The 131,994-nt window shown below is 53.1% G+C and overlaps 3 protein-coding genes across 24 annotated transcripts; 1 reads left to right on the top strand and 2 right to left on the bottom strand.

The window, feature by feature from the left end:
* The first annotated feature begins 55,863 nt into the window (after positions 1–55,863).
* On the top strand, positions 55,864–87,151 carry SEMA4D (semaphorin 4D). 4 transcript variants are annotated; one of them, XM_066368448.1, is made up of 17 exons: positions 55,864–55,998; positions 57,336–57,481; positions 59,869–59,931; positions 61,426–61,524; positions 62,124–62,217; positions 62,840–62,953; positions 63,846–63,997; positions 65,902–66,077; positions 66,158–66,314; positions 67,647–67,869; positions 68,677–68,792; positions 71,303–71,475; positions 71,562–71,605; positions 74,989–75,198; positions 83,371–83,580; positions 85,486–85,583; positions 86,274–87,151. In XM_066368448.1, exons 1-17 carry the CDS (start codon positions 55,899–55,901, stop codon positions 86,298–86,300), a joined length of 2,202 nt encoding a protein of 733 aa, XP_066224545.1. In that variant the 5' UTR covers positions 55,864–55,898; the 3' UTR covers positions 86,301–87,151. The 4 variants fall into 4 exon arrangements, 3 of the variants coding, with proteins under 3 accessions (XP_066224545.1, XP_066224546.1, XP_066224544.1); XM_066368449.1 differs by having other exon boundaries at positions 86,279–87,151; XR_010749231.1 differs by lacking the exons at positions 74,989–75,198; positions 83,371–83,580; positions 85,486–85,583; positions 86,274–87,151 and adding exons at positions 72,452–73,416; positions 73,507–74,768.
* Positions 87,152–90,458: 3,307 nt separating this feature from the next.
* Positions 90,459–121,418, bottom strand: SECISBP2 (SECIS binding protein 2). Of its 19 annotated transcripts, none has more exons than XM_066368427.1 (17): positions 120,763–121,418; positions 116,765–117,014; positions 116,073–116,187; positions 114,568–114,797; positions 111,821–111,890; positions 109,676–109,884; positions 107,466–107,588; positions 105,801–105,890; positions 104,154–104,286; positions 102,165–102,331; positions 101,301–101,439; positions 99,405–99,555; positions 98,627–98,847; positions 92,202–92,356; positions 91,699–91,891; positions 91,161–91,290; positions 90,459–90,982 (listed from the first exon to the last, which is right to left on the bottom strand). In XM_066368427.1, exons 1-16 carry the CDS (start codon positions 121,401–121,403, stop codon positions 91,187–91,189), a joined length of 2,991 nt encoding a protein of 996 aa, XP_066224524.1. In that variant the 5' UTR covers positions 121,404–121,418; the 3' UTR covers positions 90,459–90,982; positions 91,161–91,186. The 19 variants fall into 19 exon arrangements, with proteins under 19 accessions (XP_066224524.1, XP_066224542.1, XP_066224541.1 ...); XM_066368445.1 differs by adding an exon at positions 119,874–120,019 and having other exon boundaries at positions 90,459–91,290; positions 109,676–109,767; positions 120,763–120,917; XM_066368444.1 differs by adding an exon at positions 119,874–120,019 and having other exon boundaries at positions 90,459–91,290; positions 109,676–109,770; positions 120,763–120,917.
* Positions 121,419–123,711: 2,293 nt separating this feature from the next.
* On the bottom strand, positions 123,712–128,566 carry CKS2 (CDC28 protein kinase regulatory subunit 2). The gene is made up of 3 exons (XM_066368453.1): positions 128,357–128,566; positions 125,290–125,417; positions 123,712–124,034 (listed from the first exon to the last, which is right to left on the bottom strand). The coding sequence occupies exons 1-3, from the start codon at positions 128,413–128,415 to the stop codon at positions 123,982–123,984; spliced, it is 240 nt and encodes a 79-aa protein (XP_066224550.1). The 5' UTR covers positions 128,416–128,566; the 3' UTR covers positions 123,712–123,981.
* Positions 128,567–131,994: the final 3,428 nt, after the last annotated feature.

Here is a 131,994-nt window from a genome sequence, read left to right on the forward strand (position 1 = left end):
ATCTAGGCCTGAGCAACCCCTCCAGGTGCCTCTGGGACGATTCCTATCATCCTACCTTCAGAAAACTCTTCGTTTCCTGACTTGAACATGCTGTAGGTGTTTATGAATGGGAAGCCTACTGCTCTGCCTCCCCATTTTCTTTTTCCTGGAAAAAAAAAAAAAAAGAAAGAAAGAAACTTTGTTCAGTCCTGGTCTTGCCATCCTATTTCTGCCTTGGAGCCACCGACATTGGCTTCCTGTCTGCCTGGCCCGTGCTTATCGGGCGTCTTGGCCGTCCTGTTAACAGGGTGATAAATAATCACGGAGAAACAGAAGAAGTGTGCCCCAGTGCCCAGTGGGCTCACCTCCCGTGTGCGTGGGTTTGAAGGTGAGGTTCTCGGGGGGGGGGGGTAAACGGGCAGAAGCAAGAGGAACACAGAGGTCTCGAAACAGAGAGGAAGGTGGTTCTTTTCCATCAGGTGCGTTTGAGGAGAGTGAGCGAGTGCATGTATGCATGCAGGAACATGTGCTTAAATGGGTGTGTGGGCTGGTCCCAGAGGCTGGCCGGCAGGGTGCTAGGCGGGTGTCGGGGGACACCAGTGCCAGGGCTGCGACCCCGGGTGGACGTAGATTTTCTGGGCCTGGAGCTCAGTATGTCCCGTGCTTCCTGGCTGGCAGCTCTCACTACTGTTGCTAGGAGCCTGGGAGTGCAGCCTGCCCTGCCGTCCAAATACTGGCACGGTGTGGGGTTCCACCTGCCCCCAGGCCTCAGGCTTCCTGTGAGGCTCAGGCTTCCTGTGAGGCCCTGGGTCTCATTCTTTCTAAGAAAAGCACAGCCTTCGGGACCTGAGTTTTTAGCTGCCCTGGTGTTCACCACCTGACCATCTGGTCCTGGCTCCCCCTGCAGGTGCTGGCGAGCCTCTGTGGGTGCCCTGAGCCTGACGGGCAGAGGGGGTCAGTGGGAATGCCAGAGCGGCTTTGGGTGGTGGTCTGGCCCTGGAGGACCGCCCCACTGATGAGGAGCACTGAGCTGTGTGGCAGCTCCCAGCCCGCCCCTCTCAGAAGTACCACTAGAACTTCCTAGGGCGGCCCGGTTGGGCATCCAGGGCCTCTGCAGAGGTCTCCATGGAGACAGGACAAGAATGCTGGCTCAGCATTCATTATGGAGAGGTTTGGCCACGAGGAACTTGTGCAGGAAGTAGCAATTCTTTGACATCCCCTTTTCTTTGAAGAACATGCGTCTCTCAGGAAGAGGCTTGGGAAATGGCGGGTTGATCATTTTCCATGTTTTCGGCCCAGTCTTTGGCCAGGATGTTCTTCGAATCACAAAACTTGAGATAATGAAGTCTACACAGTTTTTTTAAGTGGCGCACATGTTCTCAAGCTTGGGTTCTGCCGGGAACTAGAGTGCCTTGTGGCCCGACCGCGGGAATAAGGGGAGCTAGTGTAACTGAGTTTACGGAGACTGCTTCCTTGGTCCTTTCATCTGTGTGTATGAGGGAGTGTCATGAGATGCTAAGATCAGGGAGACATACAGGTTGGTTTGTATTTTATTTGTCTAGTACAGTGTTTGTGGATTTTTTTTTTTTTAGAGAGAGAGGGAGATGGGACGAACAGACAGGAAGGGACAGAGATGAGAAACATCAACTCATAGTTGTGGCACCTTGGTTGTTCATTGATTGCTTTCTCATATGTGCCTTGACGGGGGTGGGGTAGCTCCAGCCGAGCCAGTGACCCTGGGCTTCAAGCCAGTGACCCTTGGGCTCAAGCCAGCAACCATGGCGTCATGTCTGTGTTCCTGCGCTCTAGCTAGCAACCCTGTGCTCAAGCTGGTGAGCCCACGCTCAAGCCAGATGAGCCTGAGCACTCAGGCCAGAGACCTCGGGGTTTCGAGCCTGGGTCCTCAGTATCCCAGTCCGACACTTCATCCACTGCAGCACTGCTGGGCAGGTTGTGATGTTCTTATTGGAGTTAAAATGCCAGTGATTTCTCCAGTCCACCAGCAACAGGAAGTTTAAACGAGGTTAACTCCTGCTGAAATGGTTGGGACACACAGAGCAGGGTGCATGCGTCAGATCGTGTTTACCTGTGGTGTCTGTTGGTGCCAGGTGTCTAGAAGCTGCACTTGGCCTTTGGGCATCATTGGGGTTGGCAGCCAATGGGGGCAGGTGGGAGGATGAAGCTGATGCCCGTATGTCCACCAAGTAGCTGGAATTTCTCTGGGTGGGCACATGGCCAGTGCAGTGCCGGGGATCCACACACTGCTGGGGTGTGACTCCCCTGCTCCGTGTGGCCCTCACGGAGAGGAGGAGGAAGCGTGCCCAAGCTTGTCACTGACCTATTGGCCCAGAGTCTCCGTAACCCTCTGTCTACATGGGTGTCTGTTTGAGTTCTGGTTGGCGCAAGTATGGCGAAGAATGCAAGCTGTTGCTTCTGACTGTGGATATCTTTTCCTGATGTGGTGACTGCCTCTTCTGGGAAGCGAAAGCACGCTTGTAGGAAAGCCCAGGAGATTGGACAGATTGGGTCCCACGGGCTCTCTTTTGTTCCTGGCCACAGTGTGAGCAGGCCCTGCCCTCTGTGTGACGATGCCCGTGTGCAATGGGTACTCGGGGAGCATCTGGGGTGACTCACGCCCGACTGGACGGCAGTTTAGCTACAGAGTACGATCTCTATGCAGTTCAAGTCTTTAGTTTCTTGCTTTTAGAAGTCCACCTTGCTGTTTTATTGTTATGCAAATGCAGTCTTGTAAATCTACTTTTCTGATGAATGAAGGTGTTTATTCTGGTAAAATATATGGAACATAAAATTAACCATTTTCAGTGTCCTGTTTGGTGGCATCAGCCCCCTCTTCTTGCTCACAGCTGTCCCCAGCCTCCATCTCCAGTTTTCCACCATTCAGACTAGATCTCTGTCCCCATTGAACACAAACCCCCACGCCCCGTCCTAGCACCCACCATGCTGCTTGTGATATCGATGAATCTGACCACTACGGACCCTATGTAAGCGGAGTCACACAGAATTTGTCCTTCTGTGATTGGCCAAAAGTAAAGACAGGTCTTTTAAAACACTGCAGTCCATGTGGTGTAGTTCTTTTACTCTTTTCTCCTTTATATTTACATGAATAGGCAGAAAGTGATTATTTGGGTGTGCTGTTCTGTGAGTTTTAGTACATGTGTAGGTCTGTGTAGCCACCTCCACAAATCAGGATACAGAACAGTCCCAAATCTCTGTACTGTCCTGTCTGTTCATACCCTCCCCTCACCCTTCACCACACCCAGGGTGGGGCAAGACAGATTTATAGTCGTTTGCATGGGAAATAACACAGTAATTAATAAATAATAATACAAGAATAACCTCTGTGTTTTGTGTGCTCACAACTGAACCTATTTTGGCCCACCCTGTATCATGACTGGTCACTTTCTGTCCCTGGTATTGACATTTTCAGAAACGTCCCATAAGTGGAGTCAGACAGTGGGTAGTTGTTCGAGGTTGACCTCTCAGTCTGCGCACCGCCTTCGAGGCTCAAGCTGTCGGTTCTTGTGGCTGCGTAGTATTTCACTGCATGCTTGAATAGAGCCGCCGTAGATGTTCGTTCCAGTGCGGGCTCTTCTGTGAACACATGGTATCGCGTCCTCAGGGCAGATACCCAGGAGTGGCGTTGCAGGGCCATGTGGTGTGCTGGGTGTGTGCTTAACTTTATAAGAAGCTGCCGCAGCGCTCCCTGGAATGGCTGTCCCGTCTCGCATTGCCACCATCGACGTGGGAGTTCCGTTGGCTCCACGTTGCCACCTACACTTGATATTAATTAGGGTTTTTTTTTTTAAGCTATTCTTATGGTGTACAGTGTCTCATTATGGTTTTAATTTGCATTTCCTAGTGGCTAATGATGTTCAACGTCTTCTCACATGCCATCTGTATGTCCACTTTGTTGAAAGACCTGCCCAAGTCTTTTTCTAGTATTTTAATTGGGTAGTGTATTTTTTACTGTTGAATTTTAAGAGTTTTTTGTATGTCCTGAATACAAGTTCTTTCTTTTTAAGATTTTATTTGTTGATTTTACAGAGACAGGACGAGGAGGTAGGGTAAAAAGTATCAACTCATAGTTGCTTCACTTCAGTTCATTAATTGGTTTCTCATATGTGCCTGGACTGGGGAGGCTCAAGCTGAGCCAGTGACCCCTTGCTCAAGCCATGGACCCTGGGCTCAAACCAGTGACCATGGGATCATATCTATAATCCCACACTCAAACCAGCAACCCCGGGCTCATGCTGGTGAGCCTGCACACAAGCCAGTTTAGCCTGTGCTCAAGCTGGTGACCTTGGAGTTCTGTCCACTGACCACTGCCTGGTCAGGCTCCTTGAACATTTCTTACAGAGTTTTTACATAAGCAATCATGTTGTCTGTTGAAAAGGCTGTTTTATTTCTTCCTTGCTAATCTATATTCCTTTTATAGCTCTCTCTTTCCTCACTCCTCAGCCAGGCCTCCGGTGCAGAAGCAGTGAGTGGAGACACCAATGCGGGTCACATCAGCTGTGGATGTCCTCACCGACCTCCTTATCAGATGTGGGAGTTCCTTCTGTCCCTGTCTCAGTTTGCTGAGAGTTGTGGGTTTTTTTTTTTATGAGTAAATGCTGAATTTTTCAAATGCCTTTTCTACATAAATTGACACGCTCATGTGTTTTTCTTCTTCAGACTGTTCATGTGGATCGCACGTATTGATTTTTGCAAATTGCACATCTGCCTTGCATTCTGGGATAAACTCCATGTGGTTGTGGGGTACCCTCTATTATATATCACGAGGTCCAATCTGCTGGTGTTTCACTGAAGGGTCCTTGCATCTGTGTTTAGGAGGCACGTTGGTCTTCGTACGGTCTCCATCCGGCTTTGCTGTCAGGCTGAAGCCGGTCACCTTGATGCCGGGAAACATTTTTTCCTCATCTGTTTTCTGGAGGATGGTGTGTAGAATTCTTACTTCTTAAGTGTTCAGTAGAATTTGCTGGTAAAACCATCCAGGCTTGCAGATACCTATTTCAGGAGGTGTTTAGTGATGAATTCAATTCTTTAACAACTGCAACATTGCTCAGGTTGTCTGTTTCTTCCTTATGAGTTTGGCAGTTGGGGGTTCTGAGAAATTGGATCACCCCTTGAAGCTGTTGACTGTGCGTAGAATTGTTTGCAGCGCTCCCTGACCCATGGGCGTAGTGGGGTCTGCAGTGGTTACAGTTCTCCCTCCGCCTTGGGAGTGGGAGCCGTCGGCACAGCCCAGGGCATCACCCCATCTTTCTAGGCTGGATTCCTGGGTTCACAAAGTGTCCCCAGGGAGTCACAAACGAGATGTGTTAGAGCAGCATTAAGGTTTGTAACCTGCTGGGGCAGCATTGGGTGCCCGAGCGTGAGAAGTTAATACGCGGCATCCCAGTGACCTGCACGTCCTCACGGGCTTCCAGAAGTGTCCGGTTGCTGCCAGGAGCGGTTTTGCACGAGAGAATTCTTCCTCAAAGGGGTACAGAGAGTCTACCCCTCGCCCAGGATGTTTACAGATGTGTAGTGCTGAGTTAGTTATGTATCATCTGTTCCCAGTGCAGGTCCCAGGTCGGCTTACCTGGTGAGCCCTGGGTTAAGCAGAGATTGATAGGTGTTTGTGAGAGTAGGCAGTTTGTCCTTCTGTGTGATACATTGTCTTCCTTCAAGGTGAACCCTAAAGTAGATGTTTGTAGAATGGCAGAAACTGTGGGTTCTGGTTCCTGTCTTTATCCCTGGTGTGGTAACAAAATAACTATAGGCGGCGTGGCTGATAGACAATGCATATTTGTTCTCTCAGTCCTGGTGGCTGGGAATCCAGGATCAAGGTACACGACAATCAGCTGGTGGCCCTATTCCAGGTCCCAGACTTCTAAGTGTGTCCTCATGAGGTGGGAGGGATGGCAGGCTCTCTGGGGGCACTTTTCTAAGGTATTAACCCCATTCCCATGGCCCCAGTCCTGTCCTCATCACCACCCAAAGACCCCACCTCTAAACCCATCGCATGAGGGTCAGGGTTGCAGCACGTGAATCTGGGAGGGGGGCACAGACATCCAGACCGCAGCAGGTCCTGCTCTGATACTGTGGCATCTTCCCCTGGGAGGGGAAAGAGCACCGTTGCTTAGTAAGTGCTCAACCAAGGTTAATTTGGTTCTCTTTAGTTAAAATAAAATTCTGTGTCACTCTGGGCTTTGGAATAGGGGAGGGATTTATGAGCAATAGAAGGAGATAGGTTTTTACAGAGGGTTTGCAGGTAGAGTGGTGCACAGTCCTGTGCGGGCCTTAGGGCAATGGTGCCGCGTGGTGCTTCCCATGTGATTCTTCCCGCACGATTACAAGTTCTTTGCGTGATCAAGCCTGGTGAGTGCCCAGCCGCTTGGTTTGACTGTTACCTATCTCAAGGTCCCGTGGCAGCCCAGCCTGTCCGTGTGCTGCCTGCCTGCGGCAGCCTGTGAGTTATATAACTGGTCAGGACACTTCAGGCCAGGTGTGGCGGCTTCAACACCAGGGGCTGGGACAGCTCAGGTGCCAGAAGGGTTGTTTCTAACCATGGGGTGGGGAGGGGGTGGGCCCCCTGCAGTCATATCCTTGCAGCAGTTGATAAGACTTGTGACCTTTCTGAATGTGATTGCTCCCTATTTTAGAAGTTGCGTGTATTTACTGTTGCAAGTGCAGAAAGGAGGGGAAGTCTAGTCAGCCTCTCCATCAGCGAGTTTGGGGTCACAGGCCGCGTGTCCTTCAGCACTGAATTCTAGCAACCAGATGCTGGTACAGGACCACAGGTCACCTGGCTCTGAGGTGTCAGAAGACCAGCAGCCACGCCAGGGCCGGGGGGCAAGAGTACATGGAGTGGCTCACCCAGGAAGGGCTCTCTGTGGCCATGACCTCGCGTGGCCACCCAGAGGGAGGCAGGCGTGGGACATGGGCGGAGCCTGTTGGACGACTGAGATGAATCATTCAGTTTCTTTCTAGGAGATGGTTGATATTTTAGTCTCTGTCCTGGTTGCTTGTCACAGAGTAACAACAGCTTCCAGCCTGCTTTCTAGGGCTCAAGGCTTAAACCCTAATGGTTACATAGTAATGAGAGGGCTTCCCTGAGTGGAGAGGTGTCCTTGCAAAAGGTTACAGACATTAAATGGATCTCACATTTGTCACTGTCACGAGAACCCAGCGAGTAATCCTTGTGGCTGGGCAGTGATCGTCCTCGGCTTCCCACAGGAACAGAAGTCGGCTGACTGTGCTGGCCGTTGGGACTGCAAGCAGCAGTCCTGTGTGCTGTGGGGGCACTGACCACTCAGGTGTTGATTAGTCAACCCAATCGCAGGGCGAGGGTACAGTTTGCTGTCTTTGAGGAATTGTCATGTATGTGACTGGCTCAGGCCTTGAGGGAGGTGTATCTTGAGCATGGCCCTGCAGGTGGAAGCAGTGCTCCCCACATGACACTGTGCTCTGGGCAGAAGGGACCTCACGAGTCCCCTGGCGGCCTCTTGGCTGAGCATGGTCCTCGGGACTATGTCCCACCTCCCATCTCTGAAGAACAGTCTGCACGGGGCCAGACTCTGAGCAGATAGCCATGCCCCAGGAGGGTCTCATGCATGTGGAACCCCCAGGCTTCCTAGGGCAGAGTGAGCTTGGAGGAAGAGAAGGCCCTAGTCCCCCACCCCCCACACACACACCCAATGTTAGGGCTTCTGAGAAATGTGGGAGGAGCCTGGAGAGACTTCCAGATTGGCCGACAGAGAAGGCATTTCTCAGATCTGCGCCGTCTCTGTGATTTTGTTTGAGTGAGGGGCATCCTCTTGTCACCATGTCAGCTAGCATTTTACATGTTGGGTCCCTCGGTGCATGCCTCAGGCAGCTGCAGGGGGTTGCTGAGACACCACTGGGCCTCCTGCTGGACGGCGATGTCTGGGGACCTCAGGGCCACATGGCCTTGCTCCCAGAGCCTCAGTTCCCCCACTGTCTCTCTTCCCTCTGGAACACAGGGCCCCTCTGGACACCACCTTACTCTCCATCACACTCTGCACTGTCACCTGGTCCCAGCCCCTCTCCTTCCAAATCTCAGAGCTCCCCCACTCCTCTTCCCTCCTGGACTTTGGAGTGAGTGGCCTTTGAATGGGCAGTGAGAGTCTTTGGAGTGTGTCTGTCTCCCTAGAGCTCTGCAGGTTGTCATCATTGACAGTTGTGTCTATAGACATGCAAATGAGTTTTGTCCACGGGGGCTGGGGTGGGGGTGGGGGGGCTTGTTAACTGCCTCCCATGGAAAAAGCCAGTAGTGTCAGTAGTGTGCCCATGGGAAATTAATTTTAATATCCCTTTAGTCCATATATTTTTTTAAATTGAGCTGAAAGTTCACGTAGCAGATTTAACCAGGTTACAGTGACAGTTTAGTAGCACTTACTATACACTCTCGGTATTGTGCAACCACCACCTCTGTCTAGTTCCAAGACATGGTCCTCACCCCAGGAGAAAACCCCTGTGTACTAGGCAAGTCACCCCCATTCTCCCCACCCTCGGGTACACTTCTTGTCATTTTTTGGTTCTTTGACTTCTCTTTTGATGAGCTTGTAACCTCTCATTGGTTCCTCACAAATAACGAATTAAATAACAGTTTTAAACACATGGCCATTTTTTCAGTTGACCTTCTGACTGCTGTCTCACCCTTTTCTAGACTCCCAGCCCTCCCTCTGGACAGCGCCGGGTTGTCCTCCGTGGGAGGCAGTGGGCTGACTTTCTTTGTAGAGTGGGAAGCTGGCCCCAGAAGGCGGGGTGAGCCCTTCATACATGGATGCCCTCAGTCGTGTTCATGCCAGAATGGGGGTTACGTTGAAAACAGGTCATCTTCTGGGCTGGCACTCTGGGCTCTGAGTAATGCCCATGTGTGTGCAGCTGTGGAGAGGGCTTAGTGCCAAGGACAGAAATACATTGAATAAAGACAGAAATCCCGTTCAATTTGCAGCAAACAGACTTATGTTATAGTGGTCAGCGTCGGCTCAGCAGGGAGCAGGCCCCTCACACGACAAGCTCCGTCCCCATGGTGATAACCTGGACTGAGCCTGCCCTGCCCCAGAGGGTTTAGGACTGAGCCTGCCCTGCCCCCACCTGGCACCTGAAGAGGGAGGTGTGATTTTGCTTCAGGCCTCCACTTTGTGAAGATTGAACCCATAACCAGCCTGAGCCCTGGTCAGTCTCCTACTGACTAGCATGGGGCCCGCAGCTATGAACCCTACCCTTCAGTGACCCTGGCTTTTCCCACTTCCATTGCCGTGCAAGGGAGGGTTCTTCCCTGCCCTCCAAGGCCAGCAGCAACAAAGAGGTGGTTGTGACCTTGAGCTGAAAGAGAAAGGTCAAGAGTAGATCACAGAAAGCTCCCAGGAGGCCCTATTGAACAGAGACGAACCGTTGTCTGTGAAGGGGACTGGGAGATTTGCAGAGAGATGGCTGGTGTGAGCTTCTCAGGAAACTCAACTCAGACCAGGCTGGTGGTGCTTCTGCAGTTGGCTGTGGACAGCTCCCCTCATTGGCTCGTAGTTTTGAGTGATAGGCATTCGTTGTTTCCTGTAGACGGGTGTTTTGGGGGCATTTATTACTCCTTCAAATTAATACATTTCATGTTCTTACAAATAAGTCTGTTTTGTAAAAAAACAACAACAACAGGACTTTTGTATCACATAGGCATCCACAAAGAAAAAGCAACCCTACATCTTATCAGCTGCTTGTTGCTGCTGACAGTGTTGTTATAGGGAAAAGTATGGCGACCCCTCCCCTGAGGGCCCCGCCATCTGCGGAAACCCACTGTTTGTGTTTTCTTGTTGTAAATAATATGGGCTAACGAGCCTAATTTCTGTGAGTCATCCTGACACCGTATTGATGTTTGGAGTGAAGTTAATGAGACGTCCCAACCTCTGTGCCCCTGAGAAGTCAGGTTTCACTGTTTGAAGGTGATGGCTCTGCAGAGGGTGTCTTAGATGGCTTGTCAGCGATGTCAGCTCCTCACTCTGTAGTCTGGGTCTCAGTGAGGCCCATGAGTGGCCCTTTCTAACCCAAACCAAGTTTAGTCAGCTGCTTGAAAAGCACTTTGTTCGAATGCAATTTGCCCTTCTCTTAAATCCAATCCGTCACTGCAGTGGTCTGCAAACCGCGGCTCGTGAGCCTCATGTGGCTCTTTGGCCCCTTGAGTGCGGGCGTGAAGGCCAGCTTAGGAGTACCCTAATTAAGTTCATAACAATGTACCTACCTATAGAGTTTAAGTTTAAAAAATTTGGCTCTCAAAAGAAATTTCAGTTGTTGTACTGTTGATATTTGGTTCTGTTGACTAATGAGTTTGCCGACCACTGTTGACTGTATTAGTTGATGCCCGGCTACCTCATACTCCAGGGTCGTGGATGCTCAGGACACCATGATTCCTCTCCATATGCTGCCTTCTGGGGTAGGAGGAAACTTGGACGGATGGATGCAGTTTTCAGAGGTTTACTTTGATGGTGCCTCCTGTGCTGATGTGACCCCTGCAGGGTAGTGGATGTCACCTCTGCCTCTCTGGTTGGCTGATGGGTGACTCAGAACTACAGCGGTCGGCTCACGGCCTTGTATGCAGAGACTCATCCCCACAGCGTGGTCCTTTATGTACCCCCATTTATTTCGTCCTCTCTCTGGGGGCATTCGTACTATCGAGCGTCTGTAGGGATGAGCACTTCTGTGTGACCGTGGGATTAGCCAACACGTGGAGGGTCAGGCACATAGGAAGGTGCAGATGAGGACCCTGGTGGGGAGTGGGATAAAAGAGCGGGGAGGAGGGGGTTGTTGATCAGAGGATGTGCCCAAGCCCAGTCTTTCTTTAAGGGCATGGTGGGCTCAGCCTGGCGCTGGGTCCAGGGGTCCTGGGGAAGGAGGGAAGCTGCACCAGAGTTTGAGTAACTAGCGTTTTGTTCTGATGGATCTGTGGGACGTGTCGTTCAGCTCATCACTGAGGAGGCCAGGGAGGGTCTCACAGGTGGGTCTGTGTCTGGTCTTACCCTAGGTGAACAGGGGGCCGGGGTCCTTGGTAGTCTAAGTCACATGCAGCGAGCCTTTCCTGGAACGCAGGAGCTGGTACATCCTACTGCTGCGCGCAGGACCAGATGCAGGCAAGGCTGCTCAGCAGATCTGTGGGGAGAGGAGGCACAAGCCCGCAGCTCTGCCCTGGGGGTTGGCTTGTCACTGCCCGGGGTGGTCCTCATGCTCAGCCACCTCGGTCCTGAAACCTCAGCTGGACAGCCCTGGCCAGGCCTTGCCCATGGGGTCCTCACTGCTTAGGGCCCCCCTGCTAGGGCCCCCACTTCTAGGGGGGGTCACATTTGAGCTGGGCTCTGACAGATGGGAAGGACTGACTGCACACAGGAGCCATTCTGGGGACAGTTGGGGACCCCTGAAGAGTTGTGCAGGAGCTGCTGTTTGGGGTGCCGGGGTGCTGGCTGCCTCCCCACCCAGGTCAGGGGTCTGTGGAAGCAAGGAAGCGGCCCTGGCAAAGGGCTTCCTCAGCTTGAAGTTCCCGCTTCTCTGGGGCCCTGAGCCAAGCAGGGTTTAATGGACCCGTCCTGCTCTTAGGTCATTAAAACCCTCACGAATTCCAGTACATTTGTGGTTTCGTTCTGTTCTTTTTTCTCTTTGACCCCGCTCCTCCCCCTCTTCCGCTTCTGATGTTGACTTTTAAGTCCCCATTTGTTTTAAAAGTGAAGTGTTGTTGAAATACTAAGCTCGACCACCAGCATTTTCCTGCTACATGACACTGAATTAGGGACCAATGGGGAAGCTCTGTATGAAAAGTTCGTTCTGTTCTCTGGCCTTGCTGGGGAGTGGTCCCTCCCGACTCACTCCCGCCCCAGGAGCTCATGCTTAGCATTCATGTGTCACAGCGACTGGACCTAGGAGGGGGTGCAGATGTAATCAGGGTGCAGACCATGCCCTCTGCTCCCAGTTCATGCTGATGCAGCCCCTGGTCTTAACCTGGCCAGGTGAGCTCCACACAATGACTTGGCTTGTTAAGTGGCTGAGCCATTTCGTCTTGGGGCTGCGGAGGGTAGGGAGAGACTGGGTAAGGGCGTCTGGCTCACAGTTTGCCGGGCTGACTATACCCTTTTCCCACTCTGTCTCAGACTCTGCCATCACCAGATGTACAAAGGGGCCACATTCGTGACACTGGTCGTCAGGTATGGGCTGCGCCTGCCAGTGGTGTGTGGGCCTTGAGAACTGGCTGCTGAGCATGTCTTGTGGGTCAAGCCCTTAGGCTCCATACCCTGCAGCTAACTGCTGTACCCTACAGAGGAGGTCAGACTTAAGCTGGAGCCCCCAGGTGTCCTCTGAAGCCTGGAGGCACCGTCTTGAGCTTCCGTGGAGTTCAGGTGCTCTGTCTGCGCCAGTAGAGCAGAGGGCTGTGGAGGGAGCAGTCTCTCTGGGTTGGGAGCTGGCAGCCTGAGAGTCTGCGTCCAGAGAGAGCAAGGGAGTGGGCAGGACCTCCTGGTGGTGACTGGCAGGGAGGAGGATGGAGGAAGTGTCAGTGAGGGGTTGCCGGTGGGCGTGTGCCTGTGGGTCACGCCCAGAGCTGGGAGGGGCCATGGCGACTCAGACTGCAGCCCCATGCAGACAGTTTCCGGGGACCTGGATTAAGGCTTGTGCCTACGTGCCTGCGCTAGGAGTTCCCAGGAGGCACTTTTGTTTTCTTCGGTGTGTAGGATATTTAAGCGACTGCCTCCTCCCCCAGAAAGTCCGTCATGTGGCCGAATTGTTTTGAGGGAGAGGGCATTTACTGTTTGTTTGGTCCAGGACCCCTGGCCCTGGGAGCACCCCACCTTCCTGTGTTCAGAGTTCCCAATGGTTCTACCTTTCACGATATATATAATGTGCTTACAAAAGGCAATGTAAAATGAAATGCTTGTTAAGAAGATTAAAATATCTTCTAGAACTCTCCCTGAAGGGGAAAACCAATGCATTCACGGAATCACCTTTTCCTGCGTGAAGTAGTTCTTCGGGAAGCGTCGTGTCGCTGGGTTCTCTGTGGGGATAGAGCAGTTTTGTGTTTCCGTGGCCACTGTGGGCATCCGTGCCGGGGTCCTGGGGACGCTGCCTGAACCAAGGATGGACTCTGTAAGCAGCTGACTGCTTCGGTTGAGTGTCCTCCCGTGAGAGCAGGAGCCCGGTGGTCAGGGGGGCCTGGCCTCGTGCCGTGGTATAGTTGGGATGCTGGGGGTGCACAATATAGGGCCACCGCCTGCTGGGAGCTTTCCTGATGCACGAAACAGGGAGGGGCCGCGAGAGGCTCTGTGGTCTCCTAGGGTAGGGTTCCATGTGGATGTCTGTCTTACCTGTGACTTTTTCTCTCAGACCCAAACTTAAAGCCTGGACACGCTTATGCTGAGAACGAGAGAATGAGCACTCCTGTGAGTGCAGGGTTATGGTGCTGCCTGGTCTTCAATGCCCAAGGCTTCATCTTACCCAGTGTGCCCCTGCATACTGCCTCCATGACGGGGCACACCAGTGTGAAGCAGGAGCCCATCTATGGGTAGCACGCTTTATGTTTAGCAAGTGGCCAGAGGTGGATTTGACGGTGGGCGCACCGGGCACGGGCCCTGGGCCCTGACTTCTGAAGGGCCCCACAAAACCCCAACTTCACACTTTTTTCTAATGTAAGAGGTCCAACATTTCTTCTGCACCTGGGGCCTCAACCGACTTTAATCTGCTTCTGCAAGTGGCCTTCAGTGGCTTGCAGAGCTGAGACTAGGATGACAAGATCACTGGAAGGGCACTGGGAAAGGAGTTAATTAATTACTCCTGCTTGTGTCAACAGGCCTGATGCAGCCCTGTAGGTCGTCACCCGGACAGCCCCCAGGACCACTCCCACGCCCCCCCGACGGGGCCAGGGTCCTGTGGGCATGGCTCTGACCAGTGGTGTGTGTCCTGAGCTGGTAGTCTGTGGAGACTGTGAGGGGCACTGAAAGTTCATGATTCACTGATGTGAAAAAATACACACAGTAATTTTAGTGCCCCAGTCTGTGCAAGGTAAGGAGCCAGGCATCGTCTCAAGGTCTTCAGTCCAGATTATGTTACAGGTGCAGCAGGCCCCTGAGGAGGAGTCGGGTTGTCCAAAAGCTTCTGTGACCAGATAGGGAGGCTGAGGCACTGTCCAGCCACCCAGCAGCTGGCTCCAGTCAGTCCCTCATGACAGATAACTACTCCTGCTGAAGACAGGGCTCCAAGGAGCCAGGACCCAGGCAGGCAGTGGGCTGCCATTCAGGACCTCTGGCCACAGCAGTCGCTCAACTCCGACCTTGCTGGGTTCATTTATAGTGATTGGAAGCCACACCTGGACGTGCACTGGCCTCACATGGCGATGCCACACACAGTAGCAGTGGCTACATACTTTACACGCATCCTGTCCAGCGCCGTGGCTGCCACCACCCATGGATGGGCTGGTCAGCCTGGAGGCTCGTCCAGTGTGAACACAGAGGAGGCAGGACGCCAAGGCCAGACTCGGGACTGTGGAGTAGCCATTTATGACTCTGTTACTTAGCGTCAGAGCGACCGAGCTTTGGATTTGTATTGGGTTAAATAAAATGTGATATTAGGACTTCTCCTTTGTTTCTACTCTGAGCATGACATCCAGGAGCACAGGTGCGGCCCACCTGCTGTGTCTGTTGGAAGCCGGGCTGGGTGGTTCCGTGGCCCCCGCTGCGTTGGAGCTCCCCTTCCCTGCGGGCCCCGCCCTGGGTGGAAGCCACTGATTATTAACAGGCACGCCGGGTTTGAGAGCACCTTCAAACCGTGGCGAGGGCTCTTGCTTTTGCATTCTGCAGATGGTCACTAGACTACTGGGCTTCACAGAGACATGGGTGCCCTGATCAGATGGGTTTCTCCTGCACAGGGAACCCCACTTTCTGTGAATGGCTCTGCATTCTCCAGGTGTCTGTCTCTCCGTTTTCTGTGCACGAGACATGTGTGCATGCTTAGCTTGACTTTCCCCTTCAGCCGTGTCCTGCTGTGGTGGTGGACAGAGCGTGTCCCTGGGGGAGGAGGCCCCACCCGTTATCCCTCTGCTGGCCAATGATGACGTGCGGTGCCTTCCTCTGGGTCCTGCTGTTGGTGCAGCTGTGGGGCCCACACGGAGTCCTGGGAAGAGACCCACAGGCGCTCCCACATCTGGCTGGGCTATTTATAGCTCACAAAGGCCCATTTTTCTATGAGAAGAGTGGGCCTGTGGCAGTGCTGTCATGCCCACAGAAACGAACCTTTTACTAAACAACTTTCTGGTACGTCGGCTCGTGCTTGTGCCAGTGCCCAGCCTCGAGCCTCAGACCCGCCCCGCTGCTGCCCCATAGCACTTGTGGAGCTGGGTGGGGCTGTCCCCAGTGTGGTCAGCTCTCCCAGCACTGGGGGAGGGACAGGTTTCTTCAGGCCCATCTCTTCAGCGTACTGAACTCGCCCCTGCACCTGGCATTCTATGGGCACTGGAGCCTCTGCATGGAAGAAGCACTGTAGCTGCTGGGAAGATGGACAGCCTACAGGATCAGTAAGTCACATGTGAGGAGTGAGGTGTGACAGGTGCAAAGGAGAGAACTCAGGTGCGGAAAGGGCAGCAGGAGGCTCTGCTGAGAAGGGGCAGGTGACTGAGGACAGAGGAGCTGGGCCTGATTTGGAGAGGAACATTCCAGGTAGAGGGAACAGCAGGTACAAAGACCCGGAGGCAGGAGCAGGCCTTCGGTGTTGGGGACCCTGTTGGGGGGTGCATATGAGCCTGTTGATGGCTCGGGAACATAAACCCCGGGAGTCCAGGGTTTGGACGGAACTGCAGGCTTCTGGGGAGAATGGAACATGGAGGGGGGCAGGGAGCCCCCTTAGACTGTGAGGCGGTCCTGGAGAGGGGCTGATGCGGGCCAGGGTGCAGCAGCAGGGCTGGGAAGGAGCCTCAGTTGTATGTGTATTGGGCGTTGGATCCCGGGGAACTTGCTGCCATGTAGGATCTGAGTTGGAGTGGGGATCAGGGATGCCCCTAGATTTTGGCTGAGCACCTGGAAGGATGGAGGGTCTGTGTACAGACCAGTTCCTCCCCTCCCTCTGCCCAGGCTGTCTTGGTAACGTTGACCCTTGGGAAGTGGGCAGCGTGGCCTGAGGACATGTGGAGTGTGGCAGGGAGGAGACCCTGGCATTAGGGAGACATCCAAGGACCAGCCCAGGGTGGGTCCCTGCTGGAGCACTGCGTGCCCCAGAGGGCAGGGGATGGGCCACCTCGCCTAGGAACAGGCCTCCCTGAGGTATCCATTAGGTGAGTGAGGCTGGCCATGCGGACACAGAGTGGGCCCGGCCCTTGGGGAGCCTCCATTGAGACCAGGGGGCAAGGATGAAGGCATACAAGGGTGGGGAGGGGTGAGGTTCCCAGCGGCTGCCAGGCTGTTCAGGGGTTCCGATGGCCTTTGACAGGTGGGAGACGCGGACAGGTGGCTACCTGGGAAAGAGAGAACATCGCGGCCTTCAGGGGCACGAGACTTGGGGTGCACCCCAGCCAAGGCCTGCGGGGTGCTCTGAGTTGAGTGTCTGGACACTGAGGCAGCAGGAGGTGGGCGTCTGAGTGTGGGCAAGGCGAAACTCACCCATACCAGGACACAGCTGGGCTTTAGGACTCAGCACAGCAGGGTGTGGGAAGCAGGAAGTGGGTTTCAGAAGGCGGGGCCTCCCTCCTCCCATTCAAACCTCATAAAGACAGTCTTCACGCCTCTCTTACTTCCTTTTGCTGCTTCATTGGAAGTGCACGGTGACCCTAGTCGAGGATTGCCCACTGTTCTCGTTCTAACCCGAGGGGCCCGGCTGTGTTCATTACAGAGACGAGAGAGCTGAACACCAGCCAGGCCGTGCTTCATTATGAACTTGGACCTGCTTCCTCTTTGCAGCCACTCACTCGGGCTGCAGGACTGGATGTTTGGTCTCTGGTGGGAGGCTGAAGAGTAGCCCCAAAGAAGGGGGTTCTACTCCCTGGCGCTTCTCAGTGTCACCTTCTCTAGAAGTAGGGTCTCCGCAGAAGTGATTCTTGAGACGGGCGGTGATGCTGGGTTACGTGCTGGACCTTTTCTAAAGCCCACCGCAAGTGCTCTCAGAAGTAGGGCAGGAGGAGACGGGAAAGCCGGGGAAGCTGGTGTGAGGACACACGCAGAGATCAGCGTGATGTGGGCTGGTGGGTGGCTGGTTTTATGCGTCAGCTTGCCTGGGCACAGGGGGTGCCCACGTACCCTTTCAGATATGACTCTGGGTGTGTCTGGGAGGGAGTTTCTGATGTGGTTAGCGTTGGAGTCTGTATGTGGAGAAAAGCAGCTGCCCTCTCACTGTGGTGGGCCTCCTCCGCGCAGGGGAGGGCAGAGGTGGGAGTGTCCCTGGGTCCTGCTGCCTCTGAGCTGGTCTGTCCTCTCCTGCCTTCTGCTCTGGACTCGGACTGGCATCTTCACCATTCGCTCCCCTGGGTCTCCAGCTTGCTGACTGCAGAACTCAGGGCCAGTCAGCCTCCAAGACCATGTGACCTGATGCATTACAATAAATCTTCCTCTGTGCATCCACCTCCTATTGATTCTGTTTCACCGGGGATCCTCCCTAACACAGCTGCCAAAAACCGAAGAGAGCCAGCAGCCACCAGAAGCCAGGAGAGGCAGGTAGGGCCCTCCCTCGGAACCTCTGGAGGGAACGGCCCTGCTGACAGCTTGATTTCAGCCCAGTCACACTGACTGCAGACTTCCTACCTGCAGAGCTGTGAGAGGAGAGGTTCCTGTTGTCCTGAGCTGCCCAGTGTGTGGTCAGTTGTTAAAGCAGGAGGGGGACACAGCTGGCATGCACAGTGCTACCGTGATACCCCGGCCACACACATGAGGCTGTAACTTAGTGCGTGTCACCGCTGGGCCAGGCCATGAAACTCTGTTTTGTAGATCTTGCCAGATCAGCTTTGGAAAAGAACAAGCTGCTCATCCTTTTGTCTGCGGGCCCTGATCCCAGCGTGCTCCCTCAGCAGCGGGAGAGAGGGATCTCTCCACTTTGTCCTGCTGGGGGCGGGGCACCTTTGTTGCCAGACGTGTGTCTCCTGAGTCAGGGAGCTTAGGGCCTTTGCCCCTGTATGTGCACCCAGGCCCCGTGTGCGTGTTTACCTGGGTCTCATGGCTCCGGGGCAGGGGGAGATTTGGACAGACCCACGATGGCTGTGCTGCCTTTGGCGTGGGGCAGGAAGGCAGGATAGCAGTGGTGGGACGGCCAGGTGGATCAGGGCGCAGAGTAAAATTAGCCCTCTGCACACAGACTTTTGAAAGATTATTTTTTTTAATTTAATTTTTTTTTCCTTTTTTAAATTAAAAATTTTAATTTATTATGTTAACATGGATTCACGTGTTCCACTCAATGTAACACCCTTACCCCCCAACAATGTGCTGCCCATTAACCGCCTTTGCCCCCCTCCCCCTACCTCCTTCCCCTTTCCTTCTGAGACTTACTGTCCTGTTATCTGTATCTCTGTGTTGTGTATATATAATTTCACTAATCCTTCTCTGCTCTCATCCCCTCGTCCCCCTTCCCTCTCACAGCTGTCCCTTTGCTCCCTGTGACCCCACCTCTGCCTCTATTCCGTTCCTCAGTTCACCTTGTTCATTAGATTCCACATATAAGTGAGGTCATATGGTATTTTTCTTTCTCTGCCTGGCTTATTTCACTTAGTATAATGATCTCCAGGTCCATTCATACTGTTTTCTTCTTTTTTGAAAGAGCCTTAAACAAGTGAAATAATCATGTCTAAGGACTAAAGCACCAAAGAGAGAGCAGGCTCAACATGGGAGAGAGAAAAGTCACACATTGCTCAGCCCACTGCTGTGTGAGGGTCGTGCCACGGCCTGAGTCTCCTCTGGGCACGGTGCTTTTACCCTATGCACAGTGGGGCACGCACGGATGAGCAGGGTGCGTGTGCCCTTGGCATGTGCAAGCGTGGCTGTTCCAGGTACCCTGGGCTGCCCTGGGGAGCTCACGCCTGGCACTGACTCGGGCTGTCTGGGTGGCAGCCCCTATGTGAGCAGATGCCCACCCCTGAATGCCTCCTGTGTCCCCCAGATGCCCTTTATGCCTGAGTTCCCACTGTGCTGCCCAAGCATGACTGGCCCCACCCACACGGGAGCCTGGTGAGGTCAGGGCTTGCCCTGTTGTGGCCCCGGCCCTACCTGTCCTGCAGGTAGAGGTCTACCTCGAGGTTCACGCCCTCCGCCCCACCCAGGACTGACAGCTGACAGACTCACACGGAAGCCAGGCTCAGCGGGGTGGGCGTGGGGCTGGGTGGGTAGGTGTAGGCCCTGCAGGCACAGGGCTGCCCAGTCAGTCTGCGTCCCGAGCAGGTCCTCGTTTGGCAGCTGCTGGTGGCCCAGCCTGCTCCACAGGTGGCGGCCGTGGACTGGCGGGTTCGGGATGCACCTTGCAGAGTTGGCTCATTTGTCTCACAGACACCTGTGTGACCGGAGGCTCTGCAGGAACAACCAGACGTGGCACATCTGCTCCGAAGTCAGGGCAAGGTAAACCGAGAGGGAGCCTCCCTGTGAGAGGGGCACGGGGACCTGACCCCCTGGGGAGGAGGCAGGAGGACGGGGAGCAGCCGTGCTGGTGCCAGACTGGTGTCCGACTGCTCTTACATGTGTTTTCGTGGATGTCTCGGTCCGTCTAGACACGGGCAGTGGCCGTGTGTCAAGGCTGCCCTCGAGGATGTGATGTCCCTGGCACAGTGGGTGACCTTTGCTGGTGCATGTGAACCAGCTCCCATCACTGACCATGTGCCTGGTGGTCTGGTCTTTATCTTCCTGGGAGAGGGGTGTGGGGGTTGGCAGGGTCTAGCTCTGGTCCCTCCCAGGGCTGCAGGGACCATAACCTCGCACATGGATTGACAGGAGAGCTCAGCAGCCTGATTTGCTGTGGTGCCTGCTGAAAGGAAACTCATTTCTTTCCAAATTTTACCTCGGGCTGTGTACTTGCAGCCAGCGGAGGAGGTGACTGCCCAGGTGGATTCCTGACCTCCCCCTTCTTGCTGAGAGCCCCTGACTGCTCCAAGACCCTGCAGATGCCTGTCTCCCGTAACCCCCTGTGCTGCTGCCCCCAGCACAGAGCTCACGCGCCTTGCAGAGGGGTGTCCACACAGCACACACTGAAATCGAAGCCCCTCCTTTCACATCAGTGGGGCTGTGGGTGGGCACCAGCAACCCTGGGCTCTCTCCCACTCACTGTGATCCAGGCCACATGAGGGTTGTGGACCAAGTCGAGGGCCAAAGCCTGTAGCCAGCAGGAGAGGGAAGGACAGGTGGTCACTCTGGTGCCCTGGCCAGAAGCAGGTCGACACTAACACAGCAGCCTACCAGCCTTGCCTGCGATGGTCTGCGTGCCCACAGCCCTCATGATTTGGATATGTGTGCACAGAGCCGTGTGCCCACTGGGTGAGAGGCATTTAAACACAGCTGTGGGACTGGAGGAGGCTCTTCTGGTTTCACTGAGAGTGTCCCCCATATCCGGCCCCTCCCCAGCCTCCCCGGCGATGGTCTCCTGCACAAGGGGGTCACAGCTGCTCCACTGGCCAGCCCCCAGCACGTAGTCCTTGCGGGGAAGCCCGAGGTCATGTTGCTGATGGAGGCCACAGTCTCGTGGGGTTTTAGTGTGGGCTCAGTGGGAGAGCTGGAAGCAGAGAGTGTTGGACTGCTGTGGAGCTGAAATGCGAGAGGACTGCGGGAGCCTGTGGGCAGGAAGCAGCCACGGCCACAGGGCAGAGGAGGGGCTGGACGTTTAGAATCCTACAGCCCTGAGGAGGAGCCCCAGAGCTGGGCTTGGTGCCTCCTCTGGCTCCCTAGCCCCCTTCATGGCCACGGTGTCCTGACACAGCAGGGCCACCCCTCTGATGTCAGTGCTCTTTTAGCTGGGCCCTAGCACCCTAGCCCTCTCCCCTAGGGCCTCTGGTTCCCTGCCTGGGAACTCGTGTTTCCCCCAACAGGACAATGGCCTGCATACCACACAGGCCCCTAGAGAACCCCCTACAATGGCCCATACACTGCACAGGCCCCAGAGACCCTTCTACAATGGCCCATACACCACACAGGTCCCCAGAGACCCCCCCACAATGGCCCTTACACCATACAGGCCCAGAGACCCCCCTACAATGGCCCATACACTGCACAGGCCCCAGAGACCCCCCCCCACAATGGCCCATACACCACACAGGTCCCCAGAGACCCCCCCACAATGGCCCATACACCACACAGGCCCAGAGACCCCCCTACAATGGCCCTTACACCACACAGGCCCCAGAGACCCCCCTACAATGGCCCATACACTGCACAGGCCCCAGAGACCCTTCTACAATGGCCCATACACCACACAGGTCCCCAGAGACCCCCCCACAATGGCCCTTACACCATACAGGCCCCAGAGACCCCCCCACAATGGCCCATACACCACACAGGTCCCCAGAGACCCCCCCACAATGGCCTATACACCACACAGGCCCAGAGACCCCCCCCACAATGGCCCTTACACCACACAAGCCCCAGAGACCCCCCCACAATGGCCCTTACACCACACAGGCCCCAGAGACCCCCCCCACAATGGCCCTTACACCACACAAGCCCCAGAGACCCCCCCACAATGGCCCTTACACCACACAGGCCCCAGAGACCCCCCCACAATGGCCCTTACACCACACAAGCCCCAGAGACCCCCCCACAATGGCCCTTACACCACACAGACTGCAGAGACCCCCCCCACAATGGCCCTTACACCACACAGGCCCCAGAGACCCCCCCACAATGGCCCTTACACAGACTGCAGAGACCCCCCCACAATGGCCCTTACACCACACAGACTGCAGAGACCCCCCCACAATGGCCCTTACACCACACAAACCCCCAGAGACCCCCTCACAATGGCCCGTTCATCAAGCAGGCCCCCTTGAGAGCCTCCTTTCTTCTGGGAGGTCAGAGGCACTTGCCCCGAGGGGCCTGGGCTGCACTTGAAGGGTGGGGAGGATGGCACGGGGTGGGAGGCTGATGTATAGAAGGTGCCCAGGCAGAGGGCAGTGCCAAGAGGGTCTGGGGCCAGGGATGGTGGTGCCTAAGGTGTGTGCAGGTGAGGGATCAGAGGCAGAGAGCCGCAGAGAAGCCTCGAGTCCTGGTTCAGGCGGCGGGTGGTGAACCACTGGACTATTCTTGGTGAAACTGAAGGCGGGCAGTCTGAGTCCCTAGCACGTCTCCTCACCCCAGCTCTTGTGTGCTCTTGACCAGGACTGTGCTCCGGCCATGGGATTGTTGTCCAGTGCATTCTTGGACGAGAAGGGGCTGAAATGATACTAAGATGTGGTGAACTTGAACATGGGTGGGTTGGTCATTTGACCACCATTTGTACAGTTGATTGTTTGCTAACTTTTTTTTAAAAAGGGAAAAGTACAGCACCTTCAAATACGTTTTTAAAAATAGACATTTCTCTCACCTTTTCCCATAACCCGGGTCGACCCGTGGTGGTGCTCCGGCCCTGGGGTCTGATGGGCTGCCTGGGGTCTTGAGCTCTCTGCCCACTGAGCTCGTGCATGAGAAGCGCCTTCGAAGGGACAGGGGGTCAAGTTCTGCATCAGGTGAAGACCGCTGTGTGACACCCTTAGCCTCTCTCAGGCACTTTATTTTGTGAAATCTTTAGTCACAGCGGAAGTGTACTTCCCCGAGTACAGGTGCCCCCTTCATCCTGGCAGCACCATAGGGAACAGCCTGCCGAGTGGGGGGCTCCGTAGCGGGCTACAGACCACGGGGGTTTCGGCAGACAGGTCTGAAAAGTACAGAGGGTTCAGAACGCCCTGTTCTTTAACATAGATAGTTCACAGGTTACAAGTCTATGGAAATATTTGTCAAGTATGTTGCAGCCTTCAGAAAAGTTTTTACAGTTGAGCAAGGTGGGGGTTAGGGGCGCTGACCACCCACCCACACAGTTGAAAACCCACATGTAGCTAATGTCGGTCCTCCAATTCCCAGCCCCGGATCGAAAATACATGCATATCATTCTAGTCAAAGACTATAAGGAGCACTTGAGTTTGTTCCCTCAAAATGTCTCTGAAGTCAGGCACAGTCTTTGTCTCCTGTGGACGAGAGAACGAGCGTTTTCATGAGGCCAGTGTGACTGGGCAGCTTTCCTCTCGCTCAAGGTGGGATGGGCTAGTTTTCTCCAAGTTTCATGCCCTGATAGTAGTAGGAGTCACAGTCACCTAGCTCCCTGGTCAGATGTCCAGTCCACCTTTTTGGATTTGTGCTGGTGCAAATCCCCAGGGCCCTGGGAGGCCTGGGAAGATGTCCCCAAGCCAGACTGGGCGTGGCATTCCCACTGAGCCACACTGACACCGGCCTCTCCTGCGTCTTGTCTCAGGGCCTAACGCTCTGGGCGTTGTCACCAGGGGCTGTAAGGGAGCCTGGTGCTAGAGGTCGCTCGGTTCTAGCGGGCTCGTCCTTACGGCATCTGCATCCATTGCTCCTCTTGTCACATCGACTGTGTCTCTCAGAATGGCCTGCTCCCATGGTCTCAGGATCACAAGACAGCGTCCTGTGAGAAGGGCGGGGGGGGGGGGTGTCTGTGGTGTGTGCAGCTGCCAGGCACCGCTGGTTCCAGTGGGCAGGTGCACTGGGACTTGGAGTCTGGGACCGGGCATCTCTAGGGCTGCACCCTCTGTCACACAGGTGTGGCCTGTCTGTCTTGCTGAGGAGGGAGGCTCACACACTCAGTGTGTTGTGACAGTTACCTGTGTGCACCCAGGTCACAGTCCTGCATCCTGTGGCACTGGACACATCAGTAGACCTCCGTTCCGGTGACCCTCGTGACCTGAGGTGGGCACCAGGAGCCTGTCATGGACGGCACACGTGGGCGGGTGCCTGTTGTCGCTGAGCACTGTGGTGGTCCAGGCCGGGCCCTCCCCTGACGCAGCAGCGGCGAGATGTGTAGCCAGCGCCGTGCTCTGTGCGGAAGGGGTGTGTGCAGTGCACAGGCTGGTTCTGGGGGCTGAGCCTGTGGTCTCGAGGCCTGGACAAGCCTCCCTGCCTACTACCCACTGCCTCATGTGTGCTCAGCACCCAGTGTGGGCACCCATCCCCATGCTGTGCCTCCTCCCAGGCCTCGCGGGGTGACGGGGACACCAGTGCGCCCCACTCACCCCTCACCGACACCGTGACGTGGGCCCTGGGTTCGGCCCACGTGCAGGCCCCCTTCTCCTCACAGAGCTCTAAGATGCCTTTCTCCCGGGACTGGAACGCCTTCCCCCTTCCCCAGCCTGGCTGGGCCTTGCCCTGCTCCCTGAATGGGCCCACACAGGAGGACAATCAGGCCCACATCTTGCACAGCCGTCCATTCAAAGGGGCGAGAATGGGGCCAGCCCGTCCTGCGGCCCGAGGGGAGGCTCTCTGCGGGGCCTTGTCCCCCTGCTGAAGGGAGCCTTGTCATGGCGGAGCGGGCCCAGCTGCCCACCGCCCGTCTCCAAGGCCCCACCCGGGCTGCCCAAAGGGTCAGGACAAACACGTGAGGCAGCAGAGGTCCCTGTGGGGATGGGACAGCCGGGCCAGACTGTCCTGAGCACCATTGTCCCTGTGGCCAGCGTGGGCGTTGGAAGGTGAGGCCGCTGGGCCGGGTGTTTCTTGTTTTCTGTTTGTTCTTTACAGATGATATGAGGTGCTATTTTTGTTTTTTTACTAGATAAGCCCCAGAGGGTCTGCCGACTGGTGAGCACAGGACATATGAAAGTCCAGGTGTGATTTCTGTTCTGAGTGCTCGATGTGTGCGATCTCATTTAATCCCCAAGTGACTGGGGTCACGTGCGGTCAGTGCATTTCCTGATGAGGACTCTGAGCGCCCAGTGTGTTACTGAGAAGGAAGAAGACTTTCCTTATTACTCCCATGGATGGGCTTCCATTTCCCCAATTCTCAGGGCTCGGTGGAGTAGGATTGCGTGAGTAAACAAGCAGGCATCCTTCCATCCTTGCCCCAAGTGACCGGGCCCGAAGGACCCTTCTCGAGAGCCAGAGGTATGTCCCTGAGAATCTTGTCTGTTCATGCAGCTGGTCAGCGAGCAGTCAGGGCTGAGGCTGTGACTCTGGGCAGGTGTCCTGCTGGCCTGGGCTGGTCCTGGTACTTCCCTGGACAGCTGGTACAGGTCCCTGCGGACATATCACGGTGCCGGGGAAGGGGTTCTGAGTGTTGGCTGTCTTCTTCTCTCGTTTGGGTTCTTCCACCTCTTGGTTTCTCCATGTCACTCGCGTCTGCTCTGGAAGGAAGCAATGGAGGCGATGGGCACACCGGGGTGGTGGCCATGGGGCGACACTCAGGCCAGGCCTTCCAGGGGCTGGTGGCCAGCAGGGTGGCTGTGAGTGGGACCTGTGGGACTGGTTGAGGACCCTCCCTGCTCCACATAAAGAAGCAGGTGTGGCTGCCACAGCATGGGCTGCCGTCTCCTTTGCCACGGAGCTCTGGTGGCGAGGGGCACACTGGGGACCATGTCCCTTGTCACCCCTGGCGTGTCAATGTCAGAGAACTGGGGAGAGCACCGTCCCCAGAGAACAGCCAGGAGGAAGGACTCGCGGGGCAAAAAATACCCCAGAAACTCCACCTCGCCTGCTTGACGGGGCCGCAACCAGTGTCTCGAGACCTCGTGAAAAGAAAGGGTGTCCGGGAAGCGCTGCGCTGGGGACCGGGCTCTGAATGGGGGTGCTTGTGGCCCTCCCAGAACTGGGGTAAAATTTGCATCTGAATGGCTAATCTAGCCGAGATTGCCATGGAATGTTCTGGTTTTCTTGTTGTCTTCCAGTTTCTGTTAACAGTCATTTGCATTTTTATTCAGCTAGCGTTCTTAAAAATAATACTGCCGTATGATTGCCTGTATCCCTTACCCTCCCTAGCCATGGATGTCGGCCTTGGCAGCGCCTGCACTGTCTCCTGGGGGGTTCGCAGCACTGGCCCTCTACCCATCCCTCCCCCCACCACCCCCACAGTAGCCGACAGGTTCTGTTTGGACTTCCCAGGGTTAAAAATGATCTATTAATTGCTTCTCAGTGTCGAGGAGTTGGGAGACCACCTGAGTCATGCCCACACTGAATCCCATCACTGAAGGCAAGAGGCCGAATGACCCCCTACAGATGCCCAGGTCTGAGTCTCTTGAACCTTTGAATGTTAGTGTCCATGGTAAAGGGACTTGGCAGGTGCGATCAGGGACCTTGAGGTGAGGGGACGTCTGGATTACTGGGTGGGCCGGAAGGGAAGCACAGGACTACAGTGAGAGTGTGTGTGTGTGTGTGTGGAGGTGGGGGGCAGTGCTGGGAGAAGGTGCCCTCGGCTGGCGTGGGGATGGAGACAGTCCCTCCGCTCTCTTAGGGTCTGCAGGGGGGCCTGGGAGTGAAACGGACAAGGGACAGGGTAGCAGGAGAAAAGGCAGAGAGATTTTAATATCATTAGGGGCACAGGGGCTGTGCAGAAAAGAAGTAAAAATCTAATATCTTGAGGGGTTTATATATTATTTTAAGAAAGAGTGAGAAATCATGAAGTGACCAGACAAAGGAAAGGTGGTCGGGCCTCAGAGGCAGTAAATTGTGGGACGGTGACAGGAGACCTGGCAGAGGAGGGACTTGGACTAGGCTTGTCATACAGACTCCCTGCTGTGTCTCGGGCACACCTTTACAAGAGAAACGACAGGCCTGCTCTTCCTCAGATTGGGCGGGGGGGGTTGGGGGGGGCAGGGGTCTCTTTCTGTACCTCACAGCAACCCTTGTGCCCAAGTGGCCTGTTAGGAGTGGCTGTCCTGGTCCTCTCCACTGGCTCTGAAGGTAGAGGGAGGGGCCGTGAGCCAAGGAATGCCAGCAGCCCCCGGACGATGGGGACAGTGAGGAAACAGACCCTCCCCGGAGCCTCTTGAAGGAGCTGGGCCAGCTCTGGGATGTTAGCCCAGTGAATCCTAGGCTGGACTTCCGGCCCCCAGAACTGTTCAGGTGATAAGCGTGTTTGTAGCCGAGGAGACCGGTCCAGGCACTTCACGCCGTGGTCGTGCATAGAGGAGCGTCTCAACCGCTCAGAGAGACGGGACAAGTGAGGCCAGAGGGCAGCAGCAGGAGGGTAAGGTGTCATGTGACCCTGTGTCCTGTAGGCCGTTCATGCGTGAGCTGTGTGGGCACCCCCCAGCGGTGTGCACAGACTCCGAGGAGCTGTGGGCCGAGAAGGGGTTCACAGGCACGGGCACTGCCGCCAGACTGGGACGGGGCTTGGCATCGCACCCTCTGTCCAGCAGGCCTGGAGGTCACCGGCTCACCGAGGGCAAGTGGGATTCAACGATGGAAAGAGGAGGGTGAGGCGTCCTCAGTCACTTGGGGTGGGAGCAGGAAGTGTGCCTGGCCAGGCCCTGGCCTCAGCCTCGCTGGGAGGGAGCAGGCAGCCTGGCGAGGCCTGCCCTTCCTGCCCTGCGCCCTGTGTGTTGGGGGAGGGCCCCTCTGTGCTTTCGGGGCCGGGGAGTGACGGCAGGCCCCAGTGCACAAGGAGAGGCCGATGTGAGCCGGGCCTGAGAGACCACCTGCCCAGGTGCCCAGGTGCCCAGCAGGCGGCGTGAAGGGCCTGCGACTGGTCCTGCTCAGAGGCCCGCAGCCTCCCCAGCCCTGGCCACCACTCTGCCCCCCCTCTTGTCCTGGTCTCGCCTCTCATGCACCCTTTCAAAGGCCTGCTGTCTGTCCTTTCCTGTGACACAGTTTATCTTGTGCATTGCGACCGACCCTTTAACTTAGCAAACCGCCCAGCGGGGCCTGAGACGTGAGCTCCTTCCTCCGGTCTTGAGCACGTCTGTTCTGGCACACACGTCTCCACAGGTCTGTCGCCTCGGCCGCGAGCGGTGTGTGGGTCTCACGGCACCTCGATGTGGCTGCAGGGCAGCTTCGTGTCCGCACGGTCAGCGGGTTTATTTCTAGGTCTTGGCTTGTTCTGTAACATTTCCTGAAGGTTCGGAGGTCTGAGTGTGACGCCCACACTCCCCCTCCCCACCCGTTCTGCGGCTCCCTGAGCTCTGAGCTTGGTGTCGGTGGCAGGGCGTCTCTGTGGGAGTTTGACCTTGTGCTCTCAGCTGCGTGTGGGGGGAGGGGACTGTAACGGAGGAACGGTTGCACTTGCCACCAGAGGTGCTGCTGAGGACGTCCCTAGATGCACTTTGCCCCGTCAAGGCCGTATCAGACACTTTCCGGATCCTGAGCTGAGGGAAGACCTCTTTCCAGCAAGCCATGGAAACCGCCGTTCAGTTAGTGTCGGCTCCTACCCTGGTCTCTCCAGAGTTCTCTGCTCGCACTTCACTTCAGACACATGCACACACACGTGCGCGTGCATGCACACACACACCACACACACACACACACACGTCCTCACCGACCTTGGGTTTCTTCTGCATGTCAGCCTGGGGTCCAGCCCGTGTGGCCGGGGGATCTGAGTGGGAAGAGTGAGCCTTGGCCCAGCTGCATCCTGTGTCCTCCTGCTGACGTCCTCGCTTGAAGTTTCCCAGAGTCTGGCTCACACCGGGACCTTGACCCCTGACCCTGCCTCCACTCGGCTTCCTGATGTATGGTGGGGGTAGGACAGCCATGGAGCAGGAGCCAGGTGGACATAGGACAGGCCTAGCTGGCCATGCAGGCAACCAGAGTCCTCTTTTCAGACATAATCGCCTCCCCTGGCCAAGGTCTGTCTCATCCTGTAGCTCAGATACCCGGAGACAGATGTCACCCGTGCTTCTGCGGGGCAGTGCTGTGTGGGTTCTTGCCCCCAGTTGCAGAGGTCCACTTGGTGGGGCTGACCCTGGCAGAAGGCCCAAGTCAGCGGGGGCAGGTGGAGGTAGTAGAGTTGGCTGGGCCCCCTGGGAGGGGTGGCAGTCCGGGCATCTGAGACGTGGTGACCGAGTGCCCCCTTTCCTGTCAGGAGTGGAATAACATCGCATTGTGTGTCTTCACTCCGTTCTGTTTATCCATCCATCATCTGTGGACATGGGCTGCTTCCCGCTCTGGCTGTGTGGACGGAGCTGCTGGGAACACGGTGTCTGCATCCCGCCCCCCTGGCCCCCATTCTCTCGGGGAGATGCCTGAAGTGGAGTTGGTGGATCATGTGCCAGTCCTACGCTGAACTTTCTGAGGAGCCGCTAGACTGCTAGACTGTGTTCTATAGTGGTGGCGCCCCTGTGCACTCCCACCAGCGGTGCTCCTGGCCTCACTTTCTCCACATCCTCATCCTCATCTTTGTCCTTGACCTTGTCATCATCCTCACCAGTGCTGGAACTCTGTGTTTCCATACTGGCCATCTTAAGAGTGCAAGGTGGCTGTTTCCGTGTGTAAAGCCTGTTTGGGATCTCACCTAAGGTCCACATGGTTACTAAGCATCTTTCTGCAACATAGCATGTCTGTGTTTTCTGATCTGTGTGTCCTGGGAGAGCATCTTATGCTGTGTCAGTGACCAGTAGCTTGTGGGGCGGTGCATAAAAGACATAGAGCCAGGTGCCCAGCCCATGGCCATAGGTGTATAGCTGGTGTGGCCTTGGCCCGTGACCTCTCACGCTGCTCTAGGTCAGTCCCAGCCGCCACCTTGCTGTGTGTACTACCTGAGGACCTGGTTGAAGGGAGGGTCATGGCACTGACCCTTTGGGACCATTCAGGCTGAGGAGTCGGGGCCCCATGTGTGGCTTCCCTCTTGGTTTCCACCCAGAACCTCAGTCCGCATTGCCCGTGTATTGCCTTCAGCAGGCCCCACGTGAGGCAGGTGTGTGGCCCAAAGGTGCCTGGCCTGCCCCTGCCTCTACTCTTACCCAGTTTCTGGGCCTCTGCGTGTGCATGTGTGCTTTATGTATGTGTGGGTGTGAGAGCACAGTGTATGTTCATGTGCATGTGTGTGGTGTGTTTGTGTGTGCATGTATTTACGTGCATGCATGTGTGTTTGTTGTGATATATGTGCATATGTGAGGTGTGTTTGTACATGTCTAATGTATGTATACATGTGTGTGATATGCCTGTTGTGTATGTGTGTTGTTTGTGTGCATACGTGTGGTATGTGTGATGTATTTATACAATGCACATGTGGGATGTTCATGCGCATGTGATGTACATGAGTGTGCATGTTTTACGGTGCATATGTGCACTGTGTTCATGTGCATGTGTAATGTGCATGTGTGTGGTGCATGTGTATGTGTGTGCATGCATGTGTGGTGTGTTCATGTGTGCACATGTGTAAAGTCCTCTGTATCTGCATCTGTGGGTCTGGCCATGACCCTCCCCAGTATGTGTCAGCAGTGGCTTGTTTTGACCTCTGTGGAGGGTGTTTTCCAGCCCCTGGCTAGGAGGCAGCTCGGGGCCCCTGGGAAGGGATACGGGCCCTGAAAACTGTAAGAGGATCTGGGAGAGATGGACCGGCTCCACCATTTCCTGGGGTCCGTCACTCACCATCTTAGCCCAGCACCAGACCTCCCACTGGGAAGGGACTGTGCCTGGGAGATGAAAAGACTGTAGAGGGGAGATCTGAGCTGTGAGCCATGGGGACTGGGGCCCTGCGGAGCTTGCAGGCAGGGAACAGGAGGGAGCGGGAGGGCGGCCTCGCTGTGCTCAGGGGTGGGTGCTAGGCACACAGCTCACAGAGCCCAGCCCGGCCCTCACTGTGCCTTGTCCCAGAGGGATGTGTGCTGCTGAACCCGGTCGGGGCAGGACCCATGCCCAGGATGCCCCAGGGGCCACGGTCTTAGGGGTGCAGCTGATGTGGCTTGGGGTGTGCAATTCATGGGCTATATGCACTTGCAGGTTTGCCTGTTGTGGGATACCGTGCTCAATGCTACCTGCCTTTCTCTTCATCTGTTACTCTTAATTTTGTCATTAGGAAAGAGCGCTGGAGGGGCGTCCCCTCCGTGTCTCAGTGTGTTCGTGCCCTCACTCAGGCGGTCTGATTTCATCCCTGTTCGCAGCCTCTCCCATCAGATCTTGGCTCGCCAGTGCCACTGGGGAGGAGGGGGTGTTGTCCCAGCTTCTCCAGACACAGGAAGCGCCTGCCCAGAGCAGCATGAGCGACTGCGCTCTGCTGGGACCACCCTGGTGCTGTGTCTGCACAGAGCCCGAGGGCCCTGTGTGACTGTCCCTTAGGGCTTCCTTCCCCCTCAACAGCAAGTGTCCCAGGAGTGGGGACTGTGGGGTCAGCTCTGCCTCGTACGGGACACAGTGTGGGCCTCCAGTGTCAGGTGGAGGGTTGGGGAAAGCGAGGAGCAGCAGAAGTGCCTGTGGCAGGCTGTATGGTCGGCTTGGCAGCGTCCCTCCTGCTTTGTGGACCGTGATGACTTGACCCCTTCAGAGCTCGTCCCCAGGCACGCAGACTCTGGGTAACCCCGTGGCATCCGAGATGGTGGGAGGGGGCTGTGAGCTTTATTCTCCAAGGGACAGAATCTCATGGCCTACATGGTTCAGCGTTAAATCAGTAAAGTGAGTCCTGATTGAATGCTGGTCAGTGGTGGCTGGCCACTTTGGACTCTGCTTGTGCTCACAGGGAGCCGTGGGCTCACTCCCCAGGCATTAGGGGTGATAAGGGGGCTTGGGATGCAGAATGTCGGTCGGGGGCCGTGGGTGAGCCCTGGGGAGGGCAGCGCAGTCCCCCCAAGTGTACCTGGGGCTGGCGCAGGGACCAGGGAACGCCTCTCCTGACCTTGGCTTTCATAGGCTGTCTTTGTACCATCGACAACGCTCCTGTCCTCCAACCCTCCATGGTCTCCTTGGTCCTTCTGCTTCAAATAAGGGTGTTAGGTTGCTGCATGAGTCAGTGTTCATTCACATCAGCAGCACCTGTCCTCAGGCGGCCGAGGGTTAGCAGGTGCCATCCTGCAGGGTGATGATGTTTAGGACAGGAAGTAAGAGTCGGAGGGCGAGGCCAGAGATGCAGAAACCAGCTGGAGTTCACCAGGTGCCCAGGACAAGCTTGTACCCTCTCTGAGCAGTTTCTTTGGGGAAAGTCAGTATATAAAAGGCAAAATGAAACTTGTGGCTGCGGCTCTTAGCAGGGTTGGATGACTACCGGGGGACATAGTTAAAGGCTCTTTGCCGTTCGGGCCATTCTGCGGTAGATATGAGCGATGTGGCTAACCTTGGCAGTGGCAGGTGCTGTTAGAAACCGGGCGCACACTCTGAGGTCGGCTCTGTTGTATAGCTCAGAGGCCGTGGGCGGTGGGGTTGCGAAGCTGGCCCCGGTCACACAGCTGGTAGCACCCAGAGCTCGAGGCCAGGTGTCTGGGCCTGGTATCTGGTCTGATTTGTCTCTCTCAGGGCTAAATGACAGGTCAGACCTGGACACACAGGGCAGCACAGGTGTGGGGTGAATGAGATGGACCCCACAGATGTGAAGACATAAGACTGGACCATGCTGAGGACCTGAAGGTGCGGGGCCTGGTCTGGCTGAGGGACAGGATGACTGGAATGTGTCTTCAGGGCCTCAGGCCACCTTCCCCTTCTTTGGGAGGGGTGGCCTGGGCGTGGGGTGGTCCAAAAAGACTGCAAAAGAGAATCTGGAGAAACTGCTGATATTTGGGAACAACACGATTGTTTTGTAAGAAAAATACTGAAAAGTGAATTTTCTGATGTAAAGAAATTAGAAGATGGAGGAAAGTCCACAGGAGATATTTAAACATGCCCCTGAAGTCCCCGCCCAGCACAGAGGGCTGCACACCCCGGGTGTCCCCGTTTTGCCTCTGACAGGTGGTTGGTTACACCTCTGAGGTCAGGTGCCCCAACGAGCTCACCTGTCACAGCAGGTAGAACCGTCCGGCCAGCATCCGGGAGTCATCCGAGGACGTGTGCCAGGTGCTCGGAGCGTGTGCCGCCCTCAGCCCTTCTGAGGGAGCTCATGTTTAAGTGCTGCCTTATCGTCTCCCTGCATGTAGTAATGTGTTGTGTTCACCTGTACCTGTCAGTAAGCATGGACTTGGTGGCCGCTGCTGCCTGAGCAGTGTCTTTACTGTTAAGTGACATGGAGGTAAGCATTCCTGGGGGACTTGGCTTCCTTTTGAGCCTGTGAGGTGCTGAGGCCGAAGAGTCCATGTGGCAGAGCTCGGCAGGCCCTTCTGGAAGGCCTGTCTGTCTCTACCCTCACCTGGGACCAGAAACTTTTGTGAGTCCTTGTCTGGGTATGGGAAGATGTGTGCAGAAGCCCTGCCACTGGGCAGGTGTGGGCTGTGGCCCTGTGCGGGGCTTGCAGTCTGTGGCTTTCATCCCCCAGGGGACAGTTCATTGTTTCCCACTGAAGAGAAGATTGAGGACCTGCTTCCCCCAGTGGTGGCGTTCACACTGGTATGTGTGGTACAAGAGAGATGTCACCAGGGATCTCTGGGAGCAGGGTGGGCTGGTGGGGGCAAGCCGGACGGGGCCTGTGCTTCCAGTTCTGGTTTGCAAGTAGAGAGATTATTGCAAAACAGTGCCAGTTCTGGGATTTTGTCATGTATGTCCTTGCCTCTGAGTAGTGCCCCCTCCCTGTGGCTTCAGTGTTTCTAGAGCCCTCTGTCACCTGTGGAGTCTGTCCTGGGCAACCAGGTGTGCACCCCGTCTCCTGCAGAGCCGCTGTGTGGCCCTGTGCTGATCACAGGTCAGGGTGAAGCAGCAACTTGGGAAATGTCCAGACAGGTTTCTCAGTTAAGAGTTTTTTTTAATGAGGTTTCATTGTCGTTTATGTTTTCAAAACGTCCTGTCTATGACAGCTTGGCCGTGAGTAGGAATCTGGAAGGCTCGTGATTCTGACCATGAAACTAGTCACTTTTCATTCACTGTGCGGACTTCATTTCATGCCAGTTATTTCATTGGAATGCTTTTGTTTTGTTTTGTTTTGTTTTAAGCTGGCAAGATAAAATGATTAATGTGTGTTCTTGTCTGGCCTGATTGGCAATGATCTGTTAATTTGGCAGGTGACCCTCCCAGACTTCCTGGGGAGGCACATTCATCCTCTGGGAAGTGCCCGCTGGACTGCTCACTTGGAGCAAGTCGGAGATTTGGATTTAATGAGAAACTGGATGCCAGAAGCCCGTTGAGGCCCAAACGTGTTTACTGACTTGGCAGTCCCCTAGGTCAGGGTCTCCCACAAGGGAGGGCACACAGCCTTCTGGCCCCAAGGAGCCACGAGGTGTTGCTGGGTCAGACATCGATTCTGGACACTGGCCCCCTGCTGGTGTGGCTCCAGAAGTTGCCAGGCCTTGGTGTTTTTATCTGGGAAATGGGCATGATGATGTCATGGTTCTTGGTTCACCTGGTTGCTGCAAGAGTCTCTGTGAGGAGGCAGCTGGTCCCCGGTGCCCTCTGGTGACCCGACTCACTCGTCTTCCTGCCGCACAAGGTGCTTGCTGCAGTGACAGGAAGTCTGTGCTCCCGATGTGTGTCCCCTGGCTCGCCTGGGGCAGGCAAGGCTGAAACACAACAAACCAGAGGGGACCGGGTGGCCCAGGACCGGGTCGACAGGGGTGTGGTCCCCAGTGGGCGGAGGGACGGCCTCCAGGCCCTGGGTGGTGATCTGTCTCTGCCACAGCTGGGGCTGCCCTGGCTGCAGTGCTTCCTGAGCCTAGAACAGGGACACCTGCGCCCAGGATCCCCTGCATGTCCCCTCCCCAATCTCCATGGGCTGCACATCAGCTTCTGGGCCCAGAGCTTCTGCTGACCAGGTGAGGGTGTGGATGGGTGGGTGGAGATGGCAGGGTGGACCCATCCAGCCCCAAAGGGATGGCCCAGGCCACGGACAAGGTCACATAGGAAGAGGAGCATCCTGCTTTTCCTGGTCACCTGCTGCGGGCTGGGTCCGAGCTCGTCGTCTGCTCTTCCGGAAGGCACTTCCTGTCTGGGGGCACCCACCGCCCCGCACCTGGAGGTGGGCCTGGTGTGAGCGTTGTCCCTGGGTCCCAGTGCTGGGGAGAGCGGGTCCTGGCGGAGCGGAGGGCCGATAGGGCGAGGGCTCTCTGCCTGCTTCTTCCTGACTGAAATGAGGGGCAGGGCTGCCGGGGTTTCAGGACGTGCGAGTCCTGTGCCTGGTCGGGGCTGCCCTGCCTCTCCCGCACGGCCCAGCGCCCACGTGGACAGTCACCAGCATGGCCGTGCCCACACCAGGCCCTCCGTGGGCACTTGTAGACCTGGTCCATGTCCCTTGCCGTTTCTGGCACGCAGAGGCTCAAGTATCCTCGGCGGGGACGTGACTGGGCGGCGTTGGTGGGCACTGAGTGTGGAGCCCAGAGGGAAGCCGTGGCAGTGGGGGTGGCCCCGTCCTGAACCCATGACCGCTGAGAGCATGAGGACATGCCCTTGCAGGAAGTGGCACCTGCGCTGGCCCCGTTCGGTCTGGACCGCATCCTGTCGTGCAGTCATAGGGAAAGCAGAAGTGCCTGGGGCGGCCTGGCTGGTGGCGGGCTTGCAGGCAGAGGGGCCTGTCCCCAGGACCAGAGACCCAGGACTGGGTCCGGGCCGACTCTGTCTGAGGTCAGCCCACAGGACACCCCGTGTCCACACAGGGCAGTGACCACCCAAGGGAGCTAACTGCCGTGCTTACCAGATCACACACAGGTGACCATTTGCCCCGAGGAGTCCCCGCCTCCGGTTCCTCAGTGCAGAGAAGGCAGGAGCTCTCCCGGGGGGTGGGGGTCATCAGGAGCCCGCTGGACACAGAGGCCCGCACTTGGATTTCTCAGGCACCTGTGCCCACAGGAAGGCCCAGGCACCTGGCTGGCGCATGGGTGGGTAATGAAGGGAGTGGTTTATTTATGCTTCTGTGACGCCCCCACTGGCACTCAGCAAAGATAGGGTGCCAGGAACCGAAGGGGAGTGAGTTGCGCAGTGGGGTGGCCTCGGGCCCCACCTGGCTGGGTAGCAGAGATAGCGGGCGACGTCCCAGGTTCAGTCCTGGGGGAAATGAGGCTTCCAAGCTGTGTCACCTCCCGTAGCATGATGCGGTTCCATAGGAGTCCACACACGCCTGCTTTCTGTCAGCCCCATAACGCCAGTGGCCAGGGAATGGGTCTATGAAGGGTAATGATCCACACTTCCTTAAAAAAGCACGTGTCCCACCAAGAAGGGTCCTAAAGTCTGGGAACATGAAGCCCTTTTCTCTGGCTGGCCCTGTGCTGGGCCCCACATGTAGGGTCCCCTGTGTTCTGTCCCTGAATCCTCTCCTCACGTCCCTGGTCCCTGGATGAAGGTGCTCAGCAGGCACAGTGGCGAGTATGTCCCTGAGGTCTGTCTCTGGCTGAGCTGGTGTAACCACGCCCCATGTAGAGTACGACTTATTGCCTCTGCCCTGTCCCAGGTGCGAGCTAAGTTGTTCTGGGCCAACCTGCACCCTCTGCAGGGACAGGTGACAGGGCCCTAGTGGAGGTGGAGGGGCGGCCTTGCTTATCATGGTGCAAGAATGTTCTAGAACCTTTTAGGTTTTCCAGTCTGTTTTGGTTCCTGGGAGTAGTGAGGGTCGACGCTCCTGGTGGGAACTGGGGTGACCACTCTGCCTCCGTTCCTAGCCTACTGCCCAGCTGTGGTCCCCAGAGCAGGGTGCCTCCTGGGGGTGACAGGAGATAGAACCTGTGAGCCCCCCAGAGGGACTTCTCCCACCTAGAGGGTGATCTGGTGGAGCGCGGCTGCTGCTGTTCCCTCTCTCACTGCTTTGGAATCCTCTGGAAGATGGCCCAGGGCTCCAAAAGGGCACACGTCCCACCCTGTGTTGGAAGGACAGGCCTCCAGGGACCCGGGGAGCACTGGCTCGGCTCAGGGAGCAGGTTGAAGGTGAATAGATCGGGGTCCATCTCACGAGGCGTGTGAGCTATGGAGAGACCTCCCTGGGTCGAGACGGGCTTCAGAGCCACACCCTGGAGCCTGGGTGCTTGGTGGCGTCTGTGGCGAAGGCCCGGCTTCCTGCACGCGGGGACTGCAGCGGGGCTGCTCCCGCACCTTCCTGCCCTGTGAGGGTGCGAGTGTTTGGTTTTCCAGTACGGCCGTCTGGCCCCAGAGTACACGCTTTCCTGAGGCCGACCTTTCGAGAGGCGTCTGCACCACCTTGGGCTCAGACCGAGGACCCTCGAAATCGGGATGACATCATGTGAGGTCGTCCCCTCTCTTGTCACTCACAAACTGCAGGGAGGAGCCTGAAGGGCAGGGTAACTGTCGGGGTGACTCTGGTGGTGTCCTCTGTAGGTTCCTCGGAGGTGCCGCTTGCGTGGGGATGCGCCTCTGCTGGTTATGTGGAAATGACTGAAATTCTGACTGTGATGTGCCGGTAGATGGTCGGACAGGAAGTGTCTTAGCAGCAGAGGCTGGTGTTTCCCAGGTCGGAAGAGTGGGGGCCTCTCCAGGCAGAGGTGGGGCCCCAGGGGCTTGCTCCCTTCCCCTCTCAGCTTGGTGTGGGGCGGGCGGGCTCTGGCCCGTCGTGAGTGCTCTGGGAGGCCGATCCGCCTCTCCCAGTGGCCGCTTGGCCCTCTGTTGACCGGTATGGGCTGCTGTGGTTTGGCCGTGGCTCAGAGACAGCGGAGTCTCGGCTTCAAGGTGCTCACCAACAGCGGGGGCAGAGCTGGCATCCCTGGAAGTCCCTTTGGAGGGTATGAACACTGTTGAGTCAGAGCAGAGGGTCTGTGTGGACAGTATGTACACAGAATAGTGGACAGTCAGAAGTCCAGCATCGTACTGAGTGGAAGTTGGCAGCCCGAGGTGATGGAGTGGTGAACATTCTTTTTGTCTTGGCAGGAGGAAGGTGACCTGGGGTGTCTGTGGAACTTTTGACAGAGAGTGTGAGTTCTTCAACGGCCACGTCCCGGGGGGAGGCCAGACTCAAAGGATAGGCTTTGTGTTGGCTTGGGCTGTGCTGACTGGAGCTTGGTATCAGCCGGCGGTCGAGCTGGCCTGCTCTGTAGCTCTGCTGTGTAGTTTTAAGGAATTACTAAAGATGAAGGCACAGAGAATGGTGTTTTGTGGTTTTGAGACTTTAAAAAACCCTATCTCAGGCCTGGACTTGTCGGGGCTCTGAGGCTCATCCCTCTCACTGTGACAGAGCTGGTTTCCTCCTCCATCTGCAGCCGGGCTGGTCTGTGGGCCGTGCAGGGGCAGCAGGGTCTCGTCCCCTGGGGAAACCACACACACTCTCCCCCAGCCCCCAGCCGTGGACATCCAGAGAGTCGGCGAGCAGCCGAGGGTGCAGGACGCTGCCACAAGCGGCCCAGAGTGCAGTCTAGAGCCAGCTCCGGATCCCAGGTGATTCCGGGCAGGTTCTTTGACGCCCTCACCACCTTAAATAGCAAAGAGAACAGGAGCCGCCGTTTCTGAAGTGCCTGGTGTGGGGCCGGGATACCCGTTTCTTCCTCGAGCTCCTGGGGCCCCAGGTGTGAGAGCTGTGCAGAGTGACCCTGGCCCTGCTCCCTGTGACGTGCCTGTCCCCGGAGTCACAGACTGTCCTGGAGCCGGGTGGCCGGCGGGTGATTGCCGTACCCTGGAGAGGAATCGCCGCTGTGACTGTGGCTCTGGGCTGCTTCCTGTATTCTGTGAGTCTTTTTCTACTTGACTGCAGTTCCTGAAACCTGTCTTACCAGGGCTCCGAGGGACCCGGGGCACCTGAGGAATTCCTCTTCTCCCCTCCTCCACCTGTTTCTGTTAGGATGTGGCCATGTGGCCAGGAGATTCTGGTCAGACCTTTTTCTGTGCTACGGAGTCTCCCATCTGTATTGTGAGGGCACAGTGCCATTTTGTGGGGCTGTGTTACTGTTTTATTCAAGTCTACTCCTGTAGCTTGTGTGTGTGCTTCATAAGTCCTCGTTCACACAGCTTTATAGGGGTGGGGGTGGTGGCTACATTATATCCTCCCCTGAGAGAAAGCTGGGAGAGGTGGGGGCAGTGTTAAGGGAGCAGCTGGGGAGGAAGAATACCTAGTGAGATGGAGGAGCTGAGGGAATAGCTGGGGAGGTGGCATAGCTGGTGTCTGAGGGAGTAGTACCTGGGGGAGGTGGAGTAGCTGAGAGAGTAGAGGGGCTGAGGGAGTAGCTGGGGGAGCTGGCGTAGCTGGGGGAGGTGGAGAAGCTGAGGGGGTAGGGGGCTGAGAGAGTAGCTGGGGGAGATGGTGTAGTTTGGGGGGGAAGGACTGAGGGAGTAGTACCTGGGGGAGGTGGAGTAGCTGAGGGAGTTGGTGGGGCTGGGGGACAGAGGCAGATTTAATGGCGGGTGCACTGGGCACACTCTCTGGGCCCCAACTTTGGAAGGGCCCCGCAAAACCCCAACCTTACGCTTTTTTCTAGTGACACCAAGTTTGGTTTCGTATGTGCAATTTTAACATTACTAGTACATAATATTTTTAATTTATTTAAAATTATGGTTAACATGTATTTTTATTTTCCCTATCTCTCTCTTTTTTTTAAGGGGCCCAATATTTTCTTCTGTGCCCGGGGCCTCAACCGACCTTAATCTGCCTCTGCTGAAAGAGTAGTGCCTGGGGGAGGTGGAGGGCTGAGGGAGTGCCTGGGGGAGGTGGAGGGCTGAGGGAGTGCCTGGGGGAGGTGGAGGGCTGAGGGAGTACCTGGGGGAGGTGGAGAGCTGAGGGAGTACCTGGGGGAGGTGGAGGGCTGAGGGAGTACCTGGGGGAGGTGGAGGGCTGAGGGAGTGCCTGGGGGAGGTGGAGGGCTGAGGGAGTACCTGGGGGAGGTGGAGGGCTGAGGGAGTACCTGGGGGAGGTGGAGGGCTGAGGGAGTACCTGGGGGAGGTGGAGGGCTGAGGGAGTACCTGGGGGAGGTGGCGGGCTGAGGGAGTACCTGGGGGAGGTGGAAGGATGGTGACCTATTCTAGGTCCCACAGCTGAGAACAGGCCACACCTGATCCAAACCCGGGAAGGCTGGCCTCAGAGCCCACGTCTGGCCAGGGGACTTTGCTGCCTCCCGTTGGAGGAGAATAAATGTAGACTGAAAGCATCGAATTGACTTGGAAGAAGTGTAGAAAGTGTATGTGCTACACGACCTGATTGTTTTTTATAGCCGACAGTGGGTGCGTATGCCTTTTCAAAAATAGCCCAGCTCCCTGGAAGAACTTAGAAGGTTGAATGAACGTAAGTCATGGAAATTGTGTGGGGTGAAGCCCAGGAGACGGAAGCAAACCTATCAGTGTGGTGAGTCAGAGTCTTGAGCCTGTTCCCTGCTCCCCACCGACTTCGCCTTGTGACCCTCTCACAGTGTCCTCTGTGTGACACCCAGACCTCTGAACGTAGGCTTTGCATTCTAGATAGAAGAGCTTCTCAGTCAAGTTCTGGTGGTTAATATCTGTCGTGAAAAATAAATTCTAAGTTAGAAATTGGCAATAATCTGAATTCCAACATGATCAGATTTAATTGGAACATCGCACAGCCATGAAATCACACTTGGGAGCATTGGACACACCCGGGATGAGGCCACTGTGACTGCAGGGAGCTCTGCGCAGTTCACACCGGGTCCCGCCCATCCTGCTGTGAGCCGCAGGCTCCGGGTGCTGCTGCTTTAGTGGATGTCCAAGTCTGTCTCTGCTGTGTTGTGGCTGCAGGCCTGCTCCCCCCCCACTGGGGCTGTGGCGTCATTGCAGCCCCCCCCCCAGGCCTTGTACACCCAAACATGTCAGCCACACCTCCCGAAGTCATGTGTGGACACCCTCTTCTGTGGCAGTTACTTACAAGGAGTTCCAACAAAAGGATAGAAGGACCAGAAATGATAACTGAGTCTGTTTGCTGTTCTGAAAAATGTCCATTTTGATGAAGTCCACGTAGTAAACTTCAAAATAAGAATTGTATGTATAGCCTGATGAGGTGGTGGCACAGTGGATAGAGTGTCGACCTCAGACGCTGAGGACCCAGGTTCAAAACCCCAAGGTCATGAGCTTGAGTGCGGGCTCATCTAGCTTGAGCATAGGATCATAGACATGATACCATGGTCACTGGCTTGAACCTAAAAGTTGCTGGCTTGAAGTCCAAGGTCACTGGCCTAAGCAAGGGGTCACTGGCTCAGCTGGAGCCCCCCAGTCAAGGCACGTATGAGAAAACAATCAGTAAACTAAGGTGCCACAACTATGAGTTGATGCTTCTCATCCCTCTCCCTTCCTGTCTGTCTCTCTCTTGCTTAGATAAAAAAAAGTTATGTTTATAATTATTAACATTATTATAGCCCTTTTCTTTTTGAAATTGTCAGAAATGTGTTCTGGGTGTTTTCCAAATTTTTTATATTTAACATCTTACCTTAGTACCACTTAAAAAATATCTTAATTATGAAACCACACACTTAAGGTAAGAATTCAGGTAGTACTAAAAATACAAATCATAAAAAAATGAAACACACACTCACCCCAGACCAGTGGCACTCTTGCCACTTACTGCCAGCAGGTCCTAGATTAGGTTCCGACCTAACGAGAGTCCTTTTTGATGAAACTATACACACGAGCAGGCGGCCCCTGCCACGGTCTGCACAGCGGAAACACGCAGGAGCAGTGCGAGAACCTTCATTTTTACTGAACTGAGTACCCTGGACATCCTGCCCCCTCAGTGGCTGCTTTCTTCTTTTTAGTCACCACGTAGTTTTCCAACCCAGGGATGGGCCACGATTTATAGACAAATAAATGTGCCTGTGTATAATATACATGTGTGTGCACACACACACCGATGGACTTCTAGGGGTTTCCAGTTTTCCTTGGAATAGCCTTGCACATGGGCATCTTACGCACGTGGGGGTGTCCTTCTCCCTCGCTGCATCAGACGCCCTGGCCACTCTGTCGCCCTGGCCACTCTGTCGCTAGCTGTCTTGCGGCTGCCCTTCCCAGAGGTGGGAGGGGGCATCTGGCTGTAATGTACAAACCCACCTCACACAGGACCAGTGGAGGCAGTGTCAGTTGCTGTTGACCGTGTCCATTTCACTGGCCTGGGAGCCTCCTGGGGACATTCTGGGCTGGGTGAGGAGGTTGAACAGCAGGGGGTGAGGCCTCCTCCCAGTCCATGACTGTGGAGTGTGGCCGTGGGCTCAGGGACACCTGAGCACTGAGCCTGAGGCCCTGTGGACAACAGGAGGCCGGGGAAGCCCCAAGACATTTTGCAGGAGGGGTTAGGGGTGCTGGCAGCCAAATCCTGCTTTCCTCTCCTTCGGGGACGTCTTAGCAAGGGTTCCCGGCCAGAAGGTCCCAGCGGGCACTGACGCAGTGCTTTCCAGGGGCGTCAGGCTCTGCTTAAAGCTTTCCACAGGGTCACGCATGGGTCCTCAGAACAGCGAGTGCTGTGGGCACTGTTGTTATGCCCACTTTCTAGATAAGGAAACAGGCACCGAGGCCCAAGGACACACAGCTGGTAAGCAGAGAAGCCAGGCCCGCGATCTGAGTCATTCTCACTGCGGAGCCCCATGCTCTGGCCCCATCCCACCTGTGTCTTCGCCACCTGCTCATGAGAAGACCTGGCACCTGCTGGGATGGGGGACCTTCAAAAGGGAGGCCACAGCTGTAGAGCTCTTGAGGGATGGGACGCACCGGAGGCAAAGGCCCGCTCCTCCCTGGCCCTGTGCTGTTGTTGGGAGCGGCCGTCTGGGTGGGTGTGGGCACTGGGCGCCCACACTCCCCAGCACTGCTGAGGGCCTGGGACTCAGCCCACGTTTCTCATGAGAGAGAGGGAAACATTTCTTTTCTGATTTAATTTCATTCTTTTATTTTGCAAATGGACCCTTGCTGTCTTTTTAGGTGCTGTTATAAGAAGTTAGTGAAAACTATCCGGTTAGTAATTACAGGAGGGATATGTATGTATCTTACGCTCTTTAGTGTGGTGATAACTAATTTTGGCTTGTGGGGTTTTGCCTTAAGAAAGAGAAAAATGCCGTGATGAAGGGTGCAGACAGCTGGGGGCCGAGGCCTCTGTGGTTGAGGCAGGAAGTGTTATTTTTACCCAGAAACTGTGGGGGCCAGAAGCCGTGTGGCGGCGGTGCACTATGGAGACTTGGCCTGAAGGGGTCATGGGACTGGCAGGGCCCAGAGACTGTGTGAGGTCAGGGCACAGACACATAGACCCGAACCTGCCGGCAGAGTTCATTACCCCAAGGTGAGGGTGAGGGGGGCACCTGCTACTTGTCCAACCACGGAACCAGCAGCTCTGGACTTTCCTTTATTGAAACAGCAAAGGCTTACTGAGTTTCCAGAAAAGAGGTGTTCTTCTGTTTTTGGTTTGTAGTGTGCAGGTCGTTTACCCGCACCCCCTACTAGAGCGTGAATCACCCTCTTTCCCGGAAGTGTTTTCGGCCGTCTCCGGGCAGCTGCTGCCCCTCGCCTGCCTGTGTGATGGAAAACCCCACAGTTTGTCAGGTTCGCCCATCGTGTGTCCGTCAGCTAGGCCAGTGCCTCCCCCAGCACTTGCATAGAAGACATCGGGTCTGTGTGCTGAGTGGACACGTCCCTGCTTGCTCAGAGCTGAAGTTTTTTCGCTGACTGGTGGCCGTCAGAGGCAGCCACTGCTGCAGGAAAGACCCAGACTTGGGTGGGGTTGTTTTTTTTGTTTGTTTGTTTTTAAGATTTTATTTACTGATTTTAGAAAGAAGAGAAGGGAGGGAGGAGGAGTGGGAAGCATCAACTCATAGTAGTTGCTTCTCCTCTGTGCCTCGTTCTGTAAGCTCAGAGTTTTGAACCTGCGACCTCAGCATTCCAAGTTGACGCTTTACCCACTGCGCCAGCACAGGTCAGGCCCAAACTCAGGGTTTTGGAAGCCTTGCCGAAGTGGCTCCTATTGAATCCTAACCATTTTCAGCTGTCATTTTGGGGTCTCATTTGTTAACTTGAGGCGTTGGCTCAGGATGCTTGAGACGTGTTGGGCCCTGAGGGGCCCTGAGTGACCCTGGAAATCGTGTGCCATCGGTGGAGGTGGCAGGGTGGGGTGCACACTGGTCTCTGTGCTATGAGTGTGCATGGTCCTAGTCCTCGGGGGTTGTGACGGGGCACCCGTGTTCTGGGGAGCCCCTCCCACTTCTCAGCTGTCTTCAGAGAAATGGCAAGAATCATATAGGCTCTTAAAGCAAAAGAAAGTAACGTTCCAACTACAGAAAGTACTGAAGTTTGATTCTGAGGTTTAAAAACTACATTGGATCATTTGCAGCCCTGGAGGGGTCAGCATCTGTTTAACCGTGGTTTTGCCGTCTGAGTCTCTGTCACCTGGTTGGTGATTTCACAGCACTCAGTTCCCTGTATTGAGGACTCTATCTTACCTGGTGAAGGGGTCACAGATACACCACAGAAACTTGCTACACCAAAGTAGAAATTCTTCTGTGTGGCTTTGAAACAGTGGGAATCTTACAGTTCTTGAAATAATTTTCTGGTCAGTATTTCATCTGTATCTGCTTTCTCCTTTGTTGCCTTGCGCCTTTGGGTTTCAAGGAAAATGACTCCTACTAGATATGTGTGAGGTTCACAGTTCAGTGTGCTACTTTTTTGATCGGTGACCATGACTGTGGGTCATGTCTGAATGGCGTAGGTTGCTGGGCAGTGACGACTGTCAGTGGTGGGGGACCAGCTCCTGTGCCTAGGTGGCCACCCAGGTTGCATGCCCTTTGTTTCTAGGTGAGCAATTGCACACTCAGTGCTGTTTGCACACATCCGCAAAGGCCATGCTGGTTCTGGGTCGGAGAGCCAGCTGCCAGAGGGTCAGAGATTTAAAAAAAAAATAAAATAAATTACAGGTTTCTCGTTAGTGCCGTTCCAGAATTGATAACTTGAGGTTACTGGATGGACAATTTAGGTGTTTAAATGTTCTTGCTTCCCTTTGTTTCCAGAGCATAGATTTCTGGAAATAGCTGGGAAGCTTCCAGAGGCACAAGATACAGGTAACATCGCTGTTTTCCTCGGTCTGTCTCCCAGTTTATCAAAGTTGACATCTTGGTGGAAGCCTCGGTGAGAGTCAGCAGAAAGTTGGTTGTTGGAACCTCCTGGCTGTGGGGCGGGGGAAGGTCTGGACGTGGCCACCAGCCCTTGGGTTGGCATGAGCTGGAGCCCAGGGGGCAGTGGGTGCTGGGCTCCCGGACCTTGGGCATCGCCTGTTTTTCCTTCCTCTCTCATCGCTGTTCCCGCCTGTGCTGCTACCCCTGCTCTGCATGCTGGCAGCCCCGGGCCCACGCCCTGAAATGCTCCATCTTCCCTGGGAGGATAGGGAGGTTGCCTGTGAGGTCCAGTGTAAAAAGATGGCTCTCAGTGTCATGAGGCCCTGGATTCGGGTTGCTTTGTGATTAGCTTTGATTTTGGTCAGTTAATACACTGTTGACCATCTGGTTCCAGTGTTAGAGGAAGAAGAAATGCCAGTTTAATTTGTAAAAACAGAAGGCAAGCCCCCATCACCCCTCACCCTCTCTCTGTGACTCGCCCGTTGTGAATGGGCAGCCAGCACGGTCGTCCCTCCGCTGTGTCAGCTGTCTGCTGTGTCAGCCCTCCGCCGTGTCGGCCCTCCGCCATGTCATCCCTCCGTCGTGGCAGCTCTCCGCCGTGTCATCCCTCCGCCATGGCAGCCCTCCGCCGTGTCGGCCCTCCGCCATGTCATCCCTCCGTCGTGGCAGCTCTCCGCCGTGTCATCCCTCCGCCGTGGCAGCCCTCCGCCATGTCATCCCTCCGTCGTGGCAGCTCTCCGCCGTGTCATCCCTCCGCCGTGGCAGCCCTCCGCTGTTGCAGCCGTCCGCTGTGGCAGTGCCGGGCGTCTCCGCGCGTGTGTGTACTTGTGCCAGTGAGGTGGGCAGCAGTCACGGTGCCCCTTTACTTTGGGGACATTTTGGCGCCGCCTCTCTGTTGGTGGGTCACAGACACGCACGTTTCCTTAGGGGCCTGGTCTGCTGGCCAGGCTCCAGGGCTCTTCACTGGTATGTTGCTACATTAACTAGGAATTCCAAGCCCTGGCATTTCTGTTCCAAGGGCTTTTCCTCATTTTCCCCCCAGATCCTGTGTACTTGGGTTTTTGCTTGCTGCGAGCATCAGTATACAGGCCAGGCATGGTCCTGGTGGCCCTGGGTGTCCACCCTGCCCGTGCCCTTCCCAGCACGTGCCTGTCGTCACTGCTGGTTGGCTGGGGGTTGGTTGGTGTGTGTGTGTGTGTGTGTGTGTGTGTGTGTGTGTGTGTGTGTACCTCCCCGTCTCCCCCTGTCCCGGTCCAGCTCCCATCAGCCTGCCTGACACACCTGCCGGTCAGGGCGAGGGAACAAGGCTGAGGCGTGTCAGGTGTCCTGCCTGGCTTGTTTGCCCCTGCAGAGTGGCTGGAGGGGAAGTGGGTGTCCCAGGACTCTGCTGAGTGTGTGCAGCCCACATCCAGGGCTGAGCACACCCCCCGGAGCTGGAGTGCTGCCCCAGGGATGTGTTTGCAGTTCTGGGGAAACCGCAGTTGCAATAATCAGCTCTTTGTGTGGATGCAGAGAGCTTTGTGTGGATTTCAGAGAGCTCCTGAAATCTATCCTGAGGCCTAGGGGACAAGGCTGTTTTTATCACGGTGACATCAGCACCAGAGCCAGGGGTGGGGGAGGGGACCGGGATGGGGGAAGGAGACATGAGGTGGAGCCAAGGCGCAAGTTCAGACAGGGAACCAGCCGTGGGGGAGGGGACCAGGTTTGGGGGAGGAAAGGCCAAGAGTAGAGGTGGGGGGTGAGGCATCGGGGACAGTCCGAGGGTGACAGTGGTAGGACGTAGTCTTAGGTAGCTGTGTCACCTGGGAGGGGAAGGTGTGGGCAGGGACGTTCCCCACGGTCCTGGCCACATGGCCTGGAGGGAGGAAGGCTTCAGCCATCCTGTGTTGGTGTAAACCCTGTAGACAAGCCAGCTGAGGCTGCCCAGCAGTCACCCACCGCCGTCACCTAGGGTCCCCTTTCCCAGGTTCCCTGGGGATGCTGGTGAGAGCACCTTTGTCACTTGCTAGTATCCTGCTGCTGACAGGATCACTGACTCTTTCCTGTGGTAGCGAGCAGTGTCACCTCTGTGACCCACCCCTGCTCCCAGGAAGGGAAGCGCAGGTGTGAGGTGGGTACGACAGACCCCAGACCACCTGAGGTCCTCAGTCCCTGCTCACGGGACCCCAGCTGGCATTCACCATGCACACCTGTGAGTGCAGCACCAGATCAGAATTTCTGTGCTCACCAGAACAGAGTGCGTGCACACCACACATGTGCGCATGCACACATGTGCATGCAAGCAGAGACGCTCACATATGCACATGTCACACCTATACAGAAGCTCACACAAATGCATACGTACACACTCAGGGTCACAATGAACACAGGTGCCCACATGTGTATGTACATATACATGTGTGTACACAGTTTTGTGAATGAGCCCTTACCCTTGCTGTGGGCTGGGTGCACCTGTTTTCTCTGCCACAGCCCCCTGGCAGGTTCAAGATCGTTCTGGGAGAAAGCTGCCATGTGACTGGGCTCTGTTCTCCTGGTGTGTAAGGTGGGATCGGCACTCCTTATGAACTGGCACAGTTACGTGTGGGTAAAGGGACTGACATGTGTGACTGTGTCTTCCCAAAGGGCCCCGTCTCAAAGTGGATGACAGCACTGCACACGGGAAGCTGAAATGCTACTCCTGCCATACAGCTCCCAGCAAGATACGCCCACTCTCAGAAGGGCCCGCAAAGCCAGCAGCATGGGCACTTTGTCCCATTGTCCCATTTGCACATTCAGGCCATGACTCCTAACACAACGTCCCCTGTCCCTCAGTGACCGCGGGGCCAGTACTGTCTGAGCAGAGCACAGTGACAGCGTGTCGTGTAGTGGGGCTGAGCATTACTGCTGCAACTACACAAAACTGCGCACACGTGGAAAAGAAAAGGCAGCCAGCCCTTCCAGAGCCATAAAGTGACTGAGCAGCTCCCCGCCCTCTTGCTGGGTGGGGTGTCTGTGTGGCGAGGACCTTCCCTGTCTCCAGCTATTCATGTGGGTTTTTAAAAAGACATTTGGGAATGAGAGGCAGGATCCGATTGAGGCCACTGGGAATCCGGCGTAGGCTGATGAGATCAGTATGGCTCAGGGCTGGATGAAAACCGTGCATGCTGGGCAGCTGTGTGCTTCCCAGAAAGCTTGCTTTGCCCCCCGAGAGTGATGGCCACCCAGCCCCGGGTGGCAGTGTTGGGGTTGGTCCAGGCTAAAGGCAACTAAGGAAGAAGTTCTCTCCCCCCTGAACCAGTTTGAGCAGCCTGCACAGCCAGGAGGAGACCCGTGCCTCCACCCAGCGCTCTGGCGACCTTGTTGGAGCGGCTCCTCCTGCGTGGTCGGGAATGCCCTCACGAGCTCCGTTCCAAACGCCTGCTCATTCTGGGCATTTTGTGTGTGCGGCTTTCTGCCTGTGGGGCCTCATGGTAGGTCTCTGCAGCCCTGGCCTGGGTCTTCCAGCTGGGATGGTTGTGTCCCTTGATTCTGCCCTGCCCCAGGAAGGACCCCTTCACTGAGACATTTGCACTGAGACATGAGGCGCCTTCAGGTCCCTAGTGTGCTGTAAGGGGGTGAAGCAGGGGGATTGGGGTGGGGCGACCTACAGGGAGGGTCTTTGTGGAAAGGAGCTGGCCCAGGAGCTTCTGGGACGAGAACTTTCTGGAAGAACAAGCAGCATGTGCAGAGGCCGGGTGGAAGGGTGGACAGCACGGGAGACCAGGTCCCCGTGCTGGCTGATCTCTGAGTGTGTTTTACATTAACTCCTGTGCTGCTGCGCATTGCACTCTTGCTGCCTGGGGAGAGTCATCCGATTTCCGCATGAGTGTGCGATCCAGCTGTGACTATGTGGACACAGTTGCTCTTCTGTCCCGGGGGAGGCTGCCCACCTGGGCCTCCGCCCCATCAGCACCCACTGAGCTACTGTCTCCAGCTGCAAGAAACCTGAGCATCGGTTTCTTTTAAAAATTTAATTATTTTTATCAGAGCAATTACCGCACATGATATTAAAGTGAAGTACTTCTTAACACAGCTTATGAGGAAAAGTAGCATCCTCTGGTTTTGTCCCTTTGTCCCTGAGACAGTGAGCTGCAACTGTTACAGCCGTTTGGGGTATTTTCCTTCAAACTGCTTATACCAATATTTCCTGACTTTTCTCTTTTGGATAATATACAATATGTCCGTAAAGTCATGGTGCACTTTTGACCGGTCACAGGAAAGCAACAAAAGATGACAGAAATGTGAAATCTGCACCAAATAAAAGGAAAACCCTCCCAGTTTCATACCTATCTAGTGCAGTTTGATGTGAGCTCACGAACAGATTTTTTTAGGGCTTCTTAGGTAGCTATCCCGTATAGCCTCTACAGACTCATCACTGACTGATGGCCTACCAGAAGGGGTTTCTCCACCAAACTGCCGTTTCCTTCAACTGCTTATCCCACCCAGTAATGTTATTCCTATGTGGTGGCGCTTCCTTATAAACGCACTTATAGTCACATTGCACTTTGGTCACGGATTTGAATTTAGCGAGCCACAGAACACACTGAGCTTTCCTCTGTACCGTCCGCATCTCAACTGACATGGCCATGGGCTGCTCCACTGTATACACGGTGTTACGTCATCATCAGCGCATGCGCACATGCTGCCACATCATCCTACAGAAACTGGGAGGGTTTTCCTTTTATTTGGTGCAGAATTCACATTTCTATTGTCTTTTGTTGCTTTCCTGTGACCGGTCAAAAGTGCACCATGACTTGACGGACATACTGTATTGCCACGGAAGACGAGGATTGGTCCCTTCCTGAGTCCTCACCCTCACCGTGGCATTGCTGCTCTTATGGGAGCCGTGTCACTACCAGTCCTAGCTGTGCTGTGTCAGTGCACGCTGATTACACTTCCTTCCATGTTGCACATCTTGCTTTCCCTGGGGTTAGCAACAGCTTTATTTCGAGTGTGTGCACTTTGTTTTCTCTCTGTGTAATCTGTCACTAACTTATCTTCAGACTCTGCCAGATCCATAGCGCCCATGTTCCAACACACAGGCCCATGGAAGCTCTGGGTGGTCTGTCCTGCACCCTCTGTCCGGGCCTCTATCTTCCTTCCCTTTTCCTCATCCTCCTTGTCGTACACCCAGTTACCTGGTTCTTCTTCTTTCTCGGAAAGACCTGGGACATAGCTCTTTTGTCTTGCTGGAGTGTTTCCTGAGGTAGCTTTCTAAGAAAGACTGTGAGGGAGGTAAGAGTTTGAGAACTTCCATGTTTGGTACATGTTTCTGTGCTACTACCGGTACGATTGACCATCGGTCTCAATGTAGAATTTTAGGTGAGAAAGCACCATCCTTCGGGATGTTAAGGGCATTTTGCTGCCTCCTAGCTGTCAGCATGGCTCTGGAGAGGTAACCGTAGGGGACCTGTTGGCTCTGGAAGCTCCCAGGAGCTCCCTTTGTCTCCTGGGTTCTCACATCTCATTATGACGTACCTGGTATGGAGGTCCTTTTTCATCCATTGTGCTGCTTGGCGTCCTTGTGTTCTGGATGTTTTCATGTCATTTATTATATGTAAATAAGCTGTATATGTTTCTGTTATTTTTCTGGTAGTTCCTCCTCCTTTTTCAGTCCCGGAACGCCGTCAGCAAGACGCGGGTCCCCGCCCGCTCTCTTACCTTTCCTCTTCCTGCTGTCATTTCTGTGACATTGTTCCACTTCTAGGAAACCTCTCCAGTTTACTCTCCAATCCCTCAACAGAGCGTTTTCTCTCTCTAGGTGCCGTGTTGATTTCTAAGGTCGTTTACATTTGTGGGTGTTTCTCTGTGACTTCTCCCCACAGGCTCTGACTTCGGCTCCATTTGGTCCACAAGTTCAGGTCTTCTCAACTGTGGCAAACACAGCTGTGGTCAGAAAGTAAATTATGTAAAGTTCATGAACTGTTAACAGTAAAGGTGATAGTAAATGTACGCTACTTCCTGTGTGTCGCACTATTACCTGTGCTTTTGAGGGTCCACCTGTCGTAATCATGCAGTGGAAGTACTGCGCACTGAGCCACTGCAGTGCCTCTTGTCCCATCTCTTTCTTCGGGGACATCACGCTGGGAGCTGCAAAGCAGCATTTACACACCAGGAATGGGCATACACTGTAAGCAGGATACCCCCTGCCCCTCAGAGAACTGGTTGTTAAGGTTTGCCAGCAAAGAACTAGTTACGCTCATGTTTACTTTCTAGTTTCCAAGATTTGTTAATATCGTAGTGGGCCATCATCCTGTCCCCGTTCTCACCCTTATGGTTTAGGTCCATGTAGAGTGTTGCTTTATTGGGTTTGAGGAGAAACTTGAGATAAGTCTCTGTGCTGGGGGCGCCAGGTTCTGCAGAGGGATGGTCCCATCTCCCGTGTCGGAGTTACTAGCCTGGATGCAGCGCGTTTCACAGGATGTCCCGGGGGCGTGACTTCCGTCAGGGACCTAAGTAGGAGTTTGTTCTTGTCGTGGAGTCCTTGCAAACCACTTTCCTCCAGCCGAGACAGCTCTGCATTGATGTTTGAGGGGAAATGAAATATCCTGGTGGGCCGCACACCTATACCCCATAGCCACAGGGGTGCTGGGCAGTGGGCACAGGTGGGCACAGGGCCTCACACATGCTCAGGAAGGAACCCTCCAAGCTGGTGTGTTTTTGTTTTCAAATAAACTTTAAGAGTTTCAAATTCAAGAGAAAATGAACAAAAAGTACATGGAGGTCCTTGTCGGGCCGCTCAGTGAATAGAGCATTGTCCCCACACTCTGAAGTCACAGGTTTAATCCCTGGTCAGGGCACCTGCAAGAAGCAGTCAATGAGTACACAGCTAAGTGGAACAACTAAGTGAAACAATGAGTTAATGCTTCTCTTTCTCTCTCTCTTTCTCTCAAATGAATGGGAAGAAATGTTTGTCATTATTTTTAATAAAGTACATCCAGTTCCATGTGCCGCCCCCCGCCCCCCACAGGCACTGGCTGCCCTGAATCAACCCCATCCAGAGTGGTGCAGTCCGCTGAGCTGCATGCACCTGGTCGTGCCTCAGCCCTCTCTGACCCTGATTGGGAGCCGTCTTAGAAACCCTACCTGTGGGGGCTCAGAGTGGAGCCCCTGCAGCTTGCTGATAAATCACACAGAAAATAAAGTCTCCTCAGGTACACTGATAAGACTGTGCCGTGACTTTACCCAGGTGATCTCTGGAATGGGCACGTTTGGGGATGTTCAGAGGGAGCACAGCCTTGTGGACAGGCTGAACGCTGCAGTCCCGGGACAGCCAGAACAGGGGGGTGCGGGAGCACGAGACAGGAGAAGGGTGGGTGGACGGTGGACCCAGGTCGTCCACGTGGCATTAATCCCCATGAGAATCATCCCACGTGTAGAAACGATCTACTCTTGTTTACGTTAAAAACGTCATTCTGACTGCTGCTGCACTTTGGTAGATGTATCACCACAGGGAGGCTGTTGTATCTGTTTTGGAATTGTATGTGACTGCTCATTACAAATGCCTGGAAAACAGTGTAATTTAAAGGGATTAATTGGCAACTCTGGGGAAAGCAGAAGGAAGCAGTGGTCAAGTCTCCAGGGCGCTGGGAAGGTCCCTGGTTTTGTGGATTTCCACTTGGTCCTTAAAATGAGACCCTTGTCTTCATGTTAACAAGACGGCAGCCGTCAAATGTCAGTTCTGGGCAAGAAAAGGAGGGAAGGCTAAAAGCAAAAACGCAGACACCTGCTGAGTCAGCCTCCTTTAAAGAGCTTTTCTGGGATTCCTACCGAATGACTTTTTTTTTTCTTTTTGTATTTTTCTGAAGTTGGAAATGGGGAGGCAGTCAGACAGACTCCCGCATGCGCCCAACCGGGATCCACCCGGCACGCCCACCAGGGGGCGACGCTCTGCCCATCTGGGGAGTCGCTCCGTTGCAACTAGAGCCATTCTAGCCACAGAGCCATCCTCAGTGCCCGGGCCAACTTTGCTCCAATGGAGACCTGGCTGTGGGGAGGGGAAGAGAGAGACAGAGAGGAAGGAGAGGGAGAGGGGTGGAGAAGCAGATGGGCGCCTCTCCTGTGTGCCCTGGCTGGGAATCGAACCTGGGACTCCTGCATGCCAGGCCGATGCTCTACCACTGAGCCAACCAGCCAGGGCCCCGAATGACTTCTGTTTGTGGTGTTTTGGCCAGAAGTGCCACCAGGGAAAGTGGGAGGTGTAGCCCACTGGCCACACTGCCTTCCCAGGTAAAAGGAAGATTCTGTTCATGACAATGAAGGGTTGTGGATTCCTGGACTGGGATCTCTGCCATAGACAGAAAAAACAGAAGCAGGGAGAAGAGGTAGGAGGCTGTGGAGAGGTCAGGACGGGAGGTGAGCATTGCCTAGATGGGAGTAGCAGTGTTGGAAACGGACCTAGAATGATCTGTGTGGGCATCCAACGTTGCCTAAGCATTAGGCATCATCTGCACAGACAACTATTGGCTGAGACTTCAAGGTCCTGCGCCTGTGTGGGGTTTTTGTAGAGTGTTTAGCCAACGCTGGACACTCTGGGATTGCTTAACGAGTGGGTCACGTTGGTAGCACTGCACAGTATGAGAGACCTCACCCAGCCTGGGCTTCAGGTCCCTTTGGAAGGCAGGAGAGCAGGGTCTTCATCCATGGCCAGGGCCCAAGGGCAGCACACCTCTCCCAGATGGTGAGCGCGTCTCAGGGTCCTCCGCAGGGAGCGAGCACGCATGGCCACGCGGGGAGGCAGCCTCTCGTCACCCGCTGTGCGACTGGAGCTGCATTGGGAGTTCGTGTTGCGCCCTTGCTGCAAGGTGTCTGCGCTGGCGTCCCTCTGGGCCCCCAGAGCGGGGCTTGGCGAGCAGAGCGGCGCCCGTTTCTGTAAATACAATAGCTGTGTTGGCTCGCAGCCCGGCGTGGTTACCATGGTGGCCCCGAGGGGCTGGGATGACACTGCAGGACTTAGGAAGCGGTGTGTTTCCGGCCCTGTGTGGGAAAGGGTGCCGCCTCCGCCCAGCGTGCGCCCATCCCCGGAGAGGATGAGGAACTGGGTGCTCCCTGACTTCACGGGCATCATTGGGCAGGACGGGGAACAGACGCCTGGTGGCCGGGGCCTGGTGAGGCGGGCCTCCAGACCCGAAAGAGAAAGTGCAGAGGGGATGCCGGGTGAGGAAGGCAGGAGCGCGTGAGGCCCGGTGGTGCCCGGTGTCTCCGCTTGAGCAAGAGCCTGTGGCGAAAGTCCCCAGAGTGCTCCCCCCGTGAAGTGGAGCTGGATGGTGCTTGCGCCTCATGCACACATGTAAAAGTAAAGAAAATAAAAATGAGGAAGACCCCATTAAGGGCCAGCGTGCTGCCTGCTTGGCTTTGGGGGCCAGACAAGGATGCTAAGGGTAGGAAAGGAGCTGCAAGAGGTCACTTCTGGTGGGATGAGGAGAGGGCACTGGAGGGCTTCCTGAAGGCAGCGATGTGACTAAATGAACAAGAAGCTGGAACTTCCAAAACCCTCTTGGGAGGACTGGTTTGGCCTGACGATGAGGGGAGTGGGGGTTGTGGACAGGCAGCCGGACTAGTGTTGGTATATGGCAGGTTGTGTGTGGAGGGGGACTTTGGGGGCGGCAGTGAGGAAGCTGGCCGCCACTGGGTGCTGCCGAGACATGGTGAAGTCAGGAGTCTAGTGGTGATGATGGGGTGAGGGACAGTTCCGAAGAGGAGCCTGGGGAGCCCGCCCGACTGATAGACCTGGAGGTGGGTTGGCTGCGGTGGTGGTGGAGGAGGAAAAGGAGGTGGTGATGGCCAACTCCCGGGGCCTCCAGGGCAGGGGTCGGCCATCTTGCAGAAGAGGAAACTCGGTGAGGCCCTTGAGCACCAGTGGACTCCAAGGAGCCTCTGTGGGGACAGTGTGTCTGCAAAGTGTGGGGTGGGTTCCCCAGTGCCGGGCAAGGGTCCTGCCTCTACTCAGCCACTGTGTCTGCTTGAGCTGCTTTCTGAGGGTCAGGAGAGACTCACTGGGGTCCTGGTGGGGCCCTGGGGTCAGGCAAACCCTGCATGGACTGTCTGGTTTCCTGCTCAGGAGCCTCTGTCCTGCACTCTCTGCAGGGCAGGTGGGGTGCGGGTGCGAAGGCCTGTGGACTCCAGCCCCGTTTCTCTCTTTCGCACAGGCCCGTGCTTTCCCTGAGGGACAAGTCTGAGCCCACGGCCACTGTTCCCATGGCGTAGACTTCCCGGGGAGGCTGGAGGAAGGGGGCCATTGTGGGTGGTGGCCCTGTCACCTACAGGGGGTCAGCCCTCTGCACGCTCACACGTGTGCATGTGTACGCACACTCACGCAGAGTGGCTTCTGCTGCCCTCTGGCCTTTCGCTCTGGCCATCTTTCTCGGGGAGCAGTGCAAGGTTTGGGATGCCAGAGTCTCCGAGGGAAACCGGAGCCCCGCTTTGTGCCTTCCTATCGCGTGGCCAGCTGGACATGAGCGGCCACCAGGAGGACACGGGGCAGCCAGGCGGGTGTTTGTGCCCGGTCTGGTCCCCTGTCTGTCCTGCTTACCCAGTGGCCTTGGTGGGAAGCACTGACCCTTGCAGCTCTGGTCTGCCCCTCAGAGCTGCCTGTGTCCAGCCCCTGCGTCTCAGCAGACAGAGTCTTGGGGGGGGGGCTGCGGGGGGAGCAGAGGGGGAGGATGTTGAGCAAACAGAGGGCAGGGCTGTTACCACACGTCCTGACTGGTAACCCCTTCCTTTCCTCTCTCTTCCAGAATTTCTCGGAACATCAGAAAGAAACGCGCCGTTGAGGAATAGAACTGAGAGGCCTGTGGCATTGACAGTGGCGGAAGCCAGCTGACCCCACGCAGCGAGCTAGGAAATGCAGGCTCTTGGGGCTCCCGGTGCCCATCAGCTCCAGGCAGTGTGGTGGGTCGCAGCCCTGGAGCTCTGAACGGATTCCCCCTGGACTCTCACCGTGGCCTCCCCTGCTCGTAGGAAGCCCCTGCTGACGAGGATGTGCGCCCGTGCTGGAGGGCTGCTCAGTGCCCTCACCGTGGTGTTCGGGGCAGCGGTGGCATTTGCACCCATGCCAAGGATCACCTGGGAGCACAGAGGTGAGGGCGGAGTGTGCCAGGTGTGGAGGGCATTTGCTCGTCATGCTGAGGTGCCCGTGTGCTGTTGGCCGTGGGCTCTGTGCTCAGCACTTGTGTGGGCTGGTGCGGGCTGCACCATATAGCGGGAGATGCTTCGGTAACAGGAACGAACACTCGCAGGGCTTGGTTAGGGTCCGCTGGTCTGGTTTCTAAATCAGGGTCTGCTGCAAGGAAGCCCAGCTCCCTGCCTCATGATGTTGGTGCCCACTGCCCGGGCATCAACCACACGCACAGTGTCCTGTTCTAAGGACATCGATGATGGGCAGCTGAGCTGTGGCCGCTCCTTCCCCTTTGCTGTTTATTAGTTTCTTTCGTATTTATTGCCTCTCTCGGGAGCTGTGTCCCGGGACTGGGAACCCAGCCTTCGAGGTTCAGTGGCCGTGAGCAAAATAAGCGTGCAGGGCTGGGCCACAGCGCAGAGCTCTGGGCAGGGGGCGTGCTAGGAGAGCCCTCACCCCTGTGCCTCGGTCTCCAGCGCTGGGACTTAGAAGAGCTGGAGGCATCAACTCCTAACCCCTGAGTGGAACCAGAGCTTGGTTGTAAACCGAGAGCCAAGTTCAAAACACTCATGTGGATGCTGGGAGGGTTAAGAAAGAAGAAACAGCTCCTTAGGAAACAGTGCTGATACATTTATTTGACCCCTAAGAGCTGACCATTATAGTCCTCTGTCCCTAAAGAGCTGTTGACCAATCAACTAACTACCTAGTGAGGAAAAACACTCCTTTTTCTGTTTTCTAAGTTTGTGTTGGTTATCCCTGAAAAATGCTTGGGATTAGGGATATAGTCATTGAAATCGATTTTATGAAAGATAAATCTTTCTTTTTTCTTCCTGAAGAAGAAAATCCTAAATAGTTCAATTCTTTATAGACTAACCTATGGATGGTTCAACACACGTAGACAGGAGTTTGGTGGGAGATGCAGGGAGTTGCCACGGTCAGCAGCTTGAAGTGTCTGGCTGGCAATCCCCGGGAGTCACAAGGTCACATGGCCAGGGGTCATGCTGACGGGAGGCCACATGGAGTGCAGAGTAGGAACTCTGGGATAAAGAGAGCAGAAAAGGACATCAGACCACAGCACTGACCAAGCACAGTGGCTCTGGGCCTCGCATGCACTTGGTGGCTGCCTTGGTGGGTCTGTTCCACCCAGACGTGTCTGAGCTCTGGCCCCGGTGGGGGGGTGGCCACTGTGGCCTCGGACCTGTTCCACAACCCCAGCAGCATGGTGTGCCCTGACAGCAGAGCAGTCATTCGGGCGTGTCCAGCCTCAGAAACGCCTAATGCCCGCCCGTCTCTCCCCAGAGGTACACCTGGTGCAGTTCCACCAGCCGGACATCTTCAACTACTCAGCCTTGCTGCTCAGTGAGGACAATGACACCCTGTACGTGGGCGCCCGGGAAGCTGTGTTTGCTGTGAACGCACTTGACATCTCCCAGAAGCAGCACGAGGTATGGCTGGCCTCCCCCAACTCCCCACAGTGCTCTTCTCAAATCGGCCTCCTGGGCTCCTCCCTGGGCGCCAGGCCTTTTCTTGGCCATGTGCACCTTGTGGCAGGCCTCATCCATATCCTGTGTCTGAGCAGCAGCCCCCTCTTCCCAGTGGGCCAGGAGTCCTGTCATCCATTCCTTCCTGCTCTGTCCACACGGCCCCACCCAGGCGTCCCCTCACAGCCCCACCCAGGACCACCCTCTTTCCAGCTAGGATTTTTGATGTTACTGTTATGGACAATCTCAAGGGTACACAGGATTAGAGAGGGTGACATGATGGACCCTCTGCCCATCACAGCTCCTGCGGGCAGGGACGGGTCCCTCATCTCCCTCCCACACCCCTACCCTCTGCTCCCTCCATGTGGCTTTGAAGCCGAACCCCAACACATGATCCTCGTCTTCTAAGGGCTTCCCTGGGCATCTTCTAAAGGAAGTGACTTCTTTTTCTCAAAATCACTCAAATACCAGGATCACATCCAAAAGATTAACGTCGTCAAATCATCAGTGTTCAGATGTCACAGACTCTCGTAAGTGGCGTTGGACTGTTCAGTTTGAGTCTTGGTGGCGATCAGGCCAGCCACGTAGCCCGGCACTCTGTCCTTGAGTCGCCATTCTTAGGAGCTGCCGGGGTCCCCTTGCTGGGAGAGCCACACTGCGGTCCAGTTGGCCCCGCCTCGTTGTCCTGGCTCCTGGTGTCCTCCGCCCCTGACCATGGTGGTCTGGAGCCATGTGTAACATGGGCGATTGTGAAACAGGACTTGCCAGATTTTTCCTTCTCCATTTGTACTCTGGAAACCACCTTTAAAGGGGAAGTGCTTGTCAGCAGTTAGTCATGTCTTTCCAAATGGAGGCGGTGAGGTTTTTTTGATTGTTTAGTTTTTTTAGTATGTCCACAGGTTGTGGATTTAAACATGTCTGAAGCCCCAGGACCCATTTGCATTCAGGCTCTCGCCTGATGCCCAGAGTGTCCCCTCCCTGAGCCGGGGCATCGTCTCCCTGGCTTCTGAGCCCTCAGGGATCAGCGTAGTTTTCCGTCTCTGACATGAAGATGGTTGCGGCTCATCGTGTCTGTCTCCTGCACAGATGTGTTATGTTCTGTTTTGCTTTGTCTTCATCTCCGGAGCTAGCATGGTACCAACTTCTGTTTGGCACACATGTGAGCTCTGGTCATGACCCTTTGAAAATGAGGTGCATGTGTGACCTTGTGGAACTCGGGCAGAGCTGGTCATCGCTTTTGTTGATGACATCATGGCAGCCCCTCGGAGTGAGGGGGAGGCTCGGGGCCTCCTTAGCGTGAAAGCCGTGAAAACGGAAAGCCGTGGCCAGGCTTTGGTGAAAACCCCGTGAATGTGATCAGGGGCCTGTCCGGTTCACGGGCTCCGTCTTGGTGCATTGCATGTAGATGCTGAGGAAACCATCTGCCTTTCAATTTCTGAAGGGGCTTCTTGTTTGAACGGGGACTTGATTCTGTGTCGTGTATCCTGATGGGGACTTCCGTGTCTCTGGAAACACGATGTCCTATTGCTGCACCTGCTGTCTGAACCTGGACTGGAAGCCAGGTCCGTGTGGAGGGCACACCGGTGAGGACTCATGTCCCCGCCACTGAGAGGCTCATGCATGTCCTGACCTGTGGGGCTGGACAGCGGCTCTTTGACTCTCTGGGTGGAAAATGGATATAGTTGGCTTTAGTCATGGAATAGCACGTGAGCCGACGGGACAGCTCAGGAAAGTCAGGGGCATGGGAGCCCTTGGGCATGTGGCCTGTTGTTTTCCATCCTCGAGGGCGAAGGTTCTACTGGCCTGATGGCCCTGCTTGCCTTTTTCCACCTGGTGAGAGAGGCGGGAGCACAGGTCTCGGTGGAAGATGCTCAACCAGGCAGTGTTTGCTGAGCCCTCCCGACGGCCACTGTCACTTAAGCCTGCAGACTCACAGCCCTGCCTGTCTGCTGACGGTGGGAATCCAGGTCAGGGCTTCTGCACTATGCTCTGCAGTCGCTTGTGAATGGGTGGAAAACCCCACTTCGATGTTTGAAAGTACTTCCAGTTTGGTTTTTTGATAAATGCAGCCCTCCCCACTTGCAATAGTTCAGGTGCTGCTGCTGTTTGCAGTGACTCCCAGGGATGGGGGAGGGCCCTTTGGGCCCTGCTCTGACTTGGAGACGAGGGTCTTGGTCTGAGACTTGCCCGGCCTCAGTGTCTCCCCTCAGCCTGGCTTTGCAGCCTCAGGTTCATGGTCTGGGAGGACACCTGCTCGCAGCGCCGTGCTGCGCTCTGTAAACTGTGTTCTCCTACTGGCGCCTCCGTCCAGATGGGGACTGTGTGGTGAAATGGACTTCCTTTCCTCACAGGCGTATTGGAAGGTCTCAGAAGATAAAAAAGCAAGATGCGCGGAAAAGGGGAAATCAAAACAGGTAGGTTGTTTCTTTTGCAGACTGCAACGCGACCCCCAGGGAGATACCCAGGCGCTTTAATAAACCCTCTGACACCACTACTTGGGGACGCATCTCGGACATTCTGTTCAGGTCACTCACAGCTCCCCGGCCCTCTGTTCCTGGATGGTGGGATTGGGTCTCTCAGAGTAGGAATCCAACGTGGTCGGCGTTGGAGAAACGCTCTGCAAAATGTTAACTGAACTTAATCTGATGGCTTAAAACTCTGACTATGGAGAATGGTTTCTGGTGCCTGCTGGCTCGCGGAGTGAAGTGCAGGGTCCACACCTCAGTGTGGTGGCCATGCGGGGCGCACCGGGCTGTGTCAGTGTCAGCGTGGGAGCCATGTGCAGAGGTAGGCTGCTGGAACGCGGGGTCATTCCCTCGCCCACTGCGCAGGCCTGGGGTCTCAGAGCCCCCACCCTCCTTGGTAGTTTTGGTCAAGACAGTTAAGTTACAGTAAATCTTAGCAGTTGTTGGCTATTTTCAAAACAATTAAAGCTTTAAAGAAAAGGAAACGAATTTTTTGCTAAACTTTTTAAGCAAAATGTTAAACACTTTCACTAAAGCCACTAAATCCAAAGTAACTTTAGGAAATGCTGGAAATTGCAGGCATCTCGGCGTAATAACAGATGTCATGGGGAGTTGTCTTCAAGCTAAATTAGACCAGAGCTCTGCTCGGCCCAACTTGAAGCTGTGTAGTGGACAGGGGTTCTGTCCAGCTCTTGCCGGGGAGCACTAATTACTTTCCACCAGATTGAAAACAATCATAGTAAAAGAAGAAAAAAAACAAAACCGTTCCCTGAGTGGTGATAATTTCAGACAATAGCACATGTAATCAAAGTCCATTTCAGCCTAAAATAGCGAGTGGGTCTTTAAGTGGCATCTGGGTTTCCTGCGGGCCTTTCTGATGTAGAGCCAGCTCGGAGCCCCCGTTAGGGCGGGCCAGGCACAGCAGATCCCGAGTTCTGCTCGCGGTGCCATGCAGGGGGGCAGGGAGGGCGGGGTCCCCAGGAGAGGAGGGCTGAGGGAGCCCCGCACCTCCACAGGCCTGGCAACAATGCGTGGCTTGTGCGTCCTGTGAGTGCAGACGTTTTTCCTGCGGTGGGCGGGCAGGACTTGAGGTCAGCCTAATGGCTGTTAGGGCCAGCGCATCTCTCCGGGGTATAAATTAGTGACTGCAGTGGAACCCATTTGGCACCTGACCACCAGCCTGTGGACACTGAGGAGACCAAAGCGCTTGGTCCAGCCGCCGATCGAGGTCTGCCCAGGGGCAGGCAGGGCAGGGCTGGGCGATGACCTCACGGCCGCGGTGAGAGGGCACGGTCAGGGCAGTCACGGCTGCTCAACGGGGAGGCGATGTCTGTAGGTACTTTGCTGGCTCCGAGCTGTGAGGTGAGCGGCGTGACCAGGGTGGCTGTGGACAGCGCCCAGCGGGAGCTGAGAGTGGCTGACGTGGGTTGCTCTTCCTTGCAGACCGAATGCCTCAACTACATCCGAGTGCTCCAGCCGCTGAGTAACGCCACCTTGTACGTGTGCGGGACCAATGCCTTCCAGCCGGCCTGCGACCACCTGGTAAGGCCGGGGCCCCTCTGTGGTCGACGCTAAAGTAGAGTGGGATCTCGCACCTCAGAGGGTCTCCGCTCTGCACTACAGAGGCTGTTCTAATGTCCAGCCGTGGGAGGAGGGCAGCTCAGGCCCTGGAAGGCCACGGCCCACGCTCTGCCCTTTCAGGGCCTTGTCCCGTCTGTAAACCATCACGACCGAAGGCAGGGCATGGACGGGACTCAGGGGAGCATGCCCCTGGCGTGGAGCTGGCCATGCGCCGTTGACCGGAAGAAGCACCGATGTGCCGTGTGTGATCCGCATTGTGCCTCCTTCTCGTTGTCACATTGTATGTTTTGTGAGGGGACCTGGCTGTGACTCAGGCCGGGCGGGTGGGAAGGACCCTGGAGCCACAGCATGGCCATCTCCATCTCACAGATGAGTCAACTGAGGTGCACGATCTTGTCTAGCTCTGGAGGGGTTCAGAGCCAGGCGACCGGGGCGCGGGACCTGGGCCGCCCGCCGGCACACACACGCTCTTCCCTCCGTGCCCTCTGAACAGCGGGTCTAAAGTTAATGAGACAACAAAGACGCGTTATTGATGACACTTCCTTTTCATTCAATCGTAGAACCTAACGTCCTTCCAGTTTCTGGGGAGAAACGAAGATGGCAAAGGGCGATGTCCCTTCGACCCGGCACAAAGCTACACGTCTGTCATGGTCGGTGAGTCGCGCTCTGGGGTTCTGTCCCTGGCAGGGCTGTGCTGCTGTGGGCAGCTCCTGCAGAGGATGCTCGGTGCCTCCCCCTCTGCGTAGTCCCCCCTGCTGCCCTCCCTCAGTCACCTGTGCCTCGCCTTAGACCCTCTGGCCCGGGCTTTTGAATTTACTTTTCAGAAGGACAGTCAGCCCCACTGCGGTCCACAGGTTGGACGTGTGGGGAGAGATGATTTATATGCATCATGAGTGGAGATCACCTTGGGTTGCTTGGTCATGTGGGTGGAGTCCACACTCCCATCTGAGGGCAGGTTCGTGGTGAGCCAGGGGTGGTCTTGCTCACTGAGGTGAGCGGGCCCAGAGCCGTGCACCCACCTCCATGTGTTACTTTTCTGAGGCGGGAATTACTTGCCCCGTCAGGTACTGTCCCTGACTCTCATACAGCGGTCTAACAGGGAACATGAGATCATTCATGTCAGAGAAACGAAACAGAAATATGTCCCAGTAGCAGGTGGTGGCCCCTCTGTGTCCCGAGCGGCTTCATGTTGAGTGTAAAAGGGAAGGAAGGTGTTGCGCGTCTGTCACTAGCGTGGAGCTGACCCCCTTCTCCTCCCTCCTCCCGGGCCCTGAAGACGGAGAACTTTATTCTGGGACGTCCTATAACTTCCTGGGAAGCGAGCCCATCATCTCCCGAAACTCCTCCCACAGTCCTCTGAGAACTGAGTACGCGATTCCGTGGCTCAACGGTAAGACGCAGGTGGTGTCACCGAGGCTGCGTTTCTCCTCGGGCAGACTCACCAGGAGAGCCCCAGGGTGCTGTGTTTCTAGAACCTTCTGCTGGCTCAACCTCAGGCAGGCACCCAGGAGCGGACCGGACGCTTCTCGGGCAGCTCGGGGCTGACTGCCGGCTTCCTGGAGCTCCCTCGTCCCCTTCCACAGCGAGGTTGCCGTTGAAAGCCCTGTCACCTCTCCTGGGAAACGGGTCTGGGAGGCTCTGAGGGAGCGAGGACCTGAGGGTCAGTGGGAGCTCAGGCCGATCAGGCCGGTGGATGATGTCACCTCGTTACCACGTGTCCACATGTGGTGCACGTGGCTGGAGGCCAGTCACATGAGGCTTCTCTCAGGGGCACCAGCCAGCAGGGCCTGGGGCTTTGAAGCCTCCTGGACTCTTAGGGTCAGCTGGTCTGTGGGGCAGCGGGTTCCTCCTCTGTGCGCAGTGGCTGGGTGGCTGGAGCTGGTGGTCAGGAGTGTGTGTGAGGCACATGGTTTTGAACCAGCAAGTGCACATCTACTGGCAGGTCTCTGGGGACTGGGGCTCAGGCTCTCCTGGATGCCCAGACGGGCAGCCCTGCCTCGAGTTCTTGGGGAAGATCAGAAGGGTGTGATTCAGAACTACATCCAGGGCACCTCTTCAGGCTGAGGGCAAGATGGGCACCATTGTCACTCCTGGATGCTGGAGTCTGTTTGGGGGCTGGCACGCACTCCCTTCACTGTCTGCAGGGCCCCTTGGCATGTGCCAGGAGGCGCCCGAGCCCCTCGGCATGTTCAGGGTCGTGCCTGGGTTGCTCCCTGTGTGTGGGGGTGGGGTACCCCGGCTCCTCACTAGCTATGGGGATAACCCGTGTCTCCTCCCTGCAGAGCCCAACTTCGTCTATGCCGATGTGATTCGAGGGAAGCCAGAGGGCAGCGAGGGCGAGGACGACAGGGTCTACTTCTTCTTCACGGAGGTGTCTGTGGAGTACGAGTTTGTCTTCAAGCTGACGATTCCCCGCGTCGCGAGGGTGTGCAAGGTGAGGCCGTTTCCCCGTTTCTGTTGGGTTCCACCGGTGGGAACAGCACGTCTGAGGACAAGCCGCCTTGCCCAGGCCCCACTCCTCCCGGAAAGGTCGATTTACCGACCTTGTGGCTGCCCAGCGCACAGAGACCATCGTGGACGGTGCTCCCTCCCCTCCTCAGGCATCAGGAAGCAGCTTGGCAACCCTGAGTGAGAGGTCGCGGGCTTTCCGTCCTCAGAGGGTCTGCTTTTTTGTTTGTTTGTTCAATGTTTATTTCATAATCAAAATTTAACTCTGTAGTCAGAATTGAAAGAGGTCAGGAAAGTGTGGGACCCCAAGGACTGCAGCGAGAGCACAGAGGTTATAGAACATTCGGAGCAGAGGGGTGAAGGGGTCTCCCCTGAGCTGCTGAAGGAATGGGCTGGTGGTTAAGATAAAACACAGGCGAGATTTATCAGAGCTGGCCACAGTCCATATAGTGGGGATCTCCTTGCTGGTCGCTTGCCGTTCCTGGACCCTAAGTGTTCCGTGGCTGCCACAATATCCATGCCGTCTCTTACCTGGCCGCAGACGTGTGCTTGCCATTCAACTACTCAGTCTTGGCAGTGCGAATGACAAACTGAGAGACGTTTGTGTTGGGTCCGGAGTTTGCCACGGACAAGATACCAGGACTCGTATGCTTCTGGATGGAATTCTCATCATCAAATTTCTCCCCATGAACGGACTTGCCGCCTATGCCGTTAGGCGTGTGAAGTCACCACCCTGGCATATCGATCCCGAAAGAGAATTCTGAGAAACCAGGAACTGCATAACCAAGTCCTTTCTCCCCAATGCCCAGAGCACGGAAGTCAGTCGTCTGCTGTCTTAGGAACTTTGTCTGCAAACAGCTTGAAGGAGACGCAGCCCAAGGGCTCTGCATTGTTGGCAACGTCCCTTTGGGGTTCCCTGTGGCTGGGTGTGGGCAGCTCTAGGGCGGGGGTCTCTGCAGCCAGGGGGTCTGCTTTGGATGCAGCTTCCTGAGACCTCGCTTGGGTTACAGAAAGTTACTCTTCATTTACCATATTAACCAAATTCTGTTGGGATTGGGATTTTGCCATTCCGCTATAGAAAGGGAGGTATCCATTTTCATTGTGTCCTAAACAGGTGAGGATGCTGCAGCCTTCCATCCTTCTGCACCCGTATTTCTGAGCTTCTGTGTTTCTCTTCAGACCAGTCACGACAGCTGTGGCTTATGATTGTCACTAACAAGTGTTTCCAGAGAACCTGGCTGGTCCAGAGCACTTCAGCAGAAAACGGGGGGGTGGCGCAGTGGATAGAGCGTCAACTTGGGACACTCAGGACCCAAGTTTGAAACCCTGAAGTCGCTGGCTTGAGCATGGGGTCACTTGCTCTGCTGGAGCCCCCCAGTCAGGGCACATATGAGAAGCAATCAGTGAACAACTAAGGTCCTGCAACTACAAGTTGATGCCTCTCCTCTCTCTCCCTTCCTGTCTGTTCTCCCATGAAGGACATCTTTTGGGGAAGACCAGAGCTACAAACATTGGCCTGAAACAGACTGGGGAGCCAGTGCAGCCACCAGCTGCTGGCTCCATGGGTCACTCCCAGACGGGTCATGAGCTTGGGAGTGCACAGGCTCAAGGGCCAGAACCATGAAAGTGCAGGGACGACCCTAGGAATCTGAATGTGGGCAGATTTGAGAAGTCCCTGTGGCTGCCATGGATGCTGTTGGTGTGGTTTTGTGTTCATCGGCAGTCCAGGCCGCGTGGAGGGGGCGTGGGGGTCACGCAGCTGTCTGTGGCCGCTGTCTTTTCCAGCTATGGCTTCGTTCCGCCAGAGCTACTATGGGCCCAAGGGCTTTGTTTGTCGCCCACGCACGGGGAGGCTGCCCTCGTCCTAGCACCCCGCTCTTTGCATTTCAGGGGGACCAGGGCGGCCTGCGGACCCTCCAGAAGAAGTGGACCTCCTTCCTGAAGGCCAGACTGATCTGCGCCAAGCCCGACAGCAACCTCGTCTTCAACGTGCTGCGGGCCGTCTTCGTCCTCAGGGCCCCGCGCCTGAAGGAGCCCCTGTTCTACGGGGTCTTCGCCCCGCAGCTGTGAGTGCCAGGCAGGGCGTCGGGCTTCCCCCACGCTCCTGCCCTCCAGGCAGTCACGCGGCCCCTCCCTCCCTCCCCAGGAACAACGTGGGGCTGTCGGCCGTGTGCGCCTACAACCTGTCCACAGTCGAGGCGGTCTTCTCCCGAGGGAAGTACATGCAGAGCGCCACCGTGGAGCAGTCGCACACCAAGTGGGTGCGCTACAACGGGGCCGTGCCCACGCCCAGGCCCGGGGCGGTGAGTGCGAAGGGCCTGGGCTGCGGGAAGTTCTGCTGCGCAGCACTTGCTGCGCCACGCCCGGGTTTATGTCTGTCTCGGCAGGGGGCGGGCATCCCCCCCCCAGCCCCACAGGCACTCCACCCTTCCCTGTGTCCCTCTCCTTGGCGGGCTGTGTCACCGCTCTTCCCCCGTGCCGCCCCAACAGGAGCCTCTCTGCGGCATGGGCAGCCTGCGGAATTAACCTTGCCTAATGTTCATCTGTTTCATTTTCTGTGTCTTGTGGAGAAACGCGATTTCCTGGCAGAGAAATGAACTAGGGCTCCGCATTTGTTAAGAGTCACACTTTGTCTCTTCAAAGTTTAGTGAATTTTATGAGAAACCAGTTTCTTGGTCAGTTTGGCCGTGTCCATTCTGGGACTGCTCTGTCAGGCTGTGTGCATGGCCCAGGAGTGGGGCTGTGACCTGGGGGAATGCCCAGTGCCTGGCTTACCTCTGGGACCATCTCTTCCCCTACACCAGTTATTTCTTCTGTGCACGTTACTAAGTAAAACACATTCGCATGGTGCAGAAGTTTTAGGTTGTGCATGTCAAGGACTGGGACAGAAAAAAGAATACTTCATGCTCTTGGCCTTTTTTGCTAGTTAGCATTGAACCATCTTTCAGCGATTTCTTTTCTTTACCAGTCTTCTCTTCTTATGGAAGAGCTAGGCGATAATAAGTATTTATTTTTGTTTCAAAAGCTTGATACTTTTTTCCTTTATAAATAGGTAAAAGTTGCCTCACTGACTATATATCGTGAAACATAATTACATCTTATGGATACAGTTGCATTTCTTCCTACATGTTTTGTAACTGTCTTCAGATTCCTGCGGCCATCTTGCTTTTACCCCCTTTTCAAGAGATGCACGGTGGAGCCCCTAGACCAGGGGTCCCCAAACTACGGCCCGTGGGCCACATGTGGCCCCCTGAGGCCATTTATCCGGCCCCCGCCGCACTTCCGGAAGGGGCACCTCTTTCATTGGTGGTCAGTGAGAGGAGCATAGTTCCCATTGAAATACTGGTCAGTTTGTTGATTTAAATTTACTTGTTCTTTATTTTAAATATTGTATTTGTTCCCGTTTTGTTTTTTTACTTTAAAATAAGATATGTGCAGTGTGCATAGGGATTTGTTCATAGTTTTTTTTTATAGTCCGGCCCTCCAACAGTCTGAGGGACAGTGAACTGGCCCCCTGTGTAAAAAGTTTGGGGACCCCTGCCCTAGACTTCCATCTCCCGGGCGCACCGGCTCGGAGCAGAGCAGTGCGGGGCTGTCCACGTGTGCGCCTGATGGTGATGGTGTGCTCCCTGCAGTGCATCAACCGCGAGGCGCGGGCGGCCAACTTCTCCAGCTCGCTCAGCCTGCCGGACAAGACGCTGCAGTTCGTGAAGGACCACCCTCTGATGGACGACTCCGTGGCCCCGATGGACAACAGGCCCCGGCTGATCAAACGCGGTGTGAACTACACACAGATCGTGGTGGACAGGACCCAGGCGCTGGATGGGACCATCTACGACGTCATGTTTATCAGCACAGGTGGGTCCTGGGCCTTGGTCACAGCCTTGGTAAACCCAGCATCTCTCCCAGGTGCCCTGAGCAGTTTGTATTTCTGAGAGAAGTCTTGCCACCTGGATGTCTTCCAATCGCTTCTTCTGATCGCTGTGACCATCAGACCCCCTGGGGCACTGGTTAGACATGCAGGTCCTGGCCCAGTTCTGGAAATTCAGGTCTGGTAGGTCTGGGTCATACCAGAGAGTTAGGGGAGATTGCAGACAGCACCTCCCTCTTGCCTGTTCTGACCCGCTGTGGGAGGTGGGAGGCGCCACTTCCGGGAAGCCTGTGGATTAGGAAACAAGTGTTTCTGGAATGGGCGTCAGTTACCGGGCGCAGCAGCAGCTGGAGGCTGCCAAGGTCACCCCGAGTGCTCTCCAGCCGTGCCTCTGAGCAACGGGCAGGGTCCTGCCCTCGCCTGCCGGGGGCCACCTTGCTGGATGGCACCCCCGGGGGCTGGTGGAAACCAAACCCATTTTACGTTTATCTGGTGGCACAGTGTTGGCTGCACTGATAAGGGTGTTGGCATCAATAATGAAATGTTATTTTTTGTAAAACACAGGGAATAACACTAGTGCCACTTGAGTTTCCATTGTTCATTTTGCCATGGTTTTTTCTTTCCTGTTTCTAATGCAAAAGTGCCGTCTGTCTCTGAGTCTCTGGCGGAGGGAAGGAGTGCAGAGGAGGAAGGTGCCTGTGGACAGAGGAGGAAGGTGCCTGTGGGCAGCTCTGGCCGACAGCGCAGGGCTGTCCTCTCCGGGGTGGGTCACGCACCTGTGCTTGTCCTTGCAGACCAGGGTGCCCTGCACAAAGCCATCAGCCTTGAGAACGACGTCCACATCATCGAGGAGACGCAGCTCTTCCAGGACTCGGAACCAGTTCAGACCCTGCTGCTGTCCTCCAAAAAGGTAAAGGGACCGTGCGACTGGGCGGGGGTGGCCGCTTTGTGGCCTCGAGTCTCAGGGACCACTGGGCTGGGGGCTGGAAAGGCCTCTTTGACCATCTAGCCCAAAGGAGCCCATCTTTGGGCTCCTTCAGAAAGACCTTTGCTCCAAGGGGTTTGGGATGGAGGGAAGGCGGTCTGGAGAGATGTAACTTTCTCCTGAAGGTTGGCAGAACCTCACTGAGTTGTTAGGGCCCACGCGTTGAAGGAGGGGGTGCGTGCTGGCCTGCGGTGAACACGCTTCCTGTGCCCTGAATTTGGTGAGGGCGAGACCCCGGCAGGGATCCGCTGTCGATGCCTGAGGCTCACTCATCAACATGGAAGCCTTACTCTGGGTTGCCCTCGCTCCCCTCAGATGAGATGTTACCTCCTGCTTCAGGGTGGGCAGATCTTTTCTGTTACGGGACAGGGTCGTGAGGCTCTGAGGGCTTCACAGTCTCCCTGGTCCTGGCCTTGTGGCAAGAGTGTCTGCAAGCGGGTGGGCCCATCTGTATGTACTCCTGCAAGTCTTTAGGGAACCTGAGCTCACAGCTCACAACATGTTCATTTCATGTCACAACTATTCCTTTGATTTTTCTTCAACTAATTAAAAATGCAGAACCAGTTACAAGCAGTTGGGCTGTATAGAAACGGCGGAGGGCTGGGTTTGCCCCACAGGCCCGAGGCTGTCTCCCCGTGTCCGTCCACAGTGGCCCGGGAGTGCGTGCCAGTTGGAGAGCTCTGTAGAGCAGAGTGTAGCCTGGGCACCAGGTTGCCTGGTTCAAAACCTGTCCCCCTGGTGCCTGAACGTGTAAGTCTGGGCAGGTCAGTCCTTCCTCAGTTTCCTGGTCTGTACAGTGGGGACAGCAGACCATATATAAGAGAGGCCTAGCCTCGCCCCACCCTGTGACGAGGGCCAGGGACGTCATTTCCTATGGGCATCCCCCATGCTGTGCCCCTGAGCTGATGGGCTCTGGGGCCTTGGCAGTGCCCGATTCACACTGGAAACAGGAGGTGGGCCCTGTGTCCTGGTCTCCTTGGCCTCAGGCCCACCCATCATCTGGCCTCTCCCACCTGTAGCCGGATTGAGAGCCTCTTCATAGTCCTCTTCTGCTCTGTTGCTGAGTGTTTGGGTTTGACTGTCTGCACTCCCAGGGGGTCCTCCCGCTCCAGGTTTGGGTGGAGCCTCCCAGGCCCTCAGCACTCCTTCCCTACCTGGTTGCTGGTGGGAGTCTCCTCTTGGCTGTGGGCCCAGGCCCAGTCCGGCCCACTCCTCCCTCAGCTGCAGACACTGAGCCACCTGGCATTGTTAGGAGACCTTGAAGCCCTTCCGGCAGCCACCATGTCGCACAGGTGGAGAGCCATGATCCTGGAGACCTCCAAGTTTGTGCATCCGCCTCAGAACGGATGTGGGGCCCAGTGCAGACATGTGGTGAGCACGCAGCTCTGCTCTGCTCCACGTCACTGGGGCCCAGGCTAGCCTTGCCGTCATGAACCCCAGGCTCCTGGGGCACTGGTGCTGATCCAGGAGTTGGGAAAGGGGGGCAGGGTCAGTGTTGGTTTTCATGGGTCAGTCTGTGTTCAGGATTTGGTCACACGGCCATTCCTGGAGTTGAGGCTGGCCATGCAGGAAGCCTGGCGTCCTGGGTGAGCGGTCTGCCTGTCTCCACCAGAGCCCCTTGCCCTAGGGCAGGGGTCCCCAAACTTTTTACACAGAGGGCCAGTTCACTGTCCCTCAGACCATTGGAGGGCTGCCACATACAGTGCTCTCACTGACCACCAATGAAAGAGGTGCCCCTTCCGGAAGTGCGGCGGGGGGCCAGATAAATGACCTCAGGGGGCCGCATGTGGCCCGCGGGCCGTAGTTTGGGGACGCCTGCCCTAGGGCACGGCTCTGTTGCCTAGGACAGGTGGGAGGACACCTGCACGCCGTGGCCTCCCTTGCCTTCTTGGGCTCTGCTTCTGAGCACTGCAGTCGAGTTCCCTTCTGTGTGTTCCTCCCTCCAACACGCAGACACGTGACAAACAGGTGCCGTGTCACTTCTCTCTCTGGCGAACTTCATTTGCGCCTCTGCGCTGTGGGCCATGCTGGGCTCAAACACAGGACGCCACGTTCTGTGCTCTAGCGCCCCTTCTCGTGGGCTCTGAGGTTGTGCCCTGCAGCCTCTGGCCTGTATTGCGGCCAGGTGTGTCTGGCTGCACTCTGCTGGTGGCTGGGATGGTGGCGGGTGCCTGGACATGTGCATGGAGGCCCAGCCAAGGCCCTGCGCACTCACTCTGAGTGCAGATTTTTCTCGAAAGCTGTGCACTGCTCTGCGTGCTGTACTATGGTGCTGCACTAAGATTCGTCTGGGATACTACCCCTCCTCTCTCCAGGTCTGAGCAAGGGGGGCTCCTCCTCCAGAGAGCACTTCTCCCCTGGGCTGGAGAAGATGCCCTTGGCACCTGTCGCCAGCTGCCCTGGGCTCACCCATTCTCATCTGCTTAAACCCACAGGGCAGAAGGTTCATCTATGCCGGTTCCAATTCAGGTGTGGTCCAGGCTCCCGTGGCCTTCTGTGGGAAGCACGGCACCTGCAAGGACTGCGTGCTGGCCCGGGACCCCTACTGCGCCTGGAGCCCGGCCACGGCGGCCTGCGTGGCCCTGCACCAGCTCGACGGCCCCGGCAGGTAGCCAGCGGGGGGACGTGCCGCCCAGGGGCCCCACCTGCCCCACACAGGAGGCACGTGCGTACTCTGTGCCGCTTGCTTTGCAGGGCTCTGGTCCAGGACATGAGCGGGGATGCCTCTTCCTGCCCTGGTAAGTTGCTTGTTCTCGCCACACTCCCTTCAGGAACGACCAGTCTCATAGCTGTGTCATGGGGGCTTTGGTGCTGTGGCGCTGTGACATCTGGCACGGTTTTCCTCTCTGTCCTCAGCACCAAGGTCAGCTATTTGCAGACCTAGCGGTTTTCCCCTGAGCCTTTTATTGCAGAAAAGGATGTTTGAAGCCACACAGAATGCGTTTACTGAAAACACTTCTCCGTCCCAAATCGTAATGTCCATTCTTAAGATGCGTCTCTCTTCTTCTTGTATCTTGGGCTTCTTAAACAAAAGCTGCTCCTTTGTGAATGGGAAGGAGGACTAGTACTTCCCCTTGGGGGACCCCCTGCCTACAGAGGGGTCAGACGGGTCCCAGCTGCAGGCAGTGCCCCAGGGCTCTTGCCCTCGAGTTTCTGCTGCAACAGCTGTCGTCAGTTAAGACACATTTAAGAGGAGGGCCCCACGAGGCTGACGCGGGCAGCTGCCACCAGCACAACCATGTCACATTTGACTCAGAGTGCAGCCGTCGACAACACACAGCTGGCCCGTGCTCAGCCTCCTGGCCTGGCATGTTTTCTCCCAGGAAACCGGGATGTAAAATGGGTGTTCTACTGCTCGGAGGTGCCTCCGATCGATGTCTTTGTCCCTGTGGGCTGCCATCCAGGGCCCATCTTTGCTTTTTGGTCACATGTGTCTTGGTCTCCTTAAGTTGTCCTGGAAGATTTCGTGTTGTTCCTGTGGGTGAAACTCTTGTGTCCCCTTGTTCGTGTTGCCCTACTGTTAAAAAGACGTTAGATCGCGAGCAAGGTTGTTGACGCTGTGCACATTTATTTTGATGTTCCAGATAAAATTAAGGAAAGTTACCAGCAGCGTTTTCTCAAGCATGGTGACACAGCAGAGCTCAAATGTGCCCAAAAGTCCAACCTGGCGCGGGTGGTGTGGAAGTTCCAGAATGGCGTGCTGAAGGCCGAGAGCCCTAAGTACAGCCTGGTGGGCAGGAAGAATCTGCTCATCTTCAACCTCTCAGAAGGAGACAGTGGGGTGTACCTGTGCCTGTCGGAGGAGAGAGTCAGGAACAAGACGGTCTCGCAGGTGGTGGCCAAGCATGTGCTAGAGGTCCGCATGGCCCCACGGACTCCGGCAGCCTACTCCTCACCAGCCACCCAGACAGAAGGTGGTAGGATCACCCCCAGAGTGTCAGTAGGACCCATCCACGGCTCCTCCCCTCAGACCCCACCTGTGCGGATGACCACACCTCCCAGCCTGGCGCCCACCAGCACATCCTGCGAACCAAAGATCGTCATCAACACAGTCCCCCAGGTCCAGTCGGAGAAGACAGTGTATCTCAAATCCAGCGACAACCGCCTCCTCATGTCCCTCTTCCTCCTCTTCTTTGTCCTCTGCCTCTGCCTCTTTTCCTACAACTGTTACAAGGGCTACCTGCCTGGGCAGTGCCTCAAATTCCGTTCTGCCATGCTGCTGAGCAAGAAGCAGCCCGCCTCGGACTTCGACTGCGAACAGAGTGTGAAGGAGACGCTGGTGGAGCAGGGCAGCTTCTCCCAGCAGAACGGGGGGCAGCCCAGGCCAGCCCCGGACACCGGCTACGAGACCGAGCAGGACACCACAGCCAGCCGGGGGCCCACCGACAGGGAGGACTCGCAGAGGATCGACGACCTCCCAGTCAGGGACAAGCCGTTCGACGTCAAGTGCGAGCTGAAGTTTGCCGACTCGGATGCAGACGGGGACTGAGGCGTTGCCCAAGGAGAGGTCTTCGTATTCCCCCGTGCCGTAACCTTGTCCCCGTGCCGTGTAGGTAGCCCGTCCTCCGCGAACCTCAGTCTTGTGTCTTTTCTCTTTGGGTCGGACTTGTGACTTGATTTCTCTTCGTCCTTTCGGAAGACGGCGAGCACCGCGCCTGAGCCATGGAGCGGCAGGAGTCCCGCCTGCAGGGGCGGGTAGATGGCTGGGCCACCGTGGGCCTGCAAGAGCCATGCCTCGAGCGACACCTCCTCACAATGCAGCCACTGAAAGATAATTTAATTCCAGATTGGAAGTGACTTTTTAGTTTATCAGATTGGTAACTTATTGCCTGTGGCCCAGATTGGCACGGAGCTTTTCTTCCATGTGATTATTATTTTTATTTTTTAGGATTTTGCTTTAAATTGCATTGAAGTGTTAGGTGTTTATTTTTTTAAATTACTAAAGCAGACGTTTTAATATTTAGAAGATGTATGTCTTCTAGGTTTTGTTGTACGTTAGGATAAGATACGGCTTATGTTGCTTATGATTCTCAGGGATGAACTTACTTTCGCTAAACATGTTCTTTCTGCTTCTAGAAATGCAGACAAAGCCGTTTCTTGAGCACGTTTATCTTTTCTTTCTTTCTTTCTTTCTTTCTTTCTTTCTTTCTTTCTTTCTTTCTTTCTCTTTCTTTCTTTCTTTCCTTTCTTTCCTTTCTTCTTCCAATTTTTTTCCTTGAGGGAAGCATCATTTTCATGGTGGTTTTTTTGTTTGTTTTTTCTCGCTTTTAACTCTTGAAGAAGAGAAGGCGTGGAGGACTGGCCCCCGACCACCAGCTGGGCAGGGTGTTGAGTGAGGGACTGTGGCCTTTCTGGGATGAGCCAGGCTGTCCCAAAGCTGAGGGGACCAGCATCCCACAATCCATGGCCCACGGCTGCTGGTCGCCACCTCCTGCCCAGACAGACTGGTCATCTGAACATCTCCTTTTTCCTTTTTTTTTGCTTCCATGTCTCACCTCTTACCCACCCAGACTTTCCACTTAGTTGACCTGAGCCGTCTGCCGCTGGAAGGGAGCTGGGCAGCAGGACAGGGCGGGCCCGGGACCATGGCTGCCCACAGACAGCGGCACGGCAGACCCGCGGGGCCCAGCCCTGTCTGGGTGTGCTGGCCGGCGTGGTCGAACGTGACCAACCCCGCACTCACCGCCCACTGCCCTATGCCCATGAGAGGAGACGTATTCTTTGTGGAGCGCCGTGAATTCTTGATCTTTGTATGCCCGTGTGGATAGCTCGTCTTCCAGCATGATAGGGTTCGACTGTTTTAGTGTAAACATTTGTGTTTTATAAGATTTACTTTGTTTTTATTTTTCTACTTTGAATTGTATACATTTGGAAAGTAATCAAATAAACGAGAGGCTTATATCCTTGATGTGGGCAGTGATTTGCTGAGGCAGGGGCCCTCCTCCCTCCCAGAAGGTGTGGTGGGCGGGCGGGTCTTCTGTCCCCTCTACACACGGGCTGGGCTGGGCCCGGATAGTGCTGAGTCCCCTCCTTTTCCTAAGCTTGTCTGCCTTCTCTGCGTGTGGTCTGTTCCTGACTTCTGCCTCAGTGCCCTCTCTCTTTTCTGTCCTCTGTCTCACAGCCGCATCTCCTATGCCCTTCCCCCCTCCGGGGTCCTCCTCCCTGTCCTGTCGGGGCCCCGACTCATCTTCCTCTCCCCGAAGCCCCTGGCCGGCCGTGGGCTCCAGGCCTGACAGCCGCCCGTGGGTCACCCTGCTGCCGCCCCTCCTCAGCGACCAGGCCCAGCACGTGCATGCCCTGGGGACCTTCCACCTCTTCTGCCAGGCCACAGGTGAGCGGGGCACCTGTCCAGGTGGGAGGTGGGGGATGGGGGCCTCCTTCACCAGCACTGCCTTCCTGGCTGCGTCTCTCAGGGATGTCCATGGAGCCTAATAGCCAGTGGCTGTCTCTCTGGACGGCTAAGACTAGCCAGCTTCTCTGCAGAGGCTGCACACTAGCTGTTTCAGGCTTTGCAGGCCTCAGTCTTTGCCCCGCCACTCAGCTTGGCCCCTGTGGCCTGAAAGCTGCTCCTGAGTGGGTGTGGCTGTGTGTCAGTCAAACCACCAGCCAGGGGCCCACGTGGCTCAAAGCCAAGGCTTGCCAATCTCTGGTCTATAGCAGCAATTTTCAACCTTTTCCATCTCATGGCACACATAAACCAAAATTCAGCATACCAAAATATATATTTTTTGCAGATCTGACAAAAAAAAAGTATAATTTTGATTCACTTACTCCAGATGGCTCTTGCTGAGTTAGCTGTTGTCCTTTTTTTTAAATTTGATGACCTAGGGAAAAGGGCAGTGCCCCTGAGTAAATAGATGTTATAGGGTTTAAACATTCTTGAGACACCCCGGTTGTACATCGGGGGTCTGTAGGGTTACTTATACGTCGGAAAACAATTTGGGTTTGAGGTATTTCGATATTTCAAAAATTAACATTAGAGCCTCCAGAATAGGGATTGTTTAAATGACTTGCTTGGGGATGTTTCAATGCAGAAAAGACTAGGTGGCCCCAGACCTGGGTGGTGTCCATCTGATAGTGTCAGGGGGGACGTAAGGCAGACCCACCTTTGGAGATGCCGTGTGTGGGCATCTAAATAGCCCTAGAGAGAAAACGAGGCATTACAGGCTGGGGGCTGCTTCCTCTGCTCCAAGAGGAAGAAGGAAATTAATGGGGGGGGGGGGCAAATCCTGTTTTGTTTAGTTTGAGATTTTAAACTATGAGAAGCTCAGAATTTCAGGCTGCTGCCTGTCTCCCTGTCGGATCAGCTCCCGAGCTTTTGACCGTCCTGCGTCTGCTATGAAACACCCATATGGCCACTGTGACTCTGCGTGGCCACAGGCAGTGGGGGTGGTAGAGCGGACTTCAGGCCAGGTCCACACGGCCTGCTGGCCTCTGTCCCGCTCTGGGCCAGACCTCTGTGGCTGCTGGGTGCGGGTGCCACACCAGGGCTTCCCCTGGGGCAGCACTGAGACCTGCTGCAGCCCCTGGGCCCAACCTGTGCAGGCCAATGGCACCCTCCTTTTCGGTGGGAAGGAGGGTGCTGGGTTCCCACAACCCAGAAGGCAGGCCGTGCGGTCGGGAGTCCCGCGCTTTTACGTGTGCACTCCCAACGGTGAGTTACCTGTCCACCAGGTGTGCATGCCCATGTGCCCGTGCCCACAGCCTCTGCGATGGGGAGAGGGTGGAGACGGGGCTGTGGCAGGACCAAAGCAGAAGCCGCTCCGGGTGTTTCAGACACAGGGAGTTCGTGCAGGGGCTTTCGTTACAAAGATTACAGAAGGGCAAAGGGCCAGGGGGAGGTCAGGGTCCTCTAGACAAAGTGAACGCGCTGCAGGTGGCCTCCAGCGGCCAGCCGGCAGGCAGGAGGCGTGAGGGGTCACTCAGCAGCCATGCCTTCACTGTGCCCACTGCCTCAGAGGGGCTGGCTGCAAGAAGCCCCTCCCACCTCCTGCCAGGGCCCCCATGGTGGGACCAGAGGGAAGCTGATGGCCATGCAGGCAGCAGGAAAGGTGGACAGGGCAGTGAGCAGCCGGGAGGGCAGCTGCCTCAGCTCCGCTAACCGGGGACGGCAGGAGGAGCAGTGTGTGTCCTGGTGGTCAGGACAGATGAACCAGGGAGACTGAGGCCCAGCCCCCGCCTCGCTCATAGCGTCACTGTTTCTCTCCGGTTGTTTGCACCTGCGACCTGCCTGTGTCCCACCAAGGCCCCCACCTGAGGCAGTGGGGGATCTGGGACGGACTGTTCCGTCCAGGGGGGCGGGTGCTGTTTAGGTCCTGTTTGTGGTCAAGGCCTTTCCCAGGGACCTAAGGCTCTGTGTTTGCCCAGAACAGACTCAGGGCTGCAGACTGAATGCCTCAGACACACACCCTGCCTACATGCCACACATACTGCACACGCATACCCCACAAACCACACAAATACATTCCACATGTACATGCCACACACACTGCAGACTACAAACACAGCCCACATGCACATGTCGTGAACACCACACACACAGCACACATACTCCACACACACCCACATGTGGGATCCGGGAGCCTCCCAGAGGGGGTGTGGTGAGCAGGCCCTGATGGGCAGCATGTGAGTGAGAGGTGAAGGCACCAGGGCTGGGGGAGGGGCAGGCCACACCCAGATCACCCCGTGGTCCTTGTGTGGCTTCTGGCGGCTCCCACCCCACCCCTAGAAAGGCTGCCTTTCCTCTCTGCTCTGTCAGCGGGCCAAAGCTGGCTGATGGCCCTCGGGGACCCCACTCCTCAAATGAGTGGTTTCACGTTCCCAGGAGACCTGTTGCAGGTCTCTGTCGCCTTTTCCCGTGATCCTAGCCCACGAGTCAGCACTGGTTCACTGCACGTGGTGGTCATGTGGATGGGTGTCACCTGGCAGCGTCTCCAGCCACCCGATTCCCGAGTCGTGGAGGGTGGTGGATTGGAGGCCACGTTTCTTCAAGCCATGGTCTGTATGGTGTTGGTTGCACCTGTGCAGCTGAGAGCCCCCTTTCCAGGCCACTCCCTGTGATGTCACCACAGTGCTGAGTTTATGAAACCGTGACACAGGTTCAGGCCCTGGCCCAGCTAAGGCCAAGTTGGCTTCTTAGAGGGTGGCCTGGCTTCGGAGCCCGTGACTGGAGGTTCCTTGGCTGAGCATCTCCCTCTGTCTCCGACCACCTCAGTGTGGTGTGCTTGTGCACGCCTGTGTGCGTGTGCTCTGTTGGTCCACAGCAGCTTGAGCGTTGTGCTGTGGCCGTACCGCCACGTGCAGGTCTGAGGCCGTGTGGCAAGGAGAGTCCTGGGTTCTGGAGAGGTGGCCCAGGCTGCCGACCGCCTTCCGTCTGGCAGGGATGTCCGTGTGCTGTAGAGTTGGGAATGCTGACAAGGGAAGAAGGGGGGCCCTGAGCTGGAGAGATAAGTAGGAAGCATGCAGGCGTATTCCACTCTTCTGAAATGACGCATCATGTTCCTTGTGGCAAAATTAGGATCATACGGATAAGCAGTGAAGTCACCCCACTGCCCGCACACAAGCCCACGTAGCTTTGTTTTGGCACATAAATGTGGACACATAGGTGATAGCACTTGGTAGCGATGAGTCTGTAGCCGTGTATCTGCAAATCATGCACGTGCGATATGCAGGTATCTACACACACACAGAAAGAGAGCTATATAATTTTTTTAACAAAAGTAGTCTTTTTCTACCCTGTGGGTCCTGCCTGCATCCCTGATGTGACTGTCTTTCTAGGTCATAGCTCGACCTGTGTCATTTTTAAAGCTAAGAATGGACCTCCTATACTTTAGGTCAGTGGTCCCCAACCTTTTTGGGCCACGGACCGGTTTAATGTCAGAAAATATTTTCATGGACCGGCCTTTAGGGTGGGATGGATAAATGTATCATGTGACCAAGACAAGCGTCAAGAGTGAGCCTTAGACGGATGTAAGAGAGGGAATCTGGTCATTTTTAAAAAAACAAAACATCGTTCAGACTTAAATATAAATAAAACGGAAATAATGTAAGTTATTTATTCTTTCTCTGCGGACCGGTACCAAATGGCCCACGGACTGGCACCGGTCCGCAGCCCCGGGTTTGGGGACCACTGCTTTTGGTGACGTTAGGATATTCAGGTTTGAATGTCCTTGTCTGTGTTAACTATGATGTTAGCCAACAAAGCCCTTTAGCCATGGGTCAGAGGGGCAGCAGAAGGAGGCCTGGGTCTCAGGAGGGTCCTGGTGCCCAAGCTCCTGCAGAGATGGCTGGTGTGAGTATGCGTTGGGGCTCCTGAAGGGCCAAGGCTGAGCTGTGGGGGTAGTTGGCTCACGGGCTGGGCATCTGCCGGAAAGGGCCTCCCCTCCACACTGGGGCAAGGTGACCCATCCTCTTGCTAGGGTCTCAGTGCTCAGCACGTGTGATGACATGGTTTGCTCGGGGGCTGCGTCTCTTCTCTGTTGTGTGACCATTGTTATGTCTTCACAACAGATGGGTGCTGCCCGTGGTTTCTGGGAGTTTCCACAGGAGTGTCATCCATAGAAGGGAGTCCCCTGCCAGGAAGCTAGAGGACAATGTAGGCACCTCCACGCCCCTCCCCCACGGCATTGTCTGTAAACTGCTTTTTGCCAGATTCAGTTCCAGCAGTTAGGACCTGGATACATGAGGGTTTACTCTTCAGCTGATCACTGGCAGCTCTGTGACAGACTTGAGACACTCTGAGAAGGAAAGCCGGTGAAATAGGGGAGGTGAAGACCCAGGGGAGCCCCTTTCCCTTCCCAGCAGGGTCTGCCCGACTTCTGTGCCATGCGGACTCCAGGGCCTGCAGGGGAACCCGTGGTCCTGGGGGTTCAGTGAGGACATCCTTGGTGCATGCAGCCTCTGGGGGCTCTGAGAACGGCCCCCAGGGCTGCACTCAGGCTCCTAGAATGGGAAGTGGGCTAGCTCACTGGCAGTGGGCCCTGGGGTAGAGCACATGCCCGAGGCACCCGGAGGAAGCTCGCCTGTGGGGAGCTGTGCAGACGGCGGGGGTGGGGGGCATCTGGTGGGGTGGATCTCATCACATCCCCCCCATTCGGGGCTCTCAGAACCCCCACCTCCAGGATGGCCGACCTCCTTCCTTGAGGAGAGGCTCTTGTCCCAGAACTTCTGGTTTGGTGGGGAAGCAGAACCAGCTGGCCCCAGGGGCTCCACAGACAGGGACACTGAGGTGGGTGCTGGACCAGAGACTCCCACCGGCCCGCGCACTGCCACAGAAGCTGTGGGGGACAGCCTGCATGCTGCGTTTCTGAGGAGCAGCACCTGTGGGACAGATGGGTCAGGGTTGCCTGGGTCCCCACCGAGGCCCAGGGGGTGACCCTGCTGACCGGTTTTAACCTTCACTTTCCCTCTCTCTCTTTAATTTCCTCTGCATTCAGAATGAGTTGGATAGTTTTATTTTTTTAAAGAACAAATGGAACGTAAGTACTTTTAACATTTTTAATGGTTTACTACAGTTAAATGTGCATTTAAAGAGAATTTAATGATGCTTAGGAATGTCCTCATGATGGGGCACATGTGGTGTGTTTCACACCTTTCCTGCCCCGGGAGCTGTGGTTCTGAGAGAACTTTGCTCCTGAAAGGTCCCAGCCCGTGTGGTTGGAGTGATACATCGGTCCTCAGCTCAGGCCACCTGGATTACTCATCCTAGCATTGGTCATGAGAACCTTCCAGAAGCTGCTGTGACCCATCTCGAAGGCTCTGGGCCAATGCCTATCATCAGCGGGCAGTGCTAGGGCATGAGGAAGGGGGCAGGACCTCTTCAGAACTGACTCCAGTGTCTGCGCATTCTGATTGCGATGCCTCACGGGAATCGGTTTTTAAACTGAGAATGCACCGAGCTGCCCAGCAGCCAAAGAGTGCTGTGCAGGGCGTGGGCTGGTGCAGTGCATCGTGCGGTCAGGGGGCACGCCTGTGCCGGGGAGACCGCTGGCATGCCTCTCTGTGAACCAGCCCACGTCCACAGGACGTGAGTGTGCACTCAGATTGTGTGCCTACCGTGTGTATACAGAGAGAGGAATCTGTGGGCAGTGCACAAAACTACAGAAAGTTGGAGTGACGGTGTAGAAAAACGGCAGCCCTGCACAGAACACAAGTGAACCGATGTGGAGGGCTTGTCCCTGGCCGGACAGCAGGGCCGCTGTGCTGGCGCTTCTGAGCAACTTTCAGTTTCCCTCAGAGTCTACAACACATTGCTTTTTCTTCAAGATGGCATTTTAATGATGACAGTGAATTTGGAATCTCTGGGAAAGTATAAAGAGCACAATTTTAAATGACCTAGAATGAAACCATCCAAAGGCAACCAGCACGCAGTGTGGCCGTGTTCAGGCCATTTGTGCGTGTCTGTGAGAGTGTCCACACATGTGCACACACAGAGAGACATGTCTGTGTGCATGTGTGTATACATGTGTGTAGACACGTGCACTATTTCAGTGAATATGTTAGGTTTTTTTTCTGTGTTGCTAAATCTTAAATGTGATTCCTCATGAATGACAACACAGTAGCTGTCGTGTTTCTGTGGGACACACAGACACGGCATCTGTGCTTCCCTGTGGGGTCCAACTGTCGTCTCAGGATTCATTCTCAGGACAGTCTGGTTCAAGGTCGGCCCTTCCCTGGTGGCTCACTGATGACAGGATTGCTTGGTGAGGAGGTGCCATGCAGGGACCTGGTCATGCTGGGAGCCCATCAAGAAGGATCCTAGTTCTACTCCAGGTCTCTCCTGTTTTTAAAAGACTCGGCAGGTGCCAGATCTCCACCCGCCGCCTCACCCTCCCAGGACAGTGTGCAGAGCCTGTCCCCTGTATCTGGCCGTGAAGGCTCCGCACACAGCCATGGCCATGGCCACATGCCTGTGGCAGTTTGTGCTGGTTTGCTGAGCCCTTGATCTAGGGTTGCTTTCCTGCTCTGTGCTGGCCAACCATAGGTGGGCAGGCAAAGTCCTCTCTTCTATGGCTGCCCATTCTCCACCGTGCTGTGGTTTATGTCATCCTTCCCAGGTGGGTGGGCCTCTGGGAAGAATCTGGTCTCGGGTGGTGTGATGATGGGATGGGGCGGCTCTCGGCCAGTTCGTCCCCACAGCCCGCAGTGGGTGAAGTTCACACGGACCGCCGGGCATGCCAGGGAGCAGGTGCCTGGGCAAGGAGGCGGGAGGGTGTCCCCTAGCTTGTGCTTTTGGTTTTGGGGTGCCTGCCTGGCCTAGGTGGAAGTGAGGGGTGCTCTCCTGAGCACCACTAGGCTCCCCCAGGCCCCCCTGAAGTGAGGGGAGTGGCGGGGACGGAGGCCCGCAGAGAATCTAGCCTCCATCAAAATCCCATTAGCTGTCGCTGGACTGGGCTTCCGGGACAGACCAGCTTCTGTGTCCATCTGTGCCTGGCCAGTCTCTGCTGCTGCCCTGACCCAGCCGGTCTGCACAGGCCCCGGGAGGGCCCGGGGGGGCCTAGTGGTGCTCAGCCTTTCTTCAGCAGGCCTACACAGAGGCCAGCTCTATGCAGACCATGGTGGAGTAATTTTACTTCAGTGGAAATGGCAGGTGGGCCTGTCATGGCACAGCCCGGGCACCCAGGCTGGATCCTGAACTCTGAACCCCACGGGCTCACCAGCCACTCTTCCTGGGTGGGGAGTCGCCTGGAAACTGCTCCCAGCACTGAGGACAGAGCCCAGACCTGGCTGCTGGTGCTCCATGCTCTGCTCTCCATGACCCACCTTCCCCCTTGGCACTGGGTGGGAAACCGAACCCTGGACTCAGGTGGCAGGATGCCTGGTGCCTGTGCTGTGCCCCTGGCCCAGGTCTGGCCTGGCAAAGACCTGGGGCCAGGGGCCAGGGCTGGTGGAAAGGTGCTGAGGTCCATTCTCCACCCTCCTCCTGGTGCTGTTTCTATAGGGTGGACTCCCAGCCCTTCTCAGTGCCCTGGTCCTGTCCCCTGACCCACCCAGGAGCCCTTAGGGGCAGTCACACCAACTCAACTCCCAAGTGCGGGTCACCGTGATGAAGCCAAGGCCTAGCCAGGCCTGGTCCAGGGCAGTAGCTCCGGCCATTCGTTGCAGTGGGAACACTGGTAGTGGCCCTGAGGAGGCAGAGCCTTTGCTGAAGGTGGTGGCACCAGGGCTGGGGGACTGGGAAGGGGACTGATGTTCCCTGGCCCATGACCACCTGTGTGGGCCAGACACGTGCCCCCGTGGCTCCCCCACCAGGTGCTCCCCCGGTGCACAGCCTGGCGAAAAAGGAGAAGGGGCTTGGCCCTCAGCGCGTGTCCTGGGGGACACAGCCTTGCACATGCATGTTGACAGAGGCATCCGGGGGAGGCCGAGGAGCAGAGCCCTGCTTCTTCCCCGGTCGCTAGGGGCCATAGTGAGCACAGCCCTGGGCTGCGTGCTGTCCTGGGCAGTTCCTGTGGGGCCCGCAGGGTCCTGGGACGCAGGGTGGAGCTGGCCTGTGTGTCCCCAGGTCCTGCGGACATTCACGTTGTCTGGGAGAAGAACGGGCAGGAGCTGGAGACGTGTGTCCCCGTGCAGAGACTCACGCTCCCCGGCGGCAGAGCCCATGTGCTGAGCTGGCTGCAGGATGCAGCTCGCGAGACCACCGAGTACCGCTGCTCTGTCCTGTCCTCGGCTGGGAGCCAGACCTCCCAAGTGCGGGTCACCGTGATGAAGCCGGGTAAGTGGTGCCCTCGCCACCCCTGCTGCAGCTCTGTGACCGGGGCCATGGTTTTTCCCTGTTCACTTTGTGTCCCCAGCCGCAGGCTCCTGTGGTGGCATTTCGACCTGGCTCCCACTAAGAACGATGAAAGTTCCTTTTCACTGTCTGCTCCCCAGTGCCCGGTTCCCATCCTCCCGGGGTGTACGTGCCATTGTTAGGGGGGCCGGGCCCCGCGGTTGGACATGATGGCCCTTCCTGTACTTGTGTTCCCGTGTGGCCACGACTGTGCGGAGCCCCATCTGCTCGGTCTGAGTTGCGGATGCCGCACCAGACTCGGTGGTTGTCTGGAGCCCCCGGTCCACACAGACGGGCAGGTGTCCTGTTTCCCCCGAACCTCAGTGCCAGGTGCCCAGCACTGCCCTGGGCTAACGCCTGGAAGCCGCGGGCTCTGTTTCTCTGACTGGATGGTGTGTCCTGTGTCCCGGGGCACTTCTGTTTTCCTGTGAAGGGTGTCCTCCAGCGGGTGTCCAGGAAGCTGGTGTCAGAGCCTGTTTTTTTTTTTTCTGTCCTCACACTTCAGATGAGAGTCTGGCTGGGTCGGCGATTCTGGCTGGAAGTCTTTCCCTTAGTGTCTGGAGACTCACTCCCATACCCTCGGGCTCCCCGGACCCCGCCTGTGACCTCACATGATCAGTGTCTTCTTGAGCACTGGCCAAGGTCCTGTTGTCATGGGGGGGGGTAGCTTACCTGTGGAAGTCCCTGCCCTTTAATCCTGGGAGGTTTCCTTGAATATGTGCTTAGTGTTCTCCACCTCAGTTTCTGTTCTCTTTCTGAAAATTTTCCACAATGCTGGCCACCTGGGCTGGCCTCCGACAGTGCAGCGTGCCTTCATCATCTGTCTCTGTCCCCTCTGCTTTCCCTCAACTTCCGGTAGCTTTCTCAGCTTTGTTGTGCCCTGTCACCGAGTCTTCCTCTCACCGTCATGTTCTCCCTGCTGAGCCATGTCTGTCCTTTTCCCGGTAAACTCTTGTTCAGGGATACAGGCTCTGTCCTTACTCCCTCAGGGTCTGGGTCCATTCAGGCTGTTTCCCTCTTCCTCCAAGGAGCCCTTCCTTCTTGTGTTGTCTGTCTTCTCAGGAGTCTCCTGGCTCTTGATGTTCTGTTTACATTTAAGAGAGGGGCACAAAGACCTCTCCTTTTGAGGCCTTTCCGCCCAAGGCATGGTCTCCACACCGGCACTGTTAGCGTACGTGGGAGCGTGCTGGGGAGCTTGTTAGAAACGCCGAGTGCCAGGCCCAGCCGCAGAGGTCCTGGGCAGGGGCACCTTGTGTTAAGGACTTCTCCTGGAGATCCCTGGGTGCACCCGTGTCCAGGACACTGGTCCGACCTCTCCCCTTTATGAGTGCGGAAGCTTGGGGTGTCCAACCACAGCCCACACTGTGGCAACAGGCCTGCAGGATTGCAGCCGGGAGTCAGTGGGGCCTGAGGTTGGGCACGGAAACACCAGTGAGCTGGCCCTGGGCAGACTTCCCGAGACCCCATCCTGTGCTGTCTGGGACAGACCACCTCCCCTGGAGCACGGGAGCGACTTCTCTGCAGTGGGGATGGGCCCTAGGGGACGTGCTTCTCTTCGAAACAGCTTTTGAAGCAAGCCACTTGTCAGCGTCCCGTTGTAGGGCCAGTGCGCCTCGGGAACAGCGCCGCAGAGCTGGTAGCAGGGGGGTGGGGCACCATGAGCTGCAGGAGCCCCACAGACAGGAAGGCAAGGCCGTTGAGGGTCAGCCCCTGGCCCAGGGCCACTTGGCTTTGGGCTTGGCTCAGCCCAGCATGGGCCCCAGCAGTGCGGCCTCAGTGGGCTTGGACCCCCCCCAGATGTCCTAGAGACTTGCCAAGCTGAGACCGGGCCCCACTTCTATCTTGCAGAGGCGACCCATCGGGAGAAGTGGACCAGAGAGCTCGCCGCCTGGAGGGCTGTGGTCGGGGAACACAGCCACGTGATGCAGAGCTGGAGGGAGGCATGGGTGCGTGGCCGGGCGGCGCATCTGTGGGGGTGTCCCCTCTGTTGGGGGTGTTCGGGGTTCATTCTGCCAGTGGGGGTGGGTCTTACAGGAGACTGAGGTCAGGCAGGACAGGGGGATGTGAGTACAAAGGTCAGAGCCAGCTGCTCTGGGCAGCTGTGTCCCCATGGCCATCCCGACCTCCTGGCAGAGCAGGAAGCCCAGATGGGTGGTACATGGGTGCAGGTGAGAGCAGGCGCTTGTGGCCTCAGCACATGACTGTCTGCGGGGGGTGCCCCGTGGTGGCGGGCACGTGGGCAAGCAGTGTGCCCCGCCTGCTCTCCCACAGGCCTGCGTTCCCACGGGCCCCAGTGAGACAAAGGGGCCGGGCCCTGGCTCACTACCTCCAGGCCAGACCTGCTCGATCCCCGGGAGGACTAGTCACTGTGACAGGTGACAGCTGAGGTCTTACAGTGTCCCGGGGCTGATGGGCTGTCCCTCTTTGCTGCCAGGAGGCTGCTTGTGATTCATCCTCCATGACTAGCCTCCCTGCAGGGTCCCCTCTGAGACCCCAGGGCTAGCACATGGGCAGCAGACCTGAGGCCATTGACCACGTCTATCTGTCTGTCCATCTGAGATTGCATGCTGGGAAAGGGACAGAGAGGAGGCGAGGTCGACTGTTCTTCCAGGAACTCAAAGACACTGTTCTTTCAGGAAAGCTGTAACAAGGACACCCTTTAGCCGCCGGGAGGGAGTGCTGCCCGAAGATGTTTGCCGTGCCCCAGAGAGGACCCCTGGCAGTGAGCTGTCACCCTGCCCGCCCAGAGCAGCCTCCGCCAAGGGCCCTGACTGGAGCTGTGTGACAGCAGCCAAACTATTTTTTTTTAAATTAGGGCCTATGTGTGACGGAGGGTCTATTTGGCTGAAGCGGGGAACCAAGACAGTTAACGGGCTGCAGCCGGCATCTGGCGGAGACAGCGGAGTGCGGCTCCCTTTCCCAGAAGCACTGTGGTCCCACACAGATCCCTCAGGCCTGCAGGACTTGAGAACTGTTAGGTCTCACAAGTGGGCCGGCCCAGCACAGCTGATGCCCTGGGCACGGCCTCCAACAGGCTCTGGGCTCTACGGCTGCCCCTCACCCCCCTGCACACTCACCGCTCCACCCCAGGGGCAGCACTGAGGAGGGGGCGAGGGCCTTGAGCTTGGGCTACGCTGAGGCCCACAGGGGCTGAACCTGAGGTTTGTCTTTGTTTAATCTCAGAGCATCAGACTCCTCACAAAGCTCTGCGTGTCCCTGCTCCACTCACGGTGTGGGTAGGCTGAGCTGTCTGGGAGCCCCTGGGGCCATGTGGCTCTGCACGGAGGGGAGACGTGATGAGAGCCCGGTCACACCTCCTGCTGAGGAATCTGACCTCATCTCCAGGGTCTCCTCCCACTCCCCACGTGTATGACAGTGAGGCCCAGCCACCACTGCTCACTCAGCCTGGGACTGTGCCAACACGTTATTGTCCGTGGAGTGACAGTTCTTCATGGCATGCCAGCCTATTACAAAACCAGAACCTCTGTTAAAAATAAAGCTGAACTCCTCTTCAGACCCTAGTGAGTGGAAGCTGCATCGGGCCCCTGCCCACATCCAGATCAGCCCTGAGGCTGAGGTTTCCAGCAGCCACTTCCAGGGTCCACTGCAAACAAGACTCCCTGGGGGCGGCTCACCTTGGGATCACAGCTGCCCGAGTGCCTCTTTGCTCCCTCCACCCTCCCGCCTGGGTACTGGCCCTTCCTTCCAGCAGACGCCACTGGCTCATAGGCCGTCCACCCCGTGATGCAGGTTTCTGTAGGACAGCCAGTGGCTGTCCGGTGGTCTTTGCGTGGGGAGTGGCTGCAGCCATGATGGACGCCGAGTGAGCTGCTCTGGGGCTAGGCCTGTGCTTGGTGCTGTGTCCAGTATCTCTGAAACTCTCCCGCAAGTCTTGGCATAGCTCATGCTCAACAAGACAATAACCCTTCCTTCCAATCGCCGTACGGGGGTGGGAGTGCTCCACGGGGAATGTGGTTGAGGGTGAGTGTGGATTCTTAGCACTGTTCAGAAAACAAAGGTGCAGTCCCACATGTGCTCAGTGAGGTCCGTGCCTGGGAGGGCCCGGCGCCATCCACTTCCCCTAGCAGCATGGGCCAGCGTGGGTCATGGCACTGCCATTCGCACAGGGGTGGCCCTGCCAGGAAAACGGCCTGTGGGCCAGGGCAGTGGTCCTGGCTCGCAAACGCAGGGGATGCAGTGGGGGTGCCCAGTCTCTGCTCCAGCCATCCACTTAGATTCATTGAACAAACACCACAGCCAGAGACCCAGAGGGTTCCTGCAGGGGACCTTGTCACCAGCAGAGATGTTATTAATGATTTTCTTAAAGATCCTTTTGTCTTCTTAATATTTCTAATTTATTTTTCAATGACAGTTAACATTATATTAATGACAGTATATTAATTTCAGGTGTACAACAGTGATCAGACATTTAGGTAACTAAGTGATCGCCCCAATGAGGCTAATAGCCACCTGGCACCATATGTAGTTAATAAGATATTATTGACTGTATCCCCCACGCTGTACTGTATGTCGATGTGACTCTGTAACTGGCAATTTGTGCTTCTTAACCCCCTTCCCCTTTGCTGCCCATCCCCCAACCCATCTGGCAACCATCAGTTGCTTTTCTATGAGTTTGGTTTGTTCATTAGATTCCACATGTAAGTGAAATCATATGGTGTTCATCTTTCTGTGCCTTTTTAGCACAATACCCTCCCAGTCCATCCTTGCTGTCGCAGATGGCAAGACTTCATTCTCTTTTTAAATGTCAGCTTTACTAAGGTATAACTTACACACGATAAAGTACAATGAGGTGATGTTTAACAAATGCCCAGTCTTGGAACTGTCACCATTCTAGACTCATCTGGGTTTTTTTTTAAGATCTTATTTATTGATTTTAGAGAGAAATAGGGAGGGATGGAAAGCATCAACTCATAGTAGTTGCTTGCCCTATGTGCCTTGACCAGGCAAGCCTGGGGTTTCGAATCAGCGACCTCAGCATTCCAGGTCAACACTTTATCCACTGTGCCACCACAGGTCAGGCCCTCCTTGCCACATGGAATGGGACCTCCCCAGTCCACATCCCACCCCTCCTACTGGTCTCCATGTGGCTTTCTATCCTTAGACGATGTATATTCATCTAGTCTTCCGGTGACTGTCAATGATGAGAGTTCTGTAATTTAGTTGTAATTTTCATCATGGGAGGGGCCATCTCAGAGTCTACCTGCTCTGCCATTTTGACCAGAAGTCTGTTTATTTTTAGAGACAGAGATAAAGGAACATCATACTGCTCCTGTATATACGTGCTCTAACCAGGAATCAAACCAGCAACCTCTGTGCTTCCGGACAATGTTTCAACCAACTGAGCTATCTGGTCAAGGCTTGCTCCTTGCTTTATTTATTTGCATGAGAAAGGAACAGACAGGAAGGGAGAGAGATGAGAAGCATCAACTCGTAGCTGCGGCACTTGAGTTGTTCACTGATTGCTTTCTCATATGTACCTTGACTCCGGGGCTCCAGCTGCGCCAGTGACCCTTGCTCTACCCCGTGACCTTGGTTGGGCTCAAGCCAGCGACCATGGGGTTTTGAACCTGGGTTCTCAGTGTCCCAGGTCAATACTATCCACTGCACCACCATGCAAGCCCAAGTTTATTGATTTTTAAGAGAAAGAGAGCAAAGAAAAGGATAGTGGGGAGGGGGAAGGGAAGCATTCATTTTTAAAAAATATTTTTTAAGACTTTATTCATTTGAAAGAGAGAGAGAGAGGAGAGAAGTGAGGGAGGAGCAGGAATGCCTTGACCAGGCAAGCCCAGGGTTTCGAACCCGGAACCTCAGCGTTCCAGTTCAACACTATATCCACTGCACCACCACAGGTCAGGCAGGAAGCATTCATTTTTGTTCCACTCAGTCATGTATTCATTGGTTGCTTCTTGTGTGTGCCCTGACTGGGGATCGAACCCGCAGCCTTGTCATTTTGGGACGATGCTCTAACTGACTGAGCTAACCAGCCAGGGACCAGAAGTCTGTTCCTTAACTTTTTGATCTATCACTTTCCCTATCCTCAGCAGCTTAGTGCAGCTGGAATGCTATTTCATTTTCTCTATATAAATTAATTTGGAACCTTCATTCTCAATCCACTACTCTCAAACCCAGGACAGTTGACTTGCTACCTGTTGATGTGGGGAGGGCAGAAAAGACCTTCTCGATGCTGCTCTTCCTGAGCCCAGAGAGATGTGTGGACAGAACTCAGGGCTTCGGAGTTTGGAGCTGATCGACCGAATCCTATGTCCCCTTAAAACGGCTCAGTATGTGTTTGGAGGGGCAGAGCACACACTGGGAGTGACCAGTGTCACTGACAACAGGAGAGGCAGGTGCTACACACACACACACACACACACACACACACACACACACACACGACCTGTCACACATTTTCAGCCCTGCCCACATAGTGCTTCTGACTCATTAGTCTACTTTCATTGCTCACCACTGCACCGGGTTCTCAGATACCATGTTGGTGTGACTGGGCTCAACCACCAGTGTTTTCATAGCCAGCAACACATGCTGGGCCTGACGAGCATGAACCAGGGACACTCCACCCAGCCATGTTCTCTGTGACTGGAGGGCCTGAGGCTGGGCCTGGTGACAGCAGGTTTCAGGCTGGAGACCTCAAGGGTCACTGCCGCCAGCTGCAGGAGGCATGGGTATAACAAACCTCTCCCCGTTCAGCCTCTTCCTTCCATTCAAAGTCCAAAAGCACAGATGGGGACAAAGGAGGAACTAGAAAGAGCAAGGATAAACCCAATGACCAGTTGACCAGAGTCTTCAGGGAAATTAAATAATCACTCTTTATTCAAAATAAATATGCCTTCTTACTTACAGAAAAATAGGAAAGTAAACCTCTTGTCTCCTGGCCTCTGTGACAGAAACCATACTCAAAGAGTGTGTTCATTTACAAAAGAAAGATCTGTAGATTATCAAAACTGAAATTTAGCAACTTTAATATACATTGTTTCTTTAAAAATTAAAGACTAAAAGAAATAATTCCTGTCAAAGGTCACAGATTAGAAACTGAATTTTCTGCTAAGGCTCATTTTAGCAAACCCTCCACATGTCCCCAAATCTTCCCACTGAGAGGCCGTGTCCTAAGGAGGCTCTGCCCTCCTGAGTGAGCACTGGCTCCCGAGGCGACAGTGTCAGCCACAATGCTCCCACTCCACCAGCCCGCTAGCTGAGCTGACGCCTCTGCAATGTGCAGGACACATCCTCTAAGCAGGGCACCCACCACGGAGGGCTAGGTTTCCAGTGTTGTCCAGGCTCACTGTTCCCGGGGCTCCCAGGAGAGGCTCTGTCAGCACGCCCAGCGCCTGCTCACAAGACCCACAGCTCTGATGCCACAAAGGCTGCCTCCCTCATGCCCTCCACGCTGCCAGCGCCCCAACGACAGCATCACAAATACATCAGGTCAGTGGAGAACTAAGAAGGGCCACAATGTTCAAATCTCCCCGTCCTTACCCCAAATACACACACACACACACACACACACCTCTTCTTATAAATTCAAGTTCATCATCTGAGAGGTGGAAGCCTCCAGCGACGCTTCGAGCTCCAGGGCACCCTGATGGTATGCATTCAGGTGTTTCCTCCAGATCTCCACTGGGAAGGAGAAAGCAGCAGGCTGAGAGGGGGTGGGCAGCGGGGCTCTGCTGGGAGCCAGCTCAGGCTATCTCAATGGCCTGCAGTCTCCACCCGCCACCCCCAGGGCACCCCTGCCCCTGTGCGCAGCATTAGTCACACCTCACTGCTTGCTGACCTTGACAACCTCCCAGGACACAGCTGCCCTTGCAGCCACCCTCTGTGTGAGACATTCATTGACAGGTCCTTGCAAACTCCCAGGTCTCAGAACACTCAGACAACGGCCAGGCCCTTACGCGGCCTTGCCTTCGGCAGCCAGTGCTGCTGGGCAGGCCACCACTCCGCCAGGCACTGGACTGGACTTTTCATCCAAGTCCATGAAGACCCGAAGGACATTTAGCCCAGACTCAGACTCGCCCTGGCACTCACTGTAGTGCGGCTCTTCTGACTCTGGAGAAGCTGGGGGGCTGTCCTCTGCCAGGCAGCTGGGGCCCTGCGCAGGCTGGCCGGCAGGGGCTTGGGACCCAGGCTGTCCCGCCTGCTCCTGCTGCACGTTCTCCAGCATGGTCTTGTATGCTTCCCGCGCCGCCATCGTCAGCTCAACCATCTTGTGGAACTGGTCCTTGGACAGAAGTGAGCATAAAGGTGATGTCCCCGGACCACAGAAGACATGGGTCTTCTACAAACCCCAAGGGCACCCTCCACAAAGCAAAGGGTGACACCCACCTAGGGTGCTGCCTCAAGAGAGAACAGGGCACCTTAGGTACCTCTGTAGCAGCAGGGAGCCCAGAGCTAAATTTGAAATCACACTTCCCTTCTGTGTATTAAGGACAGCAAGGCCCCTGAAAGTGAGTGTGACTGACCGCCCACGACCTCCACCTCTTCTCCTCCCTCCCGAGCCGGCGGCCAGACTGGGCCTCTTCCCTGCACACCTGGGCCCCGTCGTAGCTGAAGATGCCCACCACACTGACAGGAACGGCCTTGTTCAAACTACGCCCCAGGGCTTTGCGGTTGAGCGCAAACACGAAGGGGATGTTCTGTTCACAGGCGTAGTTGATGATGGTGTGCAGGGTGTCATCCAACCCGCCTGCAGAGGACAAGGACAGGACAGGAGATGTGTCACAGGGCACAGCAGGGTGCTGGTTGCCAGGGTTCCTTGCTACAGACAGCAACACTGCCCAGATACCTCCCGCCCAGCCCAGAGGCCTGTGCCAGGTGTGCAAGGGAAAGCAGGTTGCTGCAGCACCAGTACAGGATTCCTCCCAGAGTGTGGAATAAGTCATCGCCAAAAGACCATCCCTCCGTGTAACAAAACAGTCCACGCTGATGCAAGGGCGGCCTTATACCTGTTGAAGTCTTTGCAAATATTTACCGAAGCCAGGCCGCTGCTTCAGCTGCCTCACACGTGCTATCATAAAAGAACACTGAAAAGGGGGTACACCCCACTTACACATGGGACTCGAGCAGAGAGCCCCCTCCAACCTGACCACCCACGGCACCACCTTCCATCAGCCGCCAGGCTCCCAGCGCTGCGCAGCGAGGGCACGCACAGCAGGGGCAGCAGAGGCAGCATGAAGCAGCTCCACGTGCACGGCCGACCTGCCCGCCAGAAACCCAGCAGCACCAGAGAACCACTGCCAACAAAAGCATCACCCACGGAGTCTGCGCAGATAACCCAGAAGCTGTCTGCACACCACGCAGCCAGCTAGCGGGCACGACAGAGAAACAGCTGCATGCAGGACAGCCCCCAAACACCGCAGCAGGCAGGAGTCTACGTACCAGCACACACTCTCAGAGAGACTTCCATGTGCTACTAAACACAATGGAAAACTCTAGCACACGAAAGACGTCTCTACTCTCAGCCAGGATGATCCAAAATTATAACAAGTCAATTCTACATTAGCCTAAAACTTTGAAACACCATGATTTACTACAAAATAGGACTTTTTTTTTTAATGAAAAAAGTACACAAGTAGAAACAGCATTTTTTAAATAAATTGAGAGGGTGAGAGGCAGGGAGGCAGAGAGAAAGACTCCCACATGCGCCCCAACCAGGATTCACATGGCAAGCCCACTAGGGGACAATGTTCTGCCCATCTTGGGCGTTGCTCTGTTGCTTGGCAATCGAGCTCTTCTTAGCAACTGAGGCGGAGGCCATGGAGCCATCCTCAGCAACTGGGGCTTGAACCATTTGAGCCATGACTGAGGGAGGGGAAAGGGGGGAGAAGGGTGGAGAAGCAGATGGTCACTTCTCCTGAGTGCCCTGACTGGGGATCAAACCCAGAACCTCCACATGCTGAGTGACGCTCTACTGCTGAGCCAACCAGCCAGGGTCAAAACAGCATTTTGAAAAAGGGAAATACCAGGGTAGTACCACCAGGCAGTACAAGCATGCTGTAAGCTACAAGAATGTAAATAAGGGGATGAGAGTGACAGAACAGAGAGGGTCCAGGATGACTCAAATGCGTAGAATTGGTCTGTGAGAAAGTACCCGAGGCAGTGGAGAAGGGCAGTGGGGCAGCCCAGCATATGCCACCCCAGACACAGAAGCACAGAGAACAGGGAAAAACAGAACACATCCATCACCATGGATGGAAGGCCAGGGCTGACTGCCGTAAACCCAGCTGTGACTGACGGAATAAAAAATACTCCCTGCACGATCAAAAAAGGTGAAAAGAAAACAGGCTACTAACAAACCAAGAAACATTTTCTACTCTTACCCAAAGGGCCTACTCTCTTGTAAAGAAAAAAAAGGTAATAACTATATAAAAATGATCATCCCAAAAGACAAATGGGCAAAGAAAGTGAACAAAAAATACCATGCTCTTAAGCAAATCAAAAGATGCTCAATCTCCCTCGCAAGTCAGGGCACCGGGAGGGCGCGCAGGGCCCGCGGAAGCGGTCAGGAGAGGGGAGGGCGCGCAGGGCCCGCGGAGGCGGAGGCGGTCAGGAGAGGGGAGGGCGCGCAGGGCCCCACGGAGGCGGAGGCGATCAGGAGAGGGGAGGGCGCGCAGGGCCCGCGGAGGCGGTCAGGAGAGGGGAGGGCGCGCAGGGCCCGCGGAGGCGGTCAGGAGAGGGGAGGGCGCGCAGGGCCCGCGGAGGCGGTCAGGAGAGGGGAGGGCGCGCAGGGCCCGCGGAAGCGGTCAGGAGAGGGGAGGGCGCGCAGGGCCCGCGGAGGCAGAGGCGGTCAGGAGAGGGGAGGGCGAGCAGGGCCCGTGGAGGTGGTGGGCACACACTGTTACACAGGCACACATCTTCCATTCTCAACATGGAACCTGTGGAGATGCTCACACAGGTACATCCCAATGTGCAAGTCACCGACAGGCTGGGGTCTGAACACTACTGACACACCCATCAGTATGCATAGGGCAGCCTTTCCAGAGCAGCTGTGCGATGTGCCAGCGTGACAGAAGGACCCTGCAACTGAAGCTAAGGAACAGGTGCACACCGTGTTCACACCCAGGCGGAGAGTCGAGGACACAGACATCTGGCAGTGTGGCTGTCGCTAAGCAACTGGAGGAAATCTGCAGGGTTTACTTCCCAAAAGAAAGCAGTAAAACAGTGAGCCCCACCCACAATGGTGAGCTGCGTCACCTATCACCGAGAAGGGTCACAGCGCCTGTCACACTGCTGCTGTCCTCAGCACGTTGGCCACTTCGTACAGAATATACAATGTCTGCATGAGAGGAAGATTCCTCAGCCTCGTAATGACGATTCCTGACTTTCCTCGAGAGAGAGAGACTTTCCCAGTGCACACCACGGTGAGAATGGGAAGCACCTTCTGCAGCAGGTGACCAGGCAGAGTGTTAAGCCCCACACCCTGCTCCAGATCTACCAGAGGACCACGAGAGGTGACAAGGACACCACCTCTGGGGACATAAATTTCAAAGAAAAACAGCAATTCTGGGTGGACTGGGAGAAGGGGAGATGGCAGAGGTGGGGCTGAGAGTCTGTTCCTGACATGTAACTATGTGTCACTGAGTCCCCTAGGGCCTAGTCATCAACTGAGTCGTTTCTCCCCCATGTCTCTGCCCTGGGGCTCATCACAAGTGCTATGTCAGCGTGTGCAAAACAGAGCAAACCCAGCTGGCCAGCTGCTGGACTAGCCACAGAGGGGGTGTAGAGAGGGCTACCTGCCTGATCACAGTGGCCACGTGTCTCTGCCGCTGTGGGAACACTGAGGTTTATGTTGAGAAAGGCTCCTTCTGAGAGTTGGTACAGGCAGGCAGAGGGTGCCCACGTGACCAGACCCCAGTAAACACCCTGAGCGCTGTTTGTACCCAGAATCCCTAAAGAGAACAGTTAACGCGAGTTGTCTTTGCGCCCTGTGTGACCACCCAGGAAAAGATGCAGAGCGTGTGCCTGGCCCACGGGCTTCACCCCACACGCCTTCCTCTTGTCTGACCTGCTGCCTCCTTCCACTGCAGTAAACCCCAGCTTGAGGAAAGCACTGCGTCCTCAGGTACTGAGAGTCCTCCTGGCACATTCCTGAACCAACGCGGGCTTGGGAACCCCAACACAGCAGCCATGTCGAACACTACTCAACCAACCTGCTCACCAAGGTCACTCGTGAGAGTTGAGAGCAGCCCAGTGCCCTCACAGCTCCACACTGAGACAGCCTGAGACGGGCCAAACACTGTCAGGGGGACAATCCATGAGGAGTTTAAATTCAAGTACAGAATGACCAGGTGAAAGGCCACACTGAGCAAATGTAGAGCTTTAACATAACCTACAACTTGTGATGTGGAATTTACCTTTAAAGTGACTGCAAGCATTAGTACCTTTCCCAAGAAATGTGTTAAGAGGCACAATCAAGTTCCTGATGCCGCCCAGCAAAACACGCAGGAACTGATGATGTTTCAAGTGCACACCAAATCCTCAAGCTGCCTGTCGGTGACATCTCAGCCTGGTTCTCCAGCATGGAGAGGAGGATCTGCGCACCACGCGTTTGCTGCTGGCGCTGTAGCACCACAGGAGGTGTGAGACCAGAGCAGAAAACCACCAAGAAGTGGAAATGTACACGCTTGACTGAGCTCACCAGCCTAAGGCAACAGGGAGGAAAGCCCAGATTAGACCCAGCTGTCTACACCCCAGAATTAACTCCCTAGAGTGCAGCAATTATCCACACTGGGCAGGCACCTCCAGAGGCTAGGGGTTCCGGTCAGGAGGGCTGGTGACAGTGTGTCTGTGTCCAGACCCATGTTACCATCAACACCAGGGCACTAGCCCTCCAGGGAGGTGAACGGCATGTCTGCAGGATGCCAGGTACCACACCTCTCCTGGTGAGCAGGAGGACAACCTCCAGGGACGTCAAGACCCCGAGCCCTTCCTATGCAGGAGGTGGGAGATGGAGAGCCTTCCTTCCCAGTGACATGCCCCAGGAGTCGGGGACACCCCCAGAACACTTCCTACCCAGCTGTCCCAGAGCAGAGGGCTGACTGGGTCCTTGGAGCAGCAGCATCACCAAGAACTCACTAGGAACGCACACCCTGGGCCCTCTGGATCCAAATAAGCAGAACCCAGTTCCTGGAGACTCACATTCACCAGTTTAAGAACCACTGCCCTCCAGTGCAGCCTGTCCCCAGACGTCCAGTCAGCCTCTGAGAAGCTGCTCGACAAGCTGACAGCCAAGGAAACCTCCACCAGAGACCCACGTGGCAAACCACCACAGCCAGGGAGGCCATGTGGGGATAAGGAAGCTTCAATCCCTAAAAAAGTGACACACCCATGGGGCAACCACAACTGCCACACACACACAATCTCCAAAGAACAAAACAGCTCGCAGAATTTAAAAATAGCGGAAATGAAAAATCTGACATAAAGTTCAGAAAACAGAACCAAAAGAAGTGAAGAGTCAAAACTGGGTGCAGTGCAGGCGGCCCTGCAGGCCCGGCAACTGAGCAGCGGGGCTCCGGATGCCGACAGAGGAGTGGCTGGAGGGGTTCACAGCACAGACCCAACAGGGCGTCCCACACCAGAGGGCACTGGTGCAAGCTGTCCCACCTTCAGAACCGTGGACACAATGAAGTTCTCAGACACTTCCAGAGATGGAGAAAACAAAGGAAAAAAGGTCAAGAAGCAGAAAGACTGGATTTCGAGCACCATCTCTCACATGTGTCCCACACCATTTCCGCACCAGCAACTGATGACAACATGCTCAAGCTGACAAGGTGAGCCCAAGGCAAGGGAGTGGGCAAGAGTTAAGACATCACCTGTAACAGGGGTGTGGGGCCATCCCCACAACTACGGGCCCAGGTGGCACACAGGGCATAGATGATTTTAGAAGACAAAGCCGCAGAATGCCCGATGTACCAACTGTCTTAGGAGGCTCCAGCAGCTGGCTGAGGGCGTGCAGTGATGACCGTTAGGCTGAGCTCCTGCCTCAGGACTGTGAGGGGCACTACCACCACACAACCAAGTGGGACATCCCTAAAATCGCTGTGCTATCTACTCCGACAGGTAAGGATCAATCTCTGACCCGAGCGGGATACGGTGAGACTGCCAGGCTGGCATGGGCAGGTCCAGCTACTGTTCTTGGGCCTCTGGAGGCCGCAGAAAAGTTGGGAGCCTCAAGTCTGAGATGTGAAGTGGCCACTGGAAAGCTCAGTGTAGGAGCTGGACTCATCACCTGCAAGGGCAACCCCATGGAGTTGAACTGCATGGGGGGACAAAGGTCCAGGACGGCCCAGCTGTGGCCTGGAGTGCTGACCCCAGGTGCAGAGGGACGGCTGGTGCCTGCAGTGCCCTCTCCTGACTGCCATCCCTGCCCTGCAAAGCCTGAGGACATACAACGGACAAGTTGGAGGCCACTGGAGCGAGGTCACAAGCCAGAGTTCACTGTCAATCACTTCACCCAGCATTTCATATCCCATGTTGTCAATCACTTCACCCAGCATTTCATATCCCATGAAACAGAGCCAACCTTCCACTGTCAAAAAGAGGGCCATGTGCTTGGACAAACCCACACCTTTAATGAGTGAATGGGCCCAGGAGTTAAGTCACAGAAGAAAGCAGGGCATTTAAAATGGACAAAGCCCACTGCCTGGCAGCCATTCACAAAACCTCTGTGGTGTGAGTGACCAGTGACCCTCTGTAGCTCCAGGGCAAACCCACACCATGTCCAGCATGCTGCGTGATGAAGACATGTCCTTTGTGCTGCCAGAGGCCCACAGGGCCACCCAGAGCCATGCCATGAAGACCACAGGGGCCAAGCTGCCCTGCAGGGTCAGGCACACGGTGGGCAAATAAACTCTGGAAACCAATCAGTCAATTAAAACAAAAGGAAACGAGCCACACTGCCCATGCTTAGTTGCTGGCGGCGTGTGGTGGGCCGTCCACCAGGGAGAAAGCACATTACCTTTCGACTGTATCTTCTCACAGTTGGGGGAGATGATGACGCACTTGAGCTTCCTGAGCCGCAGGTGTTTGAGCACCTCCCTCAGCCCCAGCACAAGCCGGCGTTTGGTCTTGGCCTTGACAGGGTCTTTCTGGTACATTCGGTCTTGGAAGCGGACCAGCTCCTTCAACAGATCCATCACACAGGCGTCTACCTCCTTGCTGAGCACCTGGCTGCAGTAACTGAAAGAGACAACGACTGTCACCAGCTTCCTACTGACTGTGACTCTGCAGGGCTGCTGCTCAGGAGGAATGCGACGGCACGGTCCCTGAATGGCTGGATTTAATGAATGGTAGGAACCAAAGCACCCTCCCCCGATGCCACCTACAAGAGACAGAAGCTCTGTACCCCAGAGGCTGCCAAACATCCCCCACCATGGCCACTCCCTATGCGCCACTCCTGAACCACCTGGAGTGTGCCCCAAAGGAAAAGAGGCAGCACAGCTTCCCAAGAAATTCTGCAGAGAAGTCAAACCGCATGCTGCGCACTGTTCCTCACTGGCCATTCCCCCAACTGAGAACCTGGACCTGGGCAGCTCTGCCACCACCAGCAGGATGAGAGAGCTTGTGGAAGCAGGTTCAGGAATCCGTGTGGCATGACTAGACATGTGGCTCCCTCCACTGGGAGAGAAACAGACCCTCGCTCTCAGCTTCCCAGTGAGCACGCCAGGGTATATGAGAACTCCGCCCCATAGCCAGAGCAAGCAGTGCCCACCCCAGGCCCCTAGGGGGTCACTCACTCCCTGAATCTCCGGCTGTGGATCTTGGGGCAGCTGGCACCTTCAGGGGCCAGGTAGCAGGTCTCTGCCTCCTTGTGGATCTCAGCTTCCAGTGGCTCTTCTGACTGGCTCTCCACAGCAGGAGTGAAGCTTATGGACACTTCTGCACCCCCTGGAATGTCACAGAAAAGTCACGGCACAGCATCCACATGGCAGGGGCTGGGCCAGGGTGTGCCCCACAGCAACATGCAGAGCAGTGTCACCAGGGCCCCAAAAGCGACCCACACTCAACACATTCAAACATGGTTACTGAGCACCATGGTTACTGCCACATAGTGGCAGCAGAATGATGGGAATGGTCTGGGAAAAAACAGAAGAACCTGACAGCTTCCTATTCTGGCCTGGCCAGTGGTGGCGCAGCAGACAAAGCATCGACCAAGGAGGCTGAGGTCCTGGTTTGAAACCCCAAGGTCACAGCTTAAGTGCAGGGTTACTGGCTTGATCCCAATGTTGCTGGCTTGAGCAAAGGGTCACTGGCTCAGCTGGAGCCCCCAGTCAAGGCACATATGAGAAAGGAATCAGTGAACAACTAAAGTGAAAGCAACTACGAGTTGATACTCTCATCTGTATACTCTCATCTGTCTCTCCCTTCCTGTCTCTCTCTCTCTCTAAAAACACAAAACAAAAAAACTGATCAATGTCACCCCATTAAATTTAATCTTCTAAATAAAATTAAAAACAAACAAAAAACCTTTCCATTCTAGAGTTATCTTCCTGACCCAATTTAGTTACTTATATTTACTGCAGCAAAATATTTACAAAACCTATCATTTTAACCATTTTAGGTGTGCAGTTCAGTGGCCAATTTATATTTTAATCTTGAAATTAATTTTTGCACTTAAATGCTTGAAACTATTCCTTTACCAAGTAATCCTTAAATAAGAGCTAAAGTCAAAAATCTAAACTATGAGAGCCTCAAGGGGTGTGTTAAACACATCAGACAGGATTCAGTAATCGCTACGGTTCCCAAACATTTCTTTGAGAGACTTCCAAAGTGCCATGAGGTGCCAGCTCACCTGGGAAGAAATTCAGGGCACGCATCACACAGCCAGGGTAGGCGGGACCGGTCACTCCTGAGAGCCTGTCTGGCAGGAGCCTGTGAGGATGAGTGGCAGTAGACCCCAGCCTATGCCCCGCCTAGGTAATGCCAGCAGGAAAGTGTGCTCACACCCTGTGCATTCACCACACTGCTACAGTGACTGCACCTAATGGCTCCATGGCACACTGTACACCTGGACGTAGTACAGTAATGACTATGGGAACTGCTCCTTGGGGCCACAGACACTGCTGGCCAGCGAGGCACCCATGGCAAGACTGCCTGGGAAGGAAGCCCAATGCTCACCAGCAGGCTGTGGCTGGACCAGGACTTGGGCGGGAACTAGGGAGCCCTGGGGCTGCTCTGTTCCTGAGGTCTGTGCTGCGTTCACTGTGTGAAGTCCACAAGTTCCATGCTTATGACCTGTGCACTTTTCTGAGTGTATTACTCAATAAAAACCTTAGTGAACACGTCCTCTTTATAACTCTACATCTTGCACACTCATGGGAAAGCAGCTTTGCAGTTAGTGGGGTTAACTCTCCAAGATACTTCAATCCATGAGGTCCATCTAAGACCACACAGATCAAACCCAGGGGCCTCAGGCTCTGCCCCTCACAGACCCCAGAAGCAGGGGCATCAGAGGCCCACTGTCTGTAGGGACACGTTATACTGTCAAGTTGGCAATCTGAGAACTCTATTCTTTTGGTTTAGCACTGACTCACTTTTACCACAAAGTGGCCAGAGGCTGGCAGAATTCTGGATGGTGTGCAGCACACAGCTGCCCCCTGAAGGGTTAAGATGCAGCCAACAGAGACATGCACCTGAGGGCTCACCCTGCTCAAGTGCTAGGTCGTCCCCAACGCTCTCTCCATCTTGCACATCGTCATCGACAAAAGCTGGGCTCACTGTATTTTCTTGGAGACGCTGCTGCTTTCTCTCTTCCCGTTCTTTCAAAATAATCTTTAAAATTGAGTAAATGGTTAAGGCATCTAAATATTGTACTTACAAACAAGCTCTTCTGCAAAATAAACCACCCAGGTCAGCTTACTGGCAGTATGCCCATCTGTGCCTTCACAGCCACAACTTGCCCCACCCTGCCCAGGGGTGCCCAGGAACCCAGGAAGAATGTGCCCCACCCCGCCCCGGGGTGCCCAGGAGCCCAGGAAGAATGTGCCCCACCCCGCCCCGGGGTGCCCAAGAGCAGCACTGCCCCTCACTCAGGTGCATGCAGCAGAGTGCAAGTAAAACCTGGATTCTGAGGCAACAGGGCAGCTTGTCACCTGGCCCTGGGTAAGACACTTAGCTCCCCACCCAAGCCTGGCCACACACCACAGGCTGCTAAGTGAAATGAAGGGGTGTGTGTGCAACAGCCATGAGGGAATTTCTCCAGGACATGTCCAGTACCCCCGAACCTGGGCAGCAGACACCTCACTGCAGGCAGGACGAGGTTGTTGAGTACAGAGAGCATAACTCACTCCCCTACTCGTTTCCTGTCCCTGTCCCTGTAGCTTATAAAACGGCGTCCCTCTCTAGTGGATGAGGCCATCCCACTGTGCACACCCCAGGTGTCCCTTGGGGAGTAAGGGACTATTTCTCAGAGAACCCCAAGCCCATCCTAAAGCAGCAGAGACGAGAGCAGCAGCCCCACAGGCCCTCTGGCCCCTGGTGTCCAGGGCAGCACTCACCTTCTTCAGGGAGGTCGGCTTCTTGGCCTTGGGGACCTCCCTCTGCTTCCCCTTCTTCATCAGGGGGGCACTGGAGTCCAGTGGGTTGTGTGGGGTCTTCACCTGGCTGAAGCAGTGGCCCTTCTTCCCTGACATGGCTTCTTTAGAGAGAACGGGAACGGCTCCGACTGCAACACAGCGAGGACAATGCCTCAGGAGGGCTCCCCGTGCCGTCTTAACTGTCCCCACAACCTTACTTGTCCTCATGGAACTGTCCGTCAACATCTTCAAATTGGCAATGACTGTAAGTGAAACTTAGAATCTTTTGGTAGAGAACCAAAAACATCCATTAACTTGGGAAGAACCCTCTTCCTGTCCTTATCCTGAAGGCTCCTGTTTCTCAGTAAGTCTTAATGTGCGAGCACATTTTTTGACTGAGGCCATTTCTGGTAGTTTGTACTTATGATGGCCCTTTTGGTTAAATCTCTCCCCACCACTTCCAGTGGCTCTACCTTGGTGGAAGTCAGCTACTGGTTTCTATATGCATGTCTTCTTGGAAGGCCCTTTTAACAGTCTAGCAACATTTATAGTTGATTCTCTGGTGTTTTTCACACATAACCCCACTTCCCAAAATCTCCTCGTGCACAGTGATAACAGTCCCTCCAGTGAGCACATGGTTATGACCACTCCTCAACACCTCCAGTCTGCCCTGACTTCTGCAAAGGTGGTACCCACTGGAAGTGGTGGGGAGAAACTTAGCCTGAAGGGCCATTGTAAATACAAACTACCAGAAATGGCCTTAGTCAAAAAATGAGATCACAACCCCCCTCCCCCAAAAAAGAAAAAAAATGTGATCATTCACTCATAGACTTTACTAAGAAACTTCCAGATAGGGATAGGAAGATGGTTCAACTTGCACCAAAACAGCTGGATTGGCCCCTGCAGACCTTTCTTTACCAAAAAGATGAGCTGAGGAAAGACCATGTAAGGGGGCAGAGATTCCGAGCTTTGGTACATAGTAGTTGTCATAAAGTTTTCCTGGACCAGTGGTGGTGCAGTGGATACAGCATCAACCCAGAACGCTGAGGTCCCTGGTTACAAACCCTGAGGTCGCTGGCTTGAGCAAGGGATCACTGACATGATCCCATGGTCACTGGCTTAGCTTGAGCCCCCCAGTCAAGGCAACTATGAGAAGCAATCAATGAATAGCTAATGAAGCAACTACGAGTTGATGCTTCTCATCTCTCTCCCTTCTTGTCTCTCTTAAAAAAACCACCAACCTGTTTGTGGTTTTGCTTACAGCTACCAGAGTAAATATGAAGCACTACCTCATTGTGGTTTCAACCTTAATTTCTGATGACTAATGATGGCTATTTGTGTATCGTCTGTGGAGAAATGTCTTTTCTAGTGTTTCTATTTTTTGAGTTTATTATTAAGTAATAAACTGAATATGAAAGGTTTATCACATATGATTTTCAAACATCTTCTTTCATTCTGCAAGCTGTCTTTTCACTTTCTTGATAATGTCATTTGTTACACAAATGTTTTTAATTTTGATGAAATCCACTTCATCTATGATTGCTTTTCTCGCCTGTCCTTTTAGTGTCCTATCTAAAAATTCACTGTCTAATTCAAGGTCATGTGAGTTTACCTCTGTTTTCTTCTAAGAGCTTTATAGTTATAGATCTTATGTTTAGGTTGGTGATCCATTCTGAGTTCACCTTGTTTATGGAGTGAGGCAGGGTATAGCTTCTCTCTTTAGCATGTGGAATTCAGTTGTCCCAGCACCAATTTTTAAGAGACTGTTCTTTATTTTTTTAATGAATACATAACCCTGTCAAAACCCACAGGCCACACACGAGTTTATTTCCGAACTATCATTTCTATTCCCCTAGTCTATGTCTATCCTTATTTCAGTACAACCCCCCCCCCAAAAAAAAACCCCGCCAGCCACAGAATAGTCTATGTGAAAAAGACATTCAAACATTTGAGATTAAAAGACGCTTTTACCTGAAAACACAACTGGCCCGGAGGACGGCTTTGCGCCCTGGGAGTGCTGCTTCCTCTCCAGCGCGGTCAGCATTCCCCCCAGATCCAGCTGCACAGGGAGCTGGCTCTTCTTTCCATTACTTTTAAAATTATTCTAAAAAGTTCAAAAATAGGAAGTTTATAAATACATCTCACAAACTGCCCTTTTCATTTTGTGACAAAAAAATCATATAAAGATAAAAATGAAATAGACTTAGAGACTATAAAAATCTTAAAATGAAAAATCAATATAATTAAAGAGAAAGCCCAATTAATCCCATGCTACCTGACAATACTGTCACCAGTGACTTACCCCCATTCTTTCACAACACAGGGTTCACGTTCAAGCACTATGTCCCACCTGCACCGTGGGTAACAGTGCGCTTCTGCAGACAGGAACCCTTCCGGAACATAGTCTCTGTTGTATGGGAGGCTCACTGGTTAGCGTTACCGCCTCATTGGCCCCATTCATTGTCCAACTGCCTACGTGAACCAGCCGACTGCCATGAGACCATGGCAACAGGGTCAGAAATGTACACAAGCCCACGTTGCCCCAGCAGGTAAGTATTATGCTCAGACACTAAGTCTGACACATTGTGGACACATGTCAATGCTGACCAGCTGTGGCCTGGGTCTGCGGCAGTCTGAAGGCTATGGCAGGCAGGCCATGCGCAGGCCTCAGTACTCCCTCCCGCTCTCCTACCCACAGCGCTCCTTCCCGGCATCAGAACCCCATTGGCTGGAGGCTCACACCAAGATGCAAGCGCTAAGGACAGCACAGGTGGGCGACACAGACTTCCCACCACCAGGGTGGAGGATGTCCGCATATAACACGACAATGCAAAGTTAGTTCACACCAGGGTTTAGAATTTTACTTTTCACAAATGTGAAAATACTCAAGTACCCTACTTTGAAAGGCAAAAATGACAATGAACATGCCCAATGTGCAAGTTCTCCATGTAGAGTATGAGCCATAAGTCCATTCCTGAATCCTCAGTGGGGCTGGGGTACAAGAACCATCTCTTCCGCTATTCTGACTACTCAAAGGGATATCTGAGTGACTCTGCTATTCTCCTCTGTCAGACACTGCCGCCTCACAAAACAATTCTTGTTCCCTAGACAAACTGAATCAACACTTTCTCTTTAAGTCGAAGTTTCATAGGCAGTATATTCCCCTTCTTTCTGATATAGCAGTGGTAGTCACCAACAGTCTTATTACAAAAGTGACAGGAAAGTGTTTTAGCTGAAAAGCAGTCTGCTGGAACATACTGAACTTCCTCCTCCAAGGAATAAATAAAAACAAAACAAAACAAAACATCGGTCTCCAGGCAGGATGGGTCAGTGGATAGAGCATTGGCCCTGGATGCCAAGGCCACGGTTTTCACCTGGTTAGGGCACTTACAAGAAGTGATCAATGAGTACAGAACTAAATGAAACAACTAAGTGAAACGTGTTGATGCTTCTGCTTCTCATTCTTATCTCCCCCTCCCCTCTGAAATCAATGGAAAAATTAAGAGAAAAAAACCCACCAGCTTCCAAACACAAAGAAGTCTGGAAAGCAGGTTTATATCAGAGAGTTCAGTTTAGCAGGAAAAGTTAAGCCTAAAGTGGTCTCATTCTAAAATTTACCTGTGGCTGCTGTATAGATTGAAATTTCGGTGACTCTACTCTGTCTCTTCTTTCAGATGCAACTGCCAGATTGGGGAACTCCTCGGCATCCTAAGTAAACCACACACCCTTTAGCACGTCATGCATCATGAGACTCAGATGTGCCCAAGTGAGACCTCTCTCTGTTCATATTTCCAAGAAGAGCTTCCATAGAAGTGCTCAAAGGGAATACAAAATAGCTCCCCAAACTGTAACATAAGAGCTTCAGCTTAACTTTACTTAGAACTACTTTAAAGACCCCAGTTCCAAAATCCTGCTCCGGAGAGCAACAGTGGGGCCCCAAAGAGTCTACAGAACTGCCCCTAATGGCAACATGAGTGTGTCCAAGCACCACCCTTCCTCATGCTTTGCATTAGGGAAACCATGTCCTGTCATTTGTGCTGATGGCAGGCTGAAAAATAGAAAGAGGGACAATGGGCCTCTGTACAACACTTGAACCATTAAAAAAGGTCTTATGTGGCCCTGGCTGGTTGGCTCAGTGGTAGAGCATTGGCCTGGCGTGCAGGAGTCCCGGGTTTGATTCCCGGCCAGGGCACACAGGAGAAGCGCCCATCTGCTTCTCCACCCCTCCCCCTCTCCTTCCTCTCTGACTCTCTCTTCCCCTCCTGCAGCCAAGTCTCCATTGGAGCAAAGTTGGCCCGGGCACTGAGGATGGCTCTATGGCCTCTGCCTCAGGCGCTAGAGTGGCTCTGGTTGCAACAGAGCGATGCCCCAGATGGGCAGAGCATCGCCCCCTGGTGGGCGTGCCAGGTGGATCCCGGTCGGGCACTTGCGGGAGTCTGTCTGACTGCCTCCACATTGCCAATTTCGGAAAAATACAAAAAAAAAAAGGTCTTATGTGCTTGTCAGCATTTTAGGGGCTCTGGAGGTTACATGAGAAATGAGGAAAATATGAGTTATTTATTGGCCCAAATCCAAATGCTGTGCCATGGTAACAGGCCTTCATATGCAGCCCACTATTCTGAGAGACTGCTCCTGGAACCTTGGGAACACCCAGGCTTGTGGGAAAGCCTCAGCTGGACCCTGGGCTGGACGCCTGGGCAACTCCACTCATCACTGTGCGGGCACCAGAAGCTAGGATGCTGAGTCCAGCACTGCAGACCCATGAGAAATGTGATTAGAGTCCAGGACAGCTCCTTGGAGCATGGGGGCATTTTGAAGTATGGCAGGACAATAATTTAAGAGCGCTTTTGTGAGTCTGTGACAGTCATGACAAGGGCCCACGTCGGCTCTCTGGTGTCCTAAACATCCCTCTAGTGAAGCACACTGGAATCAGGTTTCTGGACAGAAGAGGAGGCCCGACAGAGCCAGCGTGCAAAGCAAAAAGAGAAGGTGAAGATATGAGGGTGACATTAGTCCTGGGGCATGGACACCTCGACTTCAACACAAGTTGTCATTGCTTTGAGACCCATCACCCGCTCGGTCCAGCGTCACCGAGGGCTGCTGACAGATGGGCCTCGCGCCAAAACACCACAATGAGGATGTGGAGAAAATGGACAGTGGCTGTTTTCTTTAGCACTGGGAGAATTCTTACTCAAGACAACGTTAAAGGTTTTAGGAAACCAGTCAGCCCACAGTGCTTTCAGACAGACCCGCACATCATACCATATGGGAACAAACACGCACCTCAATTCGTGGGGGCTCCTGCGCTCTCAGCACTTCATATTTTGACTTAGTCTTCTCTTTATTTTTCTTATTGGTTCTTGAGGCTTCATTTTGCTCAGGATGACCACCTTGTGGTGCTTTGGACTAGAATAACAAAAACATGGGTTTTTAGGACATTCAATAGAATGTTTAATTCCATATATCAGAGCAAAATTAAGATATCAAATCATATAAGCATATGGCAACTTTATTTAGAGTTCCCCTTCTCATTCTCTATTTTCTAAAGAACCAGCATTTGGGAGAATAATTCTGAAGGACAAAAACCTGTGAAAACAGTTGGCCTGTTCGATACTTTGAAACTGGTTGATGCAGACAAGACCCGGTTCTGGCCGGAGGAGGCCACATCAGTAAGTCTATTTCCGACGGAAGCCTCGTCATATGCCCAGTGTGCCAACTCTGCCACAGGCCCTGGGCCTCCTAAAGCTGGCTGCATGTCAGACACCCCCATCGGGCCCTCAGCTCACCACGTCGGACCCACCCGAAACCTGAGTCTGACCTCAGCACCCTCACCCTCCCCTCAGCCCTTGACCTGTCCTCAGTGAGGTCTTACACGCATGGCCCCAGGGCCTTCACACTTACACTGACACTGGACCAAGGCTGGGATGCTCCTCTTTTTGGCTCCAGAGCATCCACTACTTCCTGGCCTCTCCCCTGCCCCCCCAGAGCACTGACCGCTACCTGACGGCTGCTGCGCCTGCCTGCACGGGGCGCCAGAGTAGGCTAGAGGCGGTGAGGCCTTTCATGTTGGGGGTCCTGCTTTATGCCCAGCAGAGACCAACCCTCACAGCTAAAACCTCAGCAGCCATTGAAAAGAGTGTTTCTCTACTGACCTGGAGGGGCTGTCCATAATAGTGTGTTATGTAAAAAAGGCAATTTTTAATGTGTAAGAATGACCACAGTTTTGTTAAGGGAAAAAAGAAAAACAACAAAAGAATCCTATTTATTTATGTTTTCAGGAGCCTGATGTGGGTGGGGCACACACCAGGCTGTTAATGCAGGCTTCCCTGAGGCATGAACACCAAAGGGTGAGGGAAGAGGGCTTTTCCCACAATCAGATCCTGGTAACACCACCTTTGTCATTTCAGTCACAAAAATTTACAATATGAGGACTTTTAGACGAGATCAGGCGTGTTCAGGGTGGTATGGCTGTAGACACAATACGAGAACTTTTAAAGGAAAAAGCCGTTAAGATTCCCTACCATCCTGCTGAAAGCAAACTAGTTCGTAACCTTTTCAACAGACCCTTAGAAAATAAAAAATCTGTTAATTCTTAGTGTTACTGTCTATTGGGAAAACCAGTTGGGACAGGACTTGATGGCTGCTGCCTGTGCCCAGGGGATAGTGGGGTCTCACAGCCAGCCGCCTCTGTGTTCTTAGATGGGTCTCACTGCACCTCCTGTGTTTTCAAATAAGTGCAAAGCTGTGCAGGACAGGACACAGGTGTCTCTCGCGCTCACTGCCACTTGCACACATTCCCTTCACCAGCCCAGCATACACGCACAGCGCACATTTGCACAGGATGTCTGTGACACGGGACCTCAGAAAGTATCCTCCGACCTGGAAAGATGGGAAACCACTGCACTAAAGGGACACAGCAGTATCTCAACCTACAGGAATGTATCAGTACACTGACAATTAAGAACAAAATCTAGATGAGAAAGGCCCTTTAAGATATAATCTAGGGATCGACACAAATGACAGCCTGAAATGACCTGAACTGAGAGAAGATGGACTCTGATAGGCCATCTTACAAAAAACGTAAGCAGCATTACCCAGAGTCAATAATATGCACCAAATGAAAGCAGAATGTGGCACTGACCGACTGTGCTTTGAGGACCCTCGCAGGGTCCTCAATTTAAATTCAACAGACCAAAGACTGAAAGAACACAGCAAAGGAGCACACACATCTGCCAGTCTCATCTTGTAAAGAATTCAAAACAACCCACAGACATGTTAGGAGCCCGGTCTAGAGCACACGTCTCACACACACACACAATGCCACCACTCAGATTCCATGACTGAGGCCCCGTTCTTTCTCAAGGTCTGAGCACAACCAACTCCGAGAACTGACCACAGAACAGGAGGAAACACTGTCAGTCAGGACTCGAGGGAAACAAACACAAGACCCACAGCAGCACAGAAGACCCACAGTGCGCACAAATGATGCATACCTTTCTAGGTGAGTGGACAATGGATTTCTCTGTGTTGCAGGAAGGATCCGAAGACAAAACTTGAGAAGATGATACGCTACCATTTTTAGGATCTGCTGATGAAACAACTGTCTTTAGGTTTACCATGGAAGTGGCATTTCTAGGGGTTGGTGACGGTTCTGTAGGGAACATCTGACGGACAACATAGCCCATTGGCGTCCAGGACAACTCTGCTCAGAGATAATCACAATTGGGGAACAGTCTCAACAGTAAAAAGAAAGTCCTTAGAAATTCCAAACATGCACCATGTGAGATAATTACTCAGAACAGTGAAATTTAGGCTATTGTTCAAAACATTCTCTTGGAAACTACAATATTCACTAAACTTGTGTTTTCCTTGGAACATGCATGCTGAATTGACTTATTAGATTAACTGGTCCTTCTAGAAACTGTTTTTCACTTGGGGGCGTTCAGTTAAAAAACAGCAATCCTCAATTACACTCATTGGCAATCACACAGAATGAATGAGCTAAGGATCAATGTTTACCCTACTAACCTTGATGTGTATCTTTAAGAGCAGAAGTCAAAGGTCACTAGACTTCAGCTATGACAATAACTGGATACTTATCTCTGTGTCAGAACACAGGAATAAGCACAGCCACACTACTCCTTAGGTGCCCATTAAATTCTACATACACACAAAACAAAAGGACAGTCATCAGGATGTGGATAGGTCATGTCAGCAGCCAGTGGCTACCACAGATGAAACAGACTATTCTTGTCACCATAGAGTGGAACCACACATCCTCAGAGTAGCCTCCGATGTGTTCTTTCTACCAAACATGAGAATGCAAAGAAAAACACACCTGTAGATAAATCTGAAATAATTTTGTAAAAGTGGTCTTGTTAAGACAAGCTACTTATAAACATTTCAAAAGCAGACTCTAATGAACTCTCTGTAAATATATATATTACTTCTTGGCCAGGACAGGACAGATCAGTAGTTCTGAAAGTGTGGCTAAGGTTCCCAGAACCCTTGAAGTCAAAACTGTTTTCCTGACAGTAGTAATGTGTTACCTGCTTTCCCTATTTACTCTCTCTCTCTCTCTTTCTCTCTCTCTCTGAGTTTTCCAGACTCTGCAAAGGTAAGACAGTGAAACAGCCAAATGCCAAAGCAGCTCTACCGGACCAGCCACTGAAGAATTGCAAAAAATGTAAAACAAGGCTGCTCTCCTGTTTTTCATTTTTAATTTATTGGTTTTAGAGAAAGGGAGGGAAAGAGAGAGAGACAAACACTGATCCATTGTTCCTCCTATCCATGCATTCACTGGCTGATTCTCGTACGTGCCCTGACCAGGGATTGAACCTGCAACCTTGGTCAATCGAGATGACACTACTGAACTATCCTACCCAGCCAGGGCTCCTTACTGTCTTAACTTTAGAAAATAGTTACTTTTTCATAAAAATGCTATGGTAATATATAATGGGTTTATTATTGTTACTTTTAAGTGAATTAATAAGTATTTAAAAAAATCTGTTTAATTTCAAATACAGTGGTACCTTAAGATACAAACAGACCAACATACGAATTTTTTAAGATATGAGCTGCAACTCGGTCCGTATTTTTGTTCGAGATCCAAGTGAAATTCTGAGATACGAGTCGTGATTCAGGAAGCTGCCGCTAGTTGGCGCGTTGACACACGGGTCTACTATAGACAGTTTGATATACGAGTTGACTGACGTAAGAGCTCGGTTACAGAATGAATTAAATTCGTATCTCAAGGTACCACTTTATTCCCAATACTGACAGTTGTCTAAATAAACCTAAGTTCTGTGGGGCTGTTTAAATGGTATTAAGGGGTCCTGAGATCAAGAACTCTGAGAACCTCTGGAACAGGTAATGTGTAAGGAAAGCATCATGTTGAGTTGATAAACACTCCCACTGCATTGGCTGAACATCTCATTTGGAGTCTGCTGTCTCACCCCCTACACAGACCTGGTAAGAGCTTGTCTGCTTTAATCTAATAGCCACATCGGTTTATCAACACCCCTTCCGCTGCCTTAAAGAAGGCTTCAGACAAAAACATTTCAGTTGCACTGAACTGAAAATAAACTTAGAAAATAGACAACTAATTTTTTAAAGTAATATTTGGTAGCCACTCTTACCTCTTGTACACGAAGAGGGATTGGTAGCAGCACTGACAGTCGAATTATTATTTTTCACCACTATTCCACCCTAAAAAGCAAACCAATTATTTTCTTACTATTTTAAATTGAAAGTAATCATTTAATTTCTAAATACAGCTTCCCTTGCCATTCTTAAAATCTTCAAAATACATGCTAATTAAAAATTCCAAGTACCTAGGTATATAATGTGAAAAGTGAAATTACTTCCTTCTGTCAAACCTCTCTCCTTAGCCTTGGCTGGATAGTTTGGTTAGTTAGAGCATCATCCTGAAGCACATAAGTTGCCAGTTAGATTTTGGTCAGGGCACATGCAGGAACAGAGCGATGTTCCTGTCTCACTCTCTCTCCCTTCCACTCTTGCTAAAATCAATAAATAAAAATAAAAAAATTCCCTAAAAAAAACAACCACCCATTGCCCAGAGCTTAGCTTGTGTCTCTGCCTCTCTGCGCAGATGAACACCTCTGTGTCGTTTTTACATAGATCCCAGAAAATGGGATCCTACCACACACCTCACGCAACCCCGAAGACCCACTTGTCACAGAGGACTCTCGCAGCAGCACAAATATGCCAACACTAGTGCCTGTAGGAATGCTAAAGCCTCGTTTACCAAGCCCACACACCCAAGTTCTAGTCCCTTGAAACATCCAGAGATGACAAGTATGAGCCGTGTCACAAGTGCCCACTATATAAAGACAGAGCTGCCACGAGCACATATGTGAGCCCAGAGACCCTGGCGGCAGGGGACGCAAAGCCATCTCAGAGTGATGGGCAGACCAAAGGTAAAAGGAAACTGATCAGTTCAAATTTGAATAGTTTGAGAATACATTATAAAGCTGATATACTTCACAAATTGACCCATTTTGCCATTTCATATATCTGAATCCAGTAATAAAAAATAAAATTAATAAGCCTGATCAGGCAGTGGTATAATGGATAGCACGTCGACCTGGGACGTTGAGGACCCAGGTTCTAAACCCTGAGGTCGCCAACTCGAGTGCGGGTTCACCAGCTTGAGCGTGGTGTCTCTGGCTTGAGTGTGGGATCATAGACATGACCCCATGATTGTTAGCTTGAGCCCAATGGCGCTGGCTTGAGCAAGGGGTCACCTGCTCTGCTGGAGCCCCCCCAACCCCGTCAAGGCACGAATGAGAAAACAATCAATGAACAACTAAGGTGCCGCAACTACGAGTTGATGCTGCTCATCCCTCTCCCTTCCTGTCTGTTCCTGTATTGTCTGTCTCACTCGCTAAAAAAAATAAAAATAAGAATAAAATAATTAAAACACAGCCTGTTCTGTTAGTAAATGTAACTTGTATGCTCACCAAGGCCAATGAAACACTAGAAATGGCTTAGCTACTCAAAATTGGCTAAATCAATTACGTTCTTATCAATATTAAAGATGCAGTGCAAGTCATGTTTTCAAAGGGTATTTAAGGACATAGAAAAAATGCCAAAAACATTTTGAAAATCCCTCCCACAAGCCCACACATAGGTATATCCCCTGCATGTACCATGCCCACACTGTACCACTAACTTCTGTTAAGTAAGAAACATGGTCTTCTCTTAGCTAGATAAATTCAGATAATTATTTTCTTTGCTTTTCTTTTTGTGTTCACAGATACTACTAGTATAATAAGGAAGAAAGGTTTCTTTTAAAAGGAAAATGAAGAAAACACTGCCCACACAATTCACAAGTGGGAGTCTATACCAAGGTAACATGTAAGTAAGTTGCCTCACATAGCATGATGTCCACATCCACAGTTCCCACCACTAACAGGGGGCCATGATGTGATGTGTCAGTCACGGTCCCTCCCTGTTTGACTTCGGTGCAACACTTGAATTATCCACTGCCTGCTGTGACCAAATCACATAGCTGCTCACCTGCTCAGCATCCACACACTCCACTGAGCCCCGAAGGCCACATGTCTGCCAAATGAGGAGATTCTCCTATATGAGCAACATTACTCATCATGCCCACACACAGGAAAACACTGTGGGAATGGCTAACCCTCTGCACACTGAGCCACCATCTCCCAGCCTCAGGGCTTCAGTGTCCCAGCACCCAAGACAAGGAGAGGAAGTAGAAACCCTCTCTCCAGTCAGGAGAGCAATCAGGCCACTGTTCTCTTCGCAGTTCCTCTTTGTCCTTGGACCTTGTCCTCACACCAGGAGGGCCCCACCCTTCCTTTATTGGAAGCCTGTCAGAAGTGATTTTAGGGCCTAATAACCTGGTGACATTCTTTCACTGAAAGTCTCAAATTAAGCTGGATGAGAGGAAAATGACTCGAACTGTGGACTACAACTTTAAGATCAAATGGTGACTGTGGTGTAATTTAAAATTACAAAGAGATAACCGAATGCACATTAGGTTTAAACACTACTATACTGCTCATAAAAATTAGGAAATATTTTATAGCTTCATATTCACTTTTAAATATCCCCTAATTTTTGTAAGCAGTATATTTCAGTAAATAAAATCTTTTTGTCTGTATTGAAAATGTGCTGTCAGAACACAATTATAGACGTGAGATGTTCACAACGGGCTGCTAACCAGCTGGGTTCACGCTTGACTCTTCTCTACCTGTCAGCTACAGGCAGAAACAGGGCATTAGGTGATTCTTGGAAAACAGTGCTAGGTGTCACAGACCCACTGTCAACAGTTCACACACAGAGAGAGAGAGAGAGGGAGAGAGAGAGAGAAGCAACGGAAGGTGCCTGCACTCACCTCTGCTGCCATGGGAGTGGGCTTCACTTCTCTCCTGAGAGGAGCGTCTACTATGGAGGCAGAGCGCAGAGGCCCCCACTGGGGCTGTTTTGGCATCTCTAAGATCTCACTGTCCTCTGCTCCCTGCAGTTTAGGAAAATCCAACCTGGTAAATTCAAACTCAGGCTTGGAGGCAGGTCCACACTTTTCAATGATTCTGGATCTCCTGTCTGCTCGTTTATGAAAACCATCTGCATTTACAGAATTAAAAGTAGGGGAGAAATTCAGATATTTGATGACCTGTACTCACGCTTAAGGTGTGGAATAGAAAATCTACTACTACTGATGCACCAACATGCTATTGTCCAAACAGCCTAACTTTTGCTAGTGTTGTTAACCTTCTGTGTAGCCGTGGAAACACGTATGATCAGAGAAGCAATTGTTCGGGCTGAGCCACCAAGCAGGAAAACCAAAACAGTGCACATTTTAGTAAGAATTATAATGCTGATGAAATAGTTACCTTAACCTGACTACACACCTGGGCATTTTGATTATTTTTTATATACATTTTAAAGTTTTGCCAATTTAAGGAGACACTAACTTATTTCCTTTAAGTAAGAAATGTTCCCTATTTTAGTTTGCTAGAACTACGGGAGGGCAGCAGGTAGAACTGAACTTATAAACCTCTGTCCTGTCTTTGTCTTTCAAATGCAGATGAATGACAATGTAGGCTGCAATGCCATAGGGTCCCTGTATGTAATTACAAGACCAGAGTTATTAGTGTTACTGCTCAATTTTCCTCACCTTTCCATATAACAGTTTATAAGTAAAGCCAATGCAAAGAGAAAAACTTATATACCAAGTAACATAAATTATATCTGTAAATAAATGATAACCCTTTCCCAGTAAGTACTCTATTATAAAGGTCTTATGACATTATATAAATAGGAGATGGCTGTGATCAAACTGCACTTGTAAGTAAATTAAAGTTAAAAAACAAGACACCATGTTGATTCACTAACTTTCAGACACGGACCAGAATGGTAGCTTTCAAGTTCAGAGCAGACAGGACTTTTGCCACAAATAAAATCAGTACCCTCAGAGTAACTATACTGCCCCAGGTTTGGTGTTAAGACAGAACTGAAGCGTAGGCAAATTGCCCCACGTATTAAGAAGTGTCCTAACAGTATACGAAAGAAGCTGGTCAGAAATTAATATGGCCCAACATAGCACAAGGGATTGGTTGTGATCTGCTTTTATTCATGGACATGTTTTGAGGTATGTGGTCAAGACCAACTTGCTCTGTGACCTTGGACAACTTCTTGTGTAAAACAAGGTAGTAACACGTTAAGGGCATGTCCCAGAGCCATAGCCAGGAGGTCCCATCCCAAGAGGAAAGGACTCCAGAACTCCACAGGAAGTCTGATGGCCTCAGCTTTTCACAGTAAACCCACAGAAACAGCTGTCCAGAGAACAGTAACACTTGGATGGGTGGAGCAGGCTGGCATAGAGTTTGTTATTTTTACCTTTAGTGTCTGCACGAATGGACATATGATGTGAGCCTTTTACTGATTTTATATTAGATGATATCGTTCCATCAGCCTTCTTACTGTCAAACTTTTGCTCATCATGCATTTTTTTCTGCAGAAAAAATTAAAAAGTAACACGAACTAGGAAAACCACAGTTGACCCTTGAACAAGGGGGCTTAAGGGTACCACCCTCCAGTAATTGATAACCTGTGTATAATTTCCAACCCTTTAAAACTTAATAGTCAACTACTGACCGGAAGCTTTACGGATAATATACACAGTTGATTAACACATATTTTGTATATCATGTGTATTATATGCTATATTCTCACAATAAAGTGAGCTAGAGAAAAAAATGTTAATAAGAAAGTCATCTACACTTTTTTCAAATTGTCTCAAATCTCCTAAAAATGTTTCAATATATTTATTGAAAAAGTCCATGTACAAATAGACCCAGGGGTACATTTCAATCTCGTGTTGCTCAAGGGTCAACTGCACCACTATAAAACAGGTTTAAAAATGCAAATATGTAAGTATTCAGAAGCCAACCATTTTAAAGGTTAGCTAGGCCAAATCAGTTCTTAAGTGCCACTAAAAAGACAAGCAATGCTTAAATCAATGCATGAATGAGCCAGTTCTTTACAATTTAAATGCCACAGTGACCAGCAGAAGTATAGCACTCACTAACCTTAATCAGAGTTTTTGTGTCTGGTGGGAGAGTGCACATGTGCCCATACTGTGGCCTCCCTGTCTGGAAACCTCGGTGACGGTGGGGCGTGGTGTAATCACGCCGGGAGCCCAGCATGGGGCAGACACTCTGTGTAGACTCCAGAGGGTAAGGAGAGTAGGTGTACGGGGGAGGAGCCATCTCGGAAGACAAGTACTGATGTGGGAACACTGACGCTGTGAAGGCCACGTCTTCGGGACAGAGCTTCTGCCTACACAGAAGAGTAACTTTAGTGACAGATTTCATACCACAAACCAAGGCGCTTAATAGTTTGTAATAAAAAAGTTTTTAACTTTTATTAGTTTTGAGGTTGTTCATTCAACATGGAAACAACTCTAATTAAAAGCAAAAAAAAAAAAAAAACAACAACAAAAAAACCCCCCAACAACCCTCTGAGCCTTTCTTTCTGAACCTGCAAAGACAGATGCTGACCTAGTTTATTCCCACTGCTGAGTGGAGCAGCCTCAACAGGACCCCAATATCCTGAGCACTGGGAGAGCTGACGATGCCCCAGCAGCTCGCCACCCTCGAAGTGTCAAATACATGGGAAAGCTGCTCAACGACCCTGGCCATCCAGACCAATTGCAGAGACCCCTACCACCCAAATCTACCTCTACCCTCTAACCTGCAGCGCACCTCTGGGCACCCGGAGACACCCTGCTACAGCCCCTTCCCTGCTCCAAGCCCACCACCACATCCTGTGCTCTGCTGACCTGCAGGGCCAAAGCTGCGAAAGGGATGCTGGGTGCACCGTGGTCAGGGAATTACACACCCTACTGACCAGATGGACACCATCTGTGAACACTGTCATTGCTCTAATTTGCTTGAGCTGCTAGGTTAAACCAAAACACAAGACAACACTGACATTTAGCAAATCTAGTTGGCAGCCAGAGGATGCAACCATTCTGCCATGAAACTTCACACGCTGAAAAATGCTGAAGAGTGGAGTTCAAATACAAATCCCCACCTTTTCATTCCCACAGAGAAGCACTGCATGTTTCTGTCAATTTCCACAGTTTAACATTTTCTTGTAGCAAATCAGTGAGATCCCAAAATGTGCAGGAAAACCCATAGCTATAGTCAGATGGACATCTCATATGATCTTCCAGCAGTGCTGCATCAGGCACCAGGCAGCAGCATCCTCACCAGAAAGTCCCAGTTCTACTCTGCTGCAAGAAGAGCCACATGGAGAAGGGACTGGAGACACCCATGGGGCTGCCCACTGCACTCATTTCCATACTGGGCTGAACCACAAACTGCCTGGAGTCACTGCCTGTTAATTTTTTATTCTTTTTCTTTGTTAACTCATGATATTTTATAAAAGTTTGGATCTTGTAAAATCTCTTAACTTATAAGCAATTTATTCTAGTAATGAAGTATTCCTAATTGAAAACCAAACCAAACCCATGACTGACCTTTTTCTGCCCCACCGACCAAATGGCTAATGCCGCTCTTGGCAGAGAAGAGGGAGACTCAGAGCTGCCTCCTTCTCCCCAGAGGTACGCCTAGCTGTGACTCCCCAGTTTACTTTGATACTCAGAAAGTCCAATGGGGGGTCAGATGAAGGTGAGAGGAATCTGTGCCTCACAACACGGGCAGAGAAGATGGGTTGATAGGAACAGACTTTCAGCATATACAGGTGAGTCTTCAACTTTTGTCAAAAAATACAACTTTCAATGTTTTCTAAATATACCAGACAACTCAATTTTCTTATTCACTCCAATTGTCATTCTTATGGATATAATTCTAGAATTTATATGAAGTATAAAGTATTCAGTCACACCATGCAGGTATGAAAAAAAAAGACAAAAAGCAAAAAGAAAAAGCAGTTTGATGCATAACAAAAAAAAACAAAAACAAAGACAAAGACTCTTACATAGCAAAAAGCTGATTCATACCTTAAAAATAAATCTACGAGTAATTTACACAATTATGTGAAAGGTTTAACACTTATTTTTCTAAATTCAGTCAACAGTGGAAACTGTTCTGCAAACACCTTAAGAATGTATCCTGAGAAGAAACTACTTAGAGAATAACATAAGCGTTCTTTCAACTTCAATTCAGAAGAATTTATAACCAAAATTTGTAGAAACCACCTCTACAAGATGCATTTTCTAAAAATAAGTTTGATGCAGCCTACATAATTTCTTTACTGAAAATACCTGAGTAACTATGGAGAGAGGAAAGGACAGTTAGAGCTTCAGTCTCTGCTGCAGGACACACATAAGTTGTGCTACAGATCTTCCCTGGCTAAGAAGCTCTTCTCTCGTCACTTCAAGAACTGTAATATAGCCTGACCAGGTGGTGGCACAGTGGATAGAGCATCGGACTGGATGCCGAGGACCCAGGTTCAAGACCCCGAGGATGCCAGCTTGAGCGCGGGCTCATCTGGTTTGAGCAAAAAGCTCACCAGCTTGGACCCAAGGTCGCTGGCTCGTGCAAGGGGGTTACTCAGTCTGCTAAAGGCCCGTGGTCAAGGCACATATGAGAAAGCAATCAATGAACAACTAATATGTCACAATGTGCAATGAAAAACTAATAATTGATGCTTCTCATCTCTCCGTTCCTGTCTATCCCTCTCTCTGACTCTCTCTCGGTCTCTGTAAAAAAAAAAAAAAAAAAAAAAAGGAACCATAATATATTAGCTGCAACATATTTTAAAGTCTAAAAATGATTAAACTGAAGACAAAGTGCTCAGGTAAGCAAGGCATTTATAAGAATATGTACTCCAGGCCCCAGCAGTTCAGTGGGCTAAGTGCTTCTTCCCGAAACAACAAGGTTGCAGATTTGATCCCAGGTCAGGGCACACAGGGGAAGCAACCAATGAATGCAGACTGAGTGGAACAACAAATGAATGATTCTCTTCCTTCCCCTTCCCCTGAATTAAAAAAATAAAAATAAAAATTAAGCCCTGGCCGGATAATTTGGTTGATTGGAACACTGTCCTGAAGAGCAGAGCTTGCCAGTTCGATTCCCGGGTCAGGACAAATACAATGTTCCTGTCTCTCTCTCCCTGCTTCTTCCCCCTCCCCCCCAAAAAAGAAAAAAAGTAAAGAAAAAGGATACATACTCCTGCCCAGGAAGCTCCTGAACACAAGGATAGTAGGGGGCCGCACAGCTAGGAAATACGTGTGCTTCTGAGGACTCCAACCACGCCACACTGAGCCCAGCAAATTTGGGAATAAACGGTTTGACATCTGCTGACAACTTGATGCCCTGGGGAGGGGGGCGGAGGAAGGAGGTTTTTAGCCACATGCATTATGACATCAACCAAAAGTAAACAAAAGAGAAACCCAGAGTGACTCCGCTCCAGCAGTCCCGGAAATGCTAAAACCTCTGCCCAGTAAAGACGAGCATTTGCCAACAATCCCCGCCCCAACGCTTCCTTTAATTACCGAATATGACAGGTGAAAAATGAGGACTCCAATTACCCTGGAAATAAAATTCAAGCCCACTGCGCAGCCAGGCCCGCCACGGACGCGTCCTAAGCTGACCCTCGGATCGCCAGCAGCCAGGGTAGCTAGCCTGCAGAGCCGTGGGTAATCACGAAGCTACCCTGACCATGTGCTTCCCACCCCGTTAACCACTGAGAGTTGTTTTGCCGAAAAACTCAATAAGTGTTGCTGGAAAACCCGTCGCCGCGAGCGCCTGGGATACGGGAGCGAAGTATCAAACGCCGGTTCTGGGACCCGCGTGGGAGGCTCCCGTCCACGGACAGCGCGGCCCGTCAGTGTGGCAGGAAGCCCTCAGACTCGACGGCCGAGGCTCGCGCTTCGAGACGCGATGGCTGGGGCTACGGGAACGAGCCCCTCCCGCAGGGAGCGCGTAACGGCGCGGGAACCCGGGTCTCCGAGGGCCGCCCTGCTCACCCGAGCCGCGGCGTGAGGTGGGCGCCGGGATGAGTCCTGGGCCGCCCGTCCCCGTGCTCCACCGCCCAGGGCCCGCGCCGCCGTCCTCACCTCGCCTGCGGGTTTCCGCGGCCCGTCCGACGCCATGGCCCACGGCTCCGAGGCCGCCCGGCCCGGAGGCCAGCGGCCGACCGGTCGGCTGGCGGGACAGCCGCGAAACGCTCCACCTCCTGGCTCCCCCACTTTCGGAGCGACGCCAGGAAGTGCGTCACAGAAACGCGCCCGGTTAGCCCCGCTTCCGGTGGGCAGCGCCGGCGGCCCCAGCCCTGTGCACTCAGCACCCGCGGTGGGCGGCGCTCGGGCCAGACCTGTACAAGGAGTCCCCACCAGGTCGGGGGCACTGGAAAGGGGTGGGTGTGGCCGCTTCGGGACTTTGACCTGGAAAACCAGCAAGACTCGGTGCCCTGTTTCTGAAACTTAAAGCACTTTGGAAGTATTGATAAATACAGAAAAGGATTGCAAAACTGCGCAATCCTTTCCAACAATTCGTTAATGACTCTAGGAAGGATGCTGGAAAAGGTGCAGATGTGGAGATAGCCTGGTTCTCGAGGGAGGAACAGAGCCGTCGGAAGAGAAGGGATTAGGTAGAGGGAGAAACGGACGTCGGGCCGGGGCACGCGGAGGAGGGCGAGGCCGCGGGGTCCGGACGGCAGAGCGGAGAACAGGAGGAACTGTTTCAGAGGAAGGTGCATTAGATTTAAAGCTTGCTGACAGTGGAGGCTGTTTGACCCATTGGGATGGATTAGGTTGAAAATCCTAGGCTGGAGGTTAAGTCTAGGAAACCTGCACCTTGCACCGTGGGGTTAAGCCACTATTTCAGGCAGGAAAATATAGGAAGCTCCAGTTCTTTTTTATTTATTTATTTATTCATTTTAAAGAGGAGACAGAGAGAGAGAGAGAGAGAGAGAGAGAGAGAGAGAGAGAGAGACCTGGTTAGGGGGGGGAGGAGCTGGAAGCAACAACTCCCTATGTGCCTTGACAGTCAAGCCCAGGGTTTCGAACCGGCGACCTCACCATTTCCAGGTCGACACTTTATCCACTGTGCCACCACAGGTTAGGCAGGAAGCTCCAGTTCTTTGTTTCCTTCTGTGAGGGTCCCACTGGTTAAACGGATGTGCAAGACACACCCAAACCTCGAGTCTGGAGAAGCCTGGGATCTGGCAGTAGGAGTCAATTCTGAAGGCTGTGGAGGACGACGTTGCCCTCTCAAGTCTTCTTTGGTCTACCTTAAACGCAATGAAGTTTACTTGGCAACTCTGGCATCTTTGTGTTGCTTTGCTAATCCTGAACTTCTAGCTGAGAGCAGGAGTCAAGTTCTAGACCGCTGCAGTATTGTGCTCATTATGTGTAAAGGGATCAGTTTTATAGATTGATGTAAGAGGATCACCAAACTGCATTGTTTACACTAAGCTCATTAAAGAGTTCTCCAGTATACCAGTGGAGATGGACTGTTTGGATTTACTTTTTGTGAATGCTTGCAATAGTTTTATTTGTAATCACCAAAACTGGAAACACAAATGTCATTTATTTGGTGGATGTATAAAAACACTAATGGAATTATTCGTTTAGTGGAATGCTACCGAACAATAAAAGGAATGAATATTCAACATAGAGCAGCTGTTCTCAACCTGTGGGTCGCGACCCCAGCAGGGTTGCCTAAAGCCATCAGAAAATACATAATGCATATCAGGTATTTACATTCCGAATCATAACTGTAACAAAATTAGTTATGAAGTAGCCACCAAAATTATTTTTTGGTTTGGGGTCACCACAACATGAGGAATTGTATTGCGGGGTCACGGCATTAGAAAGGTTGAGAACCACTGACATAGAGGAATCTCAAATGAGTCAAGTGAAAGGCTACATGCTGTACGGCATTTTGACAAAGGCAAAATTAAATGGAAAGAACAGATCTGGCCTGACCTGTGGTGGCGCAGTGGATAAAGCCTCCACCTGGCATGCTGAAGTCCTGTTCAAACCCTGGGCTTGCAGAGTCAAAGCACTTACCTAAAGCAAGGTGATGCTTCCTATCTCCACCCCCTTCCTCTCTAAAATCAATAAATGAAATCTTAAAAAAAAAATCTGTGTTTTCCAAGAGCTGAGCATGTGGTTGAGGGATTGACTACAAAGAGAAAGCATGAATGTTTTGGGGTGATGGAATTTTCTGTATCCCGATGGTGCTTACATAACTATGCACTTGTCAAAACTCAGGAATGTTCCAAATATTTTACTATATGTAAGCTAAATTTTTTAAAGATTAAAAAATAGGGTGACTAGACTATAATGAGAGAAATTAGGAAATGTTGACTCTTGACGCTTAAAATATTAAAGGTGCCTTCAAAATTGACATTAAAATTAGCCATATATATGGTTTAGGTTGTATGAATAAAATGCATGTTTATCAACTTTTAAAATTCATAAATCCACAAGAAAATGTGAAAGCAGAGGAGAAAGGGAGCTTTATATTTAATTGGCTGAGAGTTATATTTAAGGTTAGGATTTCCCTCCTTTTCCTTTACTCTTCCCATGTGGCTGCCTTCAGGCATTTAGACACAAAATACATATGGCACGAAGGGATTTTTTTTTTACAGTGCTTTTCAACTTTTAAAAATGATGCAGTATTTTATAGAAAATGTCCCCACTGGGAAAATGGAGAAACAGGGTTAAGTGGTTTCTCCTGAGGCCACTGGATACAGTAGTTCTCAGTAGGTAGAAGAAGCCCAAAAAGTATTAAAATGGGTTTCTTTCTGTTCAAGTGGAGATTCTAGACAATTCTCTAGGAATTACACTAATAATAGAGCTACAAAATCTACTTTAGCTCTAGTAAATTTATCCCTGGTTCTTGGTTTCTTTGTAAGTAAATTAATGGTACCCTCAACATACCAAAAGCTATTTTAAATCTATTTAAATTAAATTCCCACCATTAAAACCATCCAACACTTCTACTCATGAATTGACCTTAAAATAAACTTCAATAACTTCACACAGTGATAATGCAACATAAAAACTTTAATAACAAAATAACAGGTAAAGTCAAACAGGCACTTATATTAAGAGAAAAAGTAACTCTAGAAAAACTTTATCTTAAACACCTTACAGTAACCTACTTGCAGTTGCATTTAACTGAGCTCTGTTGCTGTGAAGAATACAGCTCATGCACAGGTCTGGATGAATGAATTGTACATTTTTCAAGTATTCACTGAATACTACCTTATATACACATATACATTAAATTTGAAAAAGATTTAATTGATGATCCCCAGATATACTTCATTTCTGTTGATCTTTTGGAAGAGGTCGTCTAAAGAGAAGAATATGTGGTTCTGTGGAAAGAAAATTTTATATCATTTTAATATAACATGGTTAATAGTCAAACAAAATTCAAAATATTCTCAACTGAGCCAAAATAAAGCTATTTTAGAGAGAATGGTTCCTACCTTTAGAATCTCAATTCCAGTGAAGGGAAAAAAGAGAAAAGTTATCTCTTTGGGGGGTACACATCTAACACCTCATTCAGAAACCCATTCAAAACCAAATGCAAGTCCCAGAGATCCATCCCAGTAGACTTTCATTAGGGAGGGTAGCCCAGTAAAGTTCCTCGTTTTCCTTTGTATTATCTAGAGCAGGGGTCCCCAAACTTTTTACAGAGGGGGCCAGTTCACTGTCCCTTAGACCGTTGGAGGGCCGGACTATAAAAAAACTATGAACAAATCCCTATGCACACTGCACATATCTTATTTTAAAGTAAAAAAACAAAATGGGAATACAGTATTTAAAATAAAGAACAAGTAAATTTAAATCAACAAACTGACCAGTATTTCAATGGGAACTATGCTCCTCTCACTGACCACCAATGAAAGAAGTGCCCCTTCTGGAAGTGCAGCGGGGGCCGGATAAATGGCCTCAGGGGGCCGCATGTGGCCCGCAGGCCGTAGTTTGGGGACCCCTGATCTAGAGAAACAGGTCTTGAACTCTGATACATGCCCCAATCCCAAGAAAGCTTTGAATCTTCAGAGCTTTTGTTGCTGCTGGTGCTTTAACAAGAGTGGAAAGCAAGATAGTTTCTTTCACCTAATGCAGACTTCTATATAGTATGCCTTCAAATTTTGCAGAAAGAAATAAAAAATCCTTGAAGTTAGATTTACTGATAACCCGTAAGTAGAATTTAACCCCACAAAGTTTTAGTTTAGTTGACTGTGTTAGACCTGGAAAACTGATAAATACCACTTAATAACCTAAGCACTCATAATGCACAAAACAAGAAGCACATTTATCTCATTCAATCTTAAATATGGTTGAACCAATTATCCTTTAGTAGGCCAAAGGAAAAGACAAATCACTTCAAGTCAAATGAATTTCTATACATAAAGCTTAAAAGACATTTAGGTTGCCTTAAATTAAGTTCTTAGTTTTCAGAAAGGCAATACCAGAATTCTAAATATATTTACGGTAAAATAGTTTCAAACTTATCAGTTACTTTAAGTTATACTACATGTCACTATTGCTAAAAGAATTTTCAACAACCACAACAGCTACTATTTTAATTTAGTAAATGCTTTCTCAAATAGCAAAACTTACCTGGCTCATGAATCATGTAATGAACCCAGCCTAGACTCTGTTGGACACCAAGTCTCCTCCACTCCTCTTCTGACATCAGATGGGTTTTGGGTACTTGTTTGGAAAGTTCTCTGGGTAACATGACATGCCTGTTGAAAGACAGCCAATTACTAAGGCCTGTGTGTAAACATGCCTTTTCTACAATTATGATAAGTTTACACATGCATGTTTCAATACTTAAATCTGAGATCCTTTTATCCTCAAAGTTCTTTAAACCAACTGCCTTATTATGCCAATTAGGTTCAATCTTGAGAACCATAATTTCCAATACCTTTAATTCTGCTTTTTAAACAAATTTGGAGGTTAAGAATATGCAGTCTGAAACCAGAAGGTATCTTATTTCAGATTAACTTTTTTCCCCTAACAGGGCCTGCCAGTTGTCTCAATCTTCTTCAGGCATAGGACCCTCAAAGCTAAGTTGTACACACAATTATAAACAAGCAAACAAACAAAAAATCCAGCCTTCCCTGCAGCCAATTCCAGTCATGTGACTAAACTTTGGCAATAGCATATAAGCAGAAAATAGGTAATTTATGGAAAAAATTAGAAGGAAAGAACATGCCCAATTCTTTTTTCTCTTTTCTGTTGATTATTAAGATTGATCTGACCAGGGAACTGGAGGCGTCACCTCAGACCACAGACCCTAACGTGAACTGCAGACTGTGCAGCTGTTACCCCCCCAGCAGTTTCACGAGGCCTTTTACATAAAAATAGACTTTCTTTGTCAGTTTGAATTTCCTATTATTCAACATTGTAGATGTGTACATACAACTCCTTGAATATTCCAGAAGTTACTTTATACCTCTGAATCAAAAATAAAAACACTAATTACACATATACATGTATCCAGAACCTTGAGTTTTCCAAAAAGGCACTAAACTATACCCAAAACTTCAGGGGTTTTTTTTTAAAGGCACACAATATTCTTCAATGTCAAAACAGCAAGAGCACATACAATTATAGCTTTGTTAAATTCTTAAACATAAACTTGCACCCCCTCCCATTCTTATTTAATTACAATAAAAAGATCTTTATAAAATCACAGTACCTAGCCCATTTTATAATCTCCAGTTAGGAGTGTAAGTTTTATAGTCATCCATAACCACCAACCCAATTTTTCACCAGTATAGGATTATCTACACCTGTGTATCAGCTTGCTGGGGTGAAAAAGGTCTAATCTGGTTACTTTGTTACACAGGAAAAGTGAATAACCTAGTGTGTGGCTGGTTAGTTAAGTACCAATTTCATATTTGCACAACAAAAGTGAGCCTCAGAACAATTTCTTATGTTGCTGGAATGATGTGAGGCCATGTCAAATTATGCTTACTATTACAGTTGGTTAAAACTTCATCAATTTCCATGAAACTAATATGGTTAATTCTTTGCAACACTTACCAGGTACCTCATTCACTCCTGAAGTGCTGCTTTAACACCTACTTTTAAGGTTCTGCAAATAACATGTTATCTTATTTCTGTTACATTGTTTATTAGCCTCAAAGAGAAATGTATCGCTTACTAGATTTGTACTTCATTCTCTATATCTACGTCAGTGTACCAACAGTTCAGAAATCACAAACCCTACCTTCTCCAGAAATCATGGAAACAGGCTCACCATCAAGGTGTCGACTCTAAAGGAAAAATTTATTTTCAAGCTCATATGAAAATTCTACCTGTATGTCACTGCATGGAGATAGTTTTCGACCTACAACTAAGGAAAATTATTTCCAAAACTCAACGTCTATTCAATACTATGGGCTTGTCATGGAAGGGAGGAGCAACAAACCACAAAGGAGCTGCCAGATGCCATGAGGGATAACAGAAGCAGTTGTGGACTGAATCTGTAATATATACAATTTTTAGACTTTAGGCCATATAATCCTATAATGCTTGTCCAAGATATTACTTAACAGAACTACGCACTTAAGTTCATTTACAGAAAGGTCTAAGCTTAAGTAAAGGGAATAGGTAATTAAGTTAGCATTTACAAAAAATATATATAACAAAGATGTGGATAATTGCACCTGGCACACACACTTTTCAAATTCCCATCGCTGCTACACCATCAAACACAAACCGCCCTGGACTCGCACCTCGGTGATTTATCAATTCTCGATCTGCCTTCAGAAGCATCCCTGGAGATTAATCACTACCCTGACTCTCTAAGAGCCCGCGGTTGGTCAAAAGACCATCAAATTTCATTTTAATGATGGGTTAGAATATGTCAATGCAAGTATGACAGTACTTTCCCTTCTACCCACTAACGCACACAAGCCACTGCGGAGACCCGGCTGAACTTCCGACAGCGCGGTCCACTTACCCGGTGCCCACCAGTGACGGCGCCGCCGAGACCCAGAGCCGCCTGGGCTCAGCGCCCACGCGCCCAGACCTTCCCGGCCGCCGCGGTCACCCCGGTTCCCGCCCGTTGCACAGTCGTGCGCGGCCCCACGGGTCCCACGTGCACCCGCGCCCTGCAGGACAGCCTCTCCGGCCGCGGTGTGGACTGGGGGGGCGGGGGGGACCGGGTCCCACGGCCCCCCGGGCAGAAGGCCGGCACTTGACCGCCAGGAGCGCTGCTGCCACCGCTCCGGGCACCACCGCGGGCCCGTCCCCCCGCGCTCCCGGAGACACGTGCACGCGCCCCGTCCTCACAGCGAACGCCCCACAGGCTCCAAAACCACGTTAACAAACCGCACCACCCTGCCCGCCCCACCTGCGAAGGCCGGGGCGCCCACGAGCTCGCCGTTCGCAGGCCCCGCGGAGCCGCGACTGTGGTCACTGCCAACCCGGAGCTAGAGGGCCGGCCCGGGGAGCCGAGAACCGGGCCCGCGGCGGCCGGCGGCACAAGCGGCCCCTTCCGTCCTGGCCGTACCCTTCTCACAGACGAACAAAGAGCAGGGCCGGTGCGACCCGCGCGCTTGGCCCAACAGAGAGCCCTCCGACTCCCGGGGGACCTCGGACCCGACTTCCGGTCCCACCCGAACCGGCTTCGGCCGGAGGAGCCCGCCGGCGGACCATTCCCGGGACTCACCGGTACTCGTAGTGCTCGTCGAAGTATTTGTCTGAGTAGTAGATCTGCTTGTGAGCCATCCTGCCAGCGGTGTGCGGCGCGGAGGGCGAGCGAGACACAAGAAGGGCAGGTGCAGCGAACCGACGCTCCGCGGCCAAACAAGACAACCAGGCGACTGCAAACAACCGACCCGCAGGCCCAACGATCTCGGTTTGAATCCGACAGCCCGCCGCTGATTGGAAGGAGACGCCGACCAATCGCCTCTTGCGCAAACTACGGGAAGGCGGGGCTAGTTCTCAACCTATCGTCACCGCTCTCCGCGAAGTTCATTTCCCAAGAGCAGCCACTCAGAGGGCTGTTGCGGGGTTGCCCGAGGGAAGACGTGAATGATTGGCATGGCGTAGAGACGGGCAGCTCCCTTACGTAAGGGACGTGACGTCGAAGGGCAGAGCCGGGACGTTAGGGCCGCAGAGCGCGTGCGTAGACGTTTAGAACGTTCCAGGTTCGCGGAACCGTTAGGGAGACGAACCTGGGAGACGAGCGAGATATCGCGGGGTTTGGCGAAACCTGGGAGGGGCTGTCAGTTGAGCGGCCGCTTGTACGCAGGCGTAGAGTAGGCGGGTGTGTTAAGTATGTGAGGTGTGGAAAGCGGAACGGCCCCGTTATAGCGAGGAAGGTCCACGTTTGGGAAGGATGAAGGCACAAGCCCTGGTTTGAAGAGTAGGGACTCGTGGACGCCGGGTTGGAGGCCTTGTCCCTGGGGATGTGACATTGGGTAGAGCGTGTGCTCCCACGCCGTGCGCACACGCGGGTAACAGCCCTGGAGGTGCGCGTGTAGACGCGTGCGTTTCTATGTGAAGAAATGTAAAAGGATTCCAAAAAAAACACAAAAAACTACCGCATAATGAGATTAAAAGTGGTTTGAAAAACTTATTTTGGTTCAGTTTTGAACTTTAAATAGAGTTCCTGGAAGAAAATATGCCAAGGTGTGTAGTTCTTTTTCAGAGACAGAAGTCATCTTTCTAGTATTTTTCACATTTCCTCCAATGAGCATGCGTTCCTTTTGTCGTAAACTGAGCGTGATGCAGTGTTTGTTGCCGCAGGAGACAGGTGGGGTCATAGGCGGGCCTTTCGCTCGGTCTCACCAAGGGGCTCCCTCGTCGGTGTGCTGCACCCCCCCTCCGGTCCCGCTCCCCACAGCCCGCGGTCCGGCTTTGCTGCAGCCCCACCTGTGATGCCTCAGACTCGCCACATACCAGCGAAGCCTCTTGCTCACGGCTCTAACCAGAACAGAGGAGAGAGACCCTTGCTCATGTGGGCAGAAAAGGGGCCACATGCTAAACTTAGCAGGTTCAAGGGGGGACTGCATGGCGGCCTTACAAACTCAGAGACCTAGACACGGGATGGGCTGAAATAAAAACTTTCTAACTAGCCTGACCAGGCGGTGCGCAGTGGATAGAGCGTCGAACTGAGACACGGAGGACCCGGGTTCGAGACCCCAAGGTTGCCAGCTTGAGCCCTAGGTCACTGGCTTGAGCAAGGGGTCACTCGGTCTGCTATAGCCCCCCCCCCCCCCATCAAGGCACATATGAGAAATCAATAGACAACTAAGGAACTGCAACGAAGAATTGATGTTTCTTATCTCTCTCCCTTCCTGTCTGTCTGTACTACTCCGGACTCTCTCTGTCTCTGCCACAAAAAAAAAAAAATCTAAAAAATAGACCAAAAACTTTCTAACTAAAAGCAGTTCATGGCAGGTTGTTGTGTCCTAGGGGGGTATTTTTCTCTTAACACAAGTCAATGCTCACCTTAAGGGAGCCTATCTGTTGTCTTTTGCATCTGTAATAACGTACCTGATAACTTCCCTTTAAAATGTAAGGGTGATATTTTTCTTGTTCCCCTCAGGCATCCACCTACCAGAGCAGGAACCAACTGTAAGGCCAGTAGCCACAGCCTCCACCATAGCCGCCTGGCCCATGCAGGTTCGCATTTGATTAGGACAGACAGTAAAGAAACAACGGAGCCAAGAACTGGCGGGCCATTACCTTTAATCCTAGCTTGCACCCGGTGAGCAAGAAATACACACACTGGGCTCCAAAACCCACTTGTTCAGTGCTCACAAAGCTACTGACTTATCCGAGTTTCCTAGAATCAAAGGTTTCTAGCTCACTAGCCTTATTCACCTGTTTCCCATCTCCTCTCTGTACAAACTCTGCACAAACTGGCTTTTCCCTCAGCACTCCACCATCTTGGCTGCTTCTCCTCTCCTCCACGTGGTCTTTCTCTGCTCTCCTCTCTAATGCTAATCTCAGGAACCAAGAGAGAGCCAGCTCCCTGTCTGCCCCACTTTATAGTGTAGAAATCAAAACCTTTTAATCCAATGTACAGACAAGGAAGTCTCTGATACAAAGTCACTTAGCTGAGGCATAATGGGATTCCTCATGAGAGTGCACCACCCACATCATGCAATCAGTCAGGGTGTGGAGAAAAGCTTAGTCTTAAAACTAAGCCTCATGCTATAATGACCCGGCCTGCTTACAGCCTGTCCCCCACACACAATGCAAACTATAAGCGAGCAAACATATATATCATATTTATAAACTTATTTAACTAACATAGACATACCACAGAGTAAAAAAAAAGTCTAAAATAAGACTCTAGCGTTGATTTCAGACTCACAAATAACTAGAAAAGCTCCATATTAAGGAGGAATTTTTAAATATTTATATAATGAGAAAGGTAAATATATTAATTGCTATCAAAGGCCCCTAATTCTATTGCAATATGCCAACTGACTGAGAGAGCCTATATATATATATTTTTCCTATGTTGTGTAAGAAAAAACATGTAGTCCTGTCACAAATATTCTACATGCCATGGGGCTGGACTCAGAGGGGAGGGGGAAGAGAGGTGGTTTTCACTAACTCATTCTATTAGGCAAGAATAGTGTTGATTCCAAAACCAAGTAAGGATGACAGAAGGAAGTACAAGTCTCCTTCACTCAGATGAATGTGAACATCCTAAGTAAAATGCTGGCCAACCGAATCTAAGTTTATTTTTATAAGAAATGAAAATACATTTATACCATCCTATAAATGCAAACATAGCATAATGTTAGAAAATCTGTAATGTCATTCACCACATTAACAGTAAAAAGGAGAAACAAAAATGACTCCACAGATGCAGGAAAATACATTTAATAGAAACACCACTCTTTTATAATATAAACCCTTAGTAAATCCACCACTCACTGCCAATACCACTCTTAGTAATTAAGAATAGGAGGAAACTTTAAGTTCACAAATGTATCTATATAAAGCACATCCAACATAATTCTTATAGGGAAACAGAAGCATTCTCTTTAAAATGTCCTATTACCACCAATTATATGAAAAATGCACCATAAGCCATAGCATAATAAAAAGACATTTAAGGCATAATAATTGGAAAGGGAGAAATAAAAGTCATTTGCAATTATGATATATCTGGGTATAAGATCAATGTGCAGAAGTCAAATGCATTCCTACATACCAGAAACAAATAGCTAGAAAATACACTCACAAAGAAATATTATATGAGCGTCAGAATTCCATACTAGGAATAAACCTAACAAAAGATAACACAAAGACATGGCAAGCAAAATTATGAAATTTTGAGAG

The sequence above is a fragment of the Saccopteryx leptura genome, chromosome 2 (assembly GCF_036850995.1).
Source record: "Saccopteryx leptura isolate mSacLep1 chromosome 2, mSacLep1_pri_phased_curated, whole genome shotgun sequence".
In the NCBI taxonomy this organism is placed as follows: domain Eukaryota; kingdom Metazoa; phylum Chordata; class Mammalia; order Chiroptera; family Emballonuridae; genus Saccopteryx; species Saccopteryx leptura.

Coding starts and splice junctions, on each gene's coding strand:
- SECISBP2 (XM_066368427.1), bottom strand. CDS start 121,403: ATGCACCTTCCTCTGAAACAGTTCCTCCTGTTCTCCGCTCTGCCGTCC. Junction 109,885..111,820: donor TCCCTCTTCGTGTACAAGAG/GTAAGAGTGGCT, acceptor ATCTCTGAGCAG/AGTTGTCCTGGACGCCAATG. Junction 107,589..109,675: donor TTGTCCACTCACCTAGAAAG/GTATGCATCATT, acceptor TTGTTATTCTAG/TCCAAAGCACCACAAGGTGG.
- SEMA4D (XM_066368447.1), top strand. CDS start 55,899: ATGTGCGCCCGTGCTGGAGGGCTGCTCAGTGCCCTCACCGTGGTGTTC. Junction 62,954..63,845: donor CGCGATTCCGTGGCTCAACG/GTAAGACGCAGG, acceptor TCCTCCCTGCAG/AGCCCAACTTCGTCTATGCC. Junction 66,078..66,157: donor GGGGTCTTCGCCCCGCAGCT/GTGAGTGCCAGG, acceptor CTCCCTCCCCAG/GAACAACGTGGGGCTGTCGG.
- CKS2 (XM_066368453.1), bottom strand. CDS start 128,415: ATGGCTCACAAGCAGATCTACTACTCAGACAAATACTTCGACGAGCAC. Junction 125,418..128,356: donor GACGAGCACTACGAGTACCG/GTGAGTCCCGGG, acceptor GTCTTTCAACAG/GCATGTCATGTTACCCAGAG. Junction 124,035..125,289: donor TTACATGATTCATGAGCCAG/GTAAGTTTTGCT, acceptor TTCTTTCCACAG/AACCACATATTCTTCTCTTT.